This window comes from Tiliqua scincoides, chromosome 1, assembly GCF_035046505.1.
Source record: "Tiliqua scincoides isolate rTilSci1 chromosome 1, rTilSci1.hap2, whole genome shotgun sequence".
NCBI lineage: Eukaryota > Metazoa > Chordata > Lepidosauria > Squamata > Scincidae > Tiliqua > Tiliqua scincoides.
In genome coordinates this window covers 67,596,399-67,739,381 of record NC_089821.1, presented here as the reverse complement: position 1 = coordinate 67,739,381, position 142,983 = coordinate 67,596,399, and the positions used below count along the sequence as shown (strand labels likewise).

Below are 142,983 nucleotides of genomic sequence, written 5' to 3'. Positions count from 1 at the left end.
TTTCATAAGACTTTCATAAGACTTTCATAAGGTTTTGTGACTTTCCTACATTTTGTACTCTGCACATTCTCTTGGCAACTTCTTGCTCTGTTATCTTTTCATGAACCTACTACTTATGCATTAACTTTCTTTCTCCTTTCCTGTTCCTTTAACACTAACCGTTTTGAGACATTTCTAACTTTTTTTTTTACACTTGTTCATCTAACTTCTTTCTTTTGTTCTCATAATCCTGTATGTGACCTGTTACCTTTGGACTCCTTTAAGGGATGTATAGTGGTGTATTTTAATATTAAACTTTTATTGTAGAAAGGGTTCCTTTTAAGAAATACCTTTAACCCAATTTTAGCTCCTTCTGTCAGACAGAGGCTTTTCTTGGATATTTTGTCTTATTTTTCTAACTGGCTTCTGCAGGTGCTTGCATCTTAAAAATATTCTATTTTTAACCTGCCTACAGATAACTCTGTCCTTGTAATGTTGCAAAGCAGCATCTCTTGGTACTACTTTCTGCTGCTTAAGACAAAATTGTTATCTTTTGAAACTTTGAAGAATAACAAGTGTCTTCTCACAGTTGGCATGGAAGCTTGTACGTCTGCCAGAATTGTCTGTTCTTTGTTGTCTGACTCTCTTATAATGTATCACTTTTGTGAGACTGACAACGGTTCTCAATACTATCTCTGTGAGACCAAAATAACTTGTCTTGCTTGATTTTTACCTGGAAAGGCCCTCTTGGATTAAGCAATTAAAATTTACTTATATTTTGTGTGGCAGTGTGGCTCTAAACTATTAAGCATTTGTTTCTAAAAATCAAGCAGCTTTTTCTCTTTTCTCATGCATTTACTTTTAACATTAAACTAATTTTAATACTCTGTTTATACTCTACTGGGTCATCTAGGTTTAAGGTTAAAGGTCACTTTGTGTCACCTGAGCACCCAGTGATGGACTTCCCAGCCCCATGCCCGGGGCAAAGGTCTGAGATGGTGCCCCCCTGCAAGATGCAACTGCCCCCCCCATGTGCAAATCCACCCCTTTCCACTCACCAAAATGTTGCAGCATCTCACACAGCTCCAGGACGCATCAGAGTAGCCTCCTGAGGCTTTCCCCAATGTCTTAAACAGTGCTTCTGGTAAACAGGAAGCTGTTTCCTTCAGTATCAAGCGCCTCAGAGAGGTTTCCATGTGGTCCTAGAGGGATGCAGGACTCTGCGCCAGGGGCATTTGCCCCGCTACTGTGAGCATCCCCCAAATAAGCACACCAGACAGAGGCATGAGTTGAAAGGCCACTTTATTAATAATTAACAATAATACCTGCCACATGGAGGAAAATAATCTAACTCCAACTCCCAGTGTGTGGGCAACTAAACTGGGGGAAACGATGACAACTGTCAGCCTCCCCCAGGTCATCAACGGGTGTCACATTCTGACTCCAAGCTAAACTCAATCATAGACTGAGTAAGCTTATCACTGCTAGCCTTGAAAGGTCAAGGTAGCTGGACAGCACAGATTCCCCCAGGTCAAACCTTGCAGTGGTCTACCCAGGGGGTTTGCCAGCCAGCCTCTCCAACCCAGACAAGTATTGTCTGAGTGGTCCTGGCTCATCCCATGACCTTGCTGGCCTCCGAATGCATGCCCATCACTGAAGCCCTGGCTACCTGCCCTGCACACCACCTACCTAAATGGCCATAAAAGGCAACGAGGGGCAAGGACAAACTAACTCACGACCACCAATGCCAGTCTGGTGGCAAAAAAAAAAAAAATACTGCCAGCCAAGGAGGCAATCAGGCTGACAGCAAAAAATTCCTACCTGTCTCTCATAAAGGGCAAACAGCTAAGCTCAAACTGTACCAAGAATGATTGGGAGGGGTCTGGTGAGCACGATGACCCTGAAGGAGGTCAGGAGAAACCAGGGCCACCCAGCAAGCCATGCCCCTGGAGTAGACTGCCAAGCAAGGTAAGAGTCTCTGGACTGGCACACGGCGGGGGCGGGGGGGGGGAATGCAGCAACATACTTTGACACATCACCGTAAATATATGGAACAATGGGAAATAATGGCTCTGTTTTTAAGTCTCTGAGAAGCTGTCATCTGTCCACATCAAAATATTGCAAAAGTATGAAATGTACGTTCATATGCCTCATGGAACAGGGTTATCAATAGGACAATTGGTTTCTCCCACCAGACATGTAAAGTGGTGACTAATGGCCCAATCCTAACAGGCCTTATGCTGCTGGAAATTGTGTTCTGGCAGCATAAGGTCCGTTATGACTGTTGCAAAGTGTGATATGCCATACAGACCAGTTTGGCTGCCATTAGCAAGTGGTGAATGGTCAGGTCTGCATACCAGTGGGCAGAGGAGCCCCAGTACTGATAAGTCAGCTCAGGAAGCAGAAGGGAAGCAGAAGATGGATGGAATGGGGCAGAGAGGGGGAGGAACAGGGCTGAGATAGGAGCAGGTAGGAGGGCAGGTCAAGGCCAGGAAGGGGCTGGTATCAACAGAAGTGGTACTGCTGATATCCTATCTTCCTTCTGGGCACTGATCTGCCTTCCTGGGTCCACTCAGGCTTGTGCCAGCTATAAGAACTGGCTCAGGTCCAAGTAGACTCAGGGCACAATCCTAACCCACTTTCCAGCACCAATATAAGGGCAATGCAGCTCCAATGTAAGGAAACAAACATTCCGTTACTTTGAGGAGGCCTCTGTGACTGCCACCCAACTGCAGGGTGCAGCACACGTCCCACTGGCACAGCTATGCCAGTGCTGGAATGTTAATTAGGATTTGGACCTCAGTGAGGCAGCAAGAGCTTACCCCAGGGCAAAGGAGAAAATGTGCCCTTACCCTGAGGAGGCCTCAGAGCCCAAAACTCCCCTACTGAATGCAGAGTGTGCCCCATTGGCATGGCTGCATTGCTTCCCAGGAAATTGGGTAGGATTGGGCTATCCATCCACAGATTAAGATTTCCCACAATAACACAGTGTGATTGCATCGTAAATATTCTGCTAATTTCTTCTAAATTTCCTTATAAACCACAAGGATCTCACACTCTTGTTACTGGGTGTTGCTTTTAAGATGTGTAATGTGCACATGGGGGGAATCTATACAGAGACCAACTGCAGTGACCAATGGAACAACTCACTAGAATGATACAAAGAAGAAGGGACATGTGGTTAACAGTGCACCAAGAGGCAACTTTTATTGTGGGGATGATAATACAGTAATGGGGAAGGGGGAATCAGTAATAAATTGCAATGCAATATATTCAGCAATCAGCAACAACTGCTAACCCTAAACAGAAGCACAAGTTATAAACACATCTGTAAGCTACAGAACATGGTAGCATGAGAAGAATATAGCCAAATACCAATGATTTAATTGCACTGGAGCTTTGAAGTGCAGCCCCATTGGCAACACTACTGGGATCAAGCTCTTCTGAGACAATAGAACCTCCTGAATAAATAATCCACCTACTTTATCCAAACAGCATTCCTGGAAGTGAAGAAAGCAAAGTCCTTCTTCCCATGCTCGGTGAGATCAGCTTCTTCTGAGAATTAAGGTGCAGAATGAGATCTTTTTCTCCTGTTCAATTTCCAAGATTGCTAGAACCACACAGATAAAGCATTGTACCAGAATTACTAGCAATCTAGTGGAATAAGGAAAAGGAGACACAGACCCTTGAACTTCACTCCAGAGCTCAGTGTGTCTTAACAGAGACATCTTTCCTAATTCTGCTGGGCTCTGTACGCCACAAGGAAAAGATTTCATATTCTTTTCACTTGAAGAACAATGGCAGTGTCTGAAGCAAACAGAGAAAACAGAGCACATTGAAAAAAAAAAATGTTTCCAGCTTCCATGCAACCTCATCCAGCTTTTGTTTTCCCTTGTTCTGAAAACTAGCTGGAATGAACAGAAACCATATTCCTTTGGGTTGCCCAAAGTAGGTAAGTAACAGTCCAATCCTACGGTTATCTGCTCAGAAGTCAGTTCCATTATTGTCAATGGGGCTTACTCCCAGAAAAGTGTGAATAGGATTGGGCTGTAAATCAGGGTGGGAAAGATGCTGCAAGAGATTTATTGTTTTAGTGTTTCATTTGTGATTCATTGTTGCAAGGGATTCATTGCTAGCATGATTAAGATTGATTTTAAAAGTCACAGCAACAACCAAAAGACCCCTAGATGCCTATATTGTTGTTGGCATCCTTCAGTCTCGGAAGACTATGGTGTTACGCTCTGAATGGTGGTTTTGGAACAGAGTGTCCTCTCCAGTGCGTGAAGCCTGGGTAAAGTAGGTATGGAGGATAGGCTGTTACCCATGCAGCAATTCCCCCCTCTCCACGTCGCTGAAATGGTCCAATGGAAAGGCAGAGGCCAATACAGTTGGTTCCAGCAGCATCACAGGAGTTGCCAGAACGTGACTGTGTTCAGCCATGAACTGCCTCAGGGACTCCGGCTCTGGATTTTGCCTCGAGGTTGACTCCTGAAGCCTTTTCCATAACTGGATGTAGCCACAAGGCAGTGGAGTTTGGGATCAGAGTTTTCCTTCTCTCAGATGAGCTGCCTTCCCAGGGTGACGAGTCCCATCTACCCGGTGGCTGTTTAGTCGCCTCTTACAACAAGTACAGTCAAACTGAGGGCCTATTCTTATCCCCAGCACCCAGACATTTGAATTAAAAAATGAATATCCAAGAGGATAAATTGAAACCACAGACAGAACATACACTTTTTTAAATAAATAAGGTATGACATTTCTTTTCAATTCAATATAGTCTAGTTCACACATGTATATTGACAGTATCTCGTGCTGACTCACATATGTGAATGAGACATCACAGAACACTTTCATACAAGCCCAGTTCAGCAAGGAAGATCTGCAAGTGGAAGCAGGTTTCAATTCACACAGCTGATGGAGATACAACTGTTTGCATTGCTCTCAGGCTCCATTGAATTGAATGAATGGGTCCTTTGATGAAGGAAGGGAATGTGTGTCCCTGCCTGGGGCCAGTCAAGGTAGATTCTCACCCACACCCTCTGCAGGGTGCAAAACAATACAAGGCAGCTCTGGAGAGAAGACCATTAAGGGTCATCAATGCCCAAAAGAATGACTGGATGAAAAGAATGATTCCTCGATGAGGTCATCCCACAATAGCCTCTGTGTTGGCCTATGGGGCTCTGAAACTAGGTCTCAGTGTACTTGGTGCCACATTCCTTTGCCTGCTGTCTGCCCCCATGTTGTTGCTGCTTGTGGAGTGCTTAAGTACCAGCTGATGCTGCATCAAACACTCCCATTCTTTCTGCTACCCAAGAATCTCTGTGCCAGTTGGCACCCACGATACACAGCAGAGGAATCTTTTCTCCAGATTTTTTTCCCTTCTTCCTTCCCCGGAGTGCTACTGCAAGTCACAGTTCAGACACCCACTGAGTCACCTTTCCAAGAAAGTAATCTTGGTTCCCTGATCTCATTTCCCTCCCTGACCTAGCTACTGACTAGCCCTTCAGGGTTTGCCTATGTAACTCTTTTCTGCCTTTCTTCCCACATTTTGCTGTGTCTTGGCAATTAGCCCTGCGATCCCTGCAACGACACAAGCCTCATCTCAGCAGGTATGGATACAAACCCTACTATCTTCTGTGTCTCATGTGTAGTCAGTTATTCCTTCAATAAAAACAATATACTGTTGTGCTCCTGTTGATGCCAGCTTCCTCATTTCATGCTAGTCTAGTTGTGCCATGATGAGTCACTTCACTTGCAGCCCAATCCTTTCTAAATTTTTGCATGGTGCTGCAGCAATGCTGGTGTGGGTCACGCTGCTTCCTGCAGGGGAATTTCAGATGCTGGAGATCTCCTTGGCGTAAGGGAACATTTGTCCTCTAGCCCCAGGGTAAGCCCCAGCAACCACAAAGGTCAATTCAGACCAATTCAGTCCGAGTTGATCCGTGCAGGCGGATCAAGTCCAGGAAGGGCATAGGATACGGTGCGTGCTGACATTGCTGCCTTAAATTATCTTACTAATGATTTTTAATTATACGATATTATTATTAAAAAAGACTGATGGTATGAGCCATTAAACGTCATAAATTCAAATTTTCCAAAAGGTTTTCACCATTTTGGTCACTACTATATTGTAATAAAAAGACCTTAATGATAACTTAGCTGTATTTCAGGTTACAAAGCTGGAAGCCCAGAAGACCTTTGAAGTGTAACTGAAAGTGCAATCACATCAAGATCTTAACGAGAATCCCATAAGTATGAGATCAATGTAGTTCCAATGCATTTTTTTTTTTGCATTATTTATTTTCCTTGTAAGCTGTGGGCCAGAGAACAAGAGTACTATACAATATGACCAAATTATTGGTGAAATGTAATGCTATAGAAGTGGTTGTTTCTGGTGAGTAAGGTAGGATTACACTCTAATATTACTGAACCCAATGGGCTTACATCTGAGTAAAAACACATACACACACAATTTTCAAACACCTCCAGCTGTGAGACATCACAAATAATGTGTGTTAAATGTTTTCAGCTATTCCATGAAAGCACCACTACAAGATTCATGGAAGGAGGAAATCACACCAGAGTAACAGAGTTCATCCTTCTGGGATTCACAACCAACCCCAAACTGCAGCTGATCCTGTTTGTGGTGTTTCTCATCTTCTATATTGCTAGCCTATCTGGGAATATTGCACTCATTGTTTTAATCTGCAGCTGCTCTCATCTACACACCCCCATGTATTTCTTCATTGGGAACCTGGCCTTCCTGGACCTCTGGTATTCCTCTGTCTATACCCCTAGGATCTTGCTGAACTGTATCTCTCAGGACAAGAGCATTTCCTTTGGAGGTTGTGCCTCCCAGTTCTTCTTCTCTGCTGGTCTCGCGTACAGCGAATGCTATCTTCTAGCAGCAATGGCTTATGATCGTTACGTGGCCATTGCTATGCCACTGTTGTACACCACTACCATGTCCAGAAAGCTGTGCACAGGGCTGGTGATTCTCTCATATATAGGTGGTTTCATCAATGCCACTGTTCTCACTCATGAAACCTTCACGTTGCACTTCTGTCATGGCAATGTCATTGATGATTTCTTCTGCGATGTTCCTCCTCTGGTGAAGCTTTCCTGTGATGTGCCTGAGAATTATCAGCTCATGCTGTTCCTTCTCCTGACTTTTAACATCATTGCGCCTTCGGCTTTCATCCTTGCATCTTATGCCTTCATCCTGGTAGCCATCCTGAGGATCCGCTCGACTGAAGGCAGGCGCAAAGCTTTCTCCACATGTGCTTCCCACCTGACAGCAGTGACCCTGTACTATGGCTCCATTCTCTTCATATACTCACGTCCCAGCTCTAGTTATGCCTTGGACAGAGACAAATGGGCCTCCACGTTCTACACGGTGGTTTTTCCCCTGCTGAATCCTCTGATTTACAGCTTAAGGAACAAAGATGTAAAAGCAGCTGTTAAGAAGTTAACTGCTGGAAGGATACATTTCTAAAGGACAAAGACTACAAAGATGACTTGAGGAATGAATTGATCATAATGATAGCTAGTTGTATGACAATTAATTTATTTATTTATTTGTCGACCATTGTCCCAATCTCTAAAAAATGAAATATCCTGCATGATGAACTGTACTGAGAACTGGAATTACAAAACATTCTAACTGTGTATGAAACAAAGCCAGAGTTTTCTTTTGTCAGTCTCAGACTGATACATCTGATGGTTCAACAATACATGGAATCCTTAAATTAGAGATTGATGGCTCAATCCTATTCTCAGCCAGTCTGTGAGATGCATTGCCACTGAAGTTGCCTCCACTGCATCCTGTGAGCCAACTTGGGACCAGAAGCACAGAGAAAAGTCACATTTTTTTTTTACTTATCTCCCCCATCACTCCCTGATCCCCAATCAGCCTACTCGGATCTACACCAACTATTTTGCTGACATAAACATATAGGCGGTCCTGGGGGTTTTTTTCTGCCCGGGGCTGCTTCCCACTTTGCTGCCCCATCATCACATCACCACAATCACTTCTGGAATCATGCCAGGAGTTGAAGCCTCTCCTAGCATGACTTGGCACTGCTGTGGGCTGCCTCTTTCCTCTCCTCCAAGGTGAGGAAAGATGCAGCCTAGAGTGGCATGGAATCATGGTGGAAGTGGTTGCAACCCACAGTGCAATACCGCTCTGGGTTGCATCTTTCCTCTCCTCAGAGGAGAAAAAAGACATGGCCCAGAGTGGCACGGAATCACACCTGGAGTGGTTGCCACTCCCAGCACAATGCCACTCTGGGGCATGTCCTTCATCTTTTCTGAGAAGGTGAAAGATGCATCTCTGAGCGGCATGGAATTGTGCCTGGCTGCGAGTTGCAGCCACCCAGGGCACGATTCTGCATCACTCTGGGCTGCCTCCTTCCTTTCTTCTTCTATAGGAGGAGACAAAAGAAATGACCCAGAGAGGCACAGAATCACACCGGTCATGGCTGCAACTCCTGGCGCAATGCCACTCTAGGTTGTGCCTTTCCTCTCCTCCTATAAAGAAGGAGAGAAACAGTGGGGGGCAGACCCAGAGTGGCATGGAATAGTGCCCGGAGTGGTTGCAACTCTGGAGTGGTGGCTTCTTTCTCTTAAAAAAAAAAAAAAAAAAAAGATTAAAAGTGGGGGGGGGGAAGGCTGGTGGCTCCACCCCTGCAGGTGTGCGCCCAAGTAATCTGCCCCTTTGCCCCCTAGGTACACCACAGCATAAATATTGGGTACAAGGTATTGTGTCAGGACTGGGACAGGTGCTCTGGATCTCACAGTCACTGATGCTGCTGCTGAGCTGTGCCCCGACCTGCCCCAGGCCCACTGCAGCCTGGCCTGATGCCCACCCTGATCCACCCCAGAACCCCCTCTGCCACTGTCTTACCTGCTCCAGCAACTGGTTCCCTGCCCACTGCTGCCAGTGACTTTGACTTTCTGGCTTCTGTGCCATTGGCAGCTAGCCAACCAAAATTGGAGCATCTTGGGTGATAGTGACCTGCACAATACAATGGCAGATTGCAAGATCACTGTTGCACCACGAGGATAGGATTGGACCATGAAATGCAATTCGACTGAGTTGAGTTGCAATTGTTTTCCAGGTTAGAGTGCAATCCTAAACATGCGTACTAAAAATAAATTCCATTGTATTCAGTGAGGCATACTCTCAGGTAAGCATGTATAGGATTGAAGCTAATCCTCTCCTCTCTTTTTACTGGTGGAATGTGCAATCTGTCATCAGAAGTGAGAGGATGCCAGCTGAAGTAACATTCCACCAGCAAATGCAATGAGGTTTCCAACACAACGGGTGGCTGTTGTGCACAGAGGCTGGTGGAGAGGCCTCTGCCCACCAGTGTCAATGAGCTAGTGGTGGAGGTGGGGCAGTGGGCAGAATGGGGTGGGGGGGAGGAACAGGGGAGTTTCTGGCTGGAGATGGGGCTGGAATGGAAGGGCTGGCAGGTTATCAGTGGCAGGTTATCAGTAGCAGCAGCTCCACCAATATAATTTCCCCCTTCCTGTTCTTGATCCTTCTCAAATCCACTTAGACTCGACCAGCAAAATATCTTGTGCAGATCCAAGAAGACCCATTGGGGTAGTGGAGGCTTGCCTCAGAGTAAGGATATAAATGTTCCCTCGCTTTGAGAAGGCCTCCATAACTGCACCTCCCCCCCCCCCACACACACACACACAGGATGCAGCATGAACTCTATTGGAGTAACTGCATTGGCGAGAGGGGGAGTTAGGTTGGATTGGGCTGTAAGACTGCCAGCTATGCATACCTTCTGGGAATAAAGCCTATTGAATACAGTGGGTAGACAGGCACACAACTGTGCTGTCAGCAATTTCTTTGGTGAAGCAAGTACTTCTATCTGCTGCAGATGGCAGTAATGAGCACCACTTTTCAGCATCATGTTTTTCCTATTCATATATACTTCAAAGGAAGGATAAAATTGAAATTTCTGATGTTTTTAAGGAAGCCACAAGACAGGCATCCTTGACAAACCTATGACTATCCATACCATACCATATTGGCAACCTTCAGTCTCGAAAGACTATGGTATCGCGCTCTGAAAGGTGGTTCTGGCACAGCGTCTAGTGTGGCTGAAAAGGCCAATCCGGGAGTGACAATCCCTTCCACACCGGGAGCAAGTGCAGTCTGTCCCTGGTCTGTCTCCCTGGCTATGGGCCTTCCTTCTTTGCCTCTTAGCCTCAGACTGTTGGCAAAGTGTCTCTTCAAACTGGGAAAGGCCATGCTGCACAGCCTGCCTCCAAGCGGGCCGCTCAGAGGCCAGGGTTTCCCACTTGTTGAGGTCCATCCCTAAGGCCTTCAGATCCCTCTTGCAGATGTCCTTGTATCGCAGCTGTGGTCTACCTGTAGGGCGCTTTCCTTGCACGAGTTCTCCATAGAGGAGATCCTTTGGGATCCGGCCATCATCCATTCTCACGACATGACCAAGCCAACGCAGGCGTCTCTGTTTCAGCAGTGAATACATGCTAGGGATTCCAGCACGTTCCAGGACTGTGTTGTTTGGAACTTTGTCCTGCCAGGTGATGCCGAGGATGCGTCGGAGGCAGCGCATGTGGAAAGCGCTCAGTTTCCTCTCCTGTTGTGAGTGAAGAGTCCATGACTCGCTGCAGTACAGAAGTGTACTCAGGACGCAAGCTCTGTATGACTATCAAGCGCTAAATATAACAGCAAATGCATATTTGCTGTATATAGACATTATGTGAAATGCATGGCTGAGGGTCTGGTGGTTACCAGGCACCTAATCTGATGGCCAATCCATGTTCTGGAAGTGTGGCTAGAACTTGAGACAGACTAATAAATGATATCAAATGCTTATGCTGCTTTTATGTTCACCTATATTTATTTTCCACATTTTTATACCACCCTTCCTAAATTGCTCAGGGCAGTGTATACAGCTGATCCCCTCCTTTTGTCCTCACAAAACAACCCTATGGGGTAGGTGAGGCTGAGAGAAAGTGACTAGTCCAAGGTCAACCAGGAAGCTTCATGACTGAGGGTGGGATTGAAGTCCACCTCCCAAACCACTGTGCCACCCTGGCTCTCTTATGTCTACATGCTAGACATAAACCAAACGATGCATGAAATGAATGTATTTTACCCACCCACTTACTCATTTTGAACTCTTCTGGTGCACCACTGAATGGGAGCACCATTTGGACAGGGTGCCAAAAAGATACACTTTTTTTTGGAATTATGGGGAAACAAATACAAAGGCCTGAGGAAAGGTTCAAAGGTCCTGAATATCAGCCTAATGTGAGAGCTCACATTTTCATTCAAAGCAAGTAGACATTAAAGTTAGTCACTAAAGTAATGCTAAAGAATAAGATACTAAGAGCATTAGATTTACAGAGCAAGCCCTACTATGATCAGTAGGAATTACTCCCAGGTAACGTTACATAGAATTGCAGTTTTAGTTGAGCATTTCCGATTCTTCTGAATTATTTTAACTTTCTGTCTTATCTTTCTCCTCAGCTTTGTTCAGTATACGTAAAACCAGTAGTGCACTGAGTAGGCTACATTCTGGCAAGATCCGCAGAGTAACTTCTTGTTTCTGTTTTTTAAATAATTCATGTTTGTTTGTAAAATGTAATGTATGTTGTATCTGTGTGTACACATAGGTGTGCACATATACATATATTTGTGTACTACCCTCTCTACGATTTCTGTAGAGTCCTCACCTATCAAATGTTTATGCCTAATAAAGGTTTTGTTGACTGTTGACAATAGTGAAAAGATATTTCAGCTAATGAACGCTGGGGGATTTAATCCCAAACTCCAGAAGAAAAACTCCAAACAAATCATATTTGGCCAGCATCACAATAACCTTTAATCCCAGTGGAGCACAGATGTCTTGTGGCTTTAAAGAAGCCACTGGGAAGATATTCCTTAGAGTGACAATGGAATGCTCTGTATAAAATGCCCACCTTTGTTCTCTACTCAGGATCTACTGATGCGATGTGGGGAAACTGCTGTTTCACAGAAGGTGCTCAACAAGCCAAGGTTTGTTTAGTTTAGGCATAACACTGAATCATGACAACTGGATACTAGCAGTGAGAAAAAAGTTTTACTCTAGACTCCTATCATGAAACAAGCTCATTTTTTTAAACTCTACAAAACTTCATCAAAGATAGCCAGAAACCCCTCTTCGCCTTTCATGGGTCATGCGTTGTCTATTTCAATGCAAAGCCCACCAAGGTCAGCAAACAAACAAACTGGAACACATTTATTAATTAAGAAACACCATTCTCTGAGAAGATCATGCTTTCTTTTGACTCTAAAAAGTTTCCATTGAGTAGCATGGACAGGGACGACATGACTGGGCTTGATAAGGTAAGACTACTAAAGTGAAGACAATTTGTGGGAATTCGAGGCTCACTGAGGACATAAAGATGGCGCCAATCATGTGAATGGCTTCTTGCAAACAGGGGCAAAGTTATCAGAGTGAGTGTAAAATAATAAAGTGAATTGGTAACAAACTAGAATATGAATGGGAAGAGAATGTAATGATAAATACGGCACTTAGCCATCTTCCATTAAGGTGAGTTATCTACTGTGTAGACCCCAGTTCTGTGAAGACCCCATTTTGTAAGAGCAGAGCTGGGGAGCTTCCAAGGAGAACGCACGTCTATTGTCTCCCTCTTTTAATATAGTATTTGTGTTCATATTATACATGCTACCTTTAAACCTCCAAGCTTGCAAACGAGGGACAGAATTTTTAAAACGTTTGGGTGTTGGTTGTCCCCAGTTGTCCTTGGAAACAATGGATGCAAACCATACCTTTCCTACAGCACTTCCACTGGGGGGCTTGGGAAGAATTAGGAATTGAATTGAGCTACAGCAGCTGTATAAATGCTTGTTTCTGACATAAAATGTAGTTTCCATGTTTGGAAAAAGCACATGGTGTTTATTGTGTGAATGGCAGGGTGCACATGCATAAAACCCTTTTCTGAGGTCTGCACCTGAAGCAAGAAAAAGACACACTACAACCACTTTTGATAGACTATAGAGTGCACACTATTTTCAGAATAGAAAATAATTAGGAAAACTGGGATGTGTTACCTTCTCAGAATATATATTCCTTGGTGTTTTAGGCTGCAATCCTATCCACACTTACCTGGGAGTAAGCCACATTGGCTATAATGATATTTAATTCTGAGTAGACATGAATAGGATTGGGCTGTTAGGGCCAAATCCTATCCATCTTTCCAGCACTAGTGTAGCTGTGCCAATGGGGCATGCACTGCATCCTGTGGTTGGGGGGGCAATCACAGAGGCCTCCTCCAGGTAAGGGAATGTTTGTTCCATTTCCTTAGGGCTGCATTGCAGCTGCATCAGCACTGGAAACTTGGATAGGATTATGCTCTTAGACAGGTAAAGGCAGCTATTTTATGGATCAGACATACTCAAGATGAAACTTAACTTGATGTTAATCATTGTTCGGCTCTGCATATCTCCTATTTTCAGACCATAACTAGAACTGTTGGGCATTGTGGCATTGACAAAGAATCAAATCCTTTTCCCCACACCATAGTTCCAGTCTGGTGCACCCCGATGGCCACTATTTTTATGGAGACAATGTGACTGATATTACCTATAACTTGGTTCTCGGTTAAATGCCATTTCCTAGAAGTTGTGCACTCCCAAGAGAAGGTAACACTGCTTGAGATGTCGAGGCATGTGTGTAGAAGAGTAATGGATCCTTCTGAAAGGTAACAGCAATAGCTTTTAGAAGCTGGCTCCTCACAACAGGTCTTGTGGGTCTAGGAGAACTGAAAATCACCCCCACTGTGCAAGTTGAGCACAGCCATCATTTTGAGCTGCACTTGCTGCTACTTCTCAGTGTGTGACTCCCTTTGTGATGCAAGTATGATTTTCTCCACCAAACCACAGGGTTGATGAAAGCCAAATTATAAAGAATGCCAACCAAAGGACCTATAGCTGCAATCCTATCCACACTTTCCTGGGAATAAGTCTCATTGGACACAACGGGACTTAGAATTAAATCTACTCAGAATTAGACATGCATAGGACTGTGCTCTAAGAAACAGAAGGCTGTGTTTTAATTGCGAGAAAGATGTGAAATGCCAGCAGCATCTGCTATAGGCTGACTGAACTGGACACCCTCCACAATGCCAGGTTCCTATAAGAAATGCTCCTAAAGTGACTGTTATTATGCTGTAAAAAAGTTCTTATTCATCTTCCAATGCTGGCTTTATTCCCTTTATTTCATCCCTAATGCTTGCCCCACACTGGCCCTACCTCCATTGCAGGCAGATCCCAATGACCTCCCATTATACTACCTCAGCATATGAAGAACCCCCAAAATACAGCTCTTTGATTCTGCTGTAATATCAATAACTTTGATACCTACTTTCAATTTCCTTATGATTTGATTCCTGCTAGATTCATGGAGGAAGCAAATCACACCACAGTAACAGACTTCATCCTTCTGGGATTTACAACCAACCCAAAGCAGCAGCTGATCCTGTTTGTGGTGTTTCTCATCATCTATATAGCTAGCCTATCTGGGAATATCACACTCATTGCAATCATCTGTTGCAGCTCTCGCCTCCATACACCCATGTATTTCTTCATCGCTAATCTATCCTTCTTGGACCTCTGGTATTCCTCAGTCTACGCCCCTAAAATCCTAGTGAATTGTATCTTTGAGGACAAGAGCATTTCCTTGGAAGGGTGTGCTGCCCAATTCTTCTTCTCAGCGGGCCTTGCATACAGTGAATGTTATCTCCTGGCCGCGATGGCCTATGATCGTTACATGGCCATTGCCAAACCACTACTTTATGCCACAGCCGTGTCCAGGAAGCTATGCACAGGGCTGGTGGCCCTCTCGTATCTAAGTGGTTTTAGCAATGCCGTAATCATCACCTCAGAAACCTTCACTCTGAACTTCTGTGCTGGCAACATTATCGATGATTTCTTCTGTGACCTACCCCCACTGGTAAAGCTGGCCTGCAACGTGCCCAGGAGCTACCAGTCTGTTCTCTACTTCATTTTGGTTTCTAATGTCATCACCCCCTCTGCACTTATCCTTGCCTCCTATGCCTTCATCCTGGCAGCCATCTTGAGGATCCGCTCCACTGAAGGCAGACTCAAAGCCTTCTCCACATGTGCTTCCCATCTGACAGCCGTGACCTTGTATTATGGCTCCATCCTCTTCATCTACTCACGCCCAAGCTCCAGCTATGCTTTACAAAGGGACAAAGTAGTTTCTGTTTTCTACACAGTAGTGATCCCTATGCTGAATCCTCTGATTTACAGCCTGAGGAACAAGGAGGTAAAGGATGCTCTGAAGAAACTGACAAAGAAATGGAGGGTGGAATAAATGAATGGGCCTAGAGACGTGCATTTGTTAGACGTTTTGCTCTATATTTGTGCATAGAAATATCCTCAGAATTCCCATTATATAATGCATTCTTTGTGAGTCACCACATTAATGAAATTTCCATTTTTAATATGAATAGAACCCATTCTCTCAACACTATTTTTACCTAATCTGAGAATATGAGAATTAGTATATGCAAATAGTAAAAGAACAATACCTAAAGCTGAGTGATTACTTTCTTCTTTGTGTTTTAGGGCCATTATTATAATGCCATTGTACAAATCGATGGTAAGGCCACACCTGGACTATTGCATCCAGTTCTGGTTGCCACATCTCTAAAAGGACATCATGGAAATGGAAAAGGTGCAAAAGAGAGCGACTAAGATGATTACTGGGCTGGGGCACCTTCCTTATGAGGAAAGGCATTTGGGTCTCTTCAGCCTAGAAAAGAGGCACCTGAGGGGGGACATGATTGAGACATACAAAATTGTGCAGGGGATGGTCATAGTGGATAGAGGGATGCTCTTTACCCTCTCACACAACACCGGAACCAAGGGACATCCACTAAAATTGAGTGTTGGGAGAGTTAGGACAGACAAAAGACAATATTTCTTTACTCAGCGTGTGGTTGGTCTGTGGAACTCCTTGCCACGGCATGGGGTGATGGCATCTGGCCTAGATGCCTTGAAAAGGAAATTGGACAAATTTCTGGAGGAAAAATCTATCACGGATTACAAGCCATGATGTGTATGCGCAACCTCCTGATTTTAGAAATGGGTTATGTCAGAATGCCAGATGCAAGGGAGGGCACCAGGATGAGGTCTCTTGTTATCTGGTGTGCTCCCTGGGGCATTTGGTGGGCCGCTGTGAGATACAGGAAGCTGGACTAGATGGGCCTATGGCCTGATCCAGTGGGGCTGTTCTTATGTTCTTAAGTTCAGGGCAATGGAGCCAAAGAGAAGGATGTGTTATGTGGTGACCCACAAAAGGACTGTTGCCCATCATGCACTGTCACAGCGGCTTTCAGTTGAACTCAAGGTACAGAAGAAGGGAAGATGGTTGGGAAAAGAGGGGAGCAGTTGACTCCCAGTCCTGGATGCTGACTTGGCACAGTGGTTTCTGGGTGGCGGCTGGAATGGGGGTGCTTCACACAGCACCAGCAAACAAAAAACCAACAGCAAGGCAGCAAAATGAGAAATCAAGAATGATAACACAAGGGATCCTGTGGTTCAGTTTTTTATACCTTTTTCTCTCATAGAAACCTATGGAATCTTTTGTGGGATAAACTCAACAAGGACATTTCTTTTGTAACTTGATGGCCCTTGAATGCTTATCCCTGGACTTAATGGGTGCAACTATTGGTTTGCACCCTGCCAATATGAATAATTATTATAATTACTCTCAGTGACATTTCTGGGGGGAGGGGTCAGGGGGATAAATAACCCAGGTCGCTATGCCTGTGAGGCCAGTGGGGCAGTACAACCAACCCACCCCTCTGCCACTGCACTGTCGCTGCCTGCCCTCTGGAGCCCTTCTGTAGGCCAGCGAGACCTTGTGCAGCATCTGCTGGACCGCCAAAAGCCTTCTGAGGCCTCCGGAGGGCTTTTAAACACTACTACGGTTTTCTGATGAAAACAGGAAATAATGCTTTAAGGCCTCTGGAGACTTCAGAATGCTTTCAGAGGGCCAGAGAACACTGCTTGAGGCTCTCTGGACATGACCGGTAAGTCTCCAGTGGCAGTCTCCTGGAGAGGGGCAGCATTCTGTGGTCTTGGCCCTGGGCAGCACATGGGCCAGAATTGCAAGTGGTTACTCCCAGAGTTTCATGACTTTTGGGCACGGCCATACGTGTCCAGTGGTGACATCATCATATTGGAGAGATTGATCGTTCAGAGTATTTCATTGCTGAGTGGTTTGTCAGGGCAGCAGGGGAGGATAGCCCTTGCTTTCCCGATAGCAGAATGGCACGGGAGCGTAAGGAGACAGCACAAGAAGCAGGCGATCCCAAACAGAGCCAAAGGAGCAGACACAGGCTTGTTTGTTGCAGAAGCATGTATTGGTGAAAGGAGCAGGCAGAAGAGTAGTCAGTCAAACGGTCCAGAAGTCAGGGATAGAGCAGGTCACAGTCATGAGAAGGCAGTCCAAAATCAGTATACAAACCAGCAGCATGGCACACAGAAACTCCACCACAACAACCCACACCCAGGAGTCTGTGCTTGCCCCATATATACTGGGGCCAGCCAATCAGAGTAGGGCGACCTAGTCACAAGACAGTCTTGTGACTCACTCTGATTGGCTGTCCAGTGGTGCATTGCACCACTCCACCATAGCTTACTCAGTACTCATCTCTCCCCAAGTCATGTGACTCCCACTGCAGCAGGCACAGTTGATTGCATCAGCAGTGATGCCTTGCTGATTGCTTCACACCAGGCCCAGATATCAGGACCTCCTGCCACATCCTGGCTAATAACAATCCCACTCTTTGGGATGCCAAAAACCTGACTGTTTTCTATCAAACACATTCTTTTTACCAAGAATTGGGTGATTGAGTATTAGATGAAACTGACAAAACAAAGAAACCCTTTGTGAATGCAGGAGGCAGATTTTAAAAAGATCAAGTGCAGTCCCAAAGCACTTTGTGACAAGCTCTTCATCAGGTGATAAAATTGAACTTATTTAGCAGAAGCACTCCCAAAGAGAGCTGTATCCACCTGCAAATATAATGAATTGAATGAACTGTTTTTATTCAGAAGAAATATACAATTTGGTATCAAATGCTGGCATTGAATTTCTTCTACACTAGATCAGAAGAATTACATGATTCTATAAACACCAGCATTGCTGGGGCACCCACCACAAGCAACACAAAACAAGGTAATTGTGAGTATAAACTGGGCCAAACTTGCTTAACAGCCCAATCCTAATTAAATTTCCTTGCAGTGATCTAACGGTGCCTGTGTGGGCTACGTTGCATCCCACAGAGGAATTTCGGATGCTGGAGGTCTCAGAGTAAGGGAACATTTGTCCCCTTGCTCCAGGAAAAGCCCCAGCAGCTGCAATGGGTCAACTCAAACCTGCGTCAGTGATATCGCTAGCGCAGAGTTGATCCGTGCAGGCAGATCAGAAGCAGGAAGAGGGTTTGGATATGGCATGCGCCAGTACTACTGACCCCACCTCCTCCCAGGCCCGATGTACCTACTCCTGTGGCTTGACTCACCCGATCCAGCGGGCATCATTCACTCCACTAACAAACAAAATAAATTTTCTTTTTTTGAAGAGAAATGTTGGTGTAATAGAAGATGAATAGCTGATGTCTGAGACTGATTGCACCATATATAGGAATGTGGAGCTGAGGACTAGAGCAGATTAAGGCTGCAATCCTAACCACACTTTCCTGAAAGTAAGCTCCATTGAACAAAATAGGACTTACTTTTGAGTAGACCTGGTCAGGATTGTGCCCTAAGACAACCATGCCCAGGTTCCCCCCCCCCCCCCCCGATGATGGAATGAACACAGAGAAAGTGACCTGGAGCTGTGGAAGCTCTCTTAACCCTGTGAACATTAACTGTCACCTGAGTGTTGTTTTCCATTGGCATTGCAGTAACAGTGGGAAGGTCCAAGAATAACTGAAATATTTTTGGCCTGATAGCAGTATAAATGTCCAACACCAAGTCTATAACTGGAACGTTGTCTCAGGTCAAAGTGAGATGGTAGGGTAACAACAGATACAGCATGTATGGTGACAAACAATCAGTCTTCTTCTACAGTATCATTACTCCTTACTCTCTGATTTCCAAAAGAGGATTGTGGTCAGAGTCAAGATATTGCAGTTGGAATATGAATCTGCAGAGAAAAATCTGTGTGTCATCAGGGCCAAACACTGGGCTTGGGGCAAGATGCCTGATTACCCACCCACTTCCTAGATTTTCCTACAAACCAGATGTTACGACATTTTTTAAACAAGTTTTTAATTTACAGTTCTAACAGCATGAGCAAAACTGAAATATATATTCATATATATAAATATATAAAGTTATATTTAATATGTCATCTAACAACTGAAATGCAGGCCAGTGGTTCACAAACATTTTAGCACCAGGACCCATTTTTTAGAATGACAATCTGTTGCGAAGGGACGTCATGGGGGAAGTTACATCATAAATTTTGGCTTCAAACCTAAGCAACTTCATCAATGTAGCTAAAATATATACCTTCTTCAAAAGGCAGAGGAAAAAGCATTATCCTAAAACAAGAATGTTCACACATGCTAGATAACAGCTCACCTTTTCAGAATTTTTCTGAGGGCATTCTTTACCTCCTGGTTTCTCAGACTGTAGATCAAGGGGTTCAACATGGGAGTCACCACCACATAGAACAAAGAGGCAATTTTGTCTACATTGCGAATCCCATTAGAGCTGGGTCGTGCATACATGAAGGCAAGGCATCCATACAAAATGGAGATAGCTGTCAGGTGGGAAGTGCAAGTGGAGAAGGCCTTCTGCCGGCTTTTGGCAGAACGGATCTTTACAATAGTGAGCAGGATGTAGGCATACGAGGTGAGGACAATCAGACTAGTTGATAGCATATTGAAGCTCACAATCACATATATCAAAATGTAATTGAGAGTAATGTCAGAGCAAGAAAGAGCAAAAAGTGGAGGACCATCACAGTAAAAATTATTAATGATGTTTGGGCCACAGTAGGATAGTCTAACTCCGACAACTATGTGCACTAAATTACATACGATTCCAGCAAAGTATGAAAGAGCTACTAACAGGATGCATTTTCTTTGAGACATGACAACCAGATAGAGCAGTGGGTTACAAATAGCCACGTAGCGGTCATAGGCCATCACAGCCAGGAGGTAACACTCAGTAGTGGCACCTATAGCATAAAAGTAGAGTTGAGTGAAACAACCAGCAAAGGAAATGGTCTTCTTCTTTCTAAATAAATCAGTTAGGAACTTTGGTGTAACAGATGATGAGTAACCAATGTCTAAGACAGACAGGCTGCTGAGGAAAAAGTACATAGGGGTGTGGAGTTGGGGACTATGCCAGATTAGGACTATCATACTCAGGTTCCCTACCAAGGTGACAGCATACACAACAAGGAACAGCACAAAGAGGATGATCTGGAGCTGAAGATGGTCTGTCAGTCCTGTGAGTATGAACTCAGACACTTGAGTGTTGTTTTCCCTTGGCATTGTTGTAACACTGTGGAGATCAGAGAGCATAGTCATCAGTGTTTGCCTTGCTTTTAGCTAACTCTGATAGTGGTATCAATGTTTGAGAACAAGTCTCTCTCTGGAACATTGTCTCAAAGTGAGCAGAATGAGATGGGAGGCTAGCAGAACATGTTATGTCTACAGTAAGAAATATTCATCCTGTCAGCACTGATGGCAAGTCTATTTCTGAACATCAGCTCAAACCCATAGAAAATAAGATGCTTTTGATGGCCTATTGTGACTTGCAGTTGTGTTGCTGAACACAGCCACACTAATGACATGTACAGATTGACTTTTAAATTTGATTATGTGCTGAACTTTAAATTGTACTTTATGCATCACAATGCGCATGAGTGGCTTGACCAATGATAGAATGGGTGGGAAGCAAAAACTGGTTGAAATGATACTTATCAGCCCAACCAGCCCCATGTAAAAGACGTAAGTTCTCAGGAAGACACGCATCTGTCCTCTTCCCTTCTACCCAGGGCCTGCATGTAGATTTCATTGTAGCATGGGGATGAGCAGTTCATCTGAACCACCATTCTATACACCATCATAAAATTCCCTTTAGGCTGCAATCTTTACACACCTACCTGGGAATAAGGAAAGTCAGTGGGACATACTTTTGAGTAGATATGCATAGGACTTTGCTCTTCAACTAGGTTTACCAGAGGAGCGATTCGGACAAGTCACTTTTTAACTTAAACAAAAAATGCTTTGAATTACCCCAGATTCAAACAGAGGGGCCAGCATGTATGTGCCCAGAAAGTTCTAACAAATCACACTTGATCAAAAAGGCTTGTAGCTCCTCAATTCTCTGATCATTCAAACTCATCCTCAGCCCTACACTGAATCTCATCTCATTGCTACATGCATTTCATTCACCACATTTTGTGCCAAGGCAGCTTGACCACCACTAAATATATGCCCCCTGAAAGATGACATCATGGGGCTTGTTCAGTGTTCTGGGGCACATCAGCAGTTCACATGGACTTCTGTACAATTCTGGCTTGTGCCCTGGATATGAGTCCCCAGAATTCTTTGCAACCTGCAAGGGTTTTGCAGCAAGTATGCATGGCTCCTTACCAGGCAATCGGAGTGCCACAATCTTCTCCTTTTCTAGTCGAGTGTTATAGCTTGAACTGTATGTACATCATCATCCATGACATTTGTCCAGAACTTTGGTTGGCATTTCTGTGAAGACGAAAAAACAATTCTCCTCCTTAGTTCTTTCCTTAAATGAAAACATCAATAAAAAGCTTATTGCACCGCTGTGACTTCTGTGATATTTGTGACTCAAATGTGCCCCAGCAAGAAGGAACATGAAACACTTCTAAATCTCTCATATGATATGCTCAAAATGATCTTCTCCCATCTCCTTGACTTAAAAGTGTATCTAAACTTAGCCCATTTCATTTACCTCAATTGCAATGCCAGCATGTCTAAAGAATTCTCATTCCTTCATACTTTCTTCTGATTGCTGAATGGATGTATCCTAATGAAATCTTTTGATCTTCCTACTGGTGTGAGGGAAGCCGCCTTACAGCAGTGCCAAATGAATCAGGAGATGTTGCCATTTTTGTAAATATTGACAATGTAAAGGAGGAGCACTATTCTCCTGGGCAAAACTTTTGCTTACTGACTCCCTGAAGTTTTTTAGACCCCAGGTAAACCTAATTGCATTCACTACACAGTGGCGCTTATGTAAGCTGGATCACAATTATCTGAAAGACTTACCTGCGGTGAATGTAAAACACAAGAGAAACTGTACCATCCCTAGGGTAGTGCTGAGAAGGATCACATTCTCCTGTGGGAACTCTGGAGCATCTCTCCACCCTGAGATCACATCAAACCTTAAGGCATAAGGTTCAAATACAATTGGGTCATCAAATCCACAACTAGTGTCTCATTTTCCACCCCCACCCCCATCCTGCAAACTGCGAAGACTGAGGCTCAGAGGAAATGTCTTGTCTATGGTGACTAAGTGGCCAATCCTATTCTGCCTCCCCCCCCCCCCGCCCGCTGGTGCAGCGGCAGGAAAAAGGCTATCATTCCATCCTATATGTGGACTGTTGTGGAGGTCTCCTCTGGGTAAGGGAACATTAGTTCCCTTACTTAGGGGTAAACCTTAGCAGTGCAGAAGAGTCTACTTGGACCTTCACTAGCAAATTCATTGGTTCAGGTCCATGTGGACCCATGAACCGGGAGCAGATCTGGGAAGGGGGGTCAGGATTCAGTGGCCAGCCCCATCAAACCCACCCCTGTCTTGTACCCAATCTTGTACCCACCCTCCTATTTCTCCTACCAGTCTTGACGGGTCCAAGGGGATGGCCCGGTGTGAATGGGAAGGCTCTGGCCTCCCCACCAGTGCATGCGGGAAGACTCCAGCACTCCACTGGCTTGCATGTCTATGCACTGACAGAGTGTTCTTTACTACTGCTCAAAGGTAGTCAACACTCTTAGAATGTTCGATTGGGCTGTAAGTGAATTCATGGCAGAGCAAAGAATCATATCACAGGAATCTTGAATAACAGCTCAACCCATTAACTACTTTGCTACACCGGCTCTCTAGTCATTCTTGCTTCACTGACTAAGTACAAGCCCTGAATTATTTTGAAGTGATCTGCTGCAATAAGACAGATCATCTTGGTCCTGAAGCAGACTCTAAACTGAAGAGTGTTGGGCACAATAAAGACTCTGCTTCTGGGCATCATTTGAAAATTTGATCCCCTCCCCCCTCTTTTATTATTTTAGCCCATTTGGTGTTGACTTTTGTTTTTGTTCTTCCTGTTGGCAACCTTCAGTCTCGAAAGACTATGGTATTAAAAAAAAAAGAAGTTGTCGATCCGCTTGTCGGTTTTCACCCTAAACCCCACGCACCCCGTGGGGTTAATGGACCATGGCGAGGCAACACCTTACTGGCTGGAGACTGCCCAGCTTAAGGTGGGCAGTAGCTGCCCAATGAGATGCAATGATCTCTCCCACCGTCGGAAGCAGCCCCTGGCGTCACGCTCTACGCCAATCGAGCGAAGACTTATAACCGGTAACTGCTGCTTCCCGTGTTGTGCCGACACCGTATGGCGAAGTTGGAGTGTCCTCTCCAGTGCGCGAAGCCTGGGTAAAGAAGGTATGGAGGATAGGCTGTTACCCATGCAGCAAATCCCCCCTCTCCACGTCGCTGGAATGATCCAATGGAAAGGCAGAAGCCAATACGGTTGGTGTTGCAGGAGTTGCCAGAGCGTGACTGTGTTCAGCCACGAACTGTCTCAGGGACTCCAGCTCCTGATTTTGCCTCGAGGTTGACTCCTGAAGCCTTTTCCACAACTGGATGTAGCCACAAGGCAGTGGAGGTTTGGGATCAGAGTTTTCCTTCTCTTAGATGAGCTGCCTTTCCAGGCTGACGAGGCTCATCTACCCGTTGGAGAGAGAGAGTTCAGACACTGCTGAGACAAACGGTTTTGTTCTTGCTGATTCACAAATTCAAACTGGAATAATGCTCTACATCACAGTAGAGTAGAATATAAGACAAGTGAGTGAACCATGCAAACATGTGGGCTTTGGGACCAATCCTATCCAGCACCAGTGCATCCTCAATGCAGTCCCAAGGCAAGGGGAAAAATGTTCCCATACCTTCAGGAGGCCTCTGTGACTGTCTCCCCATCACAAGAAGCAGTGCATACACCATAGGCATAGCAGCACCATCACTTGAACATTTGATAAGATTGGGCCCTTTGTCTCCTGGCTTTGGAATCCCTTTGTAAGCCCTGTGACTTAGGCCAGTGATTCTCAAACTTTTAGCACTCACTTTTTAGAATGAGAATCTGTCAGGACCCACTGGAAGTGAGGTCATGACCGGAAGTGACATCATCAAGCAGGCTATTTTTAACCATCCTAGTCTGTAATCCTACCCATACTTACCCAGGAATAAGTCCCATTTACTATCATTGTTAAAAGCATATTCATAGTAGCCTGTTAAAAGTACAGATGTGTAACATTTCCCCAAATACAGTCACATACCATGGTAGCATTAAGTCTAATATATAAAAAATAAAATATTGAAATAAATGCGGACCCACCTGAAATGGGCTTGCAACCCATCTAGTGGGTCCAGACCCACAGTTTGAGACTTAGGCTATAATTTACAAATTTATTTTTATTTAGTATTTATGGTATGTGTAAGTGAGGCATTTTGGCACAGGGAAACATTCATTTCGGTATGTACTTTTTTCTGGAAAACTTTTTTTTCTTTTTACAAACATTTTTGCTGAAAAGCCCTATACTGTATAAATATTCTTATTAAGAATAAGTAAAGTGCCTCCTCACTTCCTTGAGAGGCCCTCAAGATGCATCGTATTCATTCTAAAAAGAATTCCATTTTCAAAAGAACAGCAGGTGGTGTTGAAGGTGGTGATTCCCACTCTTCTTCCCTCCCTTCCAGTTCTTTATCTTCACAAAGGCAGTTGGTGTTTCTCTTTGAAGAAGCAGAGGACAGAAGGGAAACTCAAGAGGCTCTGCTGATTCACAGCTCAGTCATACCAAAATCCTCACACTGTGATATAGCAACACTGTGGTGGCTATTCCTGTACCCCCATGGGATTTTTGGCTGCTGGAGGTCTCCTCCGGTAAGGGACATTTGTCCCCTTGCACTGGGGTAATCCCCAGCAGTCACTATGGGTCAACTTGGTCCTGCGCCAGCTATTGAGCTCAAGTCTGAAGGCGGATCAGGCCCAGGAAAGGAGTCGGGACCCAACATGCACTGTCTACACCAGGGGTGTTCAAACATTTTGGCAGGAGGGCCACAACATCTCTCTGACATTGTGTCGGGGGCTGGGGGAAAAATAATTTATATATCAAATTTGACTATATTTACATAAATTTACATAAATGAATGCATTAAAGATGGAACATATACAAAAGAATTCTACTGAGCTTATTTATAATACAAATATTTCTAGGCAGAGACATGTCTTAGCAAGGCAGGGACACATGAGGAAAAATATTTCTAGGCAGAAACTCATCCCAGCAAGGGAGAAACACATGAGAAAAAGTTTGTCACCAACCCCACTAGCACTTTACAAAGATGCACAGAACTAAGTATCTCAGAACCAACAGAGTCCCACCATTTGTGGATTGCAGAAGACACACACCCAAATAAAGCAGGACACAGAAGTTAACCCAGAATAAGGATCTCACAAGCAACAGAGAGAAACGGGGGGGGGGGGGAGGATGTTTCTGACTTGCAGGAGCCACACACACATCCCCAGGAGTACGTTAACCCAGAATAAAGATCCTAGAACAAGCAATGGAAGGAAGGGGGGAGAGAAAGCAGTACACTCAAGTAGCCTGATTACTCACCCCCTCCACGTGTGTCCTCAGCCCTGGCCTCCCCAAAACACCTGGTGCATGTGCTGGATGGGTGGGGCTTCTGCAGAACTCTCCCGCAAGAGCAGGAGAGCTCTGCAGCCAGCAATCCCCTCGCTGCCGCTGCGACCAGCAGTTGCGTCGGGCCAGTGAGGACTCTGGCAGGTCTCCAGCGGGCCAAGTGCCCATTGGAAATGGGGGGCTCCTGCGGGTCGCAAGTGGCCTGGGGGCTGGGGTTTGGGCAGCCCTGGTCTACACTGTTCCTGACCCTCACCCGGGCCTGTTCCATCCTCCTTCCCACCCCATCACTGCCCCATACCACCTATCCCCTGCCCCATTCCACCCAACCCTTGCCCCATTCAATCCCCTCCCTTCCACCCTGCCTGTCACTCTGCATGGACTTACCTACTCTGATGAGTCTTCGTGGATCTGCAAGTGTGTGGGAGGCCACTCTGGTCTCCCTGACAGCAGGCCTACAGCAGGCCTCAGCTAAGGTGCTTTGTGAGTGCTGTAAAGCAAGCTCTGCCACTACACTTCTAGTTACAATGGCAGGGGAAGGGGATAGGATTAGGCTGTCAATCTGGGCCTTCCAACATTAAAGGTGGTCATATAATCCAGCCATTTGTGTACTGACAGGACACTTGCTGAGAGTGGCATGAGCCAATCTATTCATGACTCCAGTACACCTGTCCAGATTGGAGGTCAGGTAGGGAGGGTCTGGTGATCTTCCTTTTGCACTGTGGTAAGCCCCAGCATCTGCCATGGGTCAACCCAGACCTACACCAGCTCAATCACTAGCCAAAGTTGTTTGGGCAGAGCACCAAGCTGCTCTGAGGTATGCTGGGTCTTACTCTCATAGGATCAATTGTGCGGTACGCAGGACCTGGTTAGAGATGTAAACGTTACTGAGCCATTGGGGAACAGTGATCATGCTGCAATCCGTTTTGACGTGCACGTTGGGGGAAGAATACCAGGCAAATCTCTAACAAAAACCCTTGACTTCTGACGGGTGGACTTCCCTCAAATGAGGAGGCTGGTTAGAAGGAGGTTGAAAGGGAGGGAAAAAAGAGTCCAATCTCTCCAGAGTGCATGGAGGCTGCTTAAAACAACAGTAATAGAGGCCCAGCAGAGGTGTATACCGCAAAGAAAGAAGGGTTCCACTAAATCCAGGAGGGTGCCCGCATGGCTAACCAGCCAAGTTAGAGAGGCTGTGAAGGGCAAGGAAGCTTCCTTCCGTAAATGGAAGTCTTGCCCTAATGAGGAGAATAAAAAGGAACATAAACTGTGGCAAAAGAAATGTAAGAAGGTGATACTGGAGGCCAAGCGAGACTATGAGGAACGCATGGCCAGCAACATTAAGGGGAATAATAAAAGCTTCTTCAAATATGTTAGAAGCAGGATACCCGCCAGAGAAGCGGTTGGCCCTCTGGATAGTGAGGGAGGGAAAGGGGAGATAAAAGGAGACTTAGAGATGGCAGAGAAATTAAATGAGTTCTTTGCATCTGTCTTCACGGCAGAAGACCTCGGGCAGATACCGCTGCCCGAACAGCCCCTCCTGACCAAGAAGTTAAGTCAGATAGAGGTTAAAAGAGAAGATGTTTCAGACCTCATTGATAAATTAAAGATCAGTAAGTCACCGGGCCCTGATGGCATCCACCCAAGAGTTATTAAGGAATTGAAGAATGAAGTTGCAGATCTCTTGACTAAGGTATGCAACTTGTCCCTCAAAACGGCCATGGTGCCAGAAGATTGGAGGATAGCAAATGTCACGCCTATTTTTAAAAAGGGAAAGAGGGGGGACCCGGGAAACTATAGGCCGGTCAGCCTAACATCCATACCGGGTAAGATGGTGGAATGCCTCATCAAAGATAGGATCTCAAAACACATAGACGAACAGGCCTTGCTGAGGGAGAATCAGCATGGCTTCAGTAAGGGTAAGTCTTGCCTCACGAACCTTATAGAATTCTTTGAAAAGGTCAACAGGCATGTGGATGCGGGAGAACCCGTGGACATTATATATCTGGACTTTCAGAAGGCGTTTGACACGGTCCCTCACCAAAGACTACTGAAAAAACTCCACAGTCAGGGAATTAGAGAACAAGTCCTCTCGTGGATTGAGAACTGGTTGGAGGCCAGGAAGCAGAGAGTGGGTGTTAATGGGCAATTTTCACAATGGAGAGAGGTGAAAAGTGGTGTGCCCCAAGGATCTGTCCTGGGACCGGTGCTTTTCAACCTCTTCATAAATGAACTGGAGACAGGGTTGAGCAGTGAAGTGGCTAAGTTTGCAGACGACACCAAACTTTTCCGAGTGGTAAAGACCAGAAGTGATTGTGAGGAGCTCCAGAAAGATCTCTCCAGACTGGCAGAATGGGCAGCAAAATGGCAGATGCGCTTCAATGTCAGTAAGTGTAAAGTCATGCACATTGGGGCAAAAAATCAAAACTTTAGATATAGGCTGATGGGTTCTGAGCTGTCTGTGACAGATCAGGAGAGAGAGCTTGGGGTGGTGGTGGACAGGTCGATGAAAGTGTCGACCCAATGTGCGGCGGCAGTGAAGAAGGCCAATTCTATGCTTGGGATCATTAGGAAGGGTATTGAGAATAAAACGGCTAGTATTATAATGCCGTTGTACAAATCTATGGTAAGGCCACACCTGGAGTATTGTGTCCAGTTCTGGTCGCCGCATCTCAAAAAAGACATAGTGGAAATGGAAAAGGTGCAAAAGAGAGCGACTAAGATGATTACGGGGCTGGGGCACCTTCCTTATGAGGAAAGGCTACGGCGTTTGGGCCTCTTCAGCCTAGAAAAGAGATGCTTGAGGGGGGACATGATTGAGACATACAAAATTATGCAGGGAATGGACAGAGTGGATAGGGAGATGCTCTATACACTCTCACATAATACCAGAACCAGGGGACATCCACTAAAATTGAGTGTTGGGCGGGTTAGGACAGACAGAAGAAAATATTTCTTTACTCAGCGTGTGGTCAGTCTGTGGAACTCCTTGCCACAGGATGTGGTGCTGGCGTCTAGCCTAGATGCCAGATGCAGGGGAGGGCACCAGGATGAGGTCTCTTGTTATCTGGTGTGCTCCCTGGGGCATTTGGTGGGCCGCTGTGAGATACAGGAAGCTGGACTAGATGGGCCTGTGGCCTGATCCAGTGGGGCTGTTCTTATGTTCTTATGTTCTTATGATCCACCAATGTGTTATGGGATCCAGCCCACTTCCCACACTCTGGGAAATGCTGAAGGAATGGCATCTGAATACTTGTCTAGGCAGGCCTTCTCTCTGGGAGGACTTTTTCATTTTGTCTTTCACTGCAAAACTTTTTTTCCTTTAACAAATGTCTCTTTTGGTCTACCTAACAAGAAGAGTTGCCTTTTCTCTAATACCCCATTTTTTAAATCCAATTCAGGTATCTGCTTCATTCTTGTTCATTTTCATGCCTTTCTTTCTCCCTTCTGTTTTCTGAAGATGATTTTATAAACTCCTGCCGTTTGTTCAAACTTTCTTTCAAGAACTCAAGTTATCTCCCCTCATCCCTTCCTCCAGAAATGCAGCCTTGGCTTCCTCACCTTGCTTCCATCTCAGAAACTACTTAAGGCTACTGCAAGTCCCTGGACTTGCTTTCAAGTCCTTTTCCTCCTTTTTGAACCATGAGATCACTTTTGTCTCTCCTCCCTTTTCACCATCACAAACTTGCCTTCAGAATGCCCCAGCTGGCCCTAACCCCACAGTGAGCCACCCCAGATCCGCCCATCCCCACTGACTTACCTGGTCCAGCAAGGGCCAAGCACTCCATTGTGCAAGCCCAGGGCTACCAGATATTCACACCAGCTGTGCTGGCTCCAACATGCTGTTGCTGAGGCTGCAAGGCCATAGCAATGGAGCTGTTTTTAGGGGAATTAATGAATTGCATAGCTCTATTGCAGGGGTGTCCAAACTTCTTGACAAGGAGGGCCACATCATCTCTCTGACACTGTGTTGGGGGCCAGGAAAAAAAATTAATTAACAATTCAAATTTGAATAAATTTACATAAATGAATATATTAGAAATGGAATTTATATGAATGAATGAAGGTCTTGCAGTAGCTCAAGGCCTATAAAAGGCCTTGCACAAAGCAAGACTGTCAGGCCTTTGGCATCCCAGGCCCTGAATTGTTGTAAGCCAGGATGTGGCAGAAGGGGCCATGATGTCCAGGCTTGGTATGAACTGCAAGTAAAGGAACAGCAGCACTGTCTATGTATGCTGATGCAATCAGCTGCACCTGTTGCAGGTGGGAACCATGTGACCTGGGAGGATGTGTGCAGACTCACATAGGCTATGGTAGAGTGGTGCAATGCACCACTGGGCAGCCAAATCAGAGTGGGTCATAAGACTGTTTTGTGAATATGAGGTCGCCCTACTCTGATTGGCTGGCCCCAGTATATATGGGGGCAAGAACAGATGCCAAATGTGGGTTGCTGTGGTGGAGTTTCTGCATGTTGTGCTGTTGGTTTGTTCTGTGACTTGGACTGCTTATCCTGACTGTGCCTCTCTGTATCCCTGACTTCTGGATCGTTTGACTGACTACTCTTCTGCCTGCTCCTTTCACCAATACCTGCTTCTGCAACAAACAAGCCTGTGCCTGCTCCTTTGGCTCTGTTTGGGATCGCCTGCTTCTTGTGCTGTCTCCCTATGCTCCCCTGCCACTCTGCTATTGGGAAAGCAAGGGCTATCCTCCCCTGCTGCCCTGACAAAGACCAGCCTTTCCTTTGCTGCCACTGCTGTATCACAGATGTGAAACAGCAAGCAATGGAGGGAGCCCTCGTCCCACAGCTCATGTAAGAGGTCAAACAGTTGGCTGTCACACTGAGAGCAGTTGCATCAGGCCAGTGCAGGCTCCAGCAAGTCTCTGGAGGACCAGAGGCTCATTGGACACTGGGGGCTCCCTAAGGGCCAGATTGGGAGCCCTCGAGGGCCACAAGTGGCCTCAGGGCCAGGGTTTTGGCACCCCTGCTCTGTTGGAACAGGGATCTAAGACTGGATAACAACCAACTTACAGATGGGGCCTCAGTATCCACAAGGATCCGTTTTCAGACCCCCTGTGGATACCGAATTTCATGGATAATTAAATCTGTGATCAGCTCCACCTGAGCCCTTCGGAGGCAACCGGAGCTCTGTTCCAGTTGACTCCATAGGGTTTTCGGAAGCCCGCAGAGGCAGCATGCGTCCACCTGCGGCCTCTGCAGGCTTCAGAAAGGCCTTTTTGGCAAAAAAAAAAAAAATCTACTTCTTGAAGAGACATTTTTATGCCATATAAGGCATTCTGAGACCCAGGGAAGCAGGCTTCCCCAGGCCTCATAATGCCTCATTTGCAGATGCAGTCTAAAATGTTTTTTTTTTTTTTTTTTTTTTTTTGGGGGGGGGGTGTCAGTGTTATACAAAAATAAAAATTATTGAAATTGCTGTTATGTGTTTTTATTCCAAATTAACATTTTAGGGCGCAATCCTAACATGGAGTTAGGCCATGGAGTTAGGCCTGGGAGGATCGCAAACGTGCCTTAAGACACATTTGCGCCTCCTCTGGAAGAAGCCAGGCCAGTGCTCCCAGAAGCGTGGTAGGCATGGGGGAGGAGGGAGGGAGGCGTTCCTGGGCAGGGGAAGGGCGGGTGATGGGCAGCCCCAGGGCAGGCGGACAGGGAGAGGGAGGTGGGGCTGGGATCTGGTAGTTATGCTGGATCCCAACCACCATTCCTGGGGAGAACGGAGCAGCTTCATGCTGCTCTGCTCTCCTCGGACTTGTGCCACCTCCAGAGGTGGTGCAAGTTCGAGAAGACCTATTAGGGCCAGCAGTCCTTACCCAGAGGTAAGGGGAAAAGCTTCCCCTTACCTCTGGCTAAGCCGCTTATGGCCCCTACCCTACACTGGATACAGCGCAAGCCTCCTGGCTTGCCTGTTCCAGCGCAGGATATGATTGCTTCCTTAATCAATTTTAAAGCACTTTATCAGGGGTAATTACTGTCATATAGGTGGTATATATGTGTTTCATTTCGTTCTGTTTTAGAACGCCCTTACTTATTTGGCATAAAAACTGTTGTGTATACAAGTTGGGCAGGACTGAAATCCTGCATAACCGATTGGCCCAGGCTTATGGCTGACCAATCGGGTGGTGGATCAAAATCCTACCGTCCAATTGTTCCTCCAGATTAGTGTTTCAACAGCACCAATCATGGGGAATCTGGGCGGAGCTAAGGGGTATAAAGCCAGGGGTGTTTGCTTTGTGTTTTCATTGCCAGGTTCTGTTCTGAAGATGAAATAAATGTGTTGAGCTGTTATCTCAATGCCTTCCTTTATTTGCATGGACCCAGTATTTAACAGCTAGCACAGGTCAGTGTTGATCCATGCAGGCAGATCAGACCTGGGAAGAGGGTTTGGATATGGCATGCGCCAGTACTTCTGATCCCACCCCCTCCCCCACCCCTGTGGCTTGACTCACCTGATCCAGCAGTCATCATTTACTCCCCTGGCAAACAAAAGAAATTGTTTTCTTGTTCTGAAGAGAAACGTTGGTGTAATAGAAGACAAATAGCAGATGTCTGAGACAGATTGCTCCACATATAGGAATGTGGAGCTGAGGACCAGAGTGGATTAAGACAACCATGCCCAGGTCCCCCCCCCCCCAGGATGATGGAATAAACACGGAGAACTGAACACAAAGAAAGTGACCTGGAGCTGTGGAAGCTCTCTTAAGCATGTGAACATAAACTCAGTCACCTGAGTGTTGTTTTCCATTGGCATTGCATTAACAGTGGGAAGGTACGAGAAACAGTCTTCAGCGCTGACCATGTTTTTAATAACCAAAATATTTTTTGCCTGATAGCAATATAAATGTCCAACACCAAGTCTATCTCTGGAACGTTGTCTCAGGGCAAAGTGAGATGGTAGGGTAACAGCAGATATAGCATGTATGGTGACAAACAGTCTACTTCAATAGTGTCATTAACTCCTTACGCTCTGATTTCCCAAAGAGGATTGTGGTCAGAGTAAGCTGTTGCAGTTGGAATATCAGTGTTGTCCACAGTGAAAAAACTAGAGTTATGTGTCATCAGGGCTGCTGAGAACTGGCATTGGGCCTGGGGCAAGATGCTTGATTACCCACCCCCTTCCTAAATTTTCCTAAAACCAGATGTTATGACATTTTTTAATCAAGTTTTTAATTTACAGTTCTAACTTAGCATGAGCAAGATTGAAATATATATTAATATACATATTAATATATAAAGTTGTATTTAATATGTCATCTAACAACTGAAATGCAGGCCAGTGCATCTGGGCCAGTGGTTCACAAACATTTTAGCACCAGGACCCACTTTTTAGAATGGCAATCTGTTGGGAACCAACGGAAGGGATGTCATTAACCTGGAAGGGATATCATGGCTGGAAGTTACATCATAAATTTCGGCTTCAAACCTAAGCAACTTCATCAATGTAGCTAAAGTATATACCTTCTTCAAAAGGCAGAGGAAAAGAGTTATCCTAAAACAGGAATGTCCACACATACTGGAAAACAGCTCACCATTTCAGGACTTTTTTGAGGGCATCTTTTACCTCCTGGTTTCTCAGACTGTAGATCAAGGGGTTCAACATGGGAGTCACCACTACATAGAACACAGAGGCGATTTTGTCTACATTGCGAATCCCATTAGAGCTGGGTCGTCCATACATGAAGGCAAGGCATCCATAGAAAATGGAGATAGCTGTCAGGTGGGAAGTGCAAGTGGAGAAAGCCTTCTGCCGGCTTTTGGCAGAGTGGATCTTTAGAATCATGACCAGGATGTAGGCGTAGGAGGTGAGGACAATCAGACTAGTTGATATCACATTGAAGCCCACAAACACATATATCAAAATGTAATTGAGAGTAATGTCAGAACAAGAAAGAGCAAAAAGTGGAGGACCTTCACAGTAAAAATTATTAATGATGTTTGGGCCACAGTAGGATAGTCTAGCTCCAGCAACAGTGTGTACCAGGGTACATATCATTCCAGCAAAGTATGAAAGAGCTACTAACAGGATGCATTTTCTTTGAGACATGACAACCAGATAGAGCAATGGGTTACAAATAGCCACGTAGCGGTCATAGGCCATCACAGCCAGGAGGTAACACTCAGTAGTGGCACCTATAGCATAAAAGTAGAGTTGAGTGAAACAACCAGCAAAGGAAATGGTCTTCTTCTTTCTAAATAAATCAGTTAGGAACTTTGGTGTAACAGATGATGAGTAACCAATGTCTAAGACAGACAGGCTGCTGAGGAAAAAGTACATAGGGGTGTGGAGTTGGGGACTATGCCAGATTAGGACTATCATACTCAGGTTCCCTACCAAGGTGACAGCATACACAACAAGGAACAGCACAAAGAGGATGATCTGGAACTGAAGATGGTCTGTCAGTCCTGTGAGTACGAACTCGGTCACCTGAGTGTTGTTTTCCCTTGGCATCGTTGTAACACTGTGGAGATCAAAGAGCATAGTCATCAGTGTTTGCCTTGCTTTTAGCTAACTCTGATAGTGATATCAATGTTTGAGAACAAGTCTCTCTCTGGAACATTGTCTCAAAGTGAGCAGAGAGATGGGAGGCTAGCAGAACATGTTATGTGTACAGTAAGAAACATTCATCCTGTCAGGACTGATGGCAAGTCTATTTCTGAACATCAGCTCAAACCCATAGAAAATAAGATGCTTTTGATGGCCTATTGTAACTTGCAGTTCTGTTGCTGAACACAGACACACTAATGACATGCACAGATTGACTTTTAAATTTGATTATGTGCTGAACCTAAAATTGTACTTTATGCATCCCAATGCGCGTGAGTGGCTTGACCAATGATAGAATGGGTAGAAATCAAAACAGACTAAGGACTAGTTGAAATGATACTTATCAGCCCAACCAGCCCCATGTAAAAGACATAAGTTCTCAGGAAGACACACATCTGTCCTCTTCCCTTCTACCCAGGGCCTGCATGTAGATTTCACTGTAGCATGGGGATGAGCAGTTCATCTGAACCACCATTCTATGCACTATCATAAAACTCCCTTTAGGCTGCAATCTTTACACACCTCCCTGGGAATAAGGAAAGTCAGTGGGACATACTTTTGAGTAGATACGCATAGCTCTTCAAGTAGGTTTACCAGAGGAATGGTTCGGACAAGTCACTTTTTAACTTAAACAAAAAATGCTTTGAATTACCCCAGATTCAAACAGAGGGGCCAGCATGTATGTGCCCAGAAAGTTCTAACAAATCACACTTGATCCAAAAGGCTTGTAGCCCCTCAATTCTCTGATCATTCAAACTCATCCTCAGCCCTACACTGAGTCTCATCTCATTGCTACATGCATTTCATTCACCACATTTTGTGCCAAGGCAGCTTGACCACCACTAAATATATGCCCCCTGAAAAATGACATCATGGCGCTTTTGGTGTTCTGGGGCGCATCAACAGTTCACATGGACTTTTGTACAATTTTGGCTTATGCCCTGGATATCCCAGAATTCTTTGCAACCTGCAAGGGTTTTGCAGCAGGAATGCATTGCTCCTTACCAGGTAATTGGTGTGCCACAATCTTCTCCTTTTCTAGTCGAGTGAATTATAGCTTGAACTGTATGTATATCATCATCCATGACATTTGTCCAGAACTTTGGTTGGCATTTCTGTGAAGACGAACAAACAATTCTCCTTCTTAGTTCTTTCCTTAAATGAAAACATCAATAAAAATCTTTTCGCACAGCTGTGACTTCTGTGATATTTGTGACTCAAATGTGCCCCAGCAAGAAGGAACATGAAACATTTATAAATCTGTCATATGATTTGCCCAAAATAGTCTTCTCCCATCTCTTTGACTTAAAAATGTATCTGAACTTACCCCATTTCATTTACCTCAACTGCATTGCCACCATTACTAAAGAATTCTCATTCCTTCAAGTCTGGCTGCTGAATGGATGTATCCTAATGAAATCTTTTGATCTTCCTACTGGTGTGAGGGAAGCCGCCTTATATCAGTGCCAAATGAGTCAGGAGATGTTGCTATTTCTGAAAATATTGACAATGTAAAGGAGGACCACTGTTCTCCTGGGCAAAACTTTTGCTTAGACACTGACTCCCTGAAGTGTCATAGATCCTAGGTAAACCTAATTGCATTCACTACACAGTGGCTCTTATGTAAGCTGGATCGCAATTATCTGAAAGACTTACTAGTAGTGAATGTAAAACACAAGAGAAACTGTACCATCCCTAGGGTAGTGCTGAGAAGGACCACGTTCTGTGGGAAATCTGGAGCATCTTTCCACCCTGAGATCACATCAAACCTTAAGGCATAAGGTTCAAATACGATTGGGTCATCAAATCCACAACTAGTGTCTCGTTTTCCACCACCACCCCCCATCCTGCAAACTGCAAAGACTGAGGCTCAGAGGAAATGTCTTGTCTATGGTCACTAAGTGGCCAATCCTATTCTGCCTACCCCCCCCCCCCCGCTGGTGCAGCGGCAGGAAAAAGGCTATCATTCCATCCTATATGTGGACTGTTGTGGAGGTCTCCTCTGGGTAAGGGAACATTAGTTCCCTTACTTAGGGGTAAACCTTAGCAGTGCAGAAGAGTCTACTTGGACCTTCACTAGCAAATTCATTGGCAAATTCATTGGTGCAGGTCCATATGGACGCATGAACAGGGATCAGATCTGGGAAGGGGGTCAGGATTATGCAGCCAACCCCAGCAAACCCACCCCATCATAGACTCGATCCACCACCCACTCCATGTCTTCCTGTTCTGCTCTTCCCTGTCCCCATTCTGCCCTCCCCCTCCCTCCTATCTTTCCTACCAGCCTTGGTGCGTCCATCAGGATTGCCAGGTGTGAATGGGAAGGCTCTGGCCTCCCCACCAGTGCATGCAGGAACACTCCAGCACTCCAGTGGCATGCGCGTCTGTGTGCTGACAGAGTGTTCTTTACCACTGCTCAAAGGCAGTCAGCACTGGTAGAACACTCGATTGGGCTGTAAGTGAATTCATGGCAGAGGAAAGAATCATATCACAAGAATCTTGAATAACAGCTCAGCCCGTTAACTACTTTGCTACACCTGCTCTCAAGTCATTCTTGCTTCACTGACTAAGTACAAACCCTGAATTATTTTGAAGTGATCTGCTGCAATAAGACAGATCTTCTTGGTTCTGAAGCAGACTCTAAACTGAAGAGTTTTGTGCACAATAAAGACTCTGCTTCTGGGCATCATTTGAAAATTTGACACCCCCCCCCCTTTTATTATTTTAGCCCATTTGGTGTTGACTTTTGTTTTTGTTCTTGCTGATTCACAAATTCAGACTGGAATAATGCTCCACATCACAGTAGAGTAGAATATAAGACAAGTGAGTGAACCATGCAAACATGTGGGCTTTGTCTACTGGCGTTGGAATCATTTTGTAAACCCCATGACTTAGGTTATAATTACAAATTTATTTTTGTTTCATATTTAGGGTATGTGTGATTGTGAGGCATTTTGGGACAGTGAACCATTCATTTCGGTATGTATTTTTTTCTGGAAAACTTTTTTACTGTTCACAAACATTTTTGTTGAAAAGCCCTATATTAAGAATAAGTATGGTGCCTCCTCACTTCCTTGAGAGGCCCTTGAGATGCATCGCGTTCATTCTTAAAAGAATTCCATTTTCACAAGCACAGCAGGTGGTGGTGGAGGTGGTGATTCCCGCTCTCCTCCCCTCCTTTCCAGTTCTTCCTCTTCACAAAGGCAGTTGGTATTTCTCTTTGAAGAAGGAGAGGACAGTTCACCTCTGAAGGGGACTCAGGAGATTCTGCTGATTCACAGCCCAGTTTTACCAAAATCCCCACACTGTGATATAGCAGCACTGTAGTGGCTATTCCTGTACCTGCATGGGATTTTTGGCTGCTGGAGGTCTCCTGGGGGTAAGAGGACATTTGTCCCCTTGCACTGGGGTAATCCCCAGCAGCCACTATGGGTCAACTTGGACCTGCGCCAGCTATTGAGCTGGCACAAGTCTGAAGGTGGATCAGGCCCAGGAAGGGGGTCAGTATCCAACATGCACTACCTGCACTGATCCTGACCTTCACCCGGGCCTGATCCATCCTCCTTCTCACTTCCATCACTGCCCCATACCACCTATCAACTGCCCCATTCCACCCAACCCTTGCCTCATTCAGTCCCCTCCCTTCCACCGTGCCTGTCACTCTGCATGGACTGCACGGACAAAAGAGCTGTCTTTTGTCTAACTCTAAGACCCTTTTTTAAATATCAATTTCAGGTATCTGTTCTTGTTTATTTTCATACCTTCCATTTTCACTTCTGTTTTCTTAAGATCATTTTATAAACTCCAGCAGTTTGTTCAACCTTTCTTTCAAGAACTAAGAATTATCTTCCCTCATCCCTTCCTCCAGAAACGCAGCCTTGGCTTCCTCACCTTGCTTCCATCTCAGAAACTACTTAAGGCTACTGCAAGCCCCTGGACTTGCTTTCAAGTCCTTTTCCTCCTTTTTGAACCATGAGATCACTTTTGTCCCCCCTCCCTTTTCACCATCACAAATTTGCCTTCAGAGTGCCCCAGCTGGCCCTAATCCCCATGATGATCCACTCCCTGATCTGCCCATCCCCACTAACTTACCTGGTCCAGCAAGAGCCAAGCACTCCATTGTGCATGCTCAGGGTTACCAGATATTCACACCAGCTGTGCTGGCTCCAACATGCTGTTGGTGAGGCTGCAAGGCCTTAGCAATGGAGCTGGTTTTAGGGGAATTAATGAATTGCATAACTCTATTGTAACAGGGATCTAAGACTTGATAACAACCAGCATACAGGTGGGGCTTTAGTATCCGTAGGGATCCTTTCTCAGACCCTCTCCCCCCCCCCCCGTGGATATCGCATTTCGTGGATAATTAAATCCATGATCTGCCCCACCAGAGCCCTCCAGAGACAACCGGAGCTGTGCTCCAGTAGCCTCTGGAGAGTTTTCTGAAGCCTGCAGAGGCAGTGTGCACCCACGGCCTCTGCAAGCTTCAGAAAGGCCTTTTCGGAGAAAAAAAAAAGCTACTTCCAGCTTTTATTGCCATTTTCATGCCATATAAGGCATTCTGAGGACTGGAGAAGCCTGGAGGGCTTCCTTGGGTCTCAAAGTGCCTTATTTGTAGATGCGGTCTCAAACGCTTAAATTGTTTTCGGGGATGTCAGTGTTACACAAAAATAAAAATTGGTGAAATTGATGTTATGTATTTTTATTCCAAATTAACATTTTAATCATTTCAAAGCACTTTATAAGATGTAATCACCGCCCTTATTTATTTAGAATAAAAACAACACTTCTGGTTTCCCTTGGGAATATATTCTTTTGCATGATGATGTGAGCACTGGACACTTTCAAACATGCCTCAAAATAATATCATTCCAGGAATGGCTGCAATAGCCACGTGTATTAAAAAACACTGGATGTTCAAAATGTATCTGACACAAGAACCATGTTCTAAATAACCCAGCAGTGATGTGAATGGCCTTGAAATTTATGACCCAATCCTATCAGGGCCTTCCCCTGATGCAACTTACATTCCACTAGCTGAAGGCCAGGGCCAACGGAAGTAGCTTTTTCCTTTTGCCGAAAAGGCCATTCTGATGCATGCATTGGCAGTGGGCGACACGTGCTGCCTCTGCAGGCTTCAGAAAGCCCTCCAGAGGAGATCAGAGCACAGTTCTGGTCACCTCCAAAGGGCTTGGGTGCGGCCAAGTCTGGCTCCACGCAGGTCCAGGGGAACCTACTTTAAGGCAGATGCCCAGATGAATAATCCATGAGGAAATCATGAAAAAGGGCCACTTTCAGGAAAAGGCTTTTTAAGAGTCCCTGCTCTTCTACCTCAGCCGCTAGAGACAGGGAGAGAGAAGGGGGGAAAGCAGGTAGCAAAGATGGAAAATAAAAGACATTTGCACTCAATATAGCCAACTGCTGAAGGGGAATTTGGAGCTGCCACGCATGGTTCTAGATGTTATGAGCAGTGTGGAGACTCTAACAAGTTACAACACGAATGGAGTGGTTACACATAGGAAGAGAAACAGTTTGCTGTTCAAGATCCTTATGTATTTAAGGAAGAGTTGCAGCTACTTGAAGCTCTGGGGATAAGCTAATTATACTATCAGGAAGGAAGAATGGGTACCCTGTTTTAGTGTGCAGACATGTGACTTGGTGACAAAATAGATTTGGGATGAAGGCTGATGTGCCTGTTCCTGGCCCACAATTAAGGGAAATCAGAATGTGGAAGGGCAGGGGATGCTGGCCAAGGGTCAGCTGGGAATAGCTAAAATGGACATGCTCCCATACCCAGGGGATGTACGGGACTAGCGTTGCATTCTAGCAAAAACAGTTACAAGCAAGAAGTTACATTGCGGCATTCAAATAGATAAAATGCAGATATTTTTTAGTATAACAGACAAAATATGGAGATGCCATTCAGTTGGGGGGGGAAGGAAGTTGAAAATACAAGCAAGAGGTGATACAGGAAGCAGGTTACATTTCTTGAGGACAACACATGCGTATAGGTGAAATAGTTTATTGTGCCAGGGCGGCATCCATATGTGTTTTTGCACATAACCCTGGTGCTTGTGTTTCCTGGCAGTAACATTTATACTGACATTTATAAGGGCATGACTTTAAGGCATTAATGGAAAAGAAATAAATTTAGAAGATTGATCCATAACACAGGCCTGCAAAATTGAGGATCAGAAAAGTTTTTCCTAAACTTTATGGCGGTTTGATATGAATTTGGGGTGCCAATTCCAAAAATGGCATCCGTTTTGCCCTATCATGAGGAAGCCTACGCCATGGCTTCCTCATGAGGAAGCTGTTTGAACCATTCACTAAAGAGCCTATGCCATGTCTCCAAAACTAGACATGATAGGGCAAAACGGATGCCATTTTTGGAATTGGCTCCCCAAATATACCCAGGAATTGGTGTAACGTTTGAGGAAGCAAAATGTGTGTTGGCCTGTGTAACAGGCTGTTGACCCATGCCTTCAGCTAGCGGAATGCAGGTTGCATCAGCAGAAGGCCCTGATAGGACTGGGCCATAACTTTCAAGGTTATTTACATCACTCTGGGCCATTCAGAACGTGGTTCTTTTGTCAGATACATTTTGAACATCCAGTGTTCTTTAATACGGTTGTTGAACAGTTGTTCAACATGGTTGTTGAAGCCATCCTGGAATGATGTTATTTTTAGCCATGTTCACAAGTGTCCAGTGCTCAAGTCAACATACTGGAGAATATATTCACAAAACAAAAACAAAAACCTGAGGGGTGTACAAGGGTCAATTTTGGTGGGTAAAGTTTTAAAAAGTATCACAAACAGCCCAACAAGTTTGAAGACAAGCTGTTCATCAAGGGATTAAATGGACCATGATTAATTGTTGCACTTCACAAAAGAGCTGTATTCTCCTGTACATGCGGGACAGAACTTATGGCCAGAACTGATATGCAGAGAAAGCATGAAATGAAACTGACCTTGAGGTTGTACTTGCATAGAACCAAAGAATGATACAATTGCTTACACAAGAGAATAGCTTTTATTCACATGTGATAAGACAGAATGATTTGAAAGACATTATTATAGAAAAGCATATCTAAAGATGTGTTTTCATCAGTGTAGTGGAAGTATACCTACTATATAAGGTGGAGAAAAAGAAGTTATCCTAAAACAGGAATGTCCACACATGCTAGAAAACAGCTTACTTTTTCAGGAATTTTCTGAGGGCATTCTTTACCTCCTGGTTCCTCAGACTGTAGATCAAGGGGTTCAACATGGGAGTCACCACTACATAGAACAAAGAGGCGATTTTGTCTACATTGCGGGTCCCCTTAGAGCTGGGTCGTGCGTACATGAAGGCACAACCTCCATAGAAAATGGAGATAGCCGTCAGGTGGGAGGTGCACGTGGAGAAAGCCTTCTGCCGACTTTTGGCAGAGCGAATCTTTAGAATTGTAAACAGAATGTAGGTGTAGGACGTGAGGACAATCAGACTAGTTGATATCATATTGAAGCCCACAAAAAGATATATGAAAAAGAAATTGAGACTGATGTCAGAGCAAGAAAGAGCAAAGAGTGGAGGGCCTTCACAGTAAAAATGGTTAATGATGTTTGGGCCACAGTAGGATAGTCTTGCTCCGGCAACTGTGTGTACTAAATTACATATGATTCCAGCAAAGTATGAAAGAGTTACTAACAGGATACACTTTCTTCGGGACATGACAACCAGATAGAGCAGTGGGTTACAAATAGCCACATAGCTGTCATAAGCCATCACAGCCAGGAGGAAACACTCAGTAGTGGCACCTATAGCATAAAAGTAGAGTTGAGTGAAACAACCAGCAAAAGAAATGGTCTTCTTCTTTCTAAAGAAATCAGTTAGGAACTTTGGTGTAACAGAGGATGAATAGCTGATGTCTAAGACAGACAGGCTGCTGAGGAAAAAGTACATGGGGGTGTGGAGTTGGGGACTGCACCAGATTAGGACTATCATACCCAAATTCCCTACTAGGGTGGCAACATAAACAATAAGGAACAGCACAAAGAGGATGATCTGGAGCTGAGTGTGGTCTGTCAATCCTGTGAGTATGAACTCAGTCACTTGAGTGTTGTTTTCCCTTGCCATTGTTGTAACACTGTGAAGATCAGAGAAGTATAGTCAGTGTTTGCTTACCTAGGTGTAAGGAAAGTCAGAGGACCTGAGACATACATAGGATTGTGCTCTTCAGATACATTTACCAGTGCACATAGAGAAGTGGTTTGGACACTTTCACAGAACAAATGAAAAAAAAAAAGTTCTGAATTACCTCAGAGGCAAAGAGAGGGGCCAGCATGTCGTATGTGCCCAAGGAGTTCTGACAAGTGACAGTCAGGCAAAACGGATTGTGGCTTCTGGATTTTCTGATCATTCAAACTCATCCTCAGTCCCACACTGATTCTCATTACATTTCAGTGACCAAATTGCATGTGCCTTTCCTCCAAGATGGTTTAATCACCACGAAGTACATGCCCCCTGCAAGAAGCCATCATGAGTCTTGTTTGGTGTTCTGGGGCATATCTGCATATCACATGGAGCTCTGGACAGTTCAGCCAGCCTGGCACGTGCCCTGAATGTGGGGCCCCAGAATTCTTTGCAACTTGCAGGGGTTTTGTAGAACATATGAATGGTTTCTTACCAGGTTATGGGCATGTCACAATCTTCTCCTCTAGTAGAGTGAATTATGGCTTATATTGTACATCATCATTCATGACATATGTCCAGAACTTTGGTCAGCATCTGTGTGAAGACAAAAAAAAAAAAATCAGTTTTCCTCCTTAGTTCTTTCCTTAAAATAAAAACATCAATAAAAGCTTTTCACACAACTGTGCATTCTGTGATATTTGTGATTCTAATGTGCCCCAGCAAGAAGGAACATGAAATCTGTCATATGAGTACCAATAATGGTCTTCTCCCATCTCTCAAGACTTAAAAATGCATCTGAACTTACCCCATTTCATTCAGCTCAATTGCATTGCCAGCATTTCTAAAGAATTCCAATTCCTTCAAGCTTTCTTCTGATTGCTCAATGGATGTATCCTAATAAAATCTTTTGATCTTTCTAGTTGTGTGAGGGAAGCCAGGCTTACATCGAAGCTGGATGACTCAGGAGATATTGCCATTTATGTAAATAGTAACAATGTAAAGGAGGAGCACTGATCTGGACAAAACATTTGCTTAGAGACTGACTCCCTGAAGTGACTCAGACCCCAGACACACTGAATTGCGTTCACTACACAGTGGCGCTAACGTAACCTGAATCACAATTATCTGAAAGGCTTACTGGTGGTGAATGTAAACCACAAGAGAAACTGTGCGATCCCCAGTGTATGTATGTTTGTTTAAGTGGAATGGTAATTTCATGCAGAATGGAATGAAGCAAACATGTTCAATTATCTGTATTCTATCAAATAGAAATGGCCAAAAAACCAGAAAAAGAAAAAAAAACTTCCTTATGTAATAAAAAGTGAATTTTCTTAACTCAAAACTGACCAAAAAAACTAATTGTTCCAAGGATCAATGAAATGTTATTAAGACACTGCAGGAAACCAATAAGGTGTTAGCATGAATCAGCTCTCATTTGCATGTATCAGAGCTAATATTAGAACTCTTATTCAACTGTATCAAGTTGGCCACTGGTTTTTGAATGGTTACTGATTTGTTGGGTGATCTATACTGTTATAGATTAAAATAATTAAAGTTAATGGGGGTTCACCAACCCTTGTGATGCTATTGCATTTAGGCTGTGTACATGGTACTGTAATTTATTCTCTATGGTCTGTTATGGGAGGAAGTCCATCATGGGGTGATGCAGTAAACTCTCACATTGGGTGATACAAACCGTATTGATGCCTCTGCCCTATCCTAAGTTCACATGAAAGGTCCAAATAGGATTGGGCCACCAAACCTTGGGCACAGTTAGGCAACTGCTGGCTTCTACCATCCCCTCATGGCTACAATTAGGCCAGCTAGAATTAGGCCTGCCTGTTATTCCATTGACAGGCACAACTTTTTCCACAATTCCCCAGATGCAGCATCATTCTAGGGTTCTGTAGGGGTAAAAATTGCAGCTATAGGTGGGGACAGCTATTTCCTTCCATAGTTTCCCAGAACACACTGATATTGGAAATAGAAAAAATGGTGGTGTTGAACCACCAGTAACCAAAAGGAATAAAGTGAACTTGGTGCTATTGTTTCCACCAAAAAACCTCCCAGAAACCTTGGGGGACCAAGCCATTAGGAGGGAGTCTCCTGAGGGCAGTGTGCCCAGGCTGAATCACATCTGGAAACAGCACTGGAACTGAGGGCAGAGCATCCCATTTTCTGTACATTTGCATTTACCCCAGGGAATGGGTGGGGTTATATTCTTGTGTGGAGGGGTGAAGAAATGACCTTTGCAGATCTAGGAAGCCAGCCTAAGGAGAGTGTTGAGGCTGCTGGTTGTGCTATACGAGTTGGATGCCCTCTGTGGACCTTTTTGGGAAGGCACAAAGGCACATGGCTTTGAAACTTTACTCCTTTGTCTTGATATTGTCTGGGGGACAAGTTTTCATTAACCGCAGGGGGAGTTCAGCCCTCCCCTTACACCTTTCTGCACCTTTTGATATCATCAACCATGGTATCCTTAAGGACCAATTACTGGAAACTGAAATATCCAGCACTGTGCTTTGATAGTCCCATTCCCACGTGGCAGACAAGTTTTAGAAGATCTGGGAGAACTTAGCACTTGTGACTCGTAATCACTCTTTTTATCTCCAAACCTCTGAGAATGATGCTACATGAAAATATGGCATCACTCTGATGGGGCCTCTGGGTAAAAACCAACAAAAACGTGGTGAAACTATCAGACAGAAGAGACCCATTATGAGGGCAACTCTCAGGAGAGTAGATGAGGAGAACAATTGCTTTAGAGCATGATTTCTCCCCAAGACTTTTCCCATACTGTTCTAGAAGCAGCCACTCCGGCTCAGGCACCACCAATTCCAATAGATTTGGCAGTGATATCAATGTCCCTGCTGCTGAAACTAGTCTGAGACCTTTAGGGCCACCTGACTGCCAGGGCTCTGAGTTCCAGCAAGGAAAGGCACATTCCCTTTGCTAGCCCTGACTTCCAACTTGAACAACACTGATACTGAAACTGAGTTATATAGGAGGCTTGATCCAGCAACTGTCAATCCAGCTGGTAACAAGATGAAAGCAGATGAATATGGTTGCTTCTGCTGCTGCTGGGCAGCAACAAGGGCAGCTGCTGGAGTTCTGGGCAAAGTTTTCCAGCCAGGCCTGATGTTTGGGAGGATTCAGCTTTTTTTCTTTTCATTTTGTCTTTCACAGCAAAAGTGTTCTATCATTAACACGGTGGTTCTAAAACTGTGGATTGTGATCCACAAGTGGACTTCGACCCAAAGTCAGAAATGGGTTGAGGGGCCAGACTGACTTGGAAACCTCAAAGTATTCTCAGGCATGTTGCACCCCTCAATGTCTTGTAGCTTCCACGTAACACCGGCACACAACCTGCATCATTGGCTATGTCATGCTGCACTGTGGTCCAGAATGTCTTGTGGCTTTGTATTCTGGGGTGCTACCTGGAAGGCACAAGGCATTCAGGGTATGACACAACCACTGCGGCCTACAAAGTGGGTCATATGAAAGAGAGACACCAATGTCTCTCTTCGTCTACCTAACAAGAGCTGCCTTTTGTCTAACTCTGACCTTTTTTAAAGTCCAGTTCAGGTATCTGTTCTGGTTCATTTTCATGCCTTCCTTTTTCTCTTCTGTTTTCTTATTATCATTTTATAAACACCTGCAGTTTGTCCAGCCTTTCTTTCAAGAGCTAAAAGTTATCCCCCCTCATCCCTTCCTCCAGAAATGCAGCCTTGGCTTCCGCATCTTGCTTCCCTCTCAGGAACTGGTTAAGGGATTTGCTTTTAACATCCCAATCTCAACTAAAGCCCCATGCTGCAATCAAGCAGGGCTGGTGCAGCCTCTGCTGCATCCAGCGTGGGAGATGAGGCTACTGGAGGTCTCCTTGGGGTAAGGGAACAACTGTTCCTTTATCCCAGGTAAAGCCCCAGAAGCCTCTATGGGGCTACTCAGGTACATCCCAGTAATATCACTGGTGCAAATCCAAGCCACCCCATGTCGGGGGGGGAGAGCTTGGGAGGGGGAAAAGAATTTGACATCCTCCTTCTCTCCTCCCTCCTGTCCTAATCCACCCCCTCCCCATCCTCCCTGCACCCCATAACATGTCCCCCACCCCCTTTCCACACTCCCCCACACCTTGCAGGCCAGTAGAGTGCCTATTGCATCAGTAGGTGCTGACCTCCAACTGGAGCCAGTAGGCTGGTGCAGACCTTTGCTGGTCCAGGGTCCTTTGCACTGCTGCAGCATGTCTTACGGCACATTTATGACAGTGCACACACATCCTGCAGGCGGAGGCCAGCATAGGATTGGGTCATAAACCATTTTTCTCCTTTTTGGCTCCTTTTCGAACCACAAGATAACTTCTCTTGGCAACCTAGTGCTGTGATTCTTGCCACACTTCAAACACAAATCAGCAAAAATTGATAGGTCGTCTTGCTCTTTGGTCAGCCGTACCATTGACACACGACCTCCCTTTTCCATTTTCTTATCTCATGGTGTAAATGTGATGACATGATTACTGCTTGTACTGTTTCGTCCTTGGTGTGACTGCCAAGTCTTTTGTTAGTGTAAACTAGAGACAAGGCCTCCCACCACAAGTCAGGGAAGTAATTTTATGGCCCAACTAGGAGCACACTTGTGGCCTGCACCCTGTTTCAGGCTACAGAGAACTGCAACTCAGACACCATCTTTTACTATGGTCAGAATCTTGGCTTTTCTCTAGCTTCTATCCTCCCCCAACCCTTCTGCTCCCCCTCCCTTTCCACCATCGCAACCCCCTGGTTTTCCAGTCCCAGTTCTCCCAGATAACTTTCCTAATTTTCTTCCATTTTTCCTGCCTCCTTCTTTACCTTCCTTGCTTGTGCCATTACTCACCACTTCTCTTGTAAGAACTTTCTCCACTTGCTTTCTTATATCTTGAAAGTGCTTACATTTAGGGCCTACTTGTGTCATGGCTAGTGAATACATTGCATTGCTTTTTAGTCCTAATTCCCCCGACCTGCTATTGTATTATGATCCCTGCAATCAACCTTCTTTGTTATTGCACCTTTCCCCTTTCTCCCTCTACCTTAGATACCACTCCATTGGGTCTTGCCATTGGCCGCTGCACTTAGGGCCTGACCATGTAACAATTTCCCCCATATACACGTGCCGCAGCTTCTGAAAAGCACATCTGGTAACATGCCCAAGGTGAGAGGGTAGGAGAAAGCAAGCAAAATCTTCACTTCTTCTCATACTCTCATTTATTCCTCTTTCGCACCCCCCCCCCACATCCCAGCCCACTTCCTCACAGCAGTGTCAATCATCTCACCAAGCCAAGCCTATCCAAGGCAGTGTTCCTACTACAGCAGGGGGACTTGCTGGAAGCCTTTGGGTCTAACTAAATTGTATACACATAAGCAATTATTTTACATTAAATAGCACAGTGAGAGCAACAAAGCAGGCCAAAACTGTGATGAGTCCATGCTGTGGTTCCAATCCCATTTGTGCCGCCCCCCCCCAAATGCATACTATTTTTAATGGGGGGAAAAGTTCAACTGAAAGCCAATGACAGAGTTTTCTCTGTTTAAAAGAGCATGCAGGGTTTATAATCAATGTCTGAATCACTGCAATTATCATATTCACTCAAACATGTTTCAGGACAAAGCTGTTTATTCAGGGATGAAATGGAACTTGCTGAAAGGTAAGCCGTCCCCAAAAGAGCTGTATCCTCATGCTGATGTGAGACAAAGGACTTCGTTTTGTTTTGTTTGTCTACCATATTTCTATTCGCTTTCCTCTCCCTGAGGGGACCAAAAGCAGCTATGCAGAGAAATTATTCAATCGGAATATCTAAAGGTGACCTTGAATTTTTACTACTGTAATGCTAAAGAATGATACAGGGCACAATCCTAAACAGGTCTACATAGACGTAAGTCCTATTTTGTTCAATGGGGCTTACTTTTAGGAAAGTGTGAGTAGGATTACAGCCACAGCTCATTACACAATAGTGTACCATTTATTCATATGTGATGAGATAGCTGCACTATATCAAGTTTGTTTTGAACTGAAAGTGTCTCTCCATCCATCTAGCTGAAGTGTATTGTCTTCAAAAAGTAGAAGAAAAGAAGTTTTTCCAAAACAGGAATGTTCACGTACGCTAGAAAACAGATTACCTTAGTGGTTCTTAAACCTTTTCAACCCGTGGTTTCCTTGATCTCTTGGCTGTTCCCCATTATGTTACTTTTCTTGGAGGTGGGGTAAGCCTGGCCTTTGTAGTCCTTGCATTTTACCCCCAGAAAATAATTGGGATGAAGGGAGCTAGGAGTGTTTTCTTGCTGCACTAGAATGTCACCTAAGGCAGCAAGAGTCAGGTGCCCAGTGTGAAATAGACCACAGAATTTCCTTTCCAGAGGTAACTGACTGAGAGTCATTAAATTGCCCTGTTGCCAGAGAAAGAGAGAAATGTATGACGGTTTCACTGCATAGGAAAGAGAAGAAGCATGCATGCAAAACATGTGTGCAAGCGATGTCCTGCTCCAGGTCAGCTGCCAACCGGAGCTACCCTTCTCCTATCAGTCAGTTGTGCTCACATTGCAGGGCAGGTTGAAAAAGCAGCTCCAGTGTCTGGCTGATGGGTCCATGCTGTGGACCCTGTTCTCCCGGTACTCATAGCCTCAGCTCCGTGGCAACGTAAAGCACACAAAAACATGCAAACTGCACCCTGCTTGACCATTTGATCCTCTGCTGCCCTCCCACTCACACCCTACTTTTTCTCCCTCTTAGTTTCTTCACAAAGGGAAATGATTGCATCTCCCTCACGACGGCAACAGATTTTTGGCAGTTACTGACACCAGCAGTGGCAAACACAGAAGCAAAGTTTTGATCAAACACTCCTTCCTTTGAAAAACAAAAACCTGACGATGCCCGCTGCCAGAAGAAGACTTAGTGCTCTGCTCTGACTTCCTGGAGGAGGGATCAGGAGAAGACATTCAGAGTGGCAGTCTCTTGTCTCTCTCTATCCGCTTTCCCATAATTCCCTATTATGAAGATGCCTTTATTGCTAACCGCTGGACCAAACAAGTGAAAGTAAAATAACAGGAATGGAAGCTCTAACTGGGTTCAGGCAGTGCCAGCAGGCCAAGAAGGAAAGAGAGTGCTGCAATCTCCACCTTTCCCTGGCTCTTCTTCTGAGAGTGCTGAAATTGAGGGGGGGGGGGGGTTTCAAGGGATTATTCTCCAACTCCCCTAGCTGCTTTCAGTGACCCTCTGGATAGTCGTGGCTCATCTTTTCAGGACTTTTTTGAGGGCATCTTTTACCTCCTGGTTCCTCAGACTGTAGATCAAGGGGTTCAACATGGGAGTCATCACTACATAGAACACAGAGGCGATTTTGTCTACACTGCGAGTCCCCTTAGAGCTGGGTCGTGCATACATGAAGCCACAACATCCATAGAAAATGGAGATAGCTGTGAGGTGGGAGGTACAAGTGGAGAAGGCCTTTTGCCGGCTTTTGGCAGAGCGGATCTTTAGAATTGTGACCAGGATGTAGGCGTAGGACATGAGGACAATCAGATTAGTTGATATCATATTGAAGCCCACAAACACAAATATGAAGATGTAATTGAGAGTGATGTCAGAGCAAGATAGAGCAAGAAGTTGAGGGACTTCACAGTAAAAATTATTAATGATGTTTGGGCCACAATAGGAGAGTCTAGCTGCAGCAACTGTATGTACCAAAGTACATATGATTCCAGCAGTGTAAGAAAGAACTACTAAGAGGATGCATTTCCTCCGGGACATGACAACTAGATAAAGCAGTGGGTTACAAATAGCTACGTAGCGGTCATAAGCCATCACAGCCAGGAGAAAACACTCAGTAGTGGCACCCATAGCATAAAAGTAGAGTTGAGTGAAACAGCTGACAAATTCAATAGTCTTTTTTCCAAAGAAATCAGTTAGGAACTTTGGTGTAACAGATGATGAATAACAGATGTCCAATGCAGACAAGTTGCTGAGGAAAAAGTACATGGGGGTGTGGAGTTGGGGACTGCACCAGATTAGGACTATCATACCCAGGTTCCCCACTAGGGTTACAGCATAAACAACAAGGAACAGCACAAAGAGGATGATCCGGAGCTGAGTGTGGTCCGTCAGCCCCGTGAGTACGAACTCAGTCACTTGAGTGTTGTTTCCCCTTGGCATTTTTGCAGCACTGTGGAGTTCAGAGAAGCACAGTCAGTATTTGCTTACTCGGGAGTAAGGAAAGTTAGGGGGACTTCTGAATAGATATGCCTAGGATTTTGCTCTTCAACTAAGAACATAAGAACTAGACTTACAAGTGCGCATAGAGGAGCAGTTCAGACAAGCCACAGATCCACACAAGGAGAGAAACGAATCTGAATTACCCCAGATGCAAGGAGAAGGGCCAGCATGTATGTGCCCAGGGGTTCTAACAAGTTGCACTTGATCAAAAAGGATTGTGACATCTCAATTCTCTGATCATTCAAACCCATCCTCAGCTCCACACTGATTCTCACTTCATTGCTACATCCATTGTGTCCCTACCCTCCAAGGCAGCTTGACCACCACTATCTATATGGCCCCTGTGAGGTGCCATCATGAGGTTTCTTCGGTGTTCTGGGGTGCTTCTGCAGTTCACATGCACCTCTGGTCAGTTCATCAAACTGGCTCATTCCCTGGATATGGGTCCCCAGAATTCTTTGCAAAGTGCAAGAGTTCTGTAGCAGATATGAATGGCTCCTTTCCAGGCTATCGGTGTGCCACAATCTTCTCCTTGTCTAGTGGAGTGAATTACAACTGTTACTGTACAACAGCATTCATGACATATGTCCAGACCATATCTGTGAAGACAAATGAATAATTCTCCTCTTTAGTCCTTAAAATAAAATAAAAACATCCTTAAAATAAAAACATCAATAAAAAACTTTTCACACAGCTGCACCTTCTGTGATAACATGCTCCAGCAAGAAAGATCATGAAATACTTATAAATCTATAATGTGAATACCAATAATGGTCTTTCCCATCTCTCAGACTTAAAAATGCATCTGAACTGACCCCATGTCATTTACCTCAATTGCCAGCATTTCTAAAGTAATCTCGCTCCTTCAAGCTTTTGTCTGATTGCTGAATGGATATATTCTAATGAAATCTTTTGATCTTTCTAGTGGTGTGAGGGAAGCCAGGCTTACATCAGTACCAGCTGATTCAGGAGATGTTACATTCTCTATAAATAATGACAATGTAGGGGAGGAGCCCTGTTCTCCTGGGCAAAATATTTTTGTTTAGAGACCTTTACTGACTCCCTGAAGTGTCTCAGACCCCAGGTACATTGAATTGCCTTCACTACACAGTAATGTTGGCGTAAGCTGGATCACAGTTATCTGAAAGACTTACCTGTGGTGAATGTAAAGCTAAAGAGAAACTGTGCAACCCCCAGGGTGTTGCTGAGAAAGACCACGCTCCCCTGTGGGAAATCTGGTGCATCTCCCCACCTTAAGATAACTTCAAATCTTAAGGTATAAGGACCAAATGGGATTGGGCCATCAAACCCACGACAAGGGTTCCATCTCTGTTGTGAGTGTTTGGTGCCAGTATGTAACCATCAACAGCCACGCAGGGGTGACATGGAGGGGACACTCCTTTGGTATCATCATTTCAGGATCAAGTGATTCAGGCTGCACTCCTACACCAACATTCCTAGGAGTAAGCCTCTTTGAACAAGTCTCACTTCTGCATCGGATTGTACTGTCAGATGATTTTGGCTTGTGGCACACTTGGGCAACTGCTGGTCTCTTATGGCTAGCTGCAGCTAGTATTAGTCCTGCCTGTTATTCTATTGGCACATACAATTTTCTCCACAGTTCCCCAAATGCAGTACCATTCTAGGGAACTGTGGAGGTAAAAATTGTAGCTGCAGGTGGGGATAGCTATTTTCTCCAATTGTTTCTCAGAACACTGATTTTGGAAGTAGAAGAAATGGTGGTATTGAGCTAGCAGCAATTCGGAATAAAATGGACTCAGTGCTACTCTTGCTACCAAAGAGCCTCCCAGAAACCTTAGGGGACCAAACCATTCAGTTGGGAGTCTACTCAAGGGAAACTTGCTCAGGCTGCATCACACCTGGAATCAACATTGGAAGTGAGGCTAAGTGCACCACATTTCTATACCTTTGTATAAATCCAAAGACATGTATTGGGTGGACTCTTGAGTAAAGGGGTTAGGAAATGACCCTGGCAGATCCAGGAAGCCAACCTGAGGGGAATGTTGGGACTGCTGATTGTACTATATGTGTTGTAAACCCCTTTGTGGGCCTGTTTGGGAATGGCACATGGCTTTGAAACTTTACTCCTTTGTCTTAATATTGTTTTGGGGGAACAGCTTCCATTAACAGCAAGCGGAGTTTGGCCCTCCTAATTCTCCTGCACATTTCAGTGCCTCTTGAGATAATCAACAGTGGTATCCTTCAGGACCAGTTACTGAAAATTGGAATGGGGAGCTCTGTGCTTTGACAGTCTCATTCCCATATGGTAGAAGAGCTTGAGAAGGTAGAGTTGGGGGACCTGAGACTGGTAGTCAGTATCTTCATCCCCCAAACTCTGAAAATGACACTACATGATAATATGGCATCACTCTGATGGGGGACTCTAGGTAAAAACAAACAAAAACATGGTGAAACCATCAGACAGAAGAGACCCATTGTGAAGGCAACTCACAGAAGCGTAGATGAGAAGAACTGCTTCAGAGTAGGATTTCTGGCAAGACTTTTCCCATACCAGTACCACAAGCAGCCACTCCAGCTCAGGATGCACTAATACCAGTATATTTGGCAGCCATGTCTATGCCCCCACTGCTGGCACTAGTCTGAGACTCAGTTAGGTATGCTTGACTTCCAGGGCTCTGTCTTCCCGCAAGGAAAGTCATGTTTCCCATGCCAGCCCGGAATTCCATCCTAGGCAACACCGATGCTGAAATTGGGCAATATAGGAAGCTTGATCCAACATCCATCAATCCATCAGGTAATGAGCTTGACACAGGTGAACATGGTTGCTGCTGCTGGGTGGCTACAAGTGCAGCTGCTGGAGCTCTGGGCAGTCCTAGTGTTGTACCTCCTGGCGCACAACAGAAAATGGGGAAGAAGGGTTTGGACTGTCACAGACTCTCAATTTTTTGTTCATGTTTGAAAATACTTATTATCTGAGTGTACAAAGCATTTCCCTTGTGTTACCTTGATGATGCCCTTAGAACAACTATGTCTGATAAGTAACAATTATTATATTACAGATAGGGAAGACCGAGGCTCAGAGAAAGTGTCTTGCTTAAAGTCACTAAGAGTCCAATCCTATTCTTCCCTGCTCCCCCTCCCCCACCTATGGGGTGGCGCCAAAATGGCAACCACTGCATCCTGCTGGGGCACAGTTCCTTTACCCAGAGGTAAACCTCAGTAGCACAGAGCAGTTTACTTGATCCTGTGCTAGTGAATTCACTGGCACAGTCACGTGAACCCACACCGCAGGATCAGGTCTGGAAAGAGGGTTAGGATTTGGTGGCCACCTCTGATGCCAAACCCACCCCTGACTTGGACCTGATCTGCTCATCTCCTGCCCCATTGCCTCCCTGTTCTGCTCGCCCCATTGCCACGTTCTTCTGCCTTCCCCATCTCCATTCTACCCTCCCCCACCCTTCCTCCCCTACCTACCTACCTGATTTGGCAGGTCTAGGATCTAAGATTTGCCTACCTTCCCCCCACTCCATGATTTTGGGCCATTTTTTAAATGTGTTTTACTAACCTTAACAAAGTATGAAAGGTTTAGGGTTGCATTTAGTTTTACCCTTGATCTCATTGCCTCTCTAGTCAGTGCTGGGCCATTCAGGATGTTAATCTTTTGCCAGTACACATTTTGAGCATTCAGGATTCTTTAGTATTCATGACTAATGAGTAGGGGGTCTGATTTTTTTCATGATAACTAGTGACACAGCTAAGGAGTTGCAGGGAGTAGTAATTGCACTGGACAACAAGCTCTAGGAGGACAACAAGCTGAGTCTGACACTAGTGGCCAAAATTGTGAAAACTGTTGTATGTACGAATAATATCATCATGCTATATATCACTGGAAAGGTAATTTAATGCAGAATGCAATGAAACAAACCACACAGAAATATCTATATTCTATCGAAAGTTATGGCCAATTAACCAGAAAATGAAAACACAACTGCCTTATGGAACAAAATGTGGATTATCTTAACACAAAACTGACTGCTGAGACTGATTATTCTGAGAGCCAATGAGATGTTATTATGATACAACATGGAATCAGTACGGTTACATGAGTCAGTTCTCATTTCTGCATATAACAATACAGTTACCAGGGTTGGAAGCTTGAGTCAGTGACTCCGACGAGTCACGAAAATGCATAATTTTAACTGACTTGGCAGCTCACGAGTCACGCACGTGGAAGACTCCAAAAAAGACTTGAGTCCTCCTGACTCGGCACTCATCCCCATGCATGATGACTCAAATCTGCCTTTGTCTGGGTGTGCTTGCTTACTGTTTTCAAGGTGTGAAAAACCTCATGGGGCAGCATCCCAACCAGGCAAGCAGCAGAAATGTTTCAGCCAGGAGGTAGGAAAGTGTTGATGTTTACAGTGAATGGGGGGAGGTGGGAATGGGCTCTCTTCTTCCATCTCTGATAGGAAGGAAGGAGCATATGATTATTGGACAAAGGATGGGCATTCTGATATTTTCACTGACTGAGGGAGTGCAAGAGAAGGAGCCTAGGGTTCTTCCCTTACAATTGGCTTGCTTTCGCCCACAATTATCATGCCCAGGTTCCCCAACAGAGTGATGGTATAAATAAATGGCAAGGAATATCAGAAAGAGGATGATCTGGAGCTGTGAACAGTCCTGCGAGGATGAACTCCGTCACTTGAGTGTTGTTGCCCATTTGCATCACTGCAACACTGTAGGGATCCAATGAACAGGTCAATTAGACATTCTTGGGGGGGGGGGGTGACACCCTAGTGACCAAAATTCTGAAAATCATGGCTTTTAGGAATAATACCATCATGTTATATAGCATTTGATGCTGAATTTCATCCCTTGCTTGTCAGGAGATATTCACTGCATTTATTTTCTGGTCATTATTATTATTCATTTCAAATCCTGAGCTGTTTAGAGGAAGGGTGGTATAAAAATGTGAATGAATGAATAATTAATCAACAAATTAACAAATTAATAAATTAATGAATTATATCATACAGGGTGACAAAAATTTAAGGGGACCCGTGTGTCAAATGACCTAGCTACGCCACTATGTGTGAGACATCACCATCTATGATATATGCACAGAGGTTTGGTCAATGTTTCTATGAAGATGAACAAACAATTCTCCTTTGTTCTTTCCTTAACATAAAAACAGCAATAAAAAGTTTTTTCACAGCACTGCTCATTGTTTCCGCACTATCCAATGAACACTCGAGACAACAGATATGGGAGAAAGGGCAACTTTATTTCACATTAGCAAGAGAAGCAGAGGCTGAGACCTGCAGCATCCGAGGCAGCAAAAGCCCCTGTGGTGCGGGGAGGGACCTCTGGGCGGTACCAGAAACCTCTGCCCCCAGGCGGGCATGCACCCGACTCCAAGTCACGCCCCGCTGCTGGGACAGCACGTCTCATCCATGTCTATCCCTTAAGGGGAAGGCAGCCGGACCGCAGACTGCACCACCTCGAGCCGCTGAGCCGCTGAGCCTCTGAGGTGTGCCCCGCGGTCCCGGCCAGGGCCCCATCTACGTCCTCGTGCCGCCAAGCCCCTGAGGACTGAAATAGGGTTCTGCCCTGCCTATGCCGCCTGAAGGTGCATGCCAAAGTCCCATTCACTCCTCCTAACCCGCACCACCTGCCACAAGGAGGGGTCAGCCTAGTGCTTGACCCCCCCCACTCCCAAACAGGGGCAGAAGCGACTTAAGGCCGTCCTGCAGGTCCTTAAGAAAGATGCCTGCACCTTTCTCCGACAAATGAACACACATCGCCCCTGTACAGGTAAGGTAGCGACAACACAATTGCAAGATGCATTACCACGCTGCCACCAGCGCGAGACACCAAGCCACCAATGCCCTTGGTGATTTTCCTGCGCATCCTTTCAATCTTAGTGCAGCAGAAGGCCCTTCGCCATCCACAACGCTGCAAGAGGTCCGACCAGACCAAGGCGGTACCAGGCAGCCAACGCATAAGGGTGCTGATGTCCTCACAGGCTCTGCTCATCAGAGCCAGACCAGACCTCCTGCAAAGGTCATTCTTGCCCAGGTGGAGCACCCAAAACGTCCGGTTGGTGGTTCACATTCAGTAACTTCCTCAACGCGGGCAGCAGCTGGCCCCATCTCATCCCCTTCTTGGCTAACCAAGCGACCTGCACTGCCGGGCTGAGGCCCAAGTGCGATCTGAGGGGGGTTGCAGCCGCCCTCTTGAGGGCCCAAAAAGACCATGGAGTGGCCGCAGATTAATACACGTACAGGGCTACCACCGTGTCCTGCAAAATGAAAGCAGAGATGTTAATGCAAGGTATCCCTGCTGCTGCTGCCGCAGCTTAACGCGTGCCCTAGGCCACCACAGCGTCCTGCAAGATGAAAGCAGAGAGGTTATAGCAAGGCATCCCCTCCAACGCTGCTCCCCCACAGATTGGGTAATGCCCGGAAGGAATGCCCGGAACACCAGAGTCACTGAAGTGAACCGTGCAATACTGGTCGACAGAACATTACCCCTTTCCTGGGTGGGGGCAGAGCACCCATAAAACAGTTGCTAATAGAACGCCCCCCTCTCAAAGAAGAAGGGGCCACAAATCCGTAAGGGGGGTTGTAACCAAACATTGCCCCTCCCCCAGGAGCTGGGACAGTGCACCCATTAAGTGGGCTGGTAACGAAACATCACCCCTCTCTAAGGAGAAACGGCTACGCGGGTTGTTGAAACCTCCCCTCTTCCAAAGGCCTAGTGGCATTATGCCCACTAAGTGGGTCTGCACCAGAACACCCCCCTTTCCTGAAAGGAGTAGGGGCAGTACTCCTGGTAAGCACATTGTTGACAGAACACCACCACCCCCACAGAATTCGGGTAAGCACACCCATTAGGCAGCCTGGTAACAGATCATCATCCTCCCCTAAGGAGAAGGGGTAGCATGCCTGATAAGCAGGTTGGTAATAGAACACCACTCTTCCCTTAAAGGCGTAGGGGGCGGCACACATATCTCCTCTCTCAAGGAGCAAGGGCGGCATGCCCACCAAGTGAGTTACTAAATGCCCTCCTGATGCCCAGGGAAAACATAATATTAAATGCTATACTCACATATTAAATGCCCCATCCACTCTGCCCCATTCCTTGGGTGCTGAAGCCTGGCCAGGCAGCTTTCAAAGCGGCTCCCACATAGATGGAGTGTGTGCTGTAAGCAATCCGAGATGGCCAGGGGCTCCCCATATGCCTCTAAATATCCTCCAAAACTGAGGAAGTATTAACAAGGAGGAGGTCAGGTGCCTGGGAGGAGATCATTGCGGGTGGTTGGGCTGGTGTATCTGTACTGGCTTGCACTCATTGGAGCTCATTTTATGCCCATATACTCATCATTAAGTCCCATTAAAATAAATGGAATACACTCCCAGGAAAGTGTGGACAGGATTGTAGCCTTAAGTCCAGCTATGTCTACCTGGATAAAAGACCCCTTATACTCCTGGGACTTATTCCTTGGAAGTTGGAGCCAGGATCTGAGCCCTATGCTCCAAGCCTCTGCATGCCCCAACAGAAGCAAGCCCCCATTATCCCCCAGGGGCTTACTCCCCATAAAGTGGGCAAGGACTGCAACCCTATGACCGAATCTCTGTGTGCCTGTTCAGAATTGTCATGAATATGTACAGTTTAGGCCTAGTAGCATTGCAAAGCCTGAACCACAGTAACCCAGTAACACAGAAGGGGCTTGCAAGGGGCTTGCAGTCCTAGCTGCCAGGATTTACAATTCAATGGAAGGTGATAATGTAGCACCTAGGCAGCCAGAAAGACGCCCATCAAGGATGGAATGCAGCTGTAGATCTCCAGGGGGGAGGGAAGAGCTGAGAGGAGAGCTTCCAGCCCACTTCTGGAGGACAGGGTTTTTGTTCTTTGTCTCTAGTGAGAGAGGTGGTGGGTGCGCCTCCTGCCCCACCAGGACCATGTGGCCTCTTAGGTAACTGAGGATCTACAAAAGAAGCTGACCCAGGTGAGAGTCAGAGATTAATAGAGTTAGCCAGTTAGCTTTGTTGCTTTATGCTGATGTTTCCTAGAAGTTTTTATGCCTCTAGCATTTGCTGCCTTTGTAACCTTTTTGTAACCCTATGTATTTAATAAAGTAGAAAATCTTTTTACCATGTTGGTTCATTGTCTGTTGGGGACAAAGGTTCAGAATCCTGCCTAGCCATTCAGCAAGCTACCAAAAATCCTCATTGTGGACTAGAAACTTGAGGACTGAGACTTTAAGTAAAGGAAGTGCTCAACTATGGGGCTTACTCTCAAGAAAGTGTGTGTAGGATTGCAGCCAGAGTCCAAGGCTCTGCCTGCCTCCTCAGAAGCAAGGCCCATTATAGACTATGGGGCTTACTCTCAGGAAAGTGTGTGTAGGATTGCAGCCAGAGTCCAAGGCTCTGCCTGCCTCCTCAGAAGCAAGGCCCATTATAGACTATGGGGCTTACTCTCAGGAAAGTTTGTCTAGGATTGCAGCCAGAGTCCAAGGCCCTGCCTGCCCCCTCAGAAGCAAGGCCCATTATAGCCTATGGGGCTTACTCTCAAGAAAGCATGTGTAGGATTATGGCCAGAGTCCAAGGCTCTGCCTGCCTCCTCAGAAGCAAGGCCCATTATAGACTATGGGGCTTACTCTCAGGAAAGTTTGTCTAGGATTGCAGCCAGAGCCCAGGGCTCTGCCTGCCTCCTCAGAAGCAAGGCCCATTATAGACTAAGGGCTTACTCTCAGGAAAGTGTGTCTAGGGTTGCAGCCAGAGTCCAGGGCTCTGCCTGCCTCCTCAGAAGCAAGGCCCATTATAGTGCAAAGGGCTTCCTCCCTGGAAATTGTGGTTGGGGTTGCAGCCCCAGCATTTCAGCCTCTGCCTGGCTCCTCAGAGGCAAACCCCATTATGGTCTCTGGGGCTTACTCGCATGAAAGTGGGTGATGTGGAGGCGCTGAGCTGGTGCCGCCTCCCCATGTGCGTGATCCTGCATGCAGCAGGGATCAGGGCTCGTCCTGCAGCCGCATGCAGGGAGCTGCAGCAGTCCTGCAGCTCGAGCCACGTGCGGCCAGGCACCTGCTCCGTGCCATGCAGATCCTGCTCCCATGTGGAGCGCACTGGGAGCCCTGGGCTTGCCTGCCAGCCGCATGCGGGGAGCTGCAACAGTCCTGTAGCTGCACGGTCAGGCACCTGTGCCTTCGGGAGGGCTCCTGCTATGCAGAGCCTGCTCCCACATGGAGCGCACTGCAACCTGCTACTTGGGCAGGCGGGAGCCCTGGAGCAGCCCTGCGATCACAGCACCCCTCTCCAGCAATCCTTGTGGGCACCCTCCCAGGAAGCAGCAGCAGGAGCGCCACGTGCGCTGGAGACCTGGGCAAAGCCAGCAGGGAGTCCTGGCTCTGAGCTAGAAGGCGGCAGCCTGCCCCCTCCGCCCACCAGGCCAGGGACTGAGAGCACACTCCAAGCACACTCCAAGCCCCATCCCCGGGGCTTAATCCCAGGAAAGTGTGCCTGGACTGCACCTGATCCTTCCTAGGGCACAGCCTGTCCAAACCCCCATCCCCACCTTACAGATCAAACACGCTGCACATGAGATCCATCGCAGGAGGCCTCCTCAGGAGTTGTACTGGTCCTAAGGTGGCTGTATGGGGTCAGGTCCACTCTATTCCCATGGTGCCCATGTGCACAAGGAGGAAGAGGGTTGGGTCTCGTCTCCTTTTAAAGGTCCGTTGTGGCTGCCAGACCCCGCCCCTTCACCTCCCCCTTGGGGACGGACTGGACTCTCGTGTCCCAGCCAGGCAAAACAAACTCCGAACACCTCTTTAATTGGGTGTTCGGGATTCCATAATATTGGTGACTCTAATGTGCTCCAGCAAGCTGTAACATGACTCACTTATAAAATATGAGTACCCCAATGGTCTGACTTAAAAATACATCTGAGCTTATCCCATGTCAGTTACCTTTATTGTGTCACCAGTGTTTACCCAGCACCCCGCAACAGAGACACAGACACAGTGCTTATGGAGAATGGGCCACTTTGTTAACAATTTATTAAGGAACTGCTGCAAGGAAAACGTAACTAAATCGTGTGAGCTCTAATGGGGGAAACAGGGATGCCTGTCTTCCTCCTCCAATGTTACGTGCAAACCATTAGGCTCCAGTGCCTGACAGGGAGCCCCCTGTCAAACCTTTCATCACCACCCCTGGAAGCAGTTGAGGGGCTAGGCAACAGGGTACCGTGGGTTTCCCCCATGGGTGTCCTTGCTTGCCAGGCCAACAACCCGTCTCATCCAGCCGGGAAAGCCAGCATGAGTAGGCCTCGTTTTCCCTGGCCCTGCCCCCCACAATGGACACCGAGATCTTTCAACTTGCTCCAGCCCGCACGATGCCTGCCTGAGTGACCAATGTGACCTATTTAACCACACCACCCCACTCTAGTCTGGGGTAGGCGAAAAAACCACTACCAATCTAGCCAAATTGGGTAGAGGTAAAAAATTCCTACCCAGCCCCCATACGGGCAACCAGTTAGCCATCAGACTGCAGGGTTGGGTGGGCGGGCTTTTGCCGCCAGCATCCTAATGGCGGGCGGCTTGGCGGCAAACCGGTGGCCACACCTCCCCTCCCCGCCCAGCTAATGGGCAGAGAGGAGCCCCGCACTGGTGATTCCAGTGGGGGCGGGAGCAAAAGCAGCGGCACGCGATGTGTGTGCCACTGGTATTCTAAATAATTCTCATTTCTTTAAGCTTTGTTCTGATTGCTGAATGGATGCATCTTTATGAAATCTTATGACTCTTTGTGGTTGTGTGAGGGAAGCCAGGCTTATTTCAACCCAGGTTATTTTTCTGTTTCTGTAAACAGTGACAACTAGAGAGTAGCACTGTTCTCGTGGGCAAAACTTTGACTTAGAACTGAGGGCCCAATCCGATTCAATTTTCCAGCACTGGTATAGCTGCAATGCAGCCCCAAGGTAAGGGAACAAATGTCCCCATACCTTAAGGAGGCCTCTGTGACTGCCTCCCAACCACAAGAAGTAGTGCATTGGCACAGCTACAGTGGCACTGGAAAACTGGATATGATTGGGCCCTGGTTCTCTGAAGTGTCTCGGACTGCAGATACACTGAATTGTCTTCACTACACAGTGACATTAATGTAAGCTGGATTACTATTATCTGAAAGAATAACCATTGGTGGATGTAGAGATAAGAGAGACTGGACAGTCCCCAGAGCAGAGCCAAGAAGGACCACATTCCCCTGTGGGAAATCTGGTATATCTCCCAACCTTAAAGTTACATCAAATCTTAAGCCATAGGGTCCAAGTAAGATCTGGCCATCAGATACACAACTATGGTCTCCTGCCCTGCTGTGAGTGCTGGTGCCAATTTGTAACAATGAGATGTATGGATGACATGGAAATCATCTTCCAACCCAGCCTGCTAGAGTGGAAGCAGGAGAGGTGCCTGCTCTGAGAAACGAAAAGTGTGGCCATGATGCCTGTGCAATCTGAGACCTTTTGCCATCGGTCCAGCTCCAGACTCACATTGCTGGCATGGACCATGCGTTCCTGGCAGGCAGGCAGCACTACATACATAAGTATACATGCATGTTACACACCACATACCCAAATAAAAGCAAAAGATGTCTTTAGACATGTCCTCCAAATATTCTGCAACTCCAGGAGAGCAGACTATAAAAACTGAAACACACTTTTATCTCAGCATTCTTTTCCCTGCTTCTCAGATTCACATCTTCCTTGGCTGAAGGGTCTAGTATGAAAGAATAGTGAATTTATCCAACAGAGCATGCACTTCACATTTTATGGCACAGAATGATTTGAACGGTGTCCCTCGGGGCTGATTTAAAGTCAAAGCAATTCTTCTGCCATATGGCAACACTATAAACACTATAAAAGAGGGAAAGCAGATGTATCCTCAAGCAGGGATGTTCCTCAGATGTGTTTGGAAGCAGCTTTTTTTCCTAGGACTTTTCCCAAGGCACCCCTTACATCCTTATTCCTCACACTGTAGATCAAGGGATTCAGCATGGGAGTCACCACTGTATACAACACAGAGGCCATTTTGTCTAGGTTTTGCGGGTTTCTGGAGCTGGGCCTTGCAGACGCAAAGCCAGCAGATCCATAAAAAATGGTGATGACCATGAGGTGAGAGGAGCACGTGGAGAAGGCTTTCTGCCGGCTCCTGGCTGAGCGAATCTTTAAAATAGTGATGAGGATATATACATATGAGATGAAAATGGTCAGATTAGTTGCTATCATGTTGAAACCAACAAACACAAACCTCAACATATCATTAAGAGCAATATCTGAGCAAGAAAGGGCAATGAGAGGAGGGCCTTCACAATAAAAATTATTAATGACATTGGGACCACAGAACGAGAGTCGAGATGCAGCAACTGTGTGCACTAAAGCATTTATCATCCCTGCAACGTAGGACACGGTTATTAGCTGAAAGCGTTTTTTGGGGGACATGGTGACAAAGTACTGTAAGGGGTTACATATAGCCACGTAACGATCATAGGCCATCACAGCCAGGAGGTAGCACTCAGTGGTGGCAAAGGAGGCATAAAAGAAAAGCTGAGAGAAACAACCCACAAAAGAAATAGTCTTCTTCTTCTGAAAGAAATCACTGAGGAGTCTGGGAGTGACAGATGAGGAATAACAGATGTCCAAGACAGACAGATTGCTAAGAAAAAAGTACATAGGAGTGTGGAGTTGGGGACTGGACTGGATTAAGATGATCACGCCCAGGTTCCCCAACAGAGTGAGGGCATAAATAGCAAGGAACATCAAAAAGAGGATGATCTGGAGCTCTGGAAGGTCTGTTAATCCTGTGAGTATGAACTCCGTTACTTGAGTGTTGTTGGCCATTTGCATCACTGTAACACTGTAGGAATCCAATGAACAAAGTCAGAATTGGCCTTGCTTTTTCCAATTGAGATATTAGTGTATTGATAAAATAATAGCCGAAAACTTTCTATAAAATAAACCTCATAGAGGGATTTAAGCTAAGTGAGCTTGGATTATTGGTCTGAAGCAGCTTTGATTTTGTTCCTATAATGAAACTATACATTTGCAGCTCAATCCTGTCCATTACCCCCCCCCCCCACTGATGCAGCAGCACCAAAATGAAGATTGCTGCATCTTATTTTGAGGGGGCGGTCAAGGAGGTCTCCTCTGGATAAGGGAATACTTGTAACCTAACCAGGAGTAAGCCTCCATGGCACGAAGAGGAATCTACTCAGACCTGTGCTAGCAAAATAGCCTAGATCAGGCCCCCTTCCACCCTACTGCCTCTCCACTGATTTACCTTTCTTGGCAAGTAGCAGCAGAAGTGCTGGATCAGGCAGGAAGTTGTAGGCCTTCCCACTGACTGTCACAGCACCTTTTCTGACTGGCATTGACTGCTTTACAGCAGTCAACACTAGGACGGTGGCATTCTCCCATTGGGCAGCACACATAGGACTGGGCTGCAAGTTTGTTTTGATAACATCATTGATTCCAACCTATGATTTTTCAAAAGTACTCAGCTCTCAGGTCCTTTCCACAGCAGAAACAAGGTGGTATTTGTATGCAGAGCTTCATATCCAGAGTTTGTCTGAAGCTTTGAGTGAGTGCCCAGACGAAGAGACAGTAATCTGCTGGCTTTGACCAAATGCCTACCATGAGTTCACCACATTGAGGTTCATGTGATTGTAAGTGAACTGCAAATTTTTCAGATCGATTTCTAACATCAGAATCCCTTTTAAAATTATTCTTGATATATTAAATGATATCAACTTCTCTAAGTCTGCAATGCAAACTTCTTTTTAAGCACATGTCATTGAGGAAACTGTCTTACATTCCAATAAACATGGTGCATTTTCTATCAGCCTTTTTTTGCAACCTTACATCAGTTTCCTACTTTATCAGTCGCTGATAAGCATAATATTTGTCCACTTTCATTTGGACTCTCTTGGCTTAGCTGGAAGACATCTCAAGGTTACCAACTAACCAGAAGAATGAATCAAGACCCAACTATAACTAACATGGTGAGTTAAGTGGGGTCACTTGGTCATGGTTGATGACCCCAGTCATATGCTGGCTTTGACCAAATGCCTACCATGAGTTCACCACATTGAGGTTCATGTCATTGTAAGTCAACTACAAATTTTTCAGATTGATTTACATCAATACCACTTTAAAATTATTCTTGATACAATAAATGTCTTCTAAGTATGCAATGCAAACTTATTGTTAAGCAGATGTTATTGAGGAAACTGACTTTCATGCCAATAAACCTGATGCATTTTCTATCAGCTTTTTTCTGCAGCCTTACATCAGTTTCCTACTTTACCAGTCACTTGTAAGCATAATATTTGTCCAGTTCCATTTGGAATCTCTTGGCTTACCTTTTCCGAGATCAGTACTTTGCCATCTTTGATAACCCTCAATGGAACAATTGGCAATCAGGTGAACAATCTTCTGAGATATAGTGATCCTGGCCAGTGTCCTGCATGAATGGACAATGTCCCCTAAACATGCTTCACACTCAGTTCTCTGCAACTTGATAGTGATAGTGCTTAGGGGAAGAACCAAACTACTCCCCTCATCAATTTTTTCTTATATTAAAAAAGAACTTGTCACACACCTGCTCCTCATAGCACTGCCTAAAGCATGTTCCAGTAAACCATAACCCAAGCAGCGGTGGATGTGTACTATTTGTAATCAAAATCCCTTCCTGTGAACTTCAGAAGCCTCCTGAAATTACTTTTTTTTTTTTAGCATTCTGTTTCTTTTGACTTATTCTGATTGCAGGACAGGATGATTCATTGTGAAACTAATAGCAAAATTCTTCTAGCTCCATGTGAAAAGTTGGGTTTATTTCAGCTCCATGTGACTCACAATGGAGCGCTCTGTATTTTCAGCAAACACAGGCATTGGCTCAGAACAAAACAACAAAGAAGACAAAGATCTACCAGGGAAAACGTTTGCCTTGGAACATACTCCCAAGTATCTCAGACCCAAGGCACATTCCTGCAATCCAATAACAGTTATCTGATAATTACCCAGTGAAGTCAATGACAGACAAATAATTATTATATGAAAAGTTGGTTGACAGTATGTATAATGCCCAAAGTGGCAATTCTATGGGAATTCTAAATTAAGGAAACATTTCCTTATATTTTCCGCATTTAACAAAATTAGTATCTGGTACTCTGGATGTCATCTGGAAGTTAAAGACACATTGGTGAAATTAGTATAAGGACTGCTATCCAGCCTTTGGTCATAATAACAAAAGGAGGGGTGAGTATCCTAAAGGCAACAAGAAAAAGAAAAGGAAATGGCATCTCTTTCACAGGTTTCACTTTGGCCTCACCTCACACAGTTGTAGACACACAACTAGGGTCCTTCCTCTTCTGGAGCAGTGATCCTGCTAAGGTGCACACCTCCCACCTGAGCTCCATGCAACACAGCATGGAACTTGCTACCTGGAAGTTCAGAGATGATGTGATGTTGCAATGAGCTGTGATGCCATGCAGCTGCTAAAGGGGACTATTCCCTGGCATAGACCCCTTAGAGCAGTGTCTCTCAAATGTTTTTGACCATGACCCTAAATATAGTTTTTCTCTCAGTGTGGCAAACAATGGATGTGGTAAATGTTAATAATGATGATGATTTTAAAGACCTTCCCATGATGCTCATGAATACCCATGTGTCCCTCATTTGGGTCACAATACCTAGTTTGGAAACCACTGCCTTAGAGGGAATGGTGGCAGTGAGCAATGGGTGCCAGTTCATAACAATAAACCGTCAGGTACAAATGAGACCAGAGGGTGAGTGGGATCATCTTTCAGGGTCAATGTGGTCAGGGTGATGTTGGCTTCTGGTACACTTGGGCAGCTGCTGGTCTCTAGCATTCCAACAGGGGGCCCCCCCTTATGCCTAACCATGGACACTGCAGCAAGACTTAGGTCTGCCTGTCACTATGTTGGCAGGTAGAATTTTTCCCACAATTCCCACAAACTGGAGACTGCTGTGTCCCAAAAACACCCTCACTGACCCAAGTGGTGCTTACCATACTGCCGCATCACATCTTCTCTTACAAGCCGATCTGTGCACAGGGGCGCTCTGGTCAATTGCATCTATTGCCCAGCATCCCAGCAGGTTATGCAGCAGGATGTGCAGGCAGATGCAACTGCCCAGAGTGTCCCTATGCACAGATCAACTTGAAAGAAAAGAGGTGATGCAGCAGTATGGTAAGTGCCACTCCTGGGGGAAAGGGTTTTCCCAAACTCCAGATCTGGCCCATGGGCTGGGGTTGGAGACCCCTGCCCTAGAGCAGCAGTTCTCAAACTGTGGGTTCCAAAAACCACTGGTGGCTCATGAAACTGACAGGGCAGATTAGGTTATGTACATCAAGTGTTAAACAAGCAGCTACTTGGAGGGGAGAGCATTGCTGCCCAATCACTATTATAGCCACAGCCCTTGGCATTAAGAAATCAGGCAGCAGATTCTAGAGCTTCTATAAGGTTTGAGAACTACGCCCTAGAGGCAACGTCCTACAAAATATGGGACAATGGGGAAAAAGTCAACTGTAGGTGGGGACTACCAAGTTTTCCATCACGTCCCAGAACAACACTGATGTTGAGGGTAGAAAAATGGTAGCTTTCAGCTCGCAGCAACAAACAGGAGTAAAATGGACTCAGTACTACTGTTGCCACAAAAGGACCTCCTACAAAACTTTGAAGGACCAACCCATTCTGAAGAAAGCGTTTTTGATGGCAATTTGATGATGCCCTGTCAAACCTGAGTCAACACTAGAAGTGAGGGTAAATGCATCACATTTTTTTCAGGGATGGGAAAATCCAGTGGGGATTGACTTGAGTTGAGTTGCCAAGTTACCAGCCCCTGCGACGTGACTTGAAAAACAGTCATAACAGGGGCACTTACTGAGTTGCTGGGTCACCGTTTATTGACTCTAAAAGACTTGAGTCAAGTCGCCGTCCACTCCTTTAAAAAGCCCACCGTGGATAAAACAGGGCTGCTGCCATGCCCTGAGTGTGTGTCAGAGCTCTTTAAACACTCCCCTGATGTCCCCGTCCATCTGTAAACAGGGCAGGAGGGATTGGAGGGACACAAGAGAACAGGGAAGGAAACTGCAAGAGAGAGGAGGAGGGTCACAAGCAGCAGCTGCAAGGCTTACCAGGATGACCCAATCCGTTGCAGCCCTACGCAGAAGTAGTAGCTGGTCATTCAATGAGGTTCCCTCTTTCTCACCAGCCATGCAGTACAAAGCGTGATTGCTATGAACTCCCTTCCCTGTCTCTTCCACCTCCCTGGGCTTCTCAAGTCAATCCTAATGCAAGAACCCTCTTGGCTCCTCCTCCTGCTCTACCTCAGCCAATGAAAATATCAGAATGTCCATCCTTTGTTCAACGATCATCCATTCCTTCCTTCCTATCAGAGATGGGAAAAGAGAACCCAGTCCCGCCTCCCCCCATTCATTGCAAGCAATAACCCTTTCCTGCCTCCCAGCTAGAACTTCCTTGTTGCTTGCCCGTTGGAATGCTGCCCCACAAAGTTTTTCATACCACAAAAAAAAAAAATAAGCAAGCGCACCGAGACACAGGCAGACTTAAGTCAGCATGCATGGGGACGAGTGCAGAGTCAGGAAGGCCCTGACTTGAGTATTTTTCAGAGTCTTCCATGTGCGCAACTCACGAGTTGCCAAGTCAGCAAAAATCACACATTTTTGTGACTCGAGTTCGAGTAACTGATTTGAGTTCCCAACCCTGCATTTTCTGTACATTTGTATTTACCCCGGGAAGTGTGTGGGGGGTGGACTCTTGCTTGGGGGGTTAGGAAATGACCCTGGCAGATCTAGGAAGCCTGCCTGAGGGAAATGTTGGGGCTTCTGGTTGTGCTATATGAATTGTAAACCCTTCTGTGGACATGTTGGGAATGGTGCACGGCTTTGAAACTTTGCTCCTTTGACTTTCTCTTGGTATTATCTTGGTTGAACAGCTTCTATTAACAGCAGGGGGTGTTTAGCCCTCCTAATTATCCTGTACCTTTCAGTGCCTTTTGTGATTATTAACTGTATCTTTCAGGACCAATTATCCTTCAGGGAATGAGATTGTGCTGTGACAATTTCATTCCCATGTGGCAGATGAGGTTGAGAAGGTAGAGCTGGGAGAATTTAGCACTTGTGACTGGTAGTCACTATCTTTATCCCCAAGCCCCTGAGAATGACACTATGTGACAGTATAGCATCACTCTGACAGGAACTCTGGGTAAAAACAAAACAAAATATGGTAATACCATCAAGCAGAAGAGACCCATTGTGACGGCAACTCCCAGAAGAGTAGATGAGAAGAACAACTGCTTCAAGGCCGGATTTCTGGCACAGTCAGTAATCCACCTCCCCAAGGCTTTTGCCATAGCCGTTCTAGAAGCAGCCACTTTGGCACAGACAGCAGCACTACCAGTTTATTTGGCCACCATGTCAATGTCCCTGCTGCTGCTACTACTATGAGCCCCTGTTAAGGTGACCTAACTACCAGGTTCTGAGTTCCAAAAAGGAAAGTCATATTTCCCTTTCCAGATATGACCTCCAGTCTAGACATAAGTGATCCAAATTGAACTATACAGGAAACTTAAGAACTTAAGAACAGCCCCACTGGATCAGGCCATAGGCCCATCTAGTCCAGCTTCCTGTATCTCATAGCGGCCCACCAAATGCCCCAGGGAGCACACCTGATAACAAGAGACCTGCATCCCTTGCATCTGACATAGCCCATTTCTAAAATCAGGAGGCTGCACATACACATCATGGCTTGTAACCCATAATGGATTTTTCCTACAGAAACCTGTCCAATCCCCTTTTAAAGGCGTCCAGGCCAGACGCCATCACTACATCCTGTGGCAAGGGGTTCCACAGACCAACCACACACTGAGTAAAGAAATATTTTCTTTTGTCTGTTCTAACTCTCCCAACACTCAATTTTAGTGGATGTCCCGCGGTTCTGGTGTTATGTGAGACTGTAAAGAGCATCTCTCTGTCCACTTTATCCTTCCCATGCATAATTTTGTATGTCTCAATCATGTCCCCCCTCAGGCGCCTCTTTTCTAGGCTGAAGAGGCCCGAACGCCGTAGCCTTTCCTCATAAGGAAGGTGCCCCAGCCCAGCAATCATCTTAGTTGCTCTCTTTTGCACCTTTTCCATGTCCACTATATCCTTTTTTGAGATGCGGCGACCAGAACTGGACGCAATACTCCAGGTGTGGCCTTATCATAAATTTGTACAACGGCATCATAATATTAGCTGTTTTGTTCTCAAGACCTTTTCTAATGATCCCAAGCATTAAATTGGCCTTCTTTACTGCTGCCGCACATTGAGTCGACACTTTCATCGACCTGTCCACCACCACCCCAAGATCTCTCTCCTGATCTGTCACAGACAGCTCAGAACCCATTAGCCTATATGTGAAGTTTTCATTTTTTTGCCCCAATGTACATGACTTTACACTTACTTACATTGAAACGCATCTGCCATTTTGCAGCCCATTCTGCCAGTTTGGAGAGATCCTTCTGGAGCTCCTCACAATCACGTCTGGTCTTCACCACTCGGAAAAGTTTGGTGTCATCTGCAAACTTTGCCACCTCACTGCTCAACCCTGTCTCCAGGTCATTTATGAAGAGGTTGAAAAGCACTGGTCCCAGGACAGATCCTTGGGGCACACTGCTTTTCACTTCTCTCCATTGTGAAAATTGCCCATTGACACCCACTCTCTGTTTCCTGATCCTCAGCCAGTTCCTAATCCAGGAGAGGACCTGCCCTCTAATTCCCTGGCTGTGGAGTTTCCTCAGCAGCCTTTGATGAGGGACCATGTCAAATGCTTTCTGAAAATCCAGGTATATAATATCTGCAGATTCTCCCGCATCCACATGCCTGTTGTATCCACAGATCCATTTATCTGTAGATTGGGTCCACGGGGGCACCTGCATGCATCCCCATGGGACACATCTCTATATGTAAAATTAAGGACCTAATCTTGTCTAGGCCTTATGCTGGCACATTGTAAGTCCTGGGCCATGGTGCAGCAAGTGCTCTGCAGTTTTGTGGTCCACTGCCACCAAAGCAAAGCCTTGGAAGCTGTGAGCAGGTGATACTGGCTTGCAGAATCTCCACTGTCAATGGTAATATGGTGACAGGATGGATCAGGGGCTGATCAAGGAGGAAACAAGCTGGACTAGAAGTAGGAGTGGTGTGGAGCACAGCAACAGCCATGCATACTGGCTCCTATTGCCCCCAATCTTGGCTGAGACCCAGAGTCTCCGCAGACTTATGCCAGCAAAAGAGCTGGTGTAGGTCTGAGGACACCCTTTGGGAACCAGGTGGCCTACAGGGAGGTAAGTAAAAAATATCTTCACTTATGACGTCATTAGCCAAGAGCTCGCACTAAGCTGTGGACAAAGTAATGCCATTTTAGTATCAGCTCACTGACTTTGCCTCTGGTCTTGAAATGATTGTTAGCAAAAAGCTGTGTGCCACCCCACACCCAGTGCCTTTGTTACAGCAATAACACAGCCTCAGGAGCCACCTTTTACCTTCAGGTCCACTTAGTGCTTTTAGTCCCAGTTCCCCAGTACCAGTAAATAAAATCTCACAGCAAATTTTTTGGCATGAGCCATTTCTTTAACCCTTCCAATACCAATTGTGTCCAGGCACATAATCTGAATTAGAAAGAAAGCCTGGGGGTGTGCTTCCTCCATTTTGACATGCCTGAACATTTTCACAGTGACAGTAGTACCTTTGAAACTTTTCATCTTCTTACAATGTACTAATTAGCTGCTAAAGAGTTTGCTTACAAGAGAAGAAAACGTCTCTTGGCAATCTGGTCTCAAAGCTCCATTGCTGTTAACTAGAACCAGGACAGATTGTCAGACTGGAAGTCAACAAACTTATCAGTCCCAGAGAATTTTTTCTTTATTCACCAGGGCATGAGAATGACAAATTAGTCATTCGGTAATTATAGCTATAGATATGTTTTTGCATGGACAACATGTGGGGTAAGTAGGAAAGGGCACAAGGGTGATGCTATTCAGGCCTTCTTTTGCAATATCCATGGAGAAGTGAGTCTGCATGGCAGGACTGTGCACACTACTATTGATTACTGTGCCTTTCTGTGCTCACATGTCTTTGGCTGGAACGCATCATCTCCAGATCACTCACATTGGAGCAATTCCAGACGCTTCAGTCAATCTCCTTTCTATCAACTGTGTTTTGGAAGTAGCTATAAGTAAAAATAGTGGTATATTAATATTCTGAATAACAGTTCTAGAAACTAAAAAAGTTTCAATATCATGCTCACACAAAGTGATGATAATGTTGCATCTCAGGTTAAGAAAGAATTTAGCTTCTTCTTGATCAGCTTCCTAAAAGCTTCTTTAACATCCTTGTTTCTCAGGCTGTAGATCAGAGGGTTGAGCATAGGGATCACCACAGTGTAGAACACGGATGCCCATTTGTCTTGGTCCAGAGAATAAACTGAAGTGGGCCGTAGATACATGAAAATCATAGTTCCATAAAATATAGAGACCCCTGTGAAGTGGGACCCACAGGTGGAGAAAGCTTTGAGCTTCCCTGAGGCAGAGGGCATTCTTAGGATAGCCACTAAAATGAAGGCATAGGAGACAAGGATGACTGGAAGTGAACTCACCTCTAAAAAACCACCAAAAGTAAAAAGCAGAATTTCATTGATGTGGGTGTCTGAGCAAGAGATTGCAAGGAGGGGAGGAGCATCACAGAAGAAATGGTTGATGAGGTTGGAGCTGCAGAAGCGAAGGCTAAAGGTGGCCATTGTGTGTATTATGGTGTTAGTTGTGCCAGCAATGTATGATCCAAGTGACAGCCACGTACAGAGATTTGGACATGGCAGAGGAGTAGAGCAGTGGGTTGCAGATGGCCACATAGTGGTCATAGGCCATCACTGCCAAAATGTAAAACTCAGAACTTACAAAAACTCCATAGAAATAGAGCTGGGCAGTGCAGCCAACTAAGGAGATGGTTCTACTGTCAGATACTAAGTCGGAAAGCATTCTGGGGACAATGGCAGAAGAGTAGCAGAGGTCGCAGAAGGACAAGTGCCACAGGAAGAAGTACATGGGGTTGTGAAGTTGGGGATGAAATGAGATCAGAATGATCATGCCCAGGTTTCCCACCATGTTGACCAAATAGATAAGCAGGAACACTATGAAGAATACAATTTGCATTTGTGGGTCATCTGAGATACCCAAGAGGATGAACTCATTGACAGTAGAACTATTTCCCTCAACCATTCTCAGAATAAGACACTTTTAGTAGATGTTGGAAGATAAGATTTCTGTGATCCCTGCAACTGAACATCAGGGTCTTTTTCTATAAACCAGGTGCTTCAGATCCCACTTCTCTCTCTGGACTGTCTGGAATATCTGTTAGGAAAAAAGAGAAAGAGAAAAAATGGGGGCAGAAATGAGAAGTCTCCAGCACATTTGAACAGAGTGGGGGCTTACTTCTGCGTAAACATGCAAATGATTATGTGGTTAAGTCTTCATATATATTTTTAATTCTCCCAAGTCAGCCATTCTGAGAATTCGCACACCTCTAACAAGCTTCAGATTGTCACCACCTTGGCTGGTGACACAGTAGCGGAGTTACTGATGAAGGTGGAAGCTGAACTATTTAAAATCAACATTACCTCTGGTCCATTACTTTGATATTTCTATTTAGTGTTGCATATTATTCTTCAATAATTTTGGAAGGCTGGTGATGCAATAAGACTTACCCAGGCTCTTGGTAGGGATTTTAGAGGATTCCAAGTCTTCTCTGCTTCATTGCTTGCCTCTCTTGGAGGTGAGAGGACTAATACCCAAATGTTGTCCTCAGGGTCAGTAGTATTCAGATGATCCCCTGGACCTCCTGAGTACCTTCAGTTGCCCAACTGCCTAGACACTATTTATTGGGCACGGAGTTTTCTTCCTCAGAAAAATGATGTCATTCTAGCAGAGTAGGAAGTACAGGCACTGAGAGCTCAGCTCCCAATGGACTGTGCTCTTTGATTCCCACGTCAGGGGATTCATGTTCTTGCATACAGTGTTTCTAAGTGAATAGTCATCCTATTCCATTTGCTCTCCACTTCTTTGTGGCATTATTTTTTCTAGTTACTAGAACAACAAACATTGACTTCATATGGGCAGAGAACAGCTGGTATCATAGAGGCAAAGCTTTTCCTTGTGATGCAAACTAGGAAAAGCTATGTTTCTAAGGGCACAATCCTGAGTCACCTTTAGGCCAGTGCAAGTCCCTTGGACCAGTCCAGGAGCATCGCAAAAGTGCCATAAAGCATGTGTTCACCTCCTCATGAGTCAGCTGGGCTGGCACAAGGACGCTCAGTGACCCAGGGAGGCTGAATTCAGCCTCCACACCGATTTCATGGGGGAGCCTTGCATTGACCAAGTTCAGCTAACCCAAGGCTCTGGGATGGACAGGGAGGAGGAGGGCAGGAAGCAAGTGGGAGGCGTTCCAAGGCAGGGAGAGGTCGGGAGGAGGAAGGTCCCAGGGACGGGCGGGCAGGGACTGCGAGGCGGGGCTGGGACCCGGCTCTTATCCCAACCCCCACTGCTGAGCAGCACAGAGTGGCTTCAAGTCGCTCTCCTCTCCTCTGACTTGCTCCACCTCAGGAGGTGGCGCAAGTTCAAGGAGACCCATAGGGGCTTCAGTGGCTTAGCCAGGGATAAGGGGAAGAATTTCCCCTTGCTTCCCGCTGAGCCACTTTGTTGCCCTATCTTGCGCTGGATACAGTGCTAGCCTCCTGGCCTGCCTGTTCCAGCACAAAATAGGATTGCATTGCACCTTTATCAGGCAACTGTTAGGCAGAAAGGGAGCCTTTGTGAACTGGGTACCTGTGTGGAGATACTATAGTATAGTATTCTTTGTATGCAAATAGTCCCAGTTTCAGTCCTTGAAATCCCTGTTTAATGAATCATAAATGGGAAGGCTGGAAACAGTCTGCCAGAACTCCTAGATGATCCCAGTCAACGTGCAGCAGTGGGCTAGACAGAAGAGTGGACCTTGTGCATGACTGTAGCAAAAATTCTAAATCTGGCTAGTAGAGAGAAAAAAAGAGTTGGTTGAAGACAGCCTAAGATTTTTAACTGTGCCCTGTCCAAATCTCAGCTCACTCATATTGGGTGGCTTAAATTCTTTTTAGTCTCTCTCTCTCTCTCTCTCTCTCTCTCTCTCTCTCTCTCTCTCTCTGCCTCAGTTTCCATCTCTCACTTGTATTAGATTTTATTGTTAACTGAATCTGAATGAGCATTATGTCCAGTCAGATGTTATTGGAAAATTCACACCAGGGAGTGATGATAACATCCTACAGTCTCTCTACCCCTCCAACCCCCAGATGAAATTTCTTTCCATAGAAGGAAAAGAATATCTTATTGACAGTGAAGCCTTAAGGAAAGTTACAAGAGGCAAGCAAGGACCTAAGCTGTGGTCAGTGTAAAAATCTCTGACACTGGCCCAAAATTAAAACCTAGATAGGAAGCAAAGAAAAACCATAACTTCTTATCAAAACCAACAAAAAGAGCAATTTTAGTTTTGTACATAGAATCATGTGATGTAGACAAACGTTGAACAAAAATACGACATGAATTATGAGCAGATTCACATCTGATCTCTTGAGTCGATCTCAGGAGGCAAAGTTCCATTTTCATCCTGAATCCATGCAAGTACACAATGATTAAGGGCCCAGTCCTATCCAACATTCCAGCACTGATGCAGCCATGCCAATGGGGTATGAGCTGCATCCTGTGGGAGTGGTGGGCAGACACAGAGGCCTCCTCAAGATAACAAAGCATTTGTTCCCTTAACTTGGGACTGCATTGCAGCTGCATCAGCAGTGGCAAATTGGATAGAATTGGACTCTCAGGGCTGATGCAAGTCTTGTTGAGGAAACCGGCGCAGAGGTTTGTGTCAGCCTCCACAGGCCGGCACTCCTCTGAGCACCAGCCCAGCTTACTCCCAAGGAGGCACAAACGTGCCTTATGGCATGTTTGCAACCCACCTGGGCAGACGCAAGGCGTGCAATCCATGGGCATTTCAGGATTGTGCCCTTGCCCATGATACTGGCTACATCTGGTCTTCACCACTCGGAAAAGTTTGGTGTCATCTGCAAACTTTGCCACCTCACTGCTCAACCCTGTCTCCAGGTCATTTATGAAGAGATTGAAAATCCCAGGACAGATCCTTGGGGCACACTGCTTTTCACTTCTCTCCACTGTGAAAATTGCCCATTGACACCCACTCTCTGTTTCCTGGTCTTCAACCAGGTCTCAATTCATGAGAGGACCTGCCCTCTAATTCCCTGACTATAAAGTTTTTTCAGTTGGTGAGGGACCGTGTCAAACGCCTTCTGAAAGTCCAGATATATAATTTCCACGGGTTCTCCTGTACCCACATGTCTGTTGACCTTTTCAAAGAATTCTAAAAGGTTTGTGAGGCAAGACTTACCCTTACAGAAGCCATGCTGATTCTCCCTCAGCAAAGCTTGTTTGTCTATATGTTTTGAGATTCTATCTTTGATGAGGCATTCCACCATCTTACCCGGTATAGATGTTAGGCTGACCGGACTATAGTTTCCTGGGTCCCCCCTCTTTCCCTTTTTAAAGATCGGTGTGACATTTCCTATCCTCCAATCCTCTGGCACCATGGCCGTTTTGAGGGACAAGTTACATATTTTAGTCCCTGATCTTCATCCAGCATCCATCAATCCAACTTGACCTGAGTGAACATGGTTGCCACTGTGGTGGGTGGGTACAAGGACAGTTAATGGAGCTCTGTGCAATCCCAGGGTTGGGTCTCTTGGCTAACAGAATACCTAAGTCTGACCTTGAATTTTTACCACTGTAGAACTAAAGAATAAAAGAATTTCAGCACAATCAGAACCCCCAAGTTAGGCTGGCACAAGTAACTTGTGCCAACCCAGGGGTGTCACAAATATGTTGCGCTTGGCGTATATTTGCGTCGGCCAAACTTGGCCAATGCAGGAGTCTGGGGGGGGGGGGCCATAGGGATGGTAGGGAGGCAGCGTTTTGGGGTGGGGGAGAGTGTTACGTGAAAATCCCCTTTTCAATACTGCCCATCTGACCTAATCAATACTGCCCATCTGACCTACGCTAGACTGCAGCGTAAGCTCGCTCAAGTATCTGAATTGATGAGAGTTACTGGAACGGGGTTTGCAACACAAGAACAAGAGGATTTCAATCATTTCTTTTAGGACAAGATTTTTCTGATGTTTTGAACAGGCAGAAGTATAATAGGAAAGCTCCAGTAGGCAGAAGTCCATATGGACACATGGCTGCTAAAGCAGGAAGAGAGCAGTTTTCAGTCATCTCTTCCATCAGCCAAGAAGAAATAACTTTCAAACCTAGAATTAGGGAAAAAGGAACCATAGGGAGTGGAATATTTCCACCCCAAAGAAGACATTATCGTGGGAGAAAGGATTGAACCATTTGTGTGTAAAATGCATTTTAAAACCTATTAACATTTTTTTTTCTTCTTTGATGCTAAAAGTTTAGATTATAGTGGCCATTGGAACTCCCTGCCACTGTGCCAGCAACAAAAGTTTTACTAATAACTTTATGTTTCCTTGAAACTTTCTAGAAAAGGAAAGCAGGAGAAACCCTCCTAATCTTGGTGCTTCAGAGCATGCACAGAGTGCAGACTAGTAGCAATCTTTTGTGTTTTTAATCTTTTTGTTCCAGCAACTTAAAGCAAAATCTCCAATGCCTAACTAAGCCAAGGCTATCTTTTGTTTTAATTTTTTTTTATCTCAGCAGCAAGTAAGGACAAAGGGAAAGTACGAGGACATGTCCTCCAAAGGACAAATGTCCTCCAAAGGAAAAAAAATTACTTAAATCTCAAATTCCTTTACAGGAGCTGAGCAATGAGCCTATATCTGTTTTTTTTTTTAATACTAATGAAGTATTTCCTTCTATAGTAGAAAGCTTTTCATGACAATTTATGTCGTTTATTTACAAATAACACCTCACTTTGCCTGTTGTATGTCACCCACAACAGATACTTTAACTGATGGACAGTGTGAGACTCAGAATGTTTATCAGCCCTTCTGATTCTCAGTCAAGTCCAGTTTATAGAGAAATTGGCTATCCAATGCTAATTTGGTATGCAGCACAAATTGGGTGATAATAAATTTCAAAAATCAGTTTTTTTTTCTCTTCTCTCTCTCTCTCTTCACAATCTCTATACACCTTATGCATGTAACCTGTATTCATGTAAATGTAATCCCAACAAGTCTACCTCATGTATTCTGTTCCAAGCAAGGCAACCTGAGATGCAGTGAGCAGAAGGAGAAGCTTTTGCATCAAGAAACATTTCTCTATGAACTCTATAGCTAAAACCAACAGACCTCCAAGCAAGACAGAGTTATGGTTTTTCTTAAAGTTTTTTTTAATGTGTTTAACTCTTGGTACCCTCAGAAATCATGAATGCTCAGCATTATCTGGTGTACTTGATGTTTATTAGCTAGGCGGGGAAATAAATAAATAATAAAAAAGATACCTCAAGCATCCATCGTGGGCACAAGTTGAGCCACCTCGCATCCCTGGAAACTCTGGCGCAAAGACAAGAAACTCCCGTACTCTGTTGGACTGTACCTCTCTTGGAAGCAGCATGGCTGTCAGAACAATCTGACTTTTCACTCAGCCTGTGGACTCTCTCTCAGCGAGACAGCAAGGCAACAAGGTGACTGCACGCCATGACGATCGCTCCAGATGAATAGGTCCAAGGTATGCAACGGGATCCACAACCTTCTTGAGTTCCAGCTGTGCCAGACGACACCCCTTTGAGGAAGACCACAACTTCGCCACCCTGATGACAAGCTGCTCTGTACCGCCCCATACACAAGGCACCATACTAATGAGCTGTGTTTGTAAGCATACATGATTTCTCAAGTACAAGAGATTTTATTATTGATGTTCACAAGATATTTTTATTATTGATTTTGTCTCAATGTGTTTTAATTAGTTTGATTTGGTGTGGGGCCATGAGACCACTCACGTGATCTCGGCCCCAAGGCGGGGAATCCTGTTACGTGAAAATCCCCTTTTCCCTTCCAAGTTGTGTTTTTATATCTAGTTATGTATTTTGGACTATACAGACCAAGCAAGCAGGCCACTCCTCCCCCAGCACATGTTTCTAAGGGCCATGGCCAAACTACAAGCACATGAATTACACAACCCCCAATTCCTTGCAGGTCAATGTAGAACCTAATCACTGTGTCTCCTGATTATGCAAAACAAGCATGCACCTACAGAGGAGGAAGTCTGTTGTTCTTTTGTTGTAGCTTTAACACTCTTAAGCACCTTATGCAAATTGCCTCCCTCCCCCCAGAAGGTCAGCCTGGCTGGTAAGCTGCCTTCCTTCGGGTTCATCACATACTCCACGTGTACCATTGTGTGTTACTGAGCATGCCCACAGCTCTGGGATACTTCCGGTCAGTTTAGATTGACTTCCAGGTCAGACAACTCTTATAAGAGAGAACGCAGAGCTCAGGTCTCTCTCTCTCTCTGACTGCCCACCTGCTAGAGGGGCCATACACAGGACTCTCTTCATCCAACAGCTCCCCCCCCCCCACAGGTAAATATATTGTGCGTCTAAACTTCCCCCCTTCTTCCCTACCTATTCCTCCCTTTTCCCCCCATCTTTAGTCAGCAACTGGGTTTAGCAGATTAAGGAACCCCTCAAATACCTTCCTACACCCTAACCATTTCTGTTTCCTTTTCGGATGCACACAAATACATAGCACATGCATCCACCAAGAGTTAGGTACACCAGACAAGTACTAGAAATCTATACTTATCGATTCTCCATGTGTATTATGTTACCTTTGTGTGTTTTTGCAATAAAAATATAATCTTTTGATTGAAAGTTACCTTCCTCCCAGTCTCCTCATTAAGCTAAACAAGGGATTTCTTTGCTCTACGCTGTCTTGTATCCAGCCTATGGTCCCACAAACACAAATTTGTGTTTTGAAGCCCACATATTGAAGCCCACAAACACAAATATCAAACACACACAAACACACACACACACAAACACAAATATCCCACAAACACAAATATCAAGCCCACAAACACAAATATCAAGATGTAATTGAGAGTGATGTCTGAGCAGGAAACAGCATAGAGAGGGGGACCTTCACAGTAAAAATTACTAATGATGTTTGGGCCACAATAGGAGAGTCTAGCTGCAGCAACCGTGTGTATCAAGGCATTTATAATTCCTGCAAGGTATGAAAGAGCTACTAGTTGGATACACCTTCTTCAGGATATGGTGACTAAATAGATCAGTGGGTTAGGATGCATTTTCTTTGAGACATGACAACCAGATAGAGCAGTGGGTTACAAATAGCCACATAGCGGTCATAGGCCATCACAGCCAGGAGGTAGCACTCAGTCGTGGAACCTATAGCATAAAAATAGAGTTGAGTGAAACAGCTGACAAATTCAATAGTCTTCTTCTTTCTAAAGAAATCAGTTAGGAACTTAAATAGGTGTAACAGACGATGAATAACAGATGTCCACAAGAGAAAGGTTGCTGAGGAAAAAGTACATAGGTGTATGGAGTTGGGGACTACACCAGATTAGGACTATCATACCCAGTTCCCTACCAAGGTGACAGCATAAACAGCAAGGAACAGCACAAAGAGGATGATCTGGAGCTGAGGACGGTCTGTCAACCCTGTGAGTATGAACTCAGTCACTTGAGTTGTTGTATTGTTGTAACACTGTGGAGATAAAAAAACCACAGTCAGTGTTAGCTTACGTGGGAATGAGGAAAGTCATTGGGACTTACTTCTGAGGAGACACGTACAGGATTGTGCTCTTCAAGTAGGTTTACCAGAGGAGCGGTTTGAACAAGCCGCTCTTTCACATAGCGAAAGAAAAATGCTCTGAATTACCCCAGATGCAAAGAGAGGGGCCAGCATGTATGTGCCCAGGGGGTTCTAACAAGTGGTTCTTGATTAAGAAGAGTTGTAGCTCCTCTATTCTCTGTCCATTAAAACTAACCCACAGCCTCACACTAATTCTCACTGGAACATGCATTTCATCTTCCACATTGTGTGCCTTCCCTCTAAAGAAGCTTGACTACTACTAAGTATATGCCCCCGCTCCACTATGGGTTTGTTCAGTGTTCTGGAGTGCATCTGCAATTCATTAAACTTGGCTTGTGCCTTAGATACGGGTCCCCAGAATTCTTTGCAACCTGCAATGGAGAAAGCAAGGGAGTTCCAGAAAAACATCTACTTCTGCTTCATTGACTATGCTTTAGCCTTTAATTGTGTGGATCACAACAAATTGTGGCAAGTTTTTAAAGAGATGGGAGTACCAAACCACCTTACCTGTCTCCTGAGAAATCTGTATGCTGCTCAACAGTTAGAACAGGATATGGAACAACTGATTGGTTTAAAATAGGGAAAGGAATATGACAAGGCTGTATATTGTCACCCTGCTTATTTAACTTATATGCAGAGTACATCATGCGAAAGGCTGGGTTGGATGAATCACAAGCCAGAGTTAAGATCTCTGGGAGAAATATCAATAACCTCAGAAATGCAGATGATGCCATTCTAATGGCAGAAAGTGAGGAGGATCTAAAGAACCTCTTGATGAGGGTGAAGGAGGAAAGTGCAAAATGTGGCTTGAAACTTAATATTAAAAAAACTAAGACCATGGCATCCAGTCCCATCACTTCATGGCAAATAGAAGGGGAAGAAATGGAAGCCATGACAGAGTTTATCTGCTTGGGCTCCAAGATCACTGCAGATGGTGACTGAAGCCATGAAATTAAAAGGCGCTTGCTTCTTGGGAGGAAAGCTATGGTAAGCCTAGACGAGACATCACCTTGTCGACAAAGGTCTGTATAGTCAAAGCTATGGTTTTCCCATAGTAATGTATGGCTGTGAGAGCTGGACCATAAGGAGGGTAGAGCACCGTAGAATACACACATTCAAATTATGGTGTTGGAGAAGACTTTTGAGAGTCCTGCTGGACTGCAAGGAGATCAAATCAGTCAATCTTACAGGAAATCAACCCTGACTGTTCATTGGAAGGACAGATACTGAAGATGAAGCTTAAATTCTTTGGTCATCTCATGAGAAGGGAGAACTCTTTAGAAAAGACCCTGATGCTGGGTGCAATGAATCACTTATAAAACTGTCATATGAGTACCCCAATGGTCTGACTTAAAAATGCACCTGAACTTTCCCCATGTCACTTACCTCCGTTGAATCACCAGCATTTGTAAATAATTCTCATTTCTTTAAGCTTTGTTCTGAACTCAGAATGGTTGTATCTTTATGAAATCTTATGATGACTCTATCTAGTGGTGCGAGGGAAGCCAGGCTTACATCAATGTCAGATGACTCAGGAGATGTTGCTGTTTCTATAAATAGTGACAATATAGGGTAGGATCACTGTTCTCCTGGGCAAACATTTGCTTAGAGACTGACTGTCTCAAGTGTCTCAGATCCCAGATACACCAAATTGCTTTCACTACACAGTGATGGTAGCTTAAGCTGACATACAATTATCGGAAAGACTTAACCTCTGAGGAACACAAGGCACAAGAGAAACTGTGCAATGCCCAGAGTAGTGCCATGAAGGACCACATTCCCCTATGGGAAATCTTATTCATTTCCCCACCCTGTGATCATATGTCTCCTTTCAGGCCTTGAAATATAGGGAAGTAAAATATTGACCAGGCAACAACTGTCTTCTGGGGTTATCATTTTTTCCACACTGCTGCTGAATGTTACTGAGGGTGCAATCCTAAGTATGCCCTGAGACGGCACAAGTTGCTTGTGCTGGCCCCGGATGGTCAGAAATGTGCTGTAAAGCACATTTGCGCCTCCCTCTGAGTAAGCTGCACCGACACATGGAGGTGCGCCAACCCATGGAGGCTATATCCAACCTCCGCAGCAGCAGATGATGTGGACGTCTGGGGGTGTGTGGGGACTGTGAGAAGGAGGCGGGGAGGGGGCGGGGAGGAGGCATTTCAGAATGGGGGAAGTCAGGTGGATCTTTGGGTGGGCAGGCAATGAGCAGGAGGCAGGGCCAGGACGCGGCAGTTATGCCAGATCCTAGCCCCATTCCTGGGCAGTGTGGAGCAACTTCAGGCTGCTCTGTTCTGCTCGGATCTGCGACACCTCTTTAGGTGGCGCAGATCTAAGTAGACCCATTGGGGCTGCTGCAACTCTCCCCAGGTTAAGGGGAAATGTTTCCCTTTGCCTAGGGCCGAGGCTCAGCCAGCCCTGAACTTGTGCTGGATACAGTGCAGACCAGCAGGTCTGTCTGTTCCAGCACAAATTAGCATTGCGCTGCCCATGTGACTAAATGTGTCACTGCTAAGGCATTGTGACTCAGAGGCAATGTGGTGGAAAGATGGCAACCTCCAGTCAGGACGTATCAAGAGAAGCTGTGAAGTAAAAACCTCTGAAGTTAAGAAACTCTGAAGTTAAAAAAAAAAGGCCTTTTGCCTTCATTTGTAAGAATTTCTTTACAATTAAGAAGTTCCATGCCTCATTAAAACATATTTTCCTTGATTGCATTTTTATGCTGAGTTTTGTGTGAAGGAAAAACACACACCCCCCCCCCCCCCCGTAAAAAAAAAAGTTTCTACACTAATATTGTACCATCTTGTTCTTAATTTTGATGCTTTGTTATTCCTCCCCGGTTATAAAATAAACTCTAAACTTAGACTGACTTTCCAAATCTGCAACCTGGTTCACACAGGCTGCTGAGGGATTTATAGCCACAGTTCAGTGGAGGAGTGGCCCAAGTCCCTTCCTTCCACCAAGCAAGTAGCATTTGCTAACTCTGGTTGAAGTGATTCCAGAAGATTTTTATTCCCCCAGCATGATATATGCTTATGAGCCCCTCAGATTGTGGTCTGCAAAATAAAGTGATCCCAATTTAGGATACAGAGGTCTGTCACTTTTGTCTCATACAAACAAAGAAGCCAGCAGTCATTCTTATGGAAGTGCATTGCATTATGTACATTACATAACAGCCGTAACATGTCATAACATGTTACATGACATAGCATGTCAACTGATTCCTTGAAACTGAAGAATACCTGGACTAATAACCAATTTTTACTTGGACTGATCCAACATTTTTATTTTCTTACAAAATACAATAGTAGCAAAGTATGATATTGAACAATAACCAAGATGATTCAGGGCGCAATCCTGAACACACCTTGGGCCGATGCAAGTCCCTTGCATCAGCCCATGACAGTTGTGAAAGTGCCATAAAGCACTTTTGTGCCATCTGTGGAGGAGGCAGGCCAGTGCGAGCCCCACTCAGCCAGCCTAAAAGGTAAGCCTGCGCTGGCTGAGCTCGGCCAGTGTGGAGGTCTGGGAGGTGGGGAGAGCAGGCGTTTTGGGGCAGAGGGTGGGTGTGCGGTAGACTGGCCCATGGGTGGGCGGGAGTTGAGCAGGGGGTGTGGTCTGTGTCCAGCACTTATGCCGCATCCTATCCCTTTTCACAGGCAGCCCAGGGCAGCTCTGGGCTGCTTGGATCTGCTTGGATCTCTTGGATCTCTTTAGGTGGTGCAGATTTGGGTAGACCCATTGGGACTGCTGCGGTGTTATCTGGGATAAGAGGAAGCAATTCCCCTTGCCTCGGGATGAGCTGCTTTCAGCCCCAACCCTACCTTGAATGCACTGCAGGTCTGCCGGCCTGTCTGCTCCAGGGCAAGTTATGATTGGGCTGCCCAAGCATCAGTGGTCAATTCCTTCTGCAGGTATGCAGGACACTGAGACCTTGGAGTTCATTGCTGAACCAAGGGATGTAAGCATCCCTTTGGGATCACTACCTGCTCCATCTGCTAATTGGTTGAGAGGCACTTTTTCAAGTGGGTGCTCCTCTTTTATTTAGTAGGGGGAGAGTAACCGGCCCACCTCACCCCAGCAGTGTCTTTTCTAGTGGCTGTCTGCTGGTGTTCTTTTGCGTCTTGTCAGATTGTGAGCCCTTTTGGGACAGGGAGCCATTAGTTATTTGATCTTTTTCTGTAAACTGCTTTGTGAACTTTATGTTGAAAAGCGGTATATAAATACTGTTAACAACAACAACAACAACAACAAAGTATTGTATATTGAACAATAACAAAGATGATTTAGCATGCTGAGACCTAAGAGTTTGTTGCTGAACCAAGGGATGTAAGCATGCTACCTGTTCCATCTGCCTCCTGGAGGTTGTTAACGCTGGTTTTGCGTTATCAGTAAAAGGCATTTGCTTTCCCCATTGATGAGTTGATTGCTGCCAAATTCAAAAAGAGCCCTAATCCTTTGCCAGTATAGTATGGAAAAGAGAATTTAGGTACCAACCGCACAGGAGCCAACTGTAGTGATCAAATATATAGGGGGATACAAATGGCCATGTAGGAATCATATGCTGTCACAGCCAACAGGAAACATGCATAACCATTCCTTTCGGTGAGCAGGTCTGAGACATTTTGGAGAGATGGATGAGGAATATCAGAGATTCATGAATGACAAGGGAGCGGTAGCCAGCTCTGGATGTCAGATGCTTCATTAGCATGGGCTCCTTGATTCAGTTTACCCATGGGGTTAGCTAGGGTTGGGGACTCTTCTTTGGTGTCGTTAATGACTATGTTTACTCCAAGTCAGGAAGCGGCTTTAGTCCACACGTTCACACATGCTGTGCAAGCAAGCTGCAGTCTCCCATGGCCTTTTCCCTGAAACAAGAGCCAGGAAATCATCTTCCAACGCAGCCTGCTAGAGTGGGAGCAGGAGAGGTGATTGCTCTGAGAAACGAAAAGTGTGGCCTTGAAGCCTGCAGTGCGATCTGCAGGCTTTCTGCCATCAGTCCAACTCCAGACTCAGGGCCCAATCCTATCCAAAATTGCAGCACCGGTGCAGCCACAATGCAGCCCTGAGGTAAGTTCCCTTGAGGAGGACTCTGTGACTGCCTCCCCACCACAGGAAGCAGCGCACACCCCATTGCCACAGCTGCTCCAGCACTGGAAAATTGGATAGGATTGGGCCCTCATATTGCTGGCATGGGCCATGCTCTCCTGGCACGCACACAGCACCACATACATATGTATACATGCATATTACATAATACACACCCAAATGAAAGCGATAAAAAGGTTGTTGGGCAACAATGTGCCTTCTTTAATCTCCTCCAAATATTCTGCAACTCCAGGAGAGCAGAGTACAAAAAGTAAAACAGTTTTACCTCAACATTCTTTTCCCTGCTTTTGCCCCCCTTGGCTGAAGGGTCTGCTATGAAAGAATAGTGCATTCGTGCCCAGGAAAGCTAAGGTTTTCTGAAAGAACTGAAGCAATCTGTTTTAGGAGATTAAATAGTTAGGGAATTTATATGTCTATCATGTGATTTTGGGACTTGCACCTGAAGAATCTGAGGCCAGACCAGATGTGGTATGCAAGGTCTGTGACTGGAAATTTTGGAGCCATTTTCCTTTTCAAAAATCTGCTGAGGAGAGTCCAAAATGGATGTGGCAAAAGCATGGGGGAAGGGGGTGGGAGTCAAAGCCCTTTCCTCACACACTGAGACCCTGAGGGTGTGGAACCTTTTTGAAAAAGACAATGGCATGAGTTCCAGTCACGGAACTGCCACACCGCAGCTAAGTTAGCCTGCAGAGTTCAGTTGTCCAAGGCATAATAATTTATGCAGATGAAAATCAACAACATATTGTATTAAATGCAAACATTTTCTCTCTCCCTCAAGTAAATATTTTCTTCCTCATCAAGCAACTGGGGTGACACCAAACATCAAGTTCAGAATCAACATCCACAGTATTAGATCTGACTATTTAAGAATGCAACATTCATTTGACATTTGAAAATAGATATATAGACACTACAGACATATAGATACTGCAGTGCATACATAATATGGTACAATTCTTTATCCAACACAACAATGTGCTTCACGTTTTATGACACAGAATTATTAGAATGGTGTCCATCAGGGCTGCTTTAAAGTGAAGCAGTGTCTTCTGCTACCTGGAAAAACTACAACCACTAAAGATGGGGAAAAAGGAGATGTATCCTCAAGCAGGGATGTTCCTCAGATGTGTTTGGAAGCAGCTTTTCTTCCTAGGACGTTTCCCAAGGCACCTCTTACATCCTTATTCCTCACACTATAGATCAAGGGGTTCAGCATGGGAGTCACCACTGTATACAACACAGAGGCCATTTTGTCTAGGTTTTGTGAGTTTCTGGAGCTGGGCCTTGCAGATGCAAAGCCAGCAGATCCATAAAAAATGGTGATGACCATGAGGTGAGAGGAACATGTGGAGAAGGCTTTCTGCCGGCTCCTGGCTGAGCGAATCTTTAAAATAGTGATGAGGATATATACATATGAGATGAAAATGGTCAGATTAGTTGCTATCATGTTGAAACCAACAAACACAAACCTCAAAATATCATTAAGAGCAATATCAGAGCAAGAAAGGGCAAGGAGAGGAGGGCCTTCACAATAAAAATTATTAATGGTATTTTGGCCACAGAAGGAGAGTCTAGAGGCAGCAACTGTGTGCACTAAAGCATTAATCGTCCCCGCACTATAGGACACGGTTATTAGCTGAAAGCGCTTTTGGGGGGACATGGTGACAAAGTACTGTAAGGGGTTACATATAGCCACGTAACGATCATAGGCCATCACAGCCAGGAGGTAGCACTCAGTGGTGGCAAAGGAGGCATAAAAGAAAACCTGAGTGAAACAACCCACAAAAGAAATAGTCTTCTTCTTCCTAAAGAAATCACTTAGGAGTTTGGGAGTGACAGATGAGGAATAACAGATGTCCAAGACAGACAGATTGCTAAGAAAAAAGTACATAGGAGTGTGGAGTTGGGGACTGGACTGGATTAAGATGATCATGCCCAGGTTCCCCAACAGAGTGAGGGCATAAATAGCAAGGAACATCAAAAAGAGGATGATCTGGAGCTCTGGAAGGTCTGTTAATCCTGTGAGTATGAACTCCGTTACTTGAGTGTTGTTGGCCATTTGCATCACTGTAACACTGTAGGAATCCAATGAACAAAGTCAGAATTGGCCTTGCTTTCTCCAATTGAGATATTATTATATTGATAATGACTCAAAACGTTATCTAAATTAAATCTCATGGAGGGATTTAAGCGATGTGAGGTTAGATTATTAATCCAAAGCATCTTTGATGTCGTTCCTACAATGAGAAAATGCATCTACAGCCCAATCCTGTCTATTACTTCCCCCCAACCAATGTAGCAGAACCAAAATGGTGATTGCTGCATTCTGTTGTGAGGGAATGTCCAGGAGGTCTCCTCTGGATAAGGGAATATTTGCACCAGGAGTAAGCCCCTGTGGTATGAAAGGGTCTGCTTAGACCTGCGCTAGCAAAATAGCCTAGACCAGGCCCCAATGCACCCTCCTGCCACCCCCCCTCCCTCTCCCACTGACTTACCTTTGTTGGCAAGCAGCAGGAGAAGTGCTGGACAAGGCAGGAAGGTGCAGGTCTTCCCACAGAATGCCTTTTGTGACTGGCACTGACTGCTTTACAGCAGTCAACACCAGCACAGGTGGCACGCTGCCATTGGGCAGAACACATAGGATTAGGCGGCAAGTATGTTTTTATAATATCATTGATTCCAACCATATGATTTTCCAAAAGTGCTCAGCTCTCAGGATCTTTCCAAGAGTTTCATATTCAGTGTTTGTCTGAATCTTTGAGTGAGTTTCTGGACAAAGAGACTTACCAGGTAGACATCTCAAGGTTACCAACTAGCCAGAAGGATGCATCAAGTCCCAACTATAACTAATATGGTGACCCAATTGGAGTCACTTGGTTATTGTTTATGACACCAGTAATCTGCTGGCTTGACCAAATGCCTATCATGAGTTCACCACATTGAGGTACATGTCATTGTAAGTCAAATATAAATTTTTCAGATCGATATATAACATCAGCACTCCTTTAAAATTATTCTTGATTCATTAAACTATATCAACTTCTAAGTCTGCAATGCAAACTTATTTTGAAGCAGATGTCATTGAGGAAACTGACTTACATGCCAATGAACATGGAGCATTTTCTATCAGCCTCTTTTGGCAGCCTTACATCAGTTTCCCACTTTACCAGTCACTAGTAACCATAATATTTGTACAGTTCCATTTGGACTCTCTAGGTTTAACTTTTCCGAGATCAGTACTTTACCATCTTAGATCATCTTTAATGGAACAATCATGCATGAATAGACCATGACCCTAAAACAAGTTTCACACTCAGTTCTCTGCTACTTGCTCAGGAAAAGCCAAACTGCTCCTCTCATCAATTAAGAGCTTTTCATACACCTGCTCCTCATAGCTATGCCTAAAGCATGTTCCAGTAAACCATAGCCCAAGCAGCTGTGGACGTGTACTGTTCATAATCAAAATCCCTTCCTGTCGACTTCAGAAGCCTCCTGAACTTACATTTTTTAAGCATTCTGTTTCTTTTGACTTATTCTGGTTGCAGGACAGGATGATTCATTGTGAAACAAATAGCAAAATGCCTCTAGCTCCATGAGGAAAGTTGGGTTTATTTCAATTCCATGTGACTTAGGATGGAGCTCTCTGTATTTTCAGCAAACACAGGCATTGACTCAGAGCAAAACAAAAGAGACAACAAAGATCTACTGGGGAAACTTTTGCTTTGGGACATACTCTCAGGTATCTCATACCCAAGGCACATCCCTACAATCCAGTAGCACTTACCTGATAATTACCCGATGAAGTCAATGACAGACAAATTATTATCTGAAAAGTTGGCCGACAATGTGTATAATGCCCAAAGTGGCAATTCTATGGAAGTTCTAAATCAAGGAAACTTGAATTTTCTGTATTTATCAGCATCAGCATCACGTACTCTGGGTGTCATCTGAAAGTTAAAGTCACATTGCTGAAATTAGCATAAGGACTGCTATTCAGGCTTTGGTCATAATAACAAAAGGAGGGGTGAGTATCCTAAAGGCAACAAGAAAAAGAAAAGGAAATGGCATCTCTTTCACAGGTTTCACTTTGGCCTCACCTCACACAGTTGCAGACATACAACTAGGGTCCTTCCTCTGCTGTGTTCCTGCTAAGGTGCACACCTCCCACCTGAGCTCCATGCAACGCAGCGCACAGCTTGCTACACAGGAGTTTGGAGATGATGTGATGATGTGATGCTGTCATCACTGAAAATCTGCAGGCAGTGTTGCAATGAGTTGTGATGCCATCCAGCTGTCAAAGGGAACTACGCACTGGCATGGACTCCTTAGAGCAGTGTCTCCTAAATGATTTCTACCATAACGCTAAAAATAGTTTTTCTCTCGGTGTGGTGAATGTTAATAATGATGGTGATTTTAAAAGACCTTCCCATGACTTTCAAGAATACCCAGGTGGCCCTTGTTTGGGTCACAATACCTACTTTGGAAACGACTGCCTTAGAGGGAATGGTGGCAGTGAGCAATGGGTGCCAGTTCATAACAATCAACCGTCAGGTAGAAATGAGACCAGAGGGTGAGTGGGATCACCTTTCAGGGTCAATGTGGTCAGGGTGATGTTGGCTTCTGTTACACTTGAGCAGCTGCTGGTCTCTAGCATTCCAACAGGGGGCCCCCCTTATGCCTAACCGCGGGCACTGCAGCAAGACTTGGGTCTGCCTGTCACTATGTTGGCAGGTAGAATTTTCCCACAATTCCCTACAGCATAAAGGGAAAAAGCCCTCCCCACCCCAAGTGGCGTTTACCATTCTGTCACATTGCCACCTTTCTTTCAAGCCGATCAGTGCACAGAGACACTCTATTGCATCTATTGCCCAGCATCCGAGCAGGCTATGCAGCAGGATGTCCAGGCACATGCAACTGTCCAGAGCATCCCTGTGCACAGACTGGCTTGAAAGAGAAGTGGTTATGTAGCAGAATGGTAAATGCAGCTCATGGGGAGGACAGCTTTTCCAAACTCTGAATCTGACCCATGGGTCAGGGTCTGGAGACCCCTGCCCTAGAGCAGCAGTTTTCAAACTGGGGGTCCCAGAACCCATTGGTGGCTTGTGAAACTGACAGGGCAGATTAGGCTATGTACATCAAGGGTTAAACGAGCAGCTACTTGGAGGGGAGAGCATTGCTGCCCAATCACCATTAAATTATAGCCACACCCCTTGGCATTAATAAATCAGACAGCAGTGTCTAGAGCAGTGGTTCTCAAACTGTGGGTCCTGGACCCACCAGTGGGTCATGACCTACTTTTTGGTGGTTTATGGAACCCACAGGGCAGATTACGCTATGTTTATCAAGGGTTGGACAAGCTGCTGCTGGAGGAGGAGCTCTGCTGCCCCATCACCATTATAAGAACATAAGAACAGCCCCACTGGATCAGGCCATAGGCCCATCTAGTCCAGCTTCCTGTATCTCACAGCAGCCCACCAAATGCCCCAGGGAGCACACCAGATAACAAGAGACCTGTATCCTGGTGCCCTCCCTTGCATTGGCATTCTGACATAGTCCATTTCTAAAAGCAGGAGGTTGCACATACACGTCATGGCTTGTAATCCGTGATGGATTTTTCCTCCAGAAATTTGTCCAATTTCCTTTTCAAGGCATCTAAGCCAGATGCCATCACCACATACTGTGACAAGGAGTTCCACAGTCCAACTACACGCTGAGTAAAGAAATATTTTTTTTAATCTGTCCTAACTCTCCCAACACTCAATTTTAGTGGATTTCCCTTGGTTCCTGTGTTGTGTGAGAGTGTAAAGAGCATCTCTCTATCCACTCTGTCCATCCCCTACATAATTTTGTATGTCTCAATCATGTCCCCCTCAAGTGCCTCTTTTCTAGGCTCAAGAGGCCCAAACGCTATAGCCTTTCCACATAAGGAAGGTGCCCTAGCCCAGTAATCATCTTAGTCGCTCTCTTTTGCACCTTTTCCATTTCCACGATGTCCTTTTAGAAATGTGGCGACCAGAACTGGATGCAATACTCCAGGTGTGGCCTTACCATCGATTTGTACAATGGTATTATAATAATGGCCCTAAAACACAAAGAAGGAAGTAATCACTCAGCTTTAGGTATTGTTCTTTTACTATTTGCATATACTAATTCTCATATTCTCAGATTAGATAAAAATAGTGTTGAGAGAATGGGTTCTATTCATATTAAAAATGGAAATTTCATTAATGTGGTGACTCACAAAGAATGCATTATATAATGGGAATTCTGAGGATATTTCTATGCACAAATATAGAGCAAAACATCTAACAAATGCACATCTCTAGGCCCATTCATTTATTCCACCCTCCATTTCTTTGTCAGTTTCTTCAGAGCATCCTTTACCTCCTTGTTCCTCAGGCTGTAAATCAGAGGATTCAGCATAGGGATCACTACTGTGTAGAAAACAGACACTACTTTGTCCCTTTGTAAAGCATAGCTGGAGCTTGGGCGTGAGTAGATGAAGAGGATGGAGCCATAATACAAGGTCACGGCTGTCAGATGGGAAGCACATGTGGAGAAGGCTTTGAGTCTGCCTTCAGTGGAGCGGATCCTCAAGAGGGCTGCCAGGATGAAGGCATAGGAGGCAAGGATAAGTGCAGAGGGGGTAACGACATTAGAAACCAAAATGAAGTAGAGTACAGACTGGTAGCTCCTGGGCACGTTGCAGGCCAGCTTTACCAGTGGAGGTAGGTCACAGAAGAAATCATCAATAATGTTGCCAGCACAGAAGTTCAGAGTGAAGGTTTCTGAGGTGATGATTACAGCATTGCCAAAACCACTTAGATATGAGAGGGCCACCAGCCCTGTGCATAGCTTCCTGGACACGGCTGTGGCATAAAGTAGTGGTTTGGCAATGGCCATGTAGCGATCATAGGCCATCGCGGCCAGGAGATAACATTCACTGTATGCAAGGCCCGCTGAGAAGAAGAATTGGGCAGCACACCCTTCCAAGGAAATGCTCTTGTCCTCAAAGATACAATTCACTAGGATTTTAGGGGTGTAGACTGAGGAATACCAGAGGTCCAAGAAGGATAGATTAGCGATGAAGAAATACATGGGTGTATGGAGGCGAGAGCTGCAACAGATGATTGCAATGAGTGTGATATTCCCAGATAGGCTAGCTATATAGAAGATGAGAAACACCACAAACAGGATCAGCTGCTGCTTTGGGTTGGTTGTAAATCCCAGGGGGATGAAGTCTGTTACTGTGGTGTGATTTGCTTCCTCCATGAATCTAGCAGGAATCAAATCATAAGGAAATTGAAAGTATGTATCAAAGTTATTGATATTACAGCAGAATCAAAGAGCTGTATTTTGGGGGTTCTTCATATGCTGAGGCAGTATAATGGGAGGTCATTGGGATCTGCCTGCAATGGAGGTAGGGCAAGTGTGGGGTAAGCATTAGGGATGAAATGCAGGCACATCTTTTGCGGCACTAATAAGGGCATTTGGCTAGGCCTCCAAGTCAAAGGACAGCCAACAGGAGAGAATCAAGCCAGCATTGGAAGATGAATAAGATCTTTTTTACAGCATAATAACAGACACTTTAGGAGCATTTCTTATAGGAACCTGGCATTGTGGAGGGTGTCCAGTTCAGTCAACCTATAGCAGATGCTGCTGGCATTTCATATCTTTCTCGCAATTAAAACACAGCCTTCTTTTCTTAGAGCACAGTCCTATGCATGTCTAATTCTGAGTAGATTTAATTCTAAGTCCCGTTGTGTCCAATGAGACTTATTCCCAGGAAAGTGTGGATAGGATTGCAGCCTTAGGTCCTTTGGTTGGCATTCTTTTTAATTTGGCTTTCATCAACCCTGTGGTTTGGTGGAGAAAATCATACTTGCATCACAAAGGGAGTCACACACTAAGAAATAGCAGCAAATGCAGCTCAAAATGATGGCTGTGCTCAGCTTGCACAGTAGGGGTGATTTTCAGTTCTCCTAGATCCACAAGACCTGATGTGAGGAGCCAGCTTCTAAAAGCTATTGCTGTCACCTTTCAGAAGGATCCATTACTCTTCTACACACATGCCTCGACATCTCAAGCAGTGTTACCTTCTCTTGGGAGTGCACAACTTCTAGGAAATGGCATTTAACCGAGAACCAAGTTATAGGTAATATCAGTCACATTGTCTCCATAAAAATAGTGGCCATTGGGGTGCACCAGACTGGAACTATGGTGTGGGGAAGAGGGTTTGATTCTTTGTCAATGCCACAATCCCAATCAGAATTTCTTCCCCCCCCCCCCCCCGACAGTTCTAGTTATGGTCTGAAAATAGCAGATATGCAGAGCCGAACAATGATTAACATCAAGTTAAGTTTCATCTTGAGTATGTCTGATCCATAAAATAGCTACCTTTACCTGTCTAAGGGCACAATCCTATCCAAGTTTCCAGTGCCGGTGCAGCCGCAATGCAGCCCTGAGGAAATGGAACAAACATTCCCTTACCAGGAGGAGGCCTCTGTGATTGCCCCCCCCCAACCACAGGATGCAGCGCATGCCCCATTGGCACAGCTGCACTAGTGCTGGAAAGGTGGATAGAATTTGGCCCTAACAGCCCAATCCTATGCATGTCTACTCAGAATTAAGTATCATTATAGCCAATGTGGCTTACTCCCAGGTAAGTGTGGATAGGATTGCAGCCTAAAACACCAAGGAATATATATTCTGAGAAAGTAACACATCCTAGTTTTCCTGATTATTTTCTGTTCTGAAAATAGTGTGCACTCTATAGTCTATCAAAAGTGGTTGTAGTGTGTCTTTTTCTTGCCTCAGGTGCAGACCTCAGAAAAGGGTTTTATGCATGTGCACCCTGCCATTCACACAATAAACACCATGTGCTTTTTCCAAACATGGAAACTACATTTTATGTCAGAAACAAGCATTTATACAGCTGCTGTAGCTCAATTCAATTCCTAATTCTTCCCAAGCCCCCCAGTGGAAGTGCTGTAGGAAAGGTATGGTTTGCATTCATTGTTTCCAAGGACAACTGGGGACAACCAACACCCAAACGTTTTAAAAATTCTGTCCCTCGTTTGCAAGCTTGGAGGTTTAAAGGTAGCATGTATAACATGAACAAAAATACTGTATTAAAAGAGGGAGACAATAGACGTGTGTTCTCCTTGGAAGCTCCCCAGCTCTGCTCTTACAAAATGGGGTCTTCACAGAACTGGGGTCTACACAATAGATAACTCACCTTAATGGAAGATGGCTAAGTGCTGTATTTATCATTACATTCTCTTCCCATTCATATTCTAGTTTGTTACCAATTCACTTTATTATTTTACACTCACTCTGATAACTTTGCACCTGTTTGCAAGAAGCCATTCACATGATTGGCGCCATCTTTATGTCCTCAGTCTGAGCCTCGAATTCCCACAAATTGTCTTCACTTTAGTAGTCTTACCTTATCAAGTCCAGTCATGTCGTCCCTGTCCATGCTACTCAATGGAAACTTTTTAGAGTCAAAAGAAAGCATGATATTCTCAGAGAATGGTGTTTCTTAATTAATAAATGTATTCCAGTTTGTTTGTTTGCTGACCTTGGTGGGCTTTGCATTGAAATAGACAACGCATGACCCATGAAAGGAGAAGAGGGGTTTCTGGCTATCTTTGATGAAGTTTTGTAGAGTTTAAAAAAATGAGCTTGTTTCATGATAGGAGTCTAGAGTAAAACTTATTTCTCACTGCTAGTATCCAGTAGTCATGATTCAGTGTTACGCCTAAACAAAACAAACCTTGGCTTGTTGAGCACCAGGACTACCTTCTGTAGAACAGCAATTTCCCCACATCGCATCAGTAGATCCTGAGTAGAGAACAAAGTTGGGCATTTTATACAGAGCATTCCATTGTCACTCTAAGGAATATCTTCCCAGTGGCTTCTTTAAAGCCACAAGACATCCATGCTCCACTGGGATTAAAGGTTATTGTGATGCTGGCCAAATATGATTTGTTTGGAGTTTTTCTTCTGGAGTTTGGGATTAAATCCCCCAGAGCTCATTAGCTGAAATATCTTTTCACTACTGGTTTTATGTATACTGAACAAAGCTGAGGAGAAAGATAAGACAGATAAGAAAGATAAGCCTACGCCATGGCTTCCTCATGAGGAAGCTGCTTGAAACATTCACTAAAGAGGCTATGTCATGTCTCCAAAACTAGACATGATAGGGCAAAACAGATGCCATTTTTGGAATTGGCACCCCAAATATACCCAGGAATCGGTGTAACGTTTAAGGAAGCAAAATGTGTGTTGACCTGTGTAACAGGCTGTTGACCCATGCCTTCAGCTAGTGGAATGCAGATTGTATCAGCGGAAGGCCCTGATAGGATTGGGCCATAAATTTCAAGGTTATTTACATCACTCTGGGCCATTCAGAACGTGGTTCTATTGTCAGATACATTTTGAACATCCAGTCTTCTTTAATACACATGGTTGTTGAAGCCATTCCTGAAATGATGTTATTTTTAGCCATGTTCACAAGTGTCCAGTGCTCACGTCAACATACTGGAGAATATATTCACAAAACAAAGCAAAAACCTGAGGGGTGTTCAAGGGTCAATTTTGGTGGGTAAAGTGTTAAAAAGTTTTAAAAAACAGCCCAAAAAGTTTTAAGACAAGCTCTTCATCGAGGGATTAAATGGACCACGATTAATTGTTGCACTTCACAAAAAAGCTGTATTCCCCTGTATATGCGGGACAGAACTGATGGCCAGATCTGATATCAGAACTGATATGCAGAGAAAGCATGAAATGAAACTGACCTTGAGGTTGTACTTACATAGAACCAAAGAATGATACAATTGCTTACACAAGAGAATAGCTTTTATTCACATGTGATGAGACAGAATGATTTGAATGACATTATTATAGAACAGCTTATCTAAAGATGTGTTTTCATCAATGTAGTGGAAGTATACCTTCTACCTAAGGTGGAGAAAAAGAAGTTATCCTAAAACAGGAATGTCCACACATGCTAGAAAACAGCTTACTTTTTCAGGAATTTTCTGAGGGCATTCTTTACCTCCTGGTTCCTCAGACTGTAGATCAAGGGGTTCAACATGGGAATCACCACTACATAGAACAAAGAGGCGATTTTGTCTACATTGCGGGTCCCCTTAGAGCTGGGTCGTGCGTACATGAAGGCACAACCTCCACAGAAAATGGAGATAGCCGTCAGGTGGGAGGTGCACGTGGAGAAAGCCTTCTGCCGACTTTTGGCAGAGCTAATCTTTAGAATTGTAATCAGAATGTAGGTGTAGGACATGAGGACAATCAGACTAGTTGATATCATATTGAAGCCCACAAAAAGATACATGAAAAAGAAATTGAGACTGATGTCAGAGCAAAAAAGAGCAAGGAGTGGAGGGCCTTCACAGTAAAAATGGTTAATGATGTTTGAGCCACAGTAGGGTAGTCTTGCTGCGGCAACTGTGTGTACTAAATTACATATGATTCCAGCAAAGTATGAAAGAGTTACTAACAGGGTACACTTTCTTTGGGACATGACAACCAGATAGAGCAGTGGGTTACAAATAGCCACGTAGCGGTCATAGGCCATCACAGCCAGGGGTAAACACTCAGTAGCAGCACCTATAGCATAAAAGTAGAGTTGAGTGAAACAACCAGCAAAAGAAATGGTCTTCTTTCTAAAGAAATCAGTTAGGAACTTTGGTGTATAGCTGATGATGATGATGAATAGCTGATGTCTAAGACAGACAGGCTGCTGAGGAAAAAGTACATAGGGGTGTGGAGTTGGGGACTGCACCAGATTAGGACTATCATACCCAAGTTCCCTACTAGGGTGACAACATAAACAATAAGGAACAGCACAAAGTGGATGATCTGGAGCTGAAGACGGTCTGTCAGTCCTGTGAGTACGAACTCAGTCACTTGAGTGTTGTTTTCCTTTGGCATCCTTGTAACACTGTGGAGATCAGAGAGCATAGTCATCAGTGTTTGCCTTGCTTTTAGCTACTCAGATTAGTTGTCTGATAGTGATATCAATGTCTGAGAACAAGTCTCTCTCTGGAACATTGTCTCAAAGTGAGCAGAGAGATGGGAGGCTAGCAGAACATGTTATATGTACAGTAAGAAACATTCATCCTGTCAGGACTGATGGCAGGTCTATTTCTGAACATCAGCTCAAACCCATAGAAAATAAGATGCTTTTGAGGGCCTATTGTGACTTGCAGTTGTGTTGCTGAACACAGCCACACTAATGACATGCACAGATTGACTTTTAAATTTGATCATGTGCTGAACCTTAAATTGTACTTTATGCATCACAATGCGCATGAGTGGCTTGACCAATGATAGAATGGGTGGAAATCAAAACAGACTAAGGGCTGGTTGAAATGATACTTATCAGCCCAACCAGCCCCATGTAAAAGACATAAGTTCTCAGGAAGACACACATCTGTCATCTTCCCTTCTACCCAGGGCCTGCATGTAGATTTCATTGTAGCATGGGGATGAGCAGTTCATCTGAACCACCATTCTATGCACCATCATAAAACTCCCTTTAGGCTGCAATCTTTACACACCTACCTGGGAATAAGGAAAGTCAGTGGGACATACTTTTGAGTAGATATGCATAGGACTTTGCTCTTCAAATAGGTCTACCAGAGGAGCGATTCGGACAAGTCACTTTTTAACTTAAACAAAAAATGCTTTGATTTACCCCAGATTCAAGCAGAGGGGCCAGCATGCATGTGCCCAGAAAGTGACAAAGTAGAGTAGCGGGTTGCATATAGCCACATAGCAGTCATAGGCCATCACAGCCAGGAGGTAGCATTCAGCGGTGGCAAATAGGGCATAAAAGTAGAACTGAATTAAACAATTAGCAAAACTTATTACCTTTTTCTTTTTCAAGAGATCAGTTAAGAATTTGGGAGTGACAGACAATGAATAACAGATGTCCAAAACAGACAGGTTGCTGAGGAAAAAGAACATAAGAGTGTGGAGCTGAGGACTGGAGTGGATCAGGATGATCATGCCGAGGTTCCCCCCCAGGGTGATGGCATAAACGGCAAGGAACAAGACAAACAGGGTGATCTGGAGCTGCGGAATGTCTGTCAATCCTGTGAGTATGAACTCGGTCACTTGAGTGTTGTTTTCCCTTGCCATTGTTGTAACACTGTGGAGATCAGAGAAGTATAGTCAGTGTTTGCTTACCTAGGTGTAAGGAAAGTCAGAGGACCTGAGACATACATAGGATTGTGCTCTTCAGATACGTTTACCAGTGCACATAGAGAAGTGGTTTGGACGCTTTCACAGAACAAATGAAAAAAAAAGTTCTGAATTACCTCAGAGGCAAAGAGAGGGGCCAGCATGTATGTGCCCAAGGAGTTCTGACAAGTGACAGTGGGGCAAAAAGGATTGTGGCTTCTGGATTTTCTGATCATTCAAACTCATCCTCAGTCCCACACTGATTCTCATTTCGTTTCAGTGACCAAATTGCATGTGCCTTCCCTCCAAGATGGTTTAATCACCACGAAGTACATGCCCCCTGCAAGAAGCCATCATGAGTCTTGTTTGATGTTCTGGGGCATATCTGCACATCACATGGAGCTCTGGACAGTTCATCCAGCCTGGCGCGTGCCCTGAATGTGGGGCCCCAGAATTCTTTGCAACCTGCAAGGGTTTTATAGAACATATGAATGGTTTCTTACCAGGTTATCGGCATGTCACAATCTTCTCATCTAGTAGAGTGAATTACGGCTTGTATTGCACATCTTCATTCATGACATATGTCCAGAACTTTGGTCAGCATCTGTGTGAAGACAAAAAAAATCAGTTTTCCTCCTTAGTTCTTTCCTTAAAATAAAAACATCAATAAAAGCTTTTCACACAACTGTGCATTCCATGATATTTGTGATTCTAATGTGCCCCAGCAAAAAGGAACATGAAATCTGTCATATGAGTACCAATAATGGTCTTCTCCCATCTCTCAGACTTAAAAATGCATCTGAATGTACCCCATTTCATTCAGCTCAATTGCATTGCCTGCATTTCTAAAGAATTCCCATTCCTTCAAGCTTTCTTCTGATTGCTCAATGGATGTATCCTAATAAAATCTTTTGATCTTTCTGGTGTGTGAGGGAAGCCAGGCTTACATCGAAGCTGGATGACTCAGGAGATACTGCCATTTATCTCCTTCCCTCCCGCCTCTTCCCCGCCTCCCCCGCCTACATTTGGTCTTTGCGTTGGCACATCCAAGCCGATGCAAGGCGCTGGAGGAAGCCGGCGTGGAGGCTTCTGTCAGCCTCCACAGGCCAGCATTTCTCTGCACACCAGCCTGGTTTCCTCCTGAGGAGGCACAAGGGACGAGTCAAGGGCAGGATTGCACCCAAAGTAAAGTTATGTCACCAGGGACAGGCCCCAGCAGTGCAGGCGTCCTGGGAGCAAGGGGCTACATGAGCATAAGAGGGTCCCCAGGAGCAGGGGATAAGTACTGCCTGGATCCAGCCCCCAGTCAGGGGGTCACCCTGGGAGCAGGGCATGGGAGCCCTTGAGACCTGAGGCAGATCACATGGCCGGAAGGGATGGAGAATTTGGGGCTGGCTGCTGGGTTCATAAGGAGCCTAGCAGCAGTTAAAAGAGGACACTCTTCCCAGGGCTCAGGCTCCAGGAAGACGGACGGGGTTGTTCTGACAGGCCTCTTGCCTTACACTTGCCTAACCCTTGCCTGGGAGGAGCGGCAGTTGTTCCTCTGCCCGGGGCAGGACTAACCTCTCCGGCAGGTGCTGGAGGACAGAGCTCAGGGACAGAGCTCAGGGACTCAGGGACAGAGCTGCTCAGGGACAGAGCTGCTCCAAGTCCTGGACAGAAGGGATAGCTCCTTTTCATGTAGAAGGAGTGAAGGTGTCCAGGTGGCACCATATCTGCTGGAGGAGCCCAAAGGGATGCAGGCAGGGAGCAGAAAGAAACCCCCAGGGAGCCACACCACACACATCCAAGGAAAGGAAGCAGGGGTGCTGGCCTCAGCTCCCGCCCACCCACTGCACTGAAGCTCCAGTAGACACCCAGTGGCACCCTTCATGGCAGCGCCACAGTTCCTGCTGACCAGCTCGCCAGAAGGACTTTGCAAACGTGGCTCCTGAGACTCTTACTTACCTCAGCCTGGGGAAAGCTATATGAACTGTGGACTATATACGTACCAGGGAGACTGCCCTGAGGACATGGGTCCCAGTGACATAACTGGGAGCCCTGAGGAGTATAAAAAATCTCACAAGAATAAATTGGCTTGGCCAAACCAGTCAGCACTCCTTGTGGTCCTTTTTGTGGTGGGGTAAGTCTGCAGTTTTGTGGGTTTCCTGTCAATTCCACTTGGGCCCCCCGGGGGGGGTGCTGGGCACAACCATGGACTTACAAGTCGTTAGCGAATGTTTTTCTTTTTTTCACAAATTTCAGGATTTTTTCCTTTTTTATTTTTTTATTTTTTTACAAAAATGAGAAGTGCAGAAAGCAGAAAAGTGCAGAAACACTGTGTGTTTTTATTTCAATATCACAAAAACAAAAGCCACCTCTTGCTATATGAGTTGTAAGCCCATCTGGGGACCTGTTGGGAATAGTGCATGGCTTTTAAACAGGGGTCTCCAAACTCTGGCCCAGGGGCCAGATGTGGCCTGCAGCAAGCCTCTATCAGGCCCGCAGCCAGCCTCTGGTCCCCTGAGGATCTCTGGCCCACTCAACTGAACACGACTTGGAGCTGTGCTCTGATCGCATCCAGAGCATGTTCTGAGCCTAAAAACATCACTTCCTGGTTTTCCGGAAAAAAAAAACCAGAAGTAACTATTGTGCCCTCTGAAAGCCTTGGAAGGCTTTCTGAGGGCCCGGGAAGCCTCCCAGGCCCTCAGAACACACTCCAGGTATGGGATTTACTCCTGTGTATTTAAGTAAGCTGCTTGGGAGGTGGCGTAATAGGGGTCCATTTAAGTGTGTGTTTTATTTCTATGGTGTGTGTTGGTGCTTAGAGAAATCCTGGAAATTTGAGTCCATTCATTTATTCATTCATCTAAGTTCCATCTCTGATATATTTATTTAAATTTCATATTTAAAATTAATTTTTCACTGTCCCTTGACACCTTGCCAGATATTTGATGCGGTCCTCTGGCTGAAAAGTCTGGGGTCCACTGCTTTAAAACTTTGCTCCTTTGTCTTCAGAATGTCTTGGGGGAACAGCTTCCATTAACAGCAGGGGGAGTTCATCCCTCCTATTTCTCCTATACCTTGTATCACCTTTTGATATTATCAGCTGTGGTATCCTTCAGGACCAATTACCAGAAATGGGAACAAGGAGCACTGTGGTTTGACAGTTTCATTCCCATGTGGCAGATAAGCTTGAGAAAGTAGAGCTGGGAGACCTTGGACTGGTAATCACTATTTTTATCTCCAAACCTCTGAGAATGACACTACATGATAATATGGCATCACTCTGATGGGGTCTCCTGATAAAAAATAAAGTGATGAAGTTATTAGACTGAAAAGACCTATAGTGAGGGCAATTCCCAGAAGAGTAGATGAGAAGAACATCTTCAGAGCAGGATTTCAAGCACAACCTCCTCAAGACTTTTCCCATAGCAGTTCCAGAAGCAGCCACTCCAACTCAGGCAGCACCAATACCAGTATACTTGCACATGCCTGATCTCGTCTGATCTCAAAAGCTAAGCAGGGTCAAGCCTGGTTAGTACTTGGATGGGAGACCGCCTGGGAATACCGGGTGCTGTAGGCTTATACCATAGTCTTTCGAGACTGAAGATTGCCAACCAACCAATGTCCCCACTGCTGATACTAGTTTGAGACTTGGTTAGGGCCACTTGACTTCCAGGGCTCTGTGTTCCAGCAAGGAGAGTCATGTTTCCCTTGCCAGCCCTGAATTCCATCCTAGGCAACACTGATGTTAAAAGTGAGCTACATGTATACAAGAGGCTTCATCCAGCATACCATCCAGCACTGGTAACGAGTTGACCCAAGTGAATATGGTTGTTGTTGCTGCTGCTGGGTTGGTACAAGGACAGTTGCCAGACCTCTGTGCCATCCCAGGGTTTGGCTTCCTGGCTCAAAGCAGTAAATCTATGTTGTTTACATAGATTGTACAAATCTATGGTAAGGCCACACCTGGAGTATTGTGTCCAGTTCTGGTCGCCGCATCTCAAAAAAGACATAGTGGAAATGGAAAAGGTGCAAAAGAGAGCGACTAAGATGATTACTGGGCTGGGGCACCTTCCTTATGAGGAAAGGCTACGGTGTTTGGGACTCTTCAGCCTAGAAAAGAGATGCCTGAGGGGGGACATGATTGAGACATACAAAATTATGCAGGGGATGGACAGAGTGGATAGGGAGATGCTCTTTACACTCTCACATAATACCAGAACCAGGGGACATCCACTAAAATTGAGTGTTGGGCGGGTTAGGACAGACAAAAGAAAATATTTCTTTACTCAGCATGTGGTCGGTCTGTGGAACTCCTTGCCACAGGATGTGGTGCTGGCATCTAGCCTAGACGCCTTTAAAAGGGGATTGGACAAGTTTCTGGAGGAAGAATCCATTATGGGGTACAAGCCATGATGTGTATGCGCAACCTCCTGATTTTAGAAATGGGTTATGTCAGAATGCCAGATGCAAGGGAGGGCACCAGGATGAGGTCTCTTGTTATCTGGTGTGCTCCCTGGGGCATTTGGTGGGCCGCTGTGAGATACAGGAAGCTGGACTAGATAGGCCTATGGCCTGATCCAGTGGGGCTGTTCTTATGTTCTTATGTTCTTAAATGTTGCTGAATCTTCGCAGACTCTCATTTTTTTGTTCTTTTCTGAAAATACTTATTATCTGAGTGTGCAAAGCATTTCCCATTTTTTTTTATGATTCCCTATGTATGGTGAGTAGGAATTGTTAAGCTTATATTGCAGAGGGGAAGACTGAGGCTCACAGACGATTAGCTTGCCTATAGTCACCAAGATAATTCATGGCAGAGGCAAGATTCATAACAAAGGAATCTTGAATCACAGCTCGGTCTCCTAGCTGCTTCACTACACCAGCTCTCAGGTCATTCTTGCTTCACTGTGATTTGCACAGCCCCTGAATTACTCTGATACAACTTTCTCACAGAGTAGTTCTTGCCTTGGAGTACACCCGGAGCAGTGGTGGTTGCAGAGGTGCTTACTTTTAGTGGCATACAAGAAGTTCAGGGAGGACTTAGGGCACAATCCTACCCTGCGCTGGAACAGGCAAGCCAAGAGACTTGCGCTTGAAGCCGCTCTGAACTCCCTGGGAACAGGGGTTGGGATCCAGCATAACTGCTGGATCCCAATCCCGTTTCCCATTCCCCACCCGCCTGCCCCCAGAGCTGCCCACAGCCCACCCTCCCCCTGCCCCAGAATGCCTCCCTCCTGCCTCCTCCCCACCCACCCCAGAGCCTTGCGTTGGTCCAGCTGGGACGACGCAAGGCTCACTGCCTCCATTGACGCAGAGGCGGAAGTCAGCGTCCGCAGGCTGGCACGCCTCTGCACACTGGCCTTGCCAACTCCCAAAGAGGCACAAACGTGTCTTATGGCACATTTGCAATCCTCTTGAGCTGGCACAAGGGACTTGCACTGGCCCAAGGGTGCCTCTGGATTGCGCCCTTAATGACATAATTATGTCACCTCTGACATTCCCATCTCTTGCATTGGTTTATATGCAAAAAGCCTGCCTCCCTTTGGCGATTTTCAGGCTGTTTTGGGCCCAGCCGCAGAACACTTTTGCAGGTGAGCATTAAAAACATGATCAAAAGTGAGAGAATATGGCTGCTGGGCCTGAAGTGGCCCAAAAATAGTTGAAGGGAGACTTGGGTGGTGTTGTGTCACCCACTGGCAGGCCTCACATGTGAGTTGGCCCACCTCCATTGCCTCCGCCTTGTGATACCACTGCTTTCTTCAAGTGATCTGCTTTAATCAGACCTTTTTGCTCCTGGAGAAGATGGCAATTTGAAATGTGTTGAACATGATAAAGACTCTGGGCATCATTTTGAGGACTTGATACCCTCCTTTGGGGGTCAATTCTTAGAATCCCTTGGGCATACTGGTCCTCTATTTATATCAGGGTGATTCTAAGCATTTTTCTTTCATTTTGTAGAAGAGAGGTTTGTCCAAACCACTCCACTATTTGCACTGGTAAACCTATTTTCAGTGCTGAAAAACCCAAAACAAAAAACCTTGGTGGTTTTAAGGATCAATTTCTGTAGGTGCAACTTTAACAAAGTATTGCATGCAGTTCTACATATTTTCAGATAAGCTCATTATCCAGAGACAAAATGGAACAAGCTTAAAGGTAGCACTCCCAAAAAGTCCCATAAACCCCTACAGATGTGGAATAAATGCAGAGAAATTATGCAGAGAAATGAATCAATCTGAAAATCTAAGGCTGACCTTGAATTTTTGGCACAATACAACTAAAGAATAATACAATTCTTTACAAAACAGCATAGACTTTATTCACATGTGATTACACAGAATGATTTCAGTTTTGCTCTATCAAGGTTGTTTTGAACTGATGGTGTGTACAAAAGATGGAGGAAAAGGAGTTTTCCCCAAACAGGAATGTCAACTAAAGCTAGAAAACTGCTTATCTTTTCAGGACTTTTCTGAGGGCATCCTTTACCTCTTGGTTCCTCAGACTGTAGATCAAGGGGTTCAACATGGGAGTCACCACTATGTAGAATAGAGAGGCAATTTTGTCTACACTGCGAGTCCCCTTAGAGCTGGGTCGTGCATACATGAAGCCACTACATCCATAGAAAATGGAGATAGCCGTCAAGTGGGAGGTGCAAGTAGAGAAGGCCTTCTGCCGGCTTTTGGCAGAGTGGATCTTTAGAATTGTGACCAGGATGTAGGTGTAAGAGGTAAGGACAGTCAGAATAGTTGAGATCATATTGAAGCCCACAAACACAAATATCAAGATATAATTGAGAAAGATGTCAGAGCAAGAAAGAGCATAGAGAGGAGGACCTTCACAGTAAAAATTATTAATGATGTTTGGGCCACAATAGGATAGTCTAGCTGCAGCTACTGTGTGTATCAAGGCATTTATAGTCCCAGCAAAGTACGAAAGAGCTACTAGCTGGATACACCGCCTTCGGGACATGGTAACTAAATAAAGCAGTGGGTTACAAATAGCCACATAGCGGTCATAGGCCATCACAGCCAGGAGGAAACACTCAGTAGTGGCACCTATAGCATAAAAGTAGAGTTGAGTGAAACAACCAGCAAAAGAAATGGTCTTCTTCTTTCTAAAGAAATCAGTTAGGAACTTTGGTGTAACAGATGATGAATAGCTGATGTCTAAGACAGACAGGCTGCTGAGGAAAAAGTACATGGGGGTGTGGAGTTGGGGACTGCACCAGATTAGGACTATCATACCCAAGTTCCCTACTAGGGTGACAACATAAACAATAAGGAACAGCACAAAGAGGATGATCTGGAGCTGAAGACTGTCTGTCAGTCCTGTGAGTACGAACTCAGTCACTTGAGTGTTGTTTTCCCTTGGCGTCATTGTAACACTGGGGAGGACAGAGAGCATAGTCATCAGTAACACTCAGTAGTGGCACCTGTAATATAAAAGCAGAGTTGAGAGAAACAACCAACAAATGCAATAGTCTTCTTCTTTCTAAAGAAATCAGTTAGGAACTATGGTGTGACAGAAGATGAATAACAGATGTCTAAGACAGACAGGTTACTGAGGAAAAAGTACATGGGGGGTGTGAAGTTGGGGACTAGACACGATTAAGAGTATCATGCCTAGGTTTCTCACCAAGGTGATGGCATGAATTGCAAGGAACAGCACAAAGAGGATGATCTGGAGCTGTGGATGGTCTGTCAACCCTGTTAATATGAACTCGGTCACCTGAGTGTAGTTTTCCTTTGGCATCGTTGCAACACTGTAGAGATCAGAAAAACAGAATCATCAGTGTTGACCCTACTTTTAACAATTGAAATATTTAACATTTGACAGTGATATAAATCACTACCAAGACTAAATCTATCTCTGGAACATTATCTCAAAGCAAAGTGAGATGGGAGAATAGTAGAGTGTCCATGAGAAACATGCCATCGACTTCAAATGTGCCATCATCTCTTACTCTCTAATTTGCCAATTAAGTCACCTGAAGAGTTCAAAGGCCAAAATTTTTGTGCCAATGGTTTTGTGCCTGGTTCAACAAGGCCGTTATCTCTAACTCTCTGAGTATCCTGTCAAGACTATGTTAAGAGAAAGCAGCACTGACAGACTTGCTCATCCCCTCAGTACTGATGGCCAATCTGTTTGTGAAGTTCACATGGTGATGGGAAGTCCCATCTTGTCCAGAGCTGATACAGAGGGACCACACAGTCCACACCATATCCAGCACTGTTTAGGGGCAGGCTGGCAGTAAAGGAACATTTGTTCCCTTACTCCATGTCGAGCCACAGTCTGCCTATCGTGCTACTTTGATCTGTGCTGGCAAAATCACTGGCACAAGTCCAAAAAGCCCAGTGTTGGGGGGGAAAGGCCAAAATCTGCTTGGAAGGCAAAACAGGATCTCATGCACCTCTGGACAATTCATCAAGCCTGGCTTGTGCCCTGGATGTGGGTCCCCAGAATTATTTGCAACCTGCAAGGGGTTTGTAACATGCCTCCTTACCAGACTATCAGTGTACAACAATCATCTTCTCATCTACTAGAATGATTTACAGTTGGTATTGTTGTGTGTCATCATTCATGACATACACGCAGACATTTGGTCAGCGTTTCTGTGAAGACGAACAGTCATTTCTTCTCCTTAGTTCTTTCCTTAACATAAAAACATCAGTAAAAAGCATTTCACAGAGCTGCTCCTTCTGTGATATTTGTGATTCTAATGTGCTCCAGCAAGTAGTAACAAGAAGCACCTATATCGGTCATATGAATACCATAACGGTCTTCTCATATCTCTTAAAAATGCATCTGAGCTTACCCCATTTCATTTACCTCAGTTGTGTCAGTGGCATTTCTGACCATTCTAATTTCTTCACACTTTATTCTGACAGCTCAATGGCTATATCCTTATGACTCTTTGTAGTGGTGTGGGGGAAGTCGGTCTTATATCAACACCAGATGACCCAGGAGATTTTTGCCATTTCTATAAAGAGTTATGCCTTAGGAACAATATAGGTGATGAGTACTGTTCTCCTGAGCAAAATGTTGGCTCAGGGATTTTCTCCCTGAAGTGTCTCAGACCCAGGTACATAGATTTGTGTGAGAGAAAATTAAAAACTTTCCTTCAGGTTTTTTTCCCAGCTAAGTGAAAAATCATCAGGCTAGGCTGCATTTGTTTCAGGAGTTTCCTATTTTATTAAAACAGCTGTTTTGTTGCCAGTTACTCAACATTTCTGATCCACCTACGCAGGAGCAAGCCCTGTTGACTATGATAGGACTTTCCTCTGAGTAGACACAGACAGAACTGTGCTTTGAGCCAGGCATGAAGAGTAAACAGGAGCATAGGACAAAATAATTCAAAATTGTATACTTCATTCACACCCAATTTTTTACATATACATTAATTCAGAGAGATTTGGCTTCATGCCAACTAAGGTAAGATTTTACATTTGGACCAATCAGAACCTGAAATAGTACATTGATTATCTGAGTAAAGGAGGGGTAGATACACATATTCAACAGAGTAATCCATGCATATTCAAGAATACAGCATCCTCTTATAGATCATCGAATTCCTCCTTTCCTGAGAACTCACTTTTGCATTCCTGAGGAAGGGGCCCTATTCTTGAGCCTACACAGGATTTCATATCTCTTTTGCTCAGCATTTGCTTTGGAATGTGGGAAGATCAGGTTTTCCAGGTTTCTCAGGGGGACGCTTTTAACTTCAGTTCTACAAAACCAAACCAATAGCCCATGGAAATACAATTGATAACACATAATTCAACTCAATAACTAACCAAATAAAATGATTAAAAATGAGTATCACAGGATCACATCAGAAATGGACTCTGCATTTCTTCAACACTTGTATTCAGTACACAGTGACATTCAAGTGAGCCAGATCCCAGTTATCGGAAAGGTTTACCAGTGGTAAATGTAAAGCACAAGAAAGAGAAATGTTGACATTCTGCATATTGGAAAACTAGCTTTGTATTTTCTTTCCCATCCTAAAACTTCAAATACATCTGAATGTACTGAGATTCCTGTTGCTAAAGGTAAACATATATGTGTTTCTCACTGCATAACTCATTTTCTTTCCTTTTTAAAAACTTATTTGTTGGATTTAGATTACATCCCTTTCTTCAATGAAGTCACACCAAAATACTATATAAAATATTGTTATGCCCTTTTATCTCATTTTCCATATACATGAGACATTTCGTTCACAGAGTGTGAACTGGCTTCTGGCCTCCTTGGGAGTAGTATTCCTAAATGTGCTTTCAATAAGTCATGAATTGTGTACACAGGGGAAATTTGTTACCTGTGCAGGAATTGAATGCAATAACCTACATCACTACTCAATGGATTGGCATATAAAGTGGTAGGGAAGGGTACAAATGCAAGAACAGAGAACATTTATCATGAGGATGCTGCATTCACCCTTCCATCTCATCCCAAGAGGACAGGTCCATGTCAAAGGGAGTGGGAAATGACATGATCAGGGTTGCAAAGGGAAGGAATCAGACTAGTCCTGATGAGTTCTAAGTAAGCATTTTATTGACTGTCTTCTCCTAAAATGGAGGCTTCTGGACAAAAGAGTGGTCACACTCTCACACGCATATCTTTGTGGGAACTCCAATAGTTGTTTTCACTTGGGCTCCTCAGGGGCACTAGATGAAACTTCACTAGTGCCTTGGGTCAGACCATAAGGACAGAGTGTTCAGACTCAGCTGGGCCCTCTTTAAGGAGTAGGTCTTGCCCTGCCATGGTTTCAGTCTTGGTCTTGCCACACAGGCTTAGCCCTGGCCATTCCTATTCCTCATTCCTCTTGCTGCTGGCATAAAAGCTTAACATTTAGCATGTAGAGAGAGGAGCGCAAAACTCTCCGATTGCTCCCATTTTCCTATAATAACCATAGGTCTTCTCTGCTCTGTTCCTTCCACAACAATTGCAGTATCCCAGCATGTGTCTTGTTTCTTCCCCAGTAGGTAGAATGAAGCTGTGCCCAGTATGATGGGTAGGTTCACTATGTTGTATCCATAGAAGAATGGGCAGGCAGAGTCCATGGTTTCTATTGTGGCTTAGGTCAATTGCTGTCAATTTTATGCTGAGAAAGATTTCAGACGATGTCCCCCTCTGACTGGGTATTTTCTTCTTCATCGAGCATCTCAGGTTGGTACCTTACATCAAGCTCAGAAACAACAGGTTAGAGCCAATACATTTCTTCAAAGGATTTGAAATCTGAAGATGGAACTAAAGATACTATAGTAGATGTAGGAACTGGCAACAATTATTTACACAGCAGAGCAGCTCCTATTCACAATTTATGACACAGAACAATTTGAACTGTGTCTTTGAACACTTTGAGCTGCTTATAAATGGAGTTGTGTCTTCTGTTTTCTGGGAAAATATAACCTCTACAAAAAGATGGAAGGAAAGCAAGTATCCAGAAATAGTGGTCTTCATAAGTGCTGTAACACAATTTTTCCCCCTAGAAGTTTTCTGAAGGCACCTCTTACCTCCTGGTTCCTTAGACTGTAGATCAAGGGGTTCAGCATGGGAGTCACCACTGTATATAACACAGAGGCCATTTTGTCTAGGTTTTGGGAGTTCCTGGAGCTGGGTCGTGCATACATGAAACTCGCAGATCCATAGAAAGTGGTGATGACCATGAGGTGGGAAGTGCACGTGGAAAAGGCTTTCTGCCGGCTCCTGGCTGAGCGGAACTTTAAAATGGTGATGAGGATATATCCATATGAGATGAGAATGGTCAGATTAGTTGCTATCATATTGAAGCCAACAAACACAAACATCAACACATCATTGAGACTGATGTCGGAACAAGAAAGGGCAAAGAGTGGAGGGCCCTCACAGTAGAAATTATTAATGACATTGGGGCCACAGAAGGAGAGTCTAGATGCAGCAACAGTGTGCACCAAGGCATTTATCATCCCAGCACCATAGGACACAGCTATGAGCTGAAAGCGCTTTCTTTGGGACATGGTGACAAAATATAGCAGAGGTTTACATATAGCCACATAACGATCATAGGCCATCATAGCCAGGAGGTAGCACTCAGTGGTGGCAAATGCACTATAAAAGTAAAATTGAGTGAAACAACCAACAAAAGAAATAGTCTTCTTCCTTTTTAAGAAGTCGGCTAGAAACTTGGGGGTGACAGACGATGAGTAACAGATGTCCAGGATGGACAAGTTGCTGAGGAAAAAGTACATTGGAGTGTGGAGCTGGGGACTGAATTGGATTATGATGATCATGCCTAAATTCCCTACCAGAGTGATGGTATAAATAGCAAGGAATGTCACAAAGAGGGCCATCTGGAATTGTGGAAGTTCTGTTAATCCTGTGAGGATGAACTCAGTCACCTGTGTGTTGTTTTCCATTGGCAGCACTGTCAAACTGTGGAGATCAGATGAACCAAGTCAGTGCTGACCCTGCTTTTAACATCTAAGATAGTACAGGTGTGTGCTGCTTCACAACCTTCAGCTCTTAGGCTCTTAATGAGGTGATCAGGTCTCCCATAGCCTGCAGCAGAATGTCTGTTTACACAACAAAGAGGCTCTTAATTCAACAAAGAGGAACTCTGTTTCCAGTAACCTGTGCAGCTGGCTAGTGTATGGCAGGAAGCTGAGGCGCTAGATTGGGCTAAATGTTTGCTTAATGACCTAACAGCATAACAACAGGGATCGGAGAATGTATCCCTGTAGTTAAGTGGCACACAGCTATCATCTGAAAAGTCATACAGGTTGAGTCTTGGTATCCACAAGGCCTCTGTTTCCAGAATCCGTATGATGCCAAAAATCCTGTTAAAGGAAATTTCTTTTTAAAAAACAATGTCTCTTTACGCAATGATTGACTTACCTTTGTAATGCACAACAGAGGCTTTAGGTAGGCAATCATTCTCTCTCCAGATGCTTAGAAAGGCTTCACTTCAAGGCAGTAAACCCTCCCTCCACCAGGAACACTGTGCAGGGAAAGAGTGCAAAGAGGAGGTGATAATCACTTACATTCTTTCACATGCTCAGGGGGAAGGGAGGAGTCGCTTTCCTTGGAGTGAAGCTGTTCTAAGCGCCAGGAGAGAGAAAGAGAGAGAGAGAGAGAGATTGATTGTCTGCCGGCTACCCTCTTCCGCATTAACAAGGTCATTGTTAAACAACTTTTTTCCTTTAAGGGCCCTTTTCATCGTCTTGGGCTAAAACTGCTGGTGAAAAATCTGTGAATAATTAGGTTATAACTATAATGGCTCAATTCCTTCACTAAATCCAATCTCATGGAGGGATGAAAGCACAGTGAAGTCGGATTAGTCAGAACTAACTTTAGTACAGTTGATGCTGCCTGCACAGTGAGGGGAAATGTAGTCTGCATTTACAACACTATCACTACCAATGGCATGATTTCCTAGGACCTGAACAATGATACAGTTTTTGCCTTCCAAAACCATGGGTAGGGTTTTTTTTTTCAGAAAAATAAAAAAGGTGGCACCTGTATACAGTAAAAAGTCTCAAATTTCACATGAGGGATTTCTGTCATCCACAGTGCGTCCAGTGGCTGCATCATAAACTTGACTAAGAGCTTCAAGAAGGAGACCTATCTGTAAGGCACGTGAAGGTTACCAACTGGACAGAAGAGTGATTCAAGACCCGGGGACGTAACTATAATTAACATGGAATCCCAAGTGGCATAGAGTCATGATTTAGGGCTGTTGGCTTTGACCAAAAGCCTATCAGGATTCATGAATTCACCTCACTGAGGCACATCACTGTGGAACAAATCCAAACTTCTCAAAAGAACCTTTGTACAGGCACTACTGAAGTTGGGAGCACCATGAATGCTGCTGGGTGCAGACTAGCAGCCCAATCCTATGGTGGCAGACCTCATTATCTGCCACTGTAAACCCCAGAGTGAAATGCTGGAGCAAAAGCCATGCCACTGTTGTGCTCACAGAAGCACTAGCAAAGTGAATAGGTCAGTGGAAGGCAAAATGGGGGAGGACAGGGAATGGTTTGGGGTCGAAGCAGGCTGGGCTGGGGGCAGTTTGAAAGCAGGAGGGGAAAGATCCCACTGGCAACCATTCTAGCTGAGATCCTATCCCACTTTCTCAGCTCCCAAATGCCCATTTCCTTGGATCTACACAAGCAAAATAGCTGGCAATGACATAGGTTGGAGGAGATCCATTGGGGGCCAAGTGGTCTATGAGGGAGGCAAGTAAGAAAATTTTTTACCTCTGTCTGGTTGCTCCACCTCACAGCATGCAGCACACAGTGTGTGTTATAGACAGCTGAGCTGGATGTTATGGTCTGGCAGGGGATAGGATTGAGCAGAATAAAGATCTACCATGTGACTGTGAATTCATTAAAAAAAAATAAAAAGCTCCAAGCTGAACATGGCAGTTTGCTTCTCTTCTTGGATGGGGATGTGTGTGTTCTAATAAGCAAGCAATCAGCAGAAGAACACTCTTCCTATAGCAAATTGGATGTCCTATATTTTGGGATGCCTTGCCCTCTTTTGCAGTTATGACATCCAGACACCCTGCCCCAATCCACACTCCACTCCTCGTGTTACACCTCCTTACACTTCACCTGTTACACCTCCCCTGCACCAGCTTACCTGTTTTTGTGCAGGCTGCCAGCCATGGTAGCAGGCCTCTGATGATGATGCTGCCACTACTGCTGCTTCGCAGCAACAATTTGAAAATGGCCACCAGAGGTACACCACACACACTGCCATAAACATTTTATGACTGCAGGACTCTCTCCTGCTGTCATAGGTCAGCTCATAGGATCGGGCTACCGAGTCTGTAACCAGATGTGGAAGGGCAATGGGGTAAGAGATAATCATCCTTCCCCTCTGATCAACTCTTTGGCTTATTCCCATGATCAAGCCAACAAAAGGGATCAAATAGAAAAAGCAACTACGTAGAGAAGGAGAGTATCCTTTATTCTCAGCACAGCCTAACACCAGTTTGCCACTTCACCAATCACCATCTATTAAGAATATCAGTATTGTGTCCAGTTCTGGTCGCCGCATCTCAAAAAAGACATAGTGGAAATGGAAAAGGTGCAAAAGAGAGCGACTAAGATGATTACTGGGCTGGGGCACCTTCCTTATGAGGAAAGGCTACGGCGTTTGGGCCTCTTCAGCCTAGAAAAGAGACGCTTGAGGGGGGACATGATTGAGACATACAAAATTATGCAGGGGATGGACAGAGTGGATAGGGAGATGCTCTTTACACTCTCACATAATACCAGAACCAGGGGACATCCACTAAAATTGAGTGTTGGGCGGGTTAGGACAGACAAAAGAAAATATTTCTTTACTCAGCGCGTGGTCGGTCTGTGGAACTCCTTGCCACAGGATGTGGTGCTGGCGTCTAGCCTAGACGCCTTTAAAAGGGGATTGGATGAGTTTCTGGAGGAAAAATCCATTACGGGGTACAAGCCATGATGTGTATGCGCAACCTCCTGATTTTAGGAATGGGTTAAGTCAGAATGCCAGATGTAGGGGAGAGCACCAGGATGAGGTCTCTTGTTATCTGGTGTGCTCCCTGGGGCATTTGGTGGGCCGCTGTGAGATACAGGAAGCTGGACTAGATGGGCCTATGGCCTGATCCAGTGGGGCTGTTCTTATGTTCTTATGTTCTTATCAATTGTCCAATTGCATTTGGACACTCTGGCTTTTTCCCTTCCTAGCTAGATCACAGATCAGGTGTGCAATTTTCTTTCCAAAACAGCTTTCCTCCCACTAGCTACACTCCTTTTCCCATTTATAACCATAGGGTAATGTTCACTGCATTCTTGGGGGCATTCACAGTTCATAAGCAGCACCTGTGTATCCCAGTGAGCCTAGCCTGTGCCCTGCATGAATGGACCCTGACTCCTCAGACATGGCCCCAACCAATTCTCTGCAACATGCAAGCATGGCCCCTCACAGACAAGAACTGTGGAAAGAGTTCTCTTACATAAGAACTTTACAAATATGAATGCCTACAGCTTCTGCTGCTGAGGAGTTTATTTGACCTGCTGTCGTACACTATCATGCCTGGATATATCAGCAAAGCTTTAGTCAGTGCTTCCTGGAAGATCCAAATAGCTCCTCAGATTATTCATTTTCTTAGGGCGCAATCCTAACCAACTTTCCAGCACTGACCTAGCTGCAAAGCAGACCCAAGCCAAGGTGACAAACATGGCCTTACCTTGAGGAGACCTCCTTGATGGTCTCCTCACTGCAGGATGCAGTGCACGCCCCACTGGCACAGCTATGTCAGTGCTGGAAAGTTGGTTAGGATTGCACCCTTAATTTATTTTGAAAAAGCTTGTCCTGAAGTTGCTTTCATAGCTATGACTAAAACATGTTCCCATAAATAATAATTCAAGCAACTGTGACCTTGTTCCATTATAACCACAAAGGGGTTCTCACAATCTGTAGACTTAGAAGCCTCCTGAACTTACTTTCTTCCTATTTGCTCAGTTGCACCTTTTACATTTTCTAAACATTCTGTTTCTTTTGAACTGAATTCTGATTGCAGAGCGGGATGCTTCGTTGTGAAAGCAATAGCGAAATCCTTGCTGTTTTGTGTGTGGAGGGGGGGAAATTCAGGTTTATTCCAACTCCAGTTGATTCAGAATGGAGCTCTCTGCATTTGCAGCAAATAGTGACATCAACATGCTGTCTCCTAAACAATGAAAAAGAAGACAAAGATCTACCACGGGAAGATCTACTAAAGAGATTTGGGACGTATTCCCAAGTGTCTCCAGCCCAAGGCACATCCCTATAATATAAAAACAGTTGTCTAATAATTACACAGCAAAGTAAATGAGAACCAAATTATCCTTATCTGAAAAGTTTGCCAACACTTGGCATGTAACGCATGAGGAGGATCAAAAACGTAGCTATCAAACTGAACAAAACCGACAGCTTTGGCTAGGGCAAATTCTGGAAGATCAGATGAAAAGAACTGCTACAGGGATACAGATACTCCCAAAGACTGCTCAAGTATCAGCTCCAGAACTAGCCAAGTCCTATGTTGGACCTCCTAGCTCAGCCATTTTCAACGGGGGCCATATGGCCCCTTGGGGAGCCCTGGCACATTTGAAAAGGGCCACAGACTTGCTATTCAATAATACATGGTTTTATGTTTATCAGTGTTGCATCCTTCTTTGACGGGGGGCCCTGGAACTTGAGCTTCTAAGGAGCCATAGAAGCTCCTTAGAAAAAAAGCTCCTTCCTTTTTCCAAAAAGAAAAAAAAGTTTGAGAACGTCTGTCCTAGTTGAGAGGCTGAGAAGGAGCAGCCTGCCTATGGCCACTATGAGTGCTTGGCAGAGACAAGTTTCATATCAAGGGAGTCTTGTGATTGTGTGTGACTGTGAGCACTTTTAGACAGCTCATGGCACAATCCCAAACTTACCCTGCACTGATACAGCAACCATTACACTGGCATGCACTGTCACAAATGTGTTGTAAAGCATGTTGCAATGATGCAGAAGTTAGTGGTGCTGGCAGGAAGGCCTGTACCATCCTGCTGGTGCCAGTACAAGGAGGAATGTGCACTGGAGCAGTGGTGGACCTCCCCAGCACTGTGCCCCCGGGGCAAAGGCATGGCCTCAGGTGGTGCTCCTTGACCTTTAAATACCCAGTGTAAATATTGGGGGGGGGGGGATTCTATTTTTTACTCTGAGCTGGCTCTGCATCACCCATCAGTGCCATGAAGGCTTGCCCATAGGCAAGGGATAAATGCTCCCTTACCTCAATGGGACATCTAGGACAGAAAAATAAACCATGGGATGCAGCCCATGCCCGATTGGTGTGACTAAATCAGTTCCAGGTGGTGTTAGGTAGGATTGGGATACCTGAAAGGCATCACACAACACACAAATTGAACAATGGAAGCATCTTAAATCACAAAGCACTGAGAAGCTCATAGATGTCTTGAATTATTGCTCCTTTGAATGATTTTTCCCCATGAAACAGGAAAAGTGATTGAAGATGACATTGTTTTCCAAATAGAGAACTTGCATTTTGATCCAGCAGTTCTCTTCCATATGCTGGAAAGATGTTCCATGTGCAGGACAAATGATCTTAATAGAAAACATCTCACTGTATTTGGAAAAGTTGAACTGCTGCACTGCTCTTGCTTCTGTGTGTGGAAAGTGATACGGTGTCCTCCTATACAGTAGCACAGCAACCTTATATATATATAGACACAGCACATATGCAGTCTTGTTTTTCCATGAAAACATGTTGTGTATGCAAGAAAGGGCACAAGGATGATGCAGTGTGGCTAATCTGTCTTTCTCAGTCTCCATGGAGAAGTGAGAAGTTAGCCTATGCACAATATAGGCATGCGGTGCTTAACAATAATTCACTTAACAACAAGCCAAATATATGACAGTGGTCAAAGCACAAGTATGATGCTCTTAATGAGGCAATCGTGTCTCCCATAGTCTGCAGCAGAGTGTCTGTTTATACAACAGAGAGGCTCTTAATGCACAGAAGAGGCAATCTATCTCCAGTAGCCTGTGCAGACAGCTAGTGTCTGGCAGGGAGTGTCGTTTACACAACAAAGGCAATAGATTGGACTGTATGTTCACTTAATGACCTAATCACATAACAACAGGGATCGTCGAATGTATCCCTGTCATTAAATGGTGCACACCTGTACTATTGATTGCTGTGCCTTTCTTTGCCCATGTCTTTCAACTGAAATCATCATCTCAAAGTCACTTACTTTGGAACAATTCCAGAAGCCTTAGTCACTCACCTTTTTATCAAGTGATTCAGATATTGCCAACTAAATGGCTTGTTCAATAGTAAATAGCGTATGTGGGGTGAAGGTTTTTCTTTCCTGGTCTTCTAACTCATTCAATAGTTGACAGTTATTTTTAAGTAAAAAGAAGTAATTTTAAAAAGTTTAAAAAAATAAGAATTCTAAATATCATGCAGACAAAAAGTGACAAGTGATAATGTTGCTCTCAAGTTAAGGCAGAATTCAGCTTCATCTTGATCAGCTTCCTAAAAGCTTCTTTAACATCCTTGTTCCTCAGGCTGTAGATCAGAGGATTGATCATGAGGATCACCACAGTGTAGAATACCGAAGCGCAGTTGTCTTGGTCCAGGGAATAAGATGAAGTGGGTCATTGATACATGAAAATCATAGTCCCATTAAATATTGTGACCCTCGTAAAGTGGGACCCAAAGGTGGAGAAGTCTTTGAGCTTCCCTGAGGCAGAGGGCATTCTTAGGATAGCCACTAAAATGAAGGCATGCAAGACAAGGATGACTGAAAGGGACCTCATCTCAACAAAACCACCAAAACAAAACCACTGCTTTGGCTTGTTCAATGATAAGCAGCACATGTGGGGGTGAAATTCTGTTTTTCCTTTTCTTCCTGATTTTTTAACTCATCAAAAAAATTGAGGACTAGCTATAAGTAAAAATAGTGGTACATTAATGTTCTGAATAACAGTTCTAGAAATTAAAAAAGTTTCAATATCATGCTCACACAAAGTGATGATAATGTTGCATCTCAGGTTAAGAAAGAATTTATTTTCTTCTTGATCAGCTTCCTAAAAGCTTCTTTAACATCCTTGTTCCTCAGGCTGTAGATCAGAGGGTTGAGCATAGGGATCACCACAGTGTAGAACACAGATGCCCATTTGTCTTGGTTCAGAGAATAAACTGAAGTGGGTCGTAGATACATGAAAATCATAGTCCCATAAAATATAGTGACCCCTGTGAAGTGGGACCCACAGGTGGAGAAAGCTTTAAGCTTCCCTGAGGCAGAGGGCATTCTTAGGATAGCCACTAAGATAAAGGCATAAGAGACAAGGATGACTGAAAGGGAACTCACCTCGACAAAACTACCAAAAGTAAAAAGCAGAATCTCATTGATGTGGGTGTCTACGCAAGAGATTGCAAGGAGGGGAGGAACATCACAGAAGAAATGGTTGATGAGGTTGGAGCTGCAGAACTGAAGGCTAAAGGTGGCCGTTGTGTGTATTATGGCATTAGTTGTGCCGGCAATGTATGATCCAAGTGACAGCCACGTACAGAGAGATTTGGACATGGCAGAGGAGTAGAGCAGTGGGTTGCAGATGGCCACATAGCGGTCGTAGGCCATCGCTGCCAAAATGTAACACTCAGAACTTACAAAAACTGCATAGAAATAGAGCTGGGCAGTGCATCCAAGAAAGGAGATGGTTCTGCTGTCAGATACTAAGTCGGTCAGCATTCTAGGGGCAATGGCAGAGGAGTAGCAGAGGTCACAGGAGGACAGGTGCCAGAGGAAGTAATACATAGGGCTGTGCAGTTGGGGATCAACTGAAATCAGGGTGATCATGCCCAGGTTTCCCACCACATTGACTAGATAGATTAGCAGGAACACCACAAAGAATATGATTTTTATTCCTGAATCATCTGTGATGCCCAAGAGGATGAACTCAGTAATGGTAGAACTATTTCCATCCACCATTCTCTGAAAATGATAAGACAGTTTGAGTAGATGTAGGATGTTATGATCTCTGAGATCCCTGGAACTGAATGTCAGGGTCTTTTCCAAAAACCAGGTGCTGCAGAGCCACCTTTCCTTTCCTGACTGTCTCCGTTAAAGCATCTGTTAGGAAAGAGGAGGAAAAAATGCGGGGGGGGGGGTGTGAGGGAGAAAAAGAGAAGACATTAAAAAATTAACTTCTCCCTTTCGTCTGACTGGAACTTCCCTGATGCTCGCCTGTTCTGAATGATGGCCCCACGAAGTTTTCCATGCTGCAAAAAAAAGTAAGCAAGCACACCCAGACTCACAGAGTCAGAGTTGTTCACATTTGTGACTCATTTCAGAGTCAGTCAGTCCCCAAGTCACTGAGTCAGTGCCCAAGTCATTGACACACATGACTCGTGTACATGAAGAAGCAAAAAATGTGTTTTTCAACTCTGGCTCAAGTTCTGAGACTCAAGTTCCCATTCCTGATATAGATGGTCTTCCTGTATATTAGACGGATAAACCTTTATCTTCTCTGCCAAAGGGACAAAAACTGCAGTACTATCAAGCACACAATTTCACAAGCAGAGCAAGCAAGGGCCTTCCCTATTAAAGGCATTTCTGAACATACAAATGATCATATATACACCTCGGTTTATCTAGAACCATAGCTTCAGCCAAAATTCCTGGTTTCCTCTCCACATATTCTGGTTCAGAATGTAGTATTTCCTGATTTGTATGCAAGCTGAATCAAGATATTTCCAAATAGTGTTCAAAAGTAATTGTCCAAAGAATTATAGTCATCATATCATGATCACATTGGATACTGCATCTAGCTATTTCAACAGTCTAAAATCCACAGAATTACTTATGCTGTAAAAGGACTGCATTCCTATACACACTTATCTGAGATCAAACCCCATTGAATAGAGTGGGACTTAGTTCTGAGTTAACATGCAGAGCATCGTGTTGTCACTCTTTATCTCTCTCTTAAATTCTCTGCCATCAACCCTTCTTCTAAGAATTCCAACACCTCTAACACAATCCAGATTGTCTTAAATCATAATTATGATACTGATGAAGGTGGAAGTTGGAAACTTTAACATTAACAACAATTTCTATTTAGTTTTGTCACTGAAGAATAATATCCAATACTGCATTGGATATTATTTGTCAATGATCCAGAGCCTGCTTCTCAGCAATGTTGTTTGTGGTTGTTTATTCCTTCATTGAAGTAAGTGTGGGGGGGGGGGGCTGGTGATGCAACAGTACTTACCCAGCTCTTGGTGGAGAGCTTAGCAGATTCCGAATCACTGACTTCTGCTTCATTTACTTGCCTACTTAAACTGTTCTGTAAATGGCAGGAATAAAACCCAAATGTAGTTCTCAAGGTCAGTAGTATTCTCAGGATGCCAGTGAACTCCTGAGCATCTTTAGCTGCCCATCTGCCTAGGCACTATTTATAGGGCGCTGGGTTTTCTGCCTCAGAAAAAATGATGTCATTATGTCTCAGTAAGAAGTGCAGGAGCTGAGAGCTCGGCTCCCAAAGGGTTGTGTTCTTTGATTCCCACCGCAGGGGATGCATGTTCTTGCATATAGTGTTTTTAGAGGGATAGTCATCCTATTCAGTTTGCTCTCCAGTTTTCTGTGGCATTATTTGTTCTTGTTACCAAAACATTGAACTTTGACCTTCTCATCCATGCAGGAGAATAGAAGATATCATAGAATCTAAAGGCAAAAAATGGAATTTCAGCCTCCATTTTCTGTGATGAGACATCTGGCACGTACAAAGCACAGAAAGCTTTGACAGACAAAAGCGGATGCGCCAGAGAGAAAGCTGCATTGTTGTTGACCATAACCTAAGTGTTTCTCGCTAAGTGAATGTTTCAGCTGTGCTCTCAACGTCAGCTGTCTGCTAATTGCTATAAAGGCTTGCTTTTACTAGGTTTCAGAGAAGAACTGAGTCCATCTTCTCTGTGTGGGGGTGTCAGGTGGGCTGAAGGAGAAGGCAGCTTCTGCTTGGGGATGGTCCTGGTCTGGGGCCTTTCAGGAGGCCACAGGTTGGCTCAGGGGGAGGGGGTTGTCACCCTGCTCCTCCACCCTGGCATAGCCCTTGAGACTGAGTCCTTGGCAGGAGCTGTTGGAGACACAGCCTTCTGCCTCTCCAGTCCTGGCTTTCTGCCCTCATCGTGGGCTTCCTGTCAGTTATTTCCCCTGGGGGCTGGGGATAAGAATAGGCCCTCAGTTTGGCTGTACTTGTTGTAAGAGGCGACTAAACAGCCACCGGGTAGATGGGACTCGTCAGCCTGGGAAGGCAGCTCATCTGAGAGAAGGAAAACTCTGATCCCAAACCTCCACTGCCTTGTGGCTACATCCAGTTATGGAAAAGGCTTCAGGAGTCAACCTCGAGGCAAAATCCGGAGCCAGAGTCCCTGAGGCAGTTCATGGCTGAACACAGTCACGTTCTGGCAACTCCTGTGACGCCGCTGGAACCAACCGTATTGGCTTCTGCCTTTCCATTGGACCATTTCAGCGACGTGGAGAGGGGGGATTTGCTGCATGGGTAACAGTCTATCCTCCATATCTACCTTACCCAGGCTTCGCGCACTGGAGAGGACACTGTTCCGGAACCACTATTCAGAGCGCGATACCATAGTTTTCCGAGACTGAAGGATGCCAACTAGTGTGTCAGTTATATAGGCTGCTTCCTTCTCCAGCCCTGCTCCTTCCTTACTGGCGAAGGCACAAAAGGGACCCTGCCCAGGGCCCCTCTTCCTGGTGTTACCTCCCCTGTCTCTTCCTCCTCCCTGACCTCTTACTGGATCAGGTCCTTCAGGCCTCCCACCTTCTCCCCCACACCAGGTACTCCAGTCAGGAGAGATGCCCTGTCAGCAGACCTCTCCCCACAAGCTGGGGGTGTGGGAGGTTGTTGGGCATACTTGCCTGAGCCAGGCGGCTCTCCCTCTTGCCTGGCCAAGCTGCCTTCCCCTTGTGTCTCCTTGGCCCCCTTGCAAGGTAAGTCTGGGTCTGGCGGGGAGGAGGGCACCCTGACACTCTGTTTTTCTCCTCTCCACATAGAAAAAAAAGTCTCTCTAGGCTAGGCCTGTTTATTACAGAGTTTTCTTCATCAAACCCAATGGGTCAAACCCAATCCGTTCAAGGACCCCCTGTGGATACCAATTTCCACAGATAATTGACAGTCCAATCCTATCCATGTCTACTCAGAAGTAAGTCCTACTAGAGTCAATGGGCCTTACTCCCAGGAAAGTGTGGATAGGATTGGGCTGTAAATCTGTAGAAAACCCTCAGAGGACCTTCCTAATGTGACCAGAAGCATATTCTGGTCACATCCAGAAGTTGTTCTGAGGCACAGGGAGGCACAGAGAAGCCTCCACTGGGCTTCAGAAAGCCTCACAGAGATTCCCGAGGCACTTCCAGTTTTTGCACTGATTTGGGCTGCTATTCTGATATTGAATAGTGGCAAATTGTGTGATGGCACTTCTCACTTTGATGGAGGCACAAAGGATTTTAAACCTTTGAATTAGCCAGGGAACTATGACAGAATATCAGACTGAGGGTGCAATCCTACCCTGCCTGGAACAGGCAAACCAAGAGGCTTGTGCTGTATCCAGTGCAGGATAGGGGCCCAAAGCGGCTCAGCCAGAAGCAAGGAGAAACATTTCCCCTTACCTCTGGGTAAGGCACGCTGGCCCCTATAGGTCTCCTCAGTCTTGCGCCACCTCCTGAGGTAGAGGTGCGCAACCTTGCACAACCCTATCGGGGGTTGGGATCCAGCATATGCTGGATTCTAGCCCTGTCTCCCACTCCCCACCCATCCGCCCTGGGGTCGCCCATTGGCCAACCTCCCCCATCCAGGAACAGCTCCCACCCCACCTTCTCCCCACCTCCTCCCCGCCTAGCCCAGAGCCTTGTGTCAGCCCAGCTAGGCCAACGGAAGGCTTGCCACAGAAACAGCCATAGAGGCTGGATTCAGCCTCCATGTGCCAGCTCATCTTTGTGTGCCAGCTTACTCCTTTGCATTGGCTTACTCCTGAGGAGGCGCAAACATGCTGTACGGCACATTTGCGACCCGCCTGGGCTGGCACAAGGGACTTGCATCGGCCCAAGTGAAGGGCAGGATTGTGACCTAAGTCAAGTATCCCTCCATTTCTGTTCCAGGCACTGTGCAATCTATTGGCAGACATTTTGCAACAGCAGAACTATGTGCAATTGTCATAAATGCGTCTGCATAGCAGCCCAATTCTAAATGGTGTTGGACTGTTAAGAGTTTTGGAGTCCAATTCTATTCAACTTGCCAGTGCTGATGCAGCTGCAATGCAGTCCCAAGTTAAGGGAACAAATGCTTTGTTACCTTGAGGAGGCCTCCGTGTCTGCCCACCACCCCCACAGGATGCAGCTCACACCCCATTGGCATGGCTGCATCAGTGCTGGAAAGTTGGATAGGATTGGGCCCTTAATCATTGTGTACTTGCATGGATTCAGGATGAAAATGGAACTTTGCCTCAAGAGATTAGATGTGAATCTGCTCATAATTCATGCTGTATTTTTGTTCAATGTTCTGTCTACATCACATGTTTCTATGTACAAAACCAAATTGCTCTTTTCGTTGGTTTGTTAAGGAGAAGTTATGGTTTTTACTTTGCTTCCTATCTAGGTTTTAATTCTGGGCCAGTGTCAGAGATTTTTACACTGACCATATGTCTCACACCTTAGATCCTTGCTTGCTTCGTATAACTTTGCTAAGGGTTCACTAGCAATAAGATATTCCTTTACTTTTATGGAACAAAATTCCACCTGGGGAGGGACTGCAGGATGTCATCATCCCTCCCTGATGGTGAACTTCCCAGAAACATTTGGCTGGTCAGAGTGCTGGATCAGATGGAACTTCTTGTGATTCAGCCAAACAACTAAATCTGTTACATGTGGGATAGGGGAACTAATCCAGAGAGAGAGACATGCAGCGCAAATCTGAAATGAACCCTAGGATAATTGCAAACGTGCCATAAGGCACATTTACACCTCCTCGTGAGTCAGCAAGACTGGTGCATGGAGGCACGCTGGCATGTGGAGGCTGACATAAACCTCTGCACCGATGGAGGCACCATGTCTTGCATCGGCCAAACTCGGCCGAAGCAAGACTCTGGTGCGGGCAGGGAGGAGGTGGGAGGGGGTTGTTCCTGGGCGGGGGAGGGTGGGTGGTGGGCGGCCCTGGGGGTGGGTGGGTGAGGAGTGGGAGGCGGATCCCAACCTCTGGGAGCTTGGAGCTGCTCTGCTCTTCTCAAACTTGTGCCACCTCCGGAAGTGGCTCAAGTCTGAGGAGACCCATAGGGGTCAGGGTATCTTACCCAGAGGTAAGGGGAAAAGTTTCCTCTTAACTCTGGCTGAGCCACTTTGGGCTCCTATCCTGTGCTGGATACAGTGCAAGGCTCTTGGTTTGCCTGTTCCAGGGCAGGATAGGATTGCACCCAATACGAGTGAGCTGAGTGAGCAGGTCATAAGACTCTTAGGCTGCCTCAACCAAGTGTTTGTCTTTCTCTTCTAGCCAGATTTAGAAATTTTGCAAGAGTCAACCACAGGGTTCCTGGATAGTTTGTCCTCTCTTCTGTCTAGCCCACTGCTGTACATTGACTGGGAAAATCTTTCCTGGGAGCTCTGGCAAACACTATTTCCAGCCTTTCTGTCTAGGATTCATTAAACAGGGATTTCAAGGACTGAACCTGGGACCATTTGCATACAAAGAATACTACACTATACTCTCAACATACAGGCACCCAGTTCACAAAGGCTCCCTTTCTGCCTAACAGTTGCCTGATAAAGTTAGGAGCATGACTTTTCCAGGTACATGGCCCAAGGAAAAAACTTTGCCTTGTTGATTTCTATGATACCATCTATTCCCTATGCAGATGAGGTCAATGTTTGTTGTTCTTGAAACTAGAAAAAATAATGCCACAAAGAAGTGGAGAGCAAATGGAATAGGATGACTATTCACTTAGAAAAACTGTATGCAAGAACATGAATCCCCTGACGTGGGAATAAATGAGCACAGTCCACTGGGAGACGAGCTCTCAGTGCCTGTACTTCCTACTCTGCTACAATGACATCATTTTTTCTAAAGCAGAAGACCTAGTGCCTAATAAATACTGTCTAGGCAGTTGTGCAACTGAAGGTGCTCTCACAAGGTCAGGGGGTTCATCAGAATACTACTGATCCGGAGTTCAACATTTGGGTTTTAGTCCTCTCACCTCCAAGAAACTTTAAGAAGCCAAGCAAATGAAGCAGAGACATTAGTGACTTGGAATCCTCTAAAATCCCTACCAAGAGCCTGGGTAAGTCTTATTGCATCACCATCCTTCCAAAATTATTGAAGAATAATATGCAACACTAAATAGAAATATCAAAGTAATTGACCAGAGGTAATGTTGATTTTAAATAGTTCAGCTTCCACCTTCATCAGTAACTCAGTTACTATGTCACCAGCCAAGGTGGTGACAATCTGAAGCTTGTTAGAGGTGTGCGAATTCTCAAATTGGCTGACTCGGGAGAATTAAAAATATATATGAAGACTTAACCACGTAATCATTTGCATGTTTACGCAGAAGTAAACCCCCACTCTGTTCAAATGTGCTGGAGACTTCTCATTTCTGCCCCCATTTTTTCTCTTTCTTTTTTTTCCTAACAGATATTCCAGACAGTCCAGAGAGAGAAGAGGGATCTGCAGCAACTGGTTTATAGACAAAGACCCTGACGTTCAGTTGCAGGGATCACAGAGACCTTATCTTCCAACATCTGCTAAAAGTGTCTTATTCTGAGAATGGTTGAGGGAAATAGTTCTACTGTCAATGAGTTCATCCTCTTGGGTATCTCAGATGACCCACAAATGCAAATTGTATTCTTCGTAGTGTTCCTGCTCATCTATTTGGTCAACATGGTGGGAAACTTGGGCATGATCACCCTGATCTCATTTGATCCCCAACTTCACAACCCCATGTATTTCTTCCTGTGGCACTTGTCCTTCTGTGACCTCTGCTACTCTTCTGCCATTGCGCCCAGAATGCTGTCCGACTTAGTATCTGATAGCAGAATCATCTCCTTCTCTGGCTGCACTGCCCAGTTCTACTTCTTTGCAGCCTTTGTAGATGCTGAGTGCTACATTTTGGCAGTGATGGCCTACGACCGATATGTGGCCATCTGCAACCCACTGCTCTACTCCTCTGCCATGTCCAAACCTCTCTGTATGTGGTTGTCATTTGGTTCCTACATTGCCGGCACAACTAATGCCATAATACACACAACGGCCACCTTTAGCCTTCGCTTCTGCAGCTCCAACCTCATCAACCATTTCTTCTGTGATGTTCCTCCCCTCCTGGCAATCTCTTGCTCAGACACCCACATCAATGAGATTCTGCTTTTTGCATTTGCTGGCTTTGTAGAGATGAGCTCACTTTCAGTCATCCTTGTCTCCTATGCCTTCATTTTAGTGGCTATCCTAAGAATGCCCTCTGCCTCAGGGAAGCTCAAAGCTTTCTCCACCTGTGGGTCTCACTTTACTGGGGTCACCTTATTTTATGGGACTGTGATTTTCATGTATCTACGGCCCACTTCAGTCTATTCCCTGGACCAAGACAAATGGGCATCCGTGTTCTACACTGTGGTGATCCCCATGCTCAACCCTCTGATCTACAGCCTGAGGAACAAGGATGTTAAAGAAGCTTTTAGGAAGCTGATCAAGAAGAAGCTAAATTCTTTCTTAACCTGACATGCAACATTATCACTTGTCATTTTGTGTGAGCATATTTAAACTTTTTTAGTTTCTAGAAGTGTTATTCAGAATATTAATATACCACTATTTTTACTTATAGCTAGCCCTCAAATTTTTTGATGAGTTAAAAGATCAGGAAGAACAGTGTTTCACCCCCACATGTGTTGCTTATCATTGAACAAGCTTAAGTAGTTTATTTCCTAATCACATTTGATAGAAAGGAGGTTAACTGAAGCATCTGGAATTGTTCCAGTATAGGTTATTTGGAGACGATGGGCTCAGTTCAAAGACATATGGACACAGAAGGGCACAGCATTCAATAGTATTGTCCACAGTTCTACCATGCAGACTCACTTCTCCATGGATATTACAAAAGAGAAACTGAAGTTGTGCATTATCCTTGTGCCCTTTCCTACTTACCTGACATGTAGTCCATGCAAAAAACATATCTGTTAATGTATATGAGGTTGCTGTGCTGCTTATGCATGGGAGCACCCCATATAGTTTTCCACATGCAGAATCAAGATCACCAGATCTTCTCTAGTTTTTCAAATGAAGTGATATGTTTTATATTCAGACTGTTTGTTTTGCGTACCGAACATCTCTCCAGCACATGAAAGAGAGTTGCCAAATCAAATAGCAGGTTTCTGTATGTCTCAGTTAAAGACTTGAGCTCAGGATGTTTTGAAAAGGACCAGGGAGATGTAAGGAAGGAAGACACGTATGGACACTAGAGTGAACTGGGTTGTAAGATTAGGGAACATTGAGTATGAAGAACAGTCAGAGAACTGTCACTGTGACAGTGACAAGCGTCACTGTGATAATGATCAAGCATGTCAAAATGGAAAGAAAACCTGGTATCAGACAATTGGGCAATTCACGTAAAACACAATGAAGACTTTCTTTCCAATTCAGGCTACACAGGCCAACACAAATTTTGCTTCCTTAAACATTACACCAATTCCTGAGTATATTTGGGGTGCTTATTCCAAAAATGGCATCCATTTTGCCCTATCATGTCTAGTTTTGGAGACATTGCATAGCTTCTTTAGTGAAAGGTTCAAGCAGCTTCCTCATGAAGAAACCTACACCATGGCTTCCTCATGAGGAAGCTGCTTGAACCATTCACTAATGAGGCTATACTATATCTCCAAAACTAGACGCAATAGGGCAAAACGGATGCCATTTTTTGAATCAGCACCCCAAATATACTCAGGAATTGGTGTAATGTTTAAGGTAGCAAAATATGTGTTGGCCTGTGTAACCTGAATTGGAAAGAAAGCCTACATTGTGTTTTATGTGAATTGCCCAATTGTCTGATCCATCCAGAAGGCTTATCGGCCTGTAACTGGAAGGAAGGTTCTTATTTCCTTTTCTGAAAATAGGGACCAAATTTGATCTAGTCCAGGATTCTGGAATTACTCCAAATTTATTAATTCTTGTAAATAATTTGCAATGATTGGGGCCCACCAATCCGGTGCTGCTTTATAGATATCTGATGGAATTGTGTCTGGGCCAGCTTCTTTACATGTTTCAGCTGGTTAATAATTGAAATGATCTCATCCACTGAGACTGTGGGCCATTCTGGGAGGTCTGGCAGGATATGTGCCTTAACAACAGAGATAGATTTGGATTCTTTAAAAAAAATTTGATTTAAAATGTGTTTCCCACAGATTAGCAGAAATTGTGGTAATACCAATTGGCTCTTTATGAAAACAGCCTGATATTATTTGCCAAAAACTCTTGACATTTTTAGATCTAACAGCATTAATTAAGAGTGACCATCTTGCTTCTGCAATGCGATGGACTGAAACTCTAACAGCATCCTTCAGGGGGGCAGTCAGCTTGAAATATTGGTGTAACAGTGGTCTACTATGAGTATCTCTGAATTTTTTTATAAGTGCTGCGAACAGCAGTTTTCAGATATAAGCAGATCTGATCAATCTTGGCAGAATCATCTCACCAACCCTCAGCTCTTCGGGGTGAAGGGATCTGAACTAATATATTCAAGAGAGTGGATATTAGGTCCTCAAAAAAGAAGACAATCCCTGGTTGATCCAAAGTAGGCAACTGAGGGATTTCCTTTGTTTGTATCAATGCACAAAATGAATCCTTAGAATCTGGGTCCCATTTAATTCTTTTTGTTATGCTTGAGTAGCCAGCTTCCTCCTGGATATTAGTGTTATGATAACAATTTGGAAAATAAGCTAAATCACACATCAGAGGTAGGTGGTCACTAGAATGAGGGTATCCAACACAAAAGTTAGCTATCTGTGGATGGAGTCGAGGGGGGACCAAAATGTAATCAATGACACTCGCACCTCTAGATGAGAGGTGAGTGAATTCTCCATTATGGCCCAATACATCTAGGCCGTTCAGCCAAATAAGGCCAAAGGTAACACAGAATTTGGCTAGAAACAGCCCCGCGGCATTGATTGTTCTGTCTTTCAATTGCCTTTCAAATAAGCAGGGCTCTGGCAATATCATCCATAGGTAAATCCCAAAGCTGATAAAAGATGTCAGAATTTTGCCCCACCCTGGAGTTGAGATCTTCTGCGATTAGTGATTTATAAGACGGGAATTTACCAGTCAGGTCATTGATTATACCACTAAGATATACCCATTGCTTTTCTGTCGCAGATCTATCTTTTAAAGGAGGCATGTATACATTGATTATCGTCAAGCTTTGGGGCATTAACTTCAGCTTGATCACTTGTTTTTTGCAACAACTATCAGCCATAAATAACAACTAATACTTGAAAGCAGGTTTCACTAATATAGCAAGGCCTCCAACTGGGCGGCCTTTTACTGCATTCTTCTGTGCAGGCAAAGATATAGAAGAAAACCCTTCAAACTCGATAGGTCTAATTGCCCAAGTTTCCTGCAGTAAAAGAACATCTCGGTCTCTTAAGACAGTGTCTAGCTCTTTTCCCCGTGTCTTTGCAAACCAGCCAGTGATATTCCAGGATAGGATTTTCAGCTGGCCTCGTGGGATGCTCTGGGAGCAGTTGGGTAAGGGTCAATCTGATGGAATTGAAGTTGAGGGGATTTGAGGATAGACCCCTCTGGTTACTTATAACAAGTTGCTGTGTCCCAGACTCTGGGATAGAGTTCTCAGACAGTCTTGATTTGGCTTCCAAGTTGTTCGACAGATTAGCTCCTTCTGGGGCTGTTCTAGTTACTAAAAGGGATTGAGTATGGTCAAGTGTAGAAGATATCTGCAGCAGCTGACTAAACTGAATATCCTTTGATGAAAGCTGAGGTGATTGTACTGTAGCTTCCTCTAGATCAGCAGGTGTAGACTGTTGTTTAGTTGGTGGAGGTGATTTGAATGTCTCTGCTGCTGCTTCCTCCAACACCACATCCAGTTGGCAAGGGCCACTGACAGTGGACATCTTAGATGGTAAATCCATATGATTATAAGGCAATTTAATAGGCTCAGGATCCGAGCCACATTGACAGATGATGACCCTGAGGAGGCAGAGCACCCATAAAAAGGGGAGGACAAACCTCTCCCAGCTAGGGGCTCTTGGTGGATCTCAGCCAGGAGAGACCATCTCTGAGGGGGGGCCACATCTGAGAAAGATGTTGGACAGTCTTGTGAAGGAAGTAAGCTCTTGGGTGGTGCAGAAGAACAGGGGGTCAGCACAATGTCCGTTAATTCTTGCCAGACCATCTCCACCTTCTTGACCATCCGCAGCTGCTCCTGTGGGGGAAGAACTCTAAATGTCTCCAGGGCCTCCCAGGTCAGTTCGTCCTCATTGATGTCCAACTGCAGCAGTATCCCGATCACCCAATTAAAAGGTGATCGGAGTTTGTTTGGCCTGGCCGGGACACGAGAGTCCCTCCCCAAAGGGGAGGAGAAAGGGGCTGGGTCTGGCAGCTACAGCGGACCTTTTAAAAGGGCACGAGACACAGCCCTCTTCCTTCTTTGCACGTGGGCACTGTGGGAACAGAGTGGACCTGACCCCATCCAGCCACCTTAGGACCAGTGCAACTCCCGAGGAGGCCTCCTGCGCTGGATCTCATGTGCAGCATGTTTGATCTGTAAGGTGGGGATGGGGTTTTGGGCAGGCTCTGCCCAAGGAAGGATCAGGTGCAGTCCAGGCACACTTTCCTGGGAGTAAGCCCCGGGGAGTGCAGGGGGACTTGTTCCAAGCAGACATGCTTAGAGTGTGCGCTCAGTCCCTGGCCTGCTGGGTGGAGGGGGCAGGCTGCCGCCTTCTACCTCAGAGCCAGTTCTCCCTGCTGGCCTTGCCCGGGTCTCCAGCGCACAGCAGCTCCTGCTGCTGCTTCCTGGGAGGGTGCCCACAAGGGTTACTGGAGAGGGACGCTGTGATCGCAGGGCTGCTCCAGGGCTCCCGCCTGCCCAAGTAGCAGGTTGCAGTGCGCTCCACGTGGACTGCGCAGCTGCAGGACTGTTGCAGCTCCCTGCATGCAGCTGGCAGGCAAGCCCAGCGCTCCCAGTGCACTCCACATGGGAGCAGGATCTGCATGGCATGGAGCAGGCGCCTGGCCGCACGTTGCTCGAGCTGCAGGACTGTTGCAGCTCCCTGCATGTGGCTTTAGGCCAGCACCTCCAGGAGGTGTCCCGCCGAGCCCGGATCCCTGCTGCATGCAGGATCAGGCACATGGGGAGTCGCCATGGGAGGCGGGCGCCAGCTCAGCGCCTCCGCGTCACCCACTTTCATGTGAGTAAGCCCCAGGGACCATAATGGGGCTTGCATCTGAGGAGCCACGCATAGGCTTAAATGCTGGGGCTGCAACCCCAACCACAATTTCCAGGGAGGAAGCCCCTTAGACTATAATGGGGCTTGTTTCTGAGTAGGCATGCAGAGGCTTGGATCATGGGGCTGCAGTCCTTGTCCCACTTTCAGGGTGTAAGCCTCTTGGATCTTAAGGGGCCTTGCTTATGAGTAGGCATGCAGAGGCTTGGACCATAGAACTGCAGTCCTCGCCCCACTTTCCAGGGAGTAAGCCTTTTGGACTATAATGGGCCTTGCTTCTGAGGAGGCAGGCAGAGCCTTGGACTCTGGCCGCAATCCTAGCCACGCTTTCCTGGGAGTAAGCTCCATGGACTATAAGGGGCCTTGCTTCCGGATTATAGGGCTGCAGTTCTCACCCCACTTTCCAAGGAGTAAGCTCCTTGGGCTATAAGGAGGCTTGATTCTGAACAGGCACACAGAGACTTGGTCATAGGGTTGCAGTTCTCGCCCACTTTGCAGTGAGCCCCTTGGGTGATAATGGGGGCTTGCTTCTGATGGGGCATGCAGAGGCTTAGAGCATAGGGCTCAGATCCTGGCTCCAACTTCCAAGGAATAAGTCCCAGGAGTATAAGGGGTCTTTTATCCAGGTAGACATAGCTGGACTTAAGGCTACAATCCTGTCCACACTTTCCTGGGAGTGTATTCCATTGATTTTAATGGGACTTAATGATGAGTATATGGACATAAAATGAGCTCCAATGAGTGCAAGCCAGTACAGATACACCAGCCCAACCACCCGCAATGATCTCCTCCCAGGCACCTGACCTCCTCCTTGTTAATACTTCCTCAGTTTTGGAGGATATTTAGAGGCATATGGGGAGCCCCTGGCCATCTCAGATTGCTTACAGCACACACTCCATCTATGTGGGAGCCGCTTTGAAAGCTGCCTGGCCAGGCTTCAGCACCCAAGGAATGGGGCAGAGTGGATGGGGCATTTAATATGAGAGTATAGCATTTAATATTATGTTTTCCCTGGGCATCAGCAGGGCATTTAGTAACTCACTTGGTGGGCATGCTGCCCTTGTTCCTTGGGAGAGGAGATATGTGTGCTGCCCCCTACGCCTTTAAGAGAAGAGTGGCGTTCCATGACCAACCTGCTTAACAGGCATGCTACCCCTTCTCCTTAGGGGAGGATGACGATCTGTTACCAAGCTGCCTAATGGGTGTGCTTACCCGACTTCTGTGGGGGTGGTGGTATTCTGTCAACAATGTGCGTACCAGGAGTACTGCCCCTACTCCTTTCAGAGAGGGGGGGTGTTCTGGTGCAGACCCACTTAGTGGGCATAATGCCACTAGGCCTTTGGAAGAGGGGAGGAGGTTTCTGTTAACAACCCGCATAGCCGTTTCTCCTTAGAGAGGGGTGATGTTTCGTTACCAGCCCACTTAATGGGTGCACTGTCCCGGCTCCTGGGGAAGGGGCAATGTTTGGTTTCAACCCCCCTTACGGATTTGTGGCCCCTTCTTCTTCGAGAGGGGGGCGTTCTGTTAGCAACCGTTTAATGGGTGCTCTGCCCCCGACTGGGAAAGGGGTAATGTTCTGTTACCAGCCCGCTTGTCAGGACTGACAACCCACTGGCAGGTATGCTGCCCCTGTTCCTTGAGAGAAGGGCGAGGTTACCAACCCACTTAATGATGAGTGGTCCCTCCTCCAGCGGGGGAGGGGTGAGGTTATGTCAGCAAAGTTGCTACCAACCTGCTTAACAGGCAGTGTTACCAACCACTTTAATGGGCATGCTATCCCTGCTTCAGTGGGAAAGGTGGGATATGCTGTCAACAACCTGCTAACAGGTACGCAGCCCTCATTCCATCGTAGAGAGGGGCGATGCGGCTAACTCACTTAACAGGTAGACGGTCCCTGCTCTGGTGAGGGAGGAGCGAAGTTCGGGTAACAACCTGCTTAGCTATCCCTACTCCTTTAAGAGAGGGGTGAGGTTTTCCAACCTGCTTGACAGGCGGGTTGCCGCTGTGCCCAGTTGAGGCACTGCAGGAGTACGAATGGGAGCCCTGTTCCAGCACGCGGACAGCTCCCCGCTGACCCTGCAATGGGCAGGGGTTATGGCAGTAACTTATCTTTCTTCTTCTGCAGGATGTGGTGAGAAGCTGGTTCGTGAACTGTCTGTGGCCAGTCCATGGTAGTTTGGGCCCACAAGTGGGCAGCCATGAGGCATTTTGGAACGCAGCTTGGGCACGGCCCTGCCATGCAAGTTGGCTGACTGGCCAAGCAGGGGAAGCGGTGGGGCCAGCTGCTACCCGCAATGGTGGAGTAATTGAAGGAGAACTTGTCGTCTGACATATTGGTGATCCACCTGTGCAAAAATGATCTGTGTGGGATGTCCAGGGCTGCTGCTCAGGCCCAGAGCAGGCAAGGAATTTGCAACCCTTCAGGGTTGGCTGCCCGGCATCACGATGGTCTGGTTGGACTCCTACAGCAGCGGGCGTGGCATGGTGCCAGCCACTGTGCTGAGGTGGAAAGTTGCCAAAGAGATTGGCCAGTTTGTGGTATGGACCGGTGGACAGGTCATTGTGCATCCAGCCATTGCCTTCTCAATGCCTGCTCTCTACAGAGGAGATGGCTACACTTGTCTGAGCAGAGGGCGGACATCTTTCTGAGAGACCTGCAGGATTGCCTTAAGGTGCGTCTCGCCCTGGTTGGGAGCGGGGGGGTCAAGCGCTAGGCTGACCCCTCCTTGTGGCAGGTGGTGCGGGTTAGGAGGCGTGAATGGGACTTTTGGCATGCACCTTCAGGTGGCATAGGCAGGACGGAACCCTATTTCAGTCCTCAGGGGCTCGGTGGCACGAAGACGTAGATGGGGCCCTGGCCGGGACCGCGGGGCACACCTCAGAGGCTCAGCGGCTCGAGGTGGCGCAGTCCGCGGTCTGGCTGCCTTCCCCTTAAGGGATAGACATGGATGAGACACGCTGCCCAGCAGCGGGGCGCGACTTGGAGTCAGGTGCGTGCCCGCCTGGGGGCAGAGGTTTCTGGTAACGCCCAGAGGTCCCTCCCCGCACCACAGGGGCTTTCGCTACCTCGGATGCTGCAGGTCTCAGCCTCTGCTTCTCTTGCTAATGTGAAATAAAGTGGCCCTTTTCTCCCATATCTGTTGTGTCGAGTGTTCATTGGACAGTGCCGAAACAAAATCTAAAGACTGGAGGCTTGTGTCACGGCTAAGAAAGCCTTTCCGAGGTGACATGATAGTTTGAGGAAGGTTGTTAGACGGGTGCTGAGGAACATCACCGGTACTTTTAATATCCTCAGAGCTGAGCACAGAATTCCTTGAAGAGTGTTTCCTGGCACTTAATTCTTAATTCAATTCTATGCCAGGAATGGCATGGAATTAGCCTTCTTTACCACTGCCACACATTGGGTCAACACTTTCCTCGAGCTGTCCATCAGCACCCCAAAATCCCTTTCCTGATCCATCACAGACAGCTCAAAACCCATTAGCTCAGTGGTTCTCACACATTTAGCACCGGGACCCACTTTTGAGAATGAAAATTTGTCAGGACCCACTGGAAGTGATGTCATGACCAGAACTGACATCATCAAGCAGGAACATTTTTATCAATCCTAGGCTGCAATCCTACTCACACTTATTCAGGAATAAGTCCCATTTACTAACTTTGTTAAAAAAATATATACATAGCAGCTTGTTAAAAGTACAAGTCCGTAACATTTTCACAAATGCAGTTACATACTTTGGTAGCATCAAGTCTGATATATTAAAAATAAAATATTGAAATGAATAGAGACCCACCTGAAATTGACTCGTGACCCACTTAGTGTGTTCCAACCCACAGTGTGAGAAACACTGCATTAGCCTATATGTGAAGATTTGATGTTTTGCCCCAATGTGCATTACTTTACACTGACTGACATTGAAATGCATCTGTCATTTTGCTGCCCATTCTCCCAGCTTGGAGAGATCCTTCTGGAGCTCCTCACAATCTCTTCTGGTCTTCACCACTCGAAATGTTCAGTGTCGTCCGCAAACTTAGCCACCTTGCTGCTTAACCTTGTCTCTAGGTCATTTATGAACAGGTTGAAAAGCACCAGTCCCAGGACAGATCCTTAGAGCACACTGCTTTTCACCTCCCTCTACTGTGAGAATTTCCCAATGACATCCACTCCCTGTTTCCTGATCCTCAACCAGTTCCTAATCCAGGAGAGGACCTGCCCTCTAATTCCCTGGCTGTGGAGTTTCCTCAGCAGCCTTGGATGAGGGACCGTGTCAAATGCTTTCTGAAAAGCCAGGTATATAATATCCGCAGACTCTCCCGCATCCACATGCCTGTTGTATCCGCAGATCCATTTATCTGTAGATTGGATCCACGGGGGCATCTGCATGCACCCCCATGGGACACATCTCTATATGTAAAATTAAGGCCCTAATCTTGTCGAGGCCTTATGCTGGCACATTGTAAGTCCTGGGCCATGGTGCAGCAAGTGCTCTGCAGTTTTGTGGTCCACTGCCACCAAAGCAAAGCCTTGGAAGCTGTGAGCAGGTGATACTGGCTTGCAGAATCTCCACTGTCAATGGTAATATGGTGACAGGATGGATCAGGGGCTGATCAAGGAGGAAACAAGCTGGACTAGAAGTAGGAGTGGTGTGGAGCACAGCAACAGCCATGCATACTGGCTCCTATTGCCCCCATCTTGGCTGAGACCCAGAGTCTCCGCAGACTTATGCCAGCAAAAGAGCTGGTGTAGGTCTGAGGACACCCTTTGGGAACCAGATGGCCTACAGGGAGGTAAGTAAAAAATATCTTCACTTATGACGTCATTAGCCAAGAGCTCGCACTAAGCTGTGGACAAAGTAATGCCATTTTAGTATCAGCTCACTGACTTTGCCTCTGGTCTTGAAATGATTGTTAGCAAAAAGCTGTGTGCCACCCCACACCCAGTGCCTTTGTTACAGCAATAACACAGCCTCAGGAGCCACCTTTTACCTTCAGGTCTTCACTTAGTGCTTTCAGTCCCAGTTCCCCAGTACCAGTAAATAAAATCTCACAGCAAATTTTTTGGCATGAGCCATTTCTTTAACCCTTCCAATACCAGTTGTGTCCAGGCACATAATCTGAATTAGAAAGAAAGCCTGGGACGTGCTTCTTCCATTTTGATATGACTGAACATTTTCACAGTGACAGTAGTACCTTTGAAACTTTTCATCTTCTTACAATGTACTAATTAGCTGCTAACGAGTTTGCTTACAAGAGAAGAAAACGTCTCTTGGCAAGCTGGTCTCAAAGCTCCATTGCTGTTAACTAGAACCAGGACAGATTGTCAGACTGGAAGTCAACAAACTTATCCGTTCCAGAGAATTCTTTCTTTATTCACCAGGGCATGAGAATGACAAATGAGTCATTGGGTAATTATAGCTATAGATATGTTTTTGCTTGGACAACATGTGGGATAAGTAGGAAAGGGCACAAGGATGATGCACTAAGGCTATTCAGGCTTCTTTTGCAATATCCATGGAGAAGTGAGTCTGCATGGTAGGACTGTGCACACTACTATTGATTACTGTGCCTTTCAGTGCTCACATGTCTTTGGCCGGAACGCATCATCTCCAGATCACTTACATTGCAGCAATTCCAGAAGCTTCAGTCAATCTCCTGTCTATCAACTGGGATTTGGAAGTTGCAAACAAAAAAATTGAGGGCTAGCTATAAGTAAAAATAGTGGTATATTAATATTCTGAATAACAGTTCTAGAAACTAAAAAAGTTTCAATATCATGCTCACACCAAGTGATGATAATGTTGCATCTCAGGTTAAGAAAGAATTTATTTTCTTCTTGATCAGCTTCCTAAAAGCTTCTTTAACATCCTTGTTCCTCAGGCTGTAGATCAGAGGGTTGAGCATAGGGATCACCACAGTGTAGAACACAGATGCCCATTTGTCTTGATCCAGAGAATAGACTGAAGTGGGTCGTAGATACATGAAAAGCATAGTTCCATAAAATATAGTGACCCCTGTGAAGCTTCCCTGAGGCAGAGGGCATTCTTAGGATAGCCACTAAGATGAAGGCATATGAGACAAGGATGACTGAAAGGGAACTCGCCTCTACAGAAGCACCAAAAGTAAAAAGCAGAATCTCATTGATGTAGGTGTCTGAGCAAGAGATTGCCAGGGGGGGAGGAACATCACAGAAAAATGGTTGATGAGGTTGGAGCTGCAGAAGCGAAGGCTAAATGTGGCTGTTGTGTGTATTATGGTGTTAGTTGTACCAGCAATGTATGATCCAAGTGACAGCCACGTACAAAGAGATTTGGACATGGCAGAGGAGTAGAGCAGTGGGTTGCAGATGGCCACATAGCGGTCGTAGGCCATTGCTGCCAAAATGTAGCACTCAGCATCTATAAAGGCTGCAAAGAAATAGAACTGGGCAGTGCAGACAGAGAAGGAGATGATTCTGCTGTCAGATACTAAGTCGGACAGCATTCTGGGCGCAATGGCAGAAGAGTAGCAGAGGTCACAGAAGGACAAGTGCCACAGGAAGAAGTACATGGGGTTGTGAAGTTGGGGATGAAATGAGATCAGAATGATCATGCCCAGGTTTCCCACCATGTTGACCAAATAGATAAGCAGGAACACTACGAAGAATACAATTTGCATTTGTGGGTCATCTGAGATACCCAAGAGGATGAACTCATTGACAGTAGAACTATTTCCCTCAACCATTCTCAGAATAAGACACTTTTAGCAGATGTTGGAAGATAAGATCTCTGTGATCCCTGCAACTGAACATCAGGGTCTTTTTCTATAAACCAGGTGCTTCAGATCCCTCTTCTCTCTCTGGACTGTCTGGAATATCTGTTAGGAAAAAAGAGAAAGAGAAAAAATGGGGGCAGAAATGAGAAGTCTCCAGCACATTTGAACAGAGTGGGGGTTTACTTCTGCGTAAACATGCAAATGATTACGTGGTTAAGTCTTCATATATATTTTTAATTCTCCCGAGTCAGCCATTCTGAGAATTCGCACACCTCTAACAAGCTTCAGATTGTCACCACCTTGGCTGGTGACACAGTAACTGAGTTACTGATGAAGGTGGAAGCTGAACTATTTAAAATCAACATTACCTCTGGTCCATTACTTTGATATTTCTATTTAGTGTTGCATATTATTCTTCAATAAATTTGGAAGGCTGGTGATGCAATAAGACTTACCCAGGCTCTTGGTAGGGATTTTAGAGGATTCCAAGTCTTCTCTGCTTCATTTGCTTGGCTTCTTAAAGTCTCTTGGAGGTGAGAGGCCTAACACCCAAATGTTGTCCTCAGGGTCAGTAGTATTCAGATGATCCCCTGGACCTCCTGAGTACCTTCAGTTGCCCAACTGCCTAGACACTATTTATTGGGCACTGAGTTTTCTTCCTCAGAAAAATGATGTCATTCTAGCAGAGTAGGAAGTACAGGCACTGAGAGCTCATCTCCCAATGGAATGTGCTCTTTGATTCCCACGTCAGGGGATTCATGTTCTTGCATACAGTGTTTCTAAGTTAATAGTCATCCTATTCCTTTTGCTCTCCACTTCTTTGTGGCATTATTTTTTCTAGTTACTAGAACAACAAACATTGACTTCATATGGGCAGAGAACAGATGGTATCATAGAGGCAAAGCTTTTCCTTGTGATGCAAACTAGGAAAAGCTATGTTTCTAAGGGCACAATCCTGAGTCACCTTTAGGCCAGCGCAAGTCCCTTGGACCGGTCTAGGAGCATCGCAAAAGTGCCATAAAGCATGTTTTCACCTCCTCATGAGTCAGCTGGGCCGGCACAAGGACGCTCAGTGACCCAGGGAGGCTGAATTCAGCCTCCACACCGATTTCATGGGGGAGCCATGCATTGGCCAAGTTCAGCTAACCCAAGGCTCTGGGCTGGGCCGGGAGGAGGAGGGCAGGAGACAAGTGGGAGGCGTTCCAAGGCAGGGAGAGGTCGGGAGGAGGAAGGTCCCAGGGACGGGCGAGCAGGGACTGCGAGGCGGGGCTGGGACCCGGCTCTTATCCCAACCCCCATTGCTGAGCAGCACAGAGTGGCTTCAAGTCGCTCTCCTCTCCTCTGACTTGCTCCACCTCAGGAGGTGGCGCAAGCAAGGAGACCCATAGGGGCTTCAGTGGCTTACCTGGGGGTAAGGGGAAGAGTTTCCCCTTGCTTCCCGCTGAGCCACTTTGGTGCCCTATCTTGTCCTGGATACAGTGCTAGCCTCCTGGCCTGCCTGTTCCAGCACAAAATAGGATTGCATTGCACCTTTATCAGGCAACTATTAGGCAGAAAGGGAACCTTTGTGAACTGGATACCTGTGTGGAGATAGTATAGTATTCTTTGTATGCAAATAGTCCCAGTTTCAGTCCTTGAAATCCCTGTTTAATAAACCATAGATGGGAAGGCTGGGAAGGCTGGAAACAGTCTGCCAGAACTCCTAGATGATCCCAGTCAACGTGCAGCAGTGGGCTAGACAGAAGAGTGGACCTTGTGCATGACTGTAGCAAAAATTCTAAATCTGGCTAGTAGAGGGAAAAAAAGAGTTGGTTGAAGACAGGCTAAGATTTTTAACTGTGCCCTGTCCAAATCTCAGCTCACTCATATTGGGTGGCTTAAATTCTTTTTAGTCTCTCTCTCTCTCTCTCTCTCTCTCTCTCTCTCTCTCTCTCTCTCTCTCTCTCTGCCTCAGTTTCCATCTTTCACTTGTATTAGATTTTATTGTTAACTGAATCTGAACGAGCATTCTGACCAGTCAGATGTTACTGGAAAATTCACCACCAGGGAGTGATGACAACATCCTACAGTCTCTCTACCCCTCCAACCCCCAGATGAAATTTCTTTCCATAGAAGGAAAAGAATATCTTATTGACAGTGAAGCCTTAAGGAAAGTTACAAGAGGCAAGCAAGGACCTAAACTGTGGTCAGTGTTAAATCTCTGACACTGGCCCAAAATTAAAACCTAGATAGGAAGCAAAGAAAAACCATAACTTCTTATCAAAACCAACAAAAAGAGCAATTTTAGTTTTGTACATAGAATCATGTGATGTAGACAAAACATTGAACAAAAATACGGCATGAATTATGAGCAGATTCACATCTAATCTCTTGAGTCGATCTCAGGAGGCAAAGTTCCATTTTCATCCTGAATCCATGCAAGTACACAATGATTAAGGGCCCAATCCTATCCAACTTTCCAGCACTGATGCAGCCATGCCAATGGGGTATGAGCTGCATCCTGTGGGAGTGGTGGGCAGACACAGAGGCCTCCTCAAGGTAACAAAGCATTTGTTCCCTTAACTTGGGACTGCATTGCAGCTGCATCAGCAGTGGCAAATTGGATAGAATTGGACTCTCAGGGCTGATGTAAGTCTTGTTGAGGAAACTGGCGCAGAGGTTTGTGTCAGCCTCCACAGGCCGGCACTCCTCTGAGCACCAGCCCAGCTTACTCCCAAGGAGGCACAAATGTGCCTTATGGCATGTTTGCAACCCACCTTGGCAGATGCAAGGCATGCAATCCATGGGCATTTCAGGATTGTGCCCTTGCCCATGATACTGGCTACATCTGGTCTTCACCACTCGGAAAAGTTTGGTGTCATCTGCAAACTTTGCCACCTCACTACTCAACCCTATCTCCAGGTCATTTATGAAGAGATTGAAAATCCCAGGACAGATCCTTGGGGCACACTGCTTTTCACTTCTCTCCACTGTGAAAATTGCCCATTGACACCCACTCTCTGTTTCCTGGTCTTCAACCAGGTCTCAATTCATGAGAGGACCTGCCCTCTAATTCCCTGACTATAGAGTTTTTTCAGTAGCCTTTGGTGAGGGACTGTGTCAAACGCCTTCTGAAAGTCCAGATATATAATTTCCACGGGTTCTCCTGCACCCACATGTCTGTTGACCTTTTCAAAGAATTCTATAAGGTTTGTGAGGCAAGACTTACCCTTACAGAAGCCATGCTGATTCTCCCTCAGCAAAGCTTGTTTGTCTATATGTTTTGAGATTCTATCTTTGATGAGGCATTCCACCATCTTACCCGGTATAGATGTTAGGCTGACCGGACTATAGTTTCCTGGGTTCCCCCTCTTTCCCTTTTTAAAAATAGGTGTGACATTTCCTATCCTCCAGTCCTCTGGCACCATGGCCGTTTTGAGGGGCAAGTTGCATATTTTAGTCCCTGATCTTCATCCAGCATCCATCAATCCAACTTGACCTGAGTGAACATGGTTGCCACTGTGGTGGGTGGGTACAAGAACAGTTAATGGAGCTCTGTGCAATCCCGGGGTTGTTTCTCTTGGCTAACAGAATACCTAAGTCTGACCTTGAATTTTTACCACTGTAGAACTAAAGAATAAAAGAATTTCAGCACAAACAGAACCCCCAAGTTAGGCTGGCACAAGTAACTTGTGCCAACCCAGGGGTGTCACAAATATGTTGCGCTTGACGTATATTTGCGTCGGCCGAACTTGGCCAATGCAGGAGTCTGGGGGGGGGCATGGGGATGGTAGGGAGGCAGCGTTTTGGGGTGGGGGGAGAGAGGGCGGCAGGCATCTTGGGGCGGGCAGGCAGCAGGAGGTGGTGCTAGGATCCAACAATTGTGCCGGATCCTGACCCTGTACACAGGTGGTGCAGAGCAGCTTCTGGCTGCTCCCTTCTACTCAGATCTGTGCCACCTCCTGAGCTGGCTCAGATTCAAGTAGACCCATTGGGGCCCATGCAGCACATCACGGGGTAAGCGGAAACTTTTCCTCTTGCCTCAGGTTGCACCAGTTCTGGCTCCAAGCTTGTGC

The 142,983-nt window shown here is 45.4% G+C and overlaps 13 protein-coding genes and 4 pseudogenes across 13 annotated transcripts; 3 read left to right on the top strand and 14 right to left on the bottom strand.

Annotated features, from left to right (window-relative positions):
- Positions 1-6,538: 6,538 nt before the first annotated feature.
- Positions 6,539-7,474, top strand: LOC136644499 (olfactory receptor 9G19-like). Its single transcript, XM_066620430.1, has one exon. It carries the CDS (start codon positions 6,539-6,541, stop codon positions 7,472-7,474), a length of 936 nt encoding a protein of 311 aa, XP_066476527.1.
- A 6,958-nt stretch (positions 7,475-14,432) lies between these two features.
- On the top strand, positions 14,433-15,368 carry LOC136644491 (olfactory receptor 9G19-like). Its single transcript, XM_066620418.1, has one exon. It carries the CDS (start codon positions 14,433-14,435, stop codon positions 15,366-15,368), a length of 936 nt encoding a protein of 311 aa, XP_066476515.1.
- A 4,279-nt stretch (positions 15,369-19,647) lies between these two features.
- On the bottom strand, positions 19,648-20,598 carry LOC136636437 (olfactory receptor 5L2-like). Its single transcript, XM_066611493.1, has one exon. The coding sequence runs from the start codon at positions 20,569-20,571 to the stop codon at positions 19,648-19,650; it is 924 nt and encodes a 307-aa protein (XP_066467590.1). The 5' UTR covers positions 20,572-20,598.
- A 12,911-nt stretch (positions 20,599-33,509) lies between these two features.
- On the bottom strand, positions 33,510-34,433 carry LOC136644484 (olfactory receptor 5AP2-like). Its single transcript, XM_066620405.1, has one exon. It carries the CDS (start codon positions 34,431-34,433, stop codon positions 33,510-33,512), a length of 924 nt encoding a protein of 307 aa, XP_066476502.1.
- Positions 34,434-41,721: 7,288 nt separating this feature from the next.
- Positions 41,722-42,645, bottom strand: LOC136634286 (olfactory receptor 5J3-like). The gene has a single exon (XM_066609755.1). It carries the CDS (start codon positions 42,643-42,645, stop codon positions 41,722-41,724), a length of 924 nt encoding a protein of 307 aa, XP_066465852.1.
- Positions 42,646-49,959: 7,314 nt separating this feature from the next.
- Positions 49,960-50,880, bottom strand: LOC136636200 (olfactory receptor 5J3-like). The gene has a single exon (XM_066611151.1). It carries the CDS (start codon positions 50,878-50,880, stop codon positions 49,960-49,962), a length of 921 nt encoding a protein of 306 aa, XP_066467248.1.
- An 11,997-nt stretch (positions 50,881-62,877) lies between these two features.
- On the bottom strand, positions 62,878-63,822 carry LOC136644475 (olfactory receptor 5J3-like). The gene has a single exon (XM_066620393.1). The coding sequence runs from the start codon at positions 63,820-63,822 to the stop codon at positions 62,878-62,880; it is 945 nt and encodes a 314-aa protein (XP_066476490.1).
- Positions 63,823-72,326: 8,504 nt separating this feature from the next.
- LOC136656434 (olfactory receptor 5AR1-like) lies at positions 72,327-73,269 on the bottom strand (annotated as a pseudogene).
- Positions 73,270-73,335: 66 nt separating this feature from the next.
- On the bottom strand, positions 73,336-86,325 carry LOC136644469 (olfactory receptor 5J3-like; annotated as a pseudogene).
- A 789-nt stretch (positions 86,326-87,114) lies between these two features.
- On the bottom strand, positions 87,115-88,059 carry LOC136644461 (olfactory receptor 5J3-like). Its single transcript, XM_066620367.1, has one exon. The coding sequence runs from the start codon at positions 88,057-88,059 to the stop codon at positions 87,115-87,117; it is 945 nt and encodes a 314-aa protein (XP_066476464.1).
- Positions 88,060-92,330: 4,271 nt separating this feature from the next.
- LOC136644453 (olfactory receptor 9G19-like) lies at positions 92,331-93,266 on the bottom strand. The gene has a single exon (XM_066620356.1). The coding sequence runs from the start codon at positions 93,264-93,266 to the stop codon at positions 92,331-92,333; it is 936 nt and encodes a 311-aa protein (XP_066476453.1).
- A 3,754-nt stretch (positions 93,267-97,020) lies between these two features.
- Positions 97,021-97,949, bottom strand: LOC136636242 (olfactory receptor 5G9-like; annotated as a pseudogene).
- Positions 97,950-105,635: 7,686 nt separating this feature from the next.
- Positions 105,636-106,562, bottom strand: LOC136661079 (olfactory receptor 5AP2-like). The gene has a single exon (XM_066638102.1). It carries the CDS (start codon positions 106,560-106,562, stop codon positions 105,636-105,638), a length of 927 nt encoding a protein of 308 aa, XP_066494199.1.
- Positions 106,563-110,644: 4,082 nt separating this feature from the next.
- LOC136644446 (olfactory receptor 5AP2-like) lies at positions 110,645-111,583 on the bottom strand. The gene has a single exon (XM_066620342.1). The coding sequence runs from the start codon at positions 111,581-111,583 to the stop codon at positions 110,645-110,647; it is 939 nt and encodes a 312-aa protein (XP_066476439.1).
- Positions 111,584-118,723: 7,140 nt separating this feature from the next.
- LOC136636391 (olfactory receptor 5AR1-like) lies at positions 118,724-119,668 on the bottom strand. Its single transcript, XM_066611431.1, has one exon. The coding sequence runs from the start codon at positions 119,666-119,668 to the stop codon at positions 118,724-118,726; it is 945 nt and encodes a 314-aa protein (XP_066467528.1).
- A 6,835-nt stretch (positions 119,669-126,503) lies between these two features.
- On the top strand, positions 126,504-127,448 carry LOC136636390 (olfactory receptor 5AR1-like). Its single transcript, XM_066611428.1, has one exon. It carries the CDS (start codon positions 126,504-126,506, stop codon positions 127,446-127,448), a length of 945 nt encoding a protein of 314 aa, XP_066467525.1.
- A 10,535-nt stretch (positions 127,449-137,983) lies between these two features.
- LOC136644438 (olfactory receptor 5AR1-like) lies at positions 137,984-138,898 on the bottom strand (annotated as a pseudogene).
- Between the last annotated feature and the right edge of the window lie 4,085 nt (positions 138,899-142,983).

Coding starts and splice junctions, on each gene's coding strand:
- LOC136644499 (XM_066620430.1), top strand. CDS start 6,539: ATGGAAGGAGGAAATCACACCAGAGTAACAGAGTTCATCCTTCTGGGA.
- LOC136644491 (XM_066620418.1), top strand. CDS start 14,433: ATGGAGGAAGCAAATCACACCACAGTAACAGACTTCATCCTTCTGGGA.
- LOC136636437 (XM_066611493.1), bottom strand. CDS start 20,571: ATGCCAAGGGAAAACAACACTCAAGTGTCTGAGTTCATACTCACAGGA.
- LOC136644484 (XM_066620405.1), bottom strand. CDS start 34,433: ATGCCAAGGGAAAACAACACTCAGGTGACCGAGTTCGTACTCACAGGA.
- LOC136634286 (XM_066609755.1), bottom strand. CDS start 42,645: ATGGCAAGGGAAAACAACACTCAAGTGACTGAGTTCATACTCACAGGA.
- LOC136636200 (XM_066611151.1), bottom strand. CDS start 50,880: ATGCCAAGGGGAAACAACACTCAAGTGACTGAGTTCGTACTCACGGGG.
- LOC136644475 (XM_066620393.1), bottom strand. CDS start 63,822: ATGCAAATGGCCAACAACACTCAAGTAACGGAGTTCATACTCACAGGA.
- LOC136644461 (XM_066620367.1), bottom strand. CDS start 88,059: ATGCAAATGGCCAACAACACTCAAGTAACGGAGTTCATACTCACAGGA.
- LOC136644453 (XM_066620356.1), bottom strand. CDS start 93,266: ATGGAGGAAGCAAATCACACCACAGTAACAGACTTCATCCCCCTGGGA.
- LOC136661079 (XM_066638102.1), bottom strand. CDS start 106,562: ATGACGCCAAGGGAAAACAACACTCAAGTGACTGAGTTCGTACTCACA.
- LOC136644446 (XM_066620342.1), bottom strand. CDS start 111,583: ATGGAAAACAACACACAGGTGACTGAGTTCATCCTCACAGGATTAACA.
- LOC136636391 (XM_066611431.1), bottom strand. CDS start 119,668: ATGGTGGATGGAAATAGTTCTACCATTACTGAGTTCATCCTCTTGGGC.
- LOC136636390 (XM_066611428.1), top strand. CDS start 126,504: ATGGTTGAGGGAAATAGTTCTACTGTCAATGAGTTCATCCTCTTGGGT.